The sequence below is a fragment of the Hetaerina americana genome, unplaced genomic scaffold (assembly GCF_022747635.1).
Source record: "Hetaerina americana unplaced genomic scaffold, ioHetAmer1.1.p SCAF_3, whole genome shotgun sequence".
Lineage (NCBI taxonomy): Eukaryota > Metazoa > Arthropoda > Insecta > Odonata > Calopterygidae > Hetaerina > Hetaerina americana.
The window spans coordinates 46,066,975-46,211,153 of NW_027286874.1; the positions used below are offsets into that span (position 1 = coordinate 46,066,975).

General features: G+C 37.7%; 1 protein-coding gene and 1 long non-coding RNA gene across 2 annotated transcripts; one reads left to right on the plus strand and one right to left on the minus strand.

Annotated features, from left to right (window-relative positions):
- Nucleotides 1-3,603: 3,603 nt before the first annotated feature.
- LOC139690582 (uncharacterized) lies at nt 3,604-63,245 on the minus strand. Its single transcript, XM_071588061.1, has 9 exons — nt 63,054-63,245; nt 24,720-24,915; nt 22,089-22,206; nt 21,667-21,746; nt 17,257-17,321; nt 13,971-14,058; nt 13,316-13,586; nt 9,283-9,417; nt 3,604-9,201 (listed from the first exon to the last, which is right to left on the minus strand). Exons 1-9 carry the CDS (start codon nt 63,124-63,126, stop codon nt 4,129-4,131), a joined length of 6,099 nt encoding a protein of 2,032 aa, XP_071444162.1. The 5' UTR covers nt 63,127-63,245; the 3' UTR covers nt 3,604-4,128.
- Nucleotides 63,246-102,828: 39,583 nt separating this feature from the next.
- On the plus strand, nt 102,829-114,520 carry LOC139690983 (uncharacterized). The gene is made up of 4 exons (XR_011701548.1): nt 102,829-102,894; nt 103,102-103,272; nt 105,193-105,501; nt 114,443-114,520. It is a non-coding gene; the product is annotated as an uncharacterized lncRNA (long non-coding RNA).
- The last annotated feature ends 29,659 nt before the right edge of the window (nt 114,521-144,179 follow it).

Sequence of the window (144,179 nt, forward strand, 5' to 3'; positions counted from 1 at the left end):
TCAAAGGAGTTCTCACCCCCAAATAGCCCAGACTTGAAGCCCCTTGACTATTATGTTGGGAGTGTAATTGAAAGAGTTACCGACGAGGCACCCTAATGTCACACACTATGCACCGCTATTGTAGCAGCATATGCGAATATGGACAGTGCTGTTTTAAAGAGTGTGTGCGATCAATTAAGGACAAGATTGGAGGTGGTCATTGCAGCTCAAGGGGTTTACACTGAGTTATGTTACTCTCAACAGATACTTGTACGTAAAAAGATTTTAATTTTCATTTGTATTTTTAAAAATGAATTTGCTTTTTAACAAAAGTTTCATTGGCCCGGCTTTAGTGCCATACCCTGTATATGTTAAAGAGGTTCTAAGAAAAACAAACAACAATCAAATTTCTATTTCAATTATTTTTTAGCAGTAATTAAAACTTTGCGATACCCACTATGAAAAATTCCAAAAGATATAGGGAAATATAGTTCGATTTTATCATGATGAGGCATAGATTTAGCATTGGCATGATCAACTCACAGTTTCCCAAGAACAGATGTAGAATCAGATCACGATTAGTGGTCATGAAGTGTTATGTTAAATTTCAGAAAATGAGTTGGGGAAGGAGCATCACAATAATTGACAATTGGGGAAAAGAGGCGAGAATAACAGGGGGCAGCTGATAAAATGCTTAAGGAGGATAAAAGAATGATTTTTATCACCTAAGCTCTGACATTTTTCATTCAAAATTCTATCATTTTCCATTATGTAAGATTTGTCTGCTTCGACACAGCTTTAGCTACCCTCACTGCAACTCCTATTTATTGTATTGAAATTACTGTTACATGCACCATACATCTTCTCAGTCAGATCATCTGTACTTGCATTTTCATTTGTAACACAGTTATTTTTCCCTGAAGGAATAAATGATTTTTTATTTTAATAGTAATCCATATCACTTGCACTATAATTCATATCACCTAAATTGTAACTTTCACCTAGTTCACATAGCTTTCCCTCTTCATAGCAATTAGAATAGGCCACTCTACTTGGACCAAAATTAACACTGCCAACACTACACTGTGCACAGATACAATGTCATAAATCTGATACTGCAGACAGGTTATTCCAGGACTAAAAAGGAACATTCAAAAGCTGCCCACCACTGATATAGTTCAAATTGGGTACGATAATAGTGCGACCATATGAAAGCACACCTTTAATATTTTTCATGTCACAAAATGCAGATGGCAGCATAAACACTTTGAAACCTGTGAAGCATTAACTAAGGATTCCCACACATTCACAGCAGGTGGAATAGTAGAAGTAAATGTGGGGGAGAACTCATATGGGGTGAATTTACCATAACCTCCAAACTTAAACCCCAGAGGAACTTAGGACAAATCACTACGTATCTCCTCATTTTCTTCCTTATTTCATGATCTAGGTTTAGACTAACCAAGTCATAATGAATAACTGATTGAAGCACTTTTGTGCTTCAATCAGTTATTCATTATGTTCGACTTCCACCACATCACGCCCGAAGCTACTCAATTTAACCAAGTCATCTTCAAGTGTTTACAATAAAAATTGTACACTGTGAAATAAAGAAGTATTTCCAGAAAAATTAAGCGGTTTCTCTCATTATGAACTGTTTCCACCAAGTGAAGCCAGAAATGACCCAACCAGACTGATAACATACTTCTTAATGGGGACCTGCTTTGAACTTATTAGTTCCCTGATCTCATTTTTTCCAGGTGAAGAGTAAGAATCATCTGTTTGCTCTGGAGGCAATTTGGAAGATTTCTTCCTCTTCAAAGGTGAATGCTAGGAACTTGCCTCATCAATAATAAGAGTAGTAGTTTATAGAGGGGTTTTGAAATAAATGATAATTCAGACCAATTCCAAAATAACAGCTTTGATTGCGATTAAGAATAGTAGCATCTCAGATGCATGGTTTACCTTTGCTATCGATTGCCGACCATGCTCAACGGAGTAATAGGGCCACACAACTCCCACCACCAGCGATCACATTAAAAAATATAATAAAATGAAACACTAAACACAAACCTCAAAATTTCCTTGGAGAAATATTAATTACTATGCAACATGAGCTTGGTTTTTCATGGTGGCACAGAAGAGATTTTCCCCTACACCGCACCAAGTGCAGGTAAAAGCAGTGTGGCTGGTGCCTATTCTGATGTTTGCATCTTTGGTGTTTCTTCCCAGAAGCCCAATTAAAATATTAGTAAACTCCTTCATTACTCACCATTCTCTGTTATATCCACCCACAGTATTAAACTTTAAGGTTTAGTTTTTCTTTGGTAAAGCTCAATCCAAACTAAGCCTAAAGGGATGTGAAAATAACATACTCAGGGTAATGATACAAAGAAGACACTTTCCGTGTGCCACTATTTAGTTTCCCACAAATTTATAGCAATAAAAAAATTGAATCACTCGTATGGATGGTGCTTTGCAAACTCCACATATGAGATTTGAACCCTAGAACATCCTCTCGGCCCTGTGTTCTCCCTTGTAGATGATTAAGCTATTTAAGCTTTATGCATATCATTTCCATTGATATGTCACCCAAGCAATTCAAGGAGCTTGCAGATAATAGCTATGTAATGACTTATCACACACCCATCCACGCACTTCCCTTTAAAAAGGGTGTGCACAGTACAGATATTCAACACAGCTCATTCAAACCTCTGAGAGGAAATTAGCATGCCTGATGTCATACCTTCTTTCAATTTCCCACTCCTTAGCTGTAAAACCTGACCCTCCCAATTGCTCACAATTCCTCATCTTCTTGCACTTTTAATTGAAAAAATTGGCTGCTACACAACTTATATTCAAACTAATATCACAAATTTTAATGCTTTTCATGTGAAAATTAAAATAAGGTACAACAAATCAGGCATTTTCAGGTAGCATCTAGACTGATATGTCATATTTTAAAAAAATACTTGGGAAGTAATATTTTCTCACACATCAATGGATCCAATACTTAACTGATAACTATGTTGAAACATGATTTGTTTTTAAAATGTCTTCATATCCAGAATATAACATTCTACACAAACAAGAGGCAGTGTGGATCCATGTACTTCAGATGGATGTCCTAACATCATTAACCCAGTTTCCTATTATGCATTAGAAATTTACTGGAATTGATGATAGGATGTTTTCACCAAAATAATTATAATCATTCATGAACATGTTTGCACCCCAAAATTTCTAAAAAAATATCACTATTTTTGGTTTTATCTTCTAAAGTTAGCACAGAGAAAATACCTACTCCAAAAACCATGGCAAGTCACTTAATTCAGCATACATGTTGTTATCATCCTCACACTTCATTTACCAGGAAGATAAACATTGAAGTGTCATGGTAATATTGTCTTTTCATGCCTATTCATTAAGCCATGTTAAATGATTAAGTACTGATTGATTGGCCCAAGGGTGAATACTTTCAATCTTGTCATATATTCACTGAGATACACTTCACTAAAGTTGTATCACCTGATTAATTGCAACAGAATGGCCATCCAGTTCACTTTTTAGAGTTTCACTTTTAATAACATAAGACAGAATTTCTATGCAATTTTGTACCTTATTTTAATTACATCAACTTGTATACATATTTGAAAACGAAATTTCATCCACTTATTCACACAAACAACATATCCTTGGAAGAGTTTTCCATACATAGTACACATTGATTCACTTGCATTAGAATCTTTTTAATAATAAAACACACTTAGCTTCTTTTAAATGGAATATTTATGAAAAAATAACAAATAATATCATCCTCAATCTCCTGAATCAGTCAAGAAACTAAGGTAACCATCTCTTAACTGAATAACTTTCAATAAATATATGAAGTTATACATGCTTGTGATTTTGTAAAAATTCTTCTTTTGACATACCACAAGACACAAATACAATATTATGTCACTATGCCAATCACATGATGACTTTAGGAAATAAATGAGCAAGTGCTCAACAGAAATCATCAGTGATTTCAAAATTCTGATAATTTTGCATAAATTAATTGCAGGACATCTTTTAATCTTGTCTTGTCAAATAAACATACACAAAAATATACTATTCCAAACCATCAACCTCTTTATCTTCCTCCTGCTATCTAGGTGAATTCTTTTTCTTTTGCTTAATATCATTATCAATCAAAAAGTCAGAACACCCAACGCCACACTTTTTGCTATGAATCCTTTCGCTTTTCCTCACAGTTTCATTCTCAACTCCATTCGACTTCGATTTTCTACCCCTTTTCCGGGAAATTCGGCCTTCAGCTAAAGAATCAGCTTTAGTCTCAGGATCATTATTTGGATTTGATAGGTCTGTTGCATTACTACAGCTGGGTTTGGGGCAATTGCCTTTGCAGTCAGCCATTTTACAGTGGGCACAGCTGTTCTTTGCCAAGAAATCTTTATGATATTTGCTTTTATTTAAAAATATTCTGAATGGCATTATTCCATCAGTTTCATTCTTGGAATCTGTTGAACTTCCATTGTATGAAGTTTTTTGTACAATTATGTATTCAGGAACTTCATCTCTCTCGACTTCTTCATCATCATCCACGGCCTCACCCTCACCTTCCTCATCATCTTCGTCTTCTTCATATTCTTCCTCTTCATATTCTTCATCTTCATCTTCCTCCTCATCTTCATACTTTGGTTGTACTTGTTTTTCCTCTTCATGATACTTTAGTCTACTGCTTTGAGTCACACACTTCTCCACACACCCTGATGTATCACCGGTAATTTTTATACAGCAATTAGGGTCTAATGACTCTTCCCTTCTATCCTCAGAACTTCTACCAATACTATGGCTAACATTGACATCAACTCCATGAACACTCTTTCCATCCCATTTGTTAAGCTCTTGCCTTGAGTTGATCGATTGTGAGTTCAACTGTGATTCATAATATGAACCACCTGGTATTTGGTAATACTGCAAACCTTGGTTATTCTGAGCAGAGTACTCAGGTTTTAATGTCAGAGGTATGGAATTATTTGCACATGATTTGGTCTCTATGTTTAATGATGATAAGGGTGTTGAACTACACGAAGAGGATTTACAGTCGTAGTAGCCGTTTGGGAAGGTTGAATCACACGCCCTGCTAAATGCATCCTTAGCACACTGTACACAGTGTTCTAACAAATTACGTTTAAAACTTTGTACAAGTGTATCACCATAATTTGCACTTGAAGTGGTATGAGGTGCATTCTGATTATTTAAAAGAGCATTTTGTAGATTACCTGGAGGATTACAAGCTTGATTATCCACAGTGATACTTTCATTTGCACCATTTTTCATGCATAAACTCTCCCACTTTTTGAAAAAGTCATTATTTGGAAAGTCAATATCTGCTATGCTAATCATAGGAGTTGCTGGATACGAGGGGAAGCTTTCAAGTTTTGTCTTTGACTGGGGATCAATCACAGATGAGTCAGGCTCAGAACCATAACACATTTTTGAGATTTTTAAGCGCTTTTTCAGAGGAAGAGATGTGTTTGAATTGAAATCATATTTGGGAGCACATAACTGCTCTATCTTCTGCAACAGCTTTTCATTTTGTGATTTCCATTCATTGGCAGCTTCATTAGTCCCAGACACTTTCTCAAAGGTTTTATCACCAAGATTGTAATTTCTATCACTCAAACTGTGATGTTTTTCATTTGCACATACTTTCTTTTCATTCAAAATTCCATCATTGCCCACAATGCAAGATTTTTCTGCTTCAACACAGCTTTTGCTATCCTCACTGCTACTCCTATTTATTGTGTTAAAGTGACTATTATGTTCATCATAGATCTTCTCAGTCAGATCATCGACACTCGAGTTTTCATTTGTCACTAAATAATTTTTTCCAGAAGGACTATATATTTTTTCATTTGCATAGTATTTCATATCACTCACACTATAATTCACATCACCTAAATTGTAACTTTTCTCACCTTGATCACATAGTTTTTCACCCTGATAGCTATTAGAATTGGTCAAGCTACTTGAGTCAAAATTGATACTACCAACAGTACATTGTGAACATTTACAAGGCAAATAATTTGACATTGGGGGCACGGTAGTTCCAGCATAATGTCCAACAGTGGAGGGATAAGCACTTGTCGGAATGTTTGAAGCCTGTGGTGCACTGAAAAAGGAACCCTGCACATACTGTGTTGATGGAACAGTAGGAGTAACTGTGGAGGAAGATTCATATTGGGAGGACTCATAGTTACCTGCCAACTCTACTCCCACAGGGACTGGTAACATACCTCTTAATTGGGCCCTACTTTGAGCTGCATTGTTCACTGCTTCCCTGGTCTTATGTTTTCCAGGTGAAGAATGAGACTCATCTGTTGGCCCTGAAGGTAATTTTGATGTATTCTTCCTATTCAGAGGTGCATGTATGGAGCTTACCTCAATGATATTCCTTCTAGAGGAAGTCTCAGGCCTTGAAGAAATGGCAGATAGTCTATCACTGACTACTTGATTTGGTGCACTTTGTGGTGGCATTGCCTTCACTAAAACATGAGCATCATCCATGAGATGATCACTGATTTCAGATGTGTAGCTAACCTTAGCATTGTGGTTCACATCTTCATGAGAAACTATCTCCGATGGTTTTGAAGTGTAAAACCTCACACCAGTAAAACCAGAAACAGGCTCACATGAAAAATCAAGCTTCGACGTTTTCATTACATTATCACAAGCATTTAAACATTCAGGGACATATTCCACAGTATCTATTGCATTTTTACTCTGAGGACTACTTAAAGCACTCTCACTAGTTATGCATGGAGAGGTTTCTCTGTTATCACTTTCACTAGAATTCATCGTAACCTGAGAGTTGTGTTTCCCTGAATTAAAAGCACAGGGCTTCTTTTGAAAATTATGGTCGAAGTCTTCATTGAAAACTTTCACCATTCCCCTTTTCCGAGGACTTGACCCAAAGGTCTTTGGAGTGTCATTTTCGGAGGCTTTGTAATCTTCCATAGGTGTCGAAGGTAAGGTTAATCTTTCCAACTCCAGTGATCTTTCTTCTTTTAGCCAATTATCAGTTTCCAAAGTAGATATTTTAAGTAAATAGGGATCATCACCTTTGACTGACTTGGAGTAACAATGTAAGTCATTTGCAGGCACTGGCTCAAAGTCATGTTTGGCAGAATCAGAGTCAGAGTCAATCACCAAACAATCAGAGTCACATTCCAAATTTTCCACTGAATGAACACCTCTGCTCATTAAATCCTCTTTCTTTGAATGCATTCCTAGAAGAATGAGATCTGGGCTTAATTCCTGTGCCAATGAAACTCTATTATGACCGTCAATGAATTCTTCTTCAGAGAAAGTTATGCATTTCACTGCCTCTCGAGGGTTAAATTCAGCCACTATTTCTATGTCTGAGTTTGACTCCATTTGTTCAGTTTTGTGAACATCTAAAGCTTCACTTTCTGCTGTTTCAATGATGTCACAAATTTCTTCATTCAAAGAGGAATCACATAATTCTTCAGCAGAATACAAAGGCTCAGGAGTAGAATTCTCCACCATTTTAGACTTCTGGCCTAAGTAACTTAGTGTAACCTCCTCATTTATTGAGGTCATGGAAGTTGTTGAACTGTAGAGAGCTTTTACACCTATCTGACCTTGGCTCCTCTCCACTCTGAATAATTCTAGCTCAGAACTGTCAAACACACACTCAACTTCTTCAGTTGGTTCACACTTACCAAATAATTCATTACAAGTTAAAATAGACTCATTAGATAGAATATCACATTTTACAAAACTCACTGTCTTTCCAACAGATAAGTCAATTATATCTGTATCAGTATTAATAGCATCAGGTGCCACACTGTCCTCGTCTTCAAATGATGAGTCTAACCAAGCATTGGTTACATTTTCCAACTTCAGCTTTTTAACTGGTGGTTCAATGCTTCCACACAAAAGTTCAGATTCCTCATTTCGAACACTAGGAAGACTACTGCACTCTTCAGTTTTTGGTATCACAAGTTGAGACTCGATCTCGGCCTCTCCAATTTTATCATCATAGTCAGTAAATTTAAACATGGCCTGCTTACTGTCAATTTCTTCTGAAGCTTCTGGCTGTTCCACAACCTTCTGATCCTCAATTTTATCATACTCACCAAACTGATGTATAGGTTGCATATGTTTAAATATGTCATTATGACACAAATGGAGAAAAGTTTGTCCATTTTTACTTTTTCCATCAACATGAGGGTAAGGTTCACCAACTTGAAAACAACCATCATAAATTAGCGAAAGAGTCTTGGCTTTATCCTGATTCACATCATCAGGCATGTTTACTAATTCAGTATTTTTATTTTTTTCCAATTCATCACTTATGGGTAAAGCACAATTCATTTTGAGAACACTACCCTCAGCCTCAGTGAGAGTTGATCCATCTTTCATTAGGTTATGCACTTCAACCTTAGGTGACACTTTATTTGATGTGATTTCAAAAGATTCCTCTGCCTTAAATATGCACTTTTTGTTACTGGAGTTATTATTTTCTCCCACCTTAGATTTTTTATCATTTGACTCATCACACTTCTTGTCTAGAGCTTGAATCGACACCTGAGTAGAATATCCAATCCGAGGCATGACCTCATTATTCTCACTCGTCACCTTTTCTTTCAGGTTAGAAAAGGTTTGGGTCAGTTGTGCTTTTTGGGATTCTTCATCCAAAAAAGAATCAGCTCTCAATTGGTCAGTTTTGATAATTCTAATTTCACTGTGTTTCCCAAACACTGTGGCAATTGGTTGGGCAATCACTTGTGTATATTCTTCAATTTTCGTCAAAGAAGTTGTTACTTTCAATTGATTTCCATCTTCAACTTGTGGCGATGTCATTTGTTTAGCTTTGATTTGAGAATGATCATCACTGGATAGCATAAATTTATTCAAATCACCACTCCATTTATTAACTTTTTTGTCAAACTTATCACAAAACCCATTTGACTTATTTTTCTTTTTATTCCCTGCACTCTTCACCACTTTCTGCTTCTTCCCCTTCTTTTTCTCTGCCTTCTTCTTCTTAAGGGTTTCTTGTGAGTCAATAACATTAGGCTGTTCAGGAATCAAATCATTCAACCTTTTATTTTGTGGAGTATTTGACTCAATTGTAGAGATGCTCGGCCAAATGTCATCGACCAAAATGTTTCCCCAGCTATCACACTGAAAATAACAATCTATGTCATCAAATCCAAAAAATAAAGGAAATGAGAACTAACATGAAGTTTTGATACATAAACTTACTCTATCTTCCTTTTCTGTGAGCCAGGGAGATGAATTTCTGGAGTGATTGACAAAAAATAGTGGCTTATCAATTTCCACACCAACTCCTAGATTATGTGCACTTTTACGTTGTTTCTTCATTGACATTAAAAATTCCTGAAATAGAATTTAAAAATATTTCACTCTGAAGATACTTATTACATTTCAATAGAGTAAGAGCATCAAGTGAACTATAATGGAATGGTAATCATGACATCAACATTTCAAAAATTTGTATAGCTTGTGGCAAAAATTTCCATCCCTCACTTAACCATCGACTGAAAATTTGAGCACAGGAATGATAAATGCCTAGACACCAAGCCAAAAAATTAGTGCACTAGGATAAATGGAAGGGTCACAACATGATAAATAATAACAATTATCCAATATTCTGAAAATTTATGAGCAATTAGATTTTTGGAAAAATTGCACCCTAGTTCAGAGGTTTATAACATATTAAGGCAAACCACTACCATATAAACACATATACCACAAGCACCTTTTTTCCCAGATATCACAATAAAAGACTGTACATATCTCCCCAGGTTCAAGTCTTTCCCTCATCTCTCTGGGGGTAAAAGTGAACCTTTCTTCTGACTACTAAGGACCTGATGTACAGCATGAAATCAGAAGGGGAGTATTCTCTTTGTTTTCTCGCCTATCAAGGCAATTTGGCACAGGCTAATCCTCTCTAACACCTGGCTACATATATTTTACTGTGGTTTAATATACACTATTTGATCATTTGTTTATTGGTCCTAAAAATAGGGGAAATTGTAGTAGGTTTTCATGAAATTTGATTAACTTCTCTGCAAAGAAACTAGAGAAATAGGAAAGTGAACCCAGGACAAAGGAATGATGTGTTAAGAATTCGAGAAGGAGGATAGTAGCTGGCTTGCAGCAATGATTTCACTACTCATCAGCCATTCAATATGTTGATCAAGATTACACAAATTTTCACAGAAAATTCTTTGTTACCACAAATACATGAGTACATGCTTTTATTTTTATAAAACTATCATTGACAAATTAGTGTTCCAGATTTTTTCCTTCACATAGATACATGAAAACAGGGTGCACAACTTGGATACATATGGTAGAAGGGTTTATATGAGATCTCATTAACTATTCTAAAATTATTGTAGCCATAATGCACATACTGTGAATCCTTTCACACATTTTTTGCCAATATCTCTATTTCCAGTCAGTTAATAATACAACCACAATATGAATTCAATTTGAAATACTACCTTGATCAAAAATTTCCCGGAATTTATTCAGAAAATTAAAAATACAAGTTTATTCATCTAAATCTATATTGTCCCCTTCAAAGTAATCCCCATCGACTGCAACACACTTATGCCAGCGCTTGATCCAATCCTCGAAACATTTTTTATATTCGGTTTTCGGTATGTCCATCAGTGCTTCCTGCGATTTTTCCATTACTTCCTCTCGGCTGCTAAAACGCGTTCCCCGTAATGGTTTTTTAACTCGATTGAACAGAAAGAAGTCACAGGGAGCCAAATCAGGTGAATTCGGTGGCTGTTGGATGGTATTTGTTGCATTTTTCGTCAAAAAATTACGAATAATGATAGCACTGTGCGACGGTGCGTTATCATGGTGCAAAATCCACGAGTTTTCTGCCCACATTTCTGGTCTCTTTCGGCGAATTGCTTCACGCAAACGTCTCATAACGCCCAAATAATACTCTTTGTTTACTGTCTGGCCTTCTGGCAAAAATTCATGATGCACTACACCGTTGTAATCCATGAAAACCGTCAGCATTGCCTTCTTTTTTGACTGAAAACGACGTGGTTTTTTTGGTCTCGGCTCATTTGGTGAATGCCATTCACTTGCCTGATGTCTGGATTGCGTGTCGTACTCATAAACCCACGTCTCGTCTCCAGTAATGATCCTTTTGATGAATGTGGGATCGGATTCAGCCTCGCAAATCATGTCTTTTGCGACGTCAACACGGTCTCTTTTTTTGCATGAAATTGAGGTACTTTGCTGCTACACGACGGAAACCCAAATCATTAACCACAATGTCTTGGGCGGATCCATAGGCAATGTTCAAGTCCTCCGCTATTTCTCTGATGGTTAATTTGCGGTTATTGACCAACATTTCTTTTACTTTATCAATTTTTTCACCGACTTTCGATGTCGATGGTCTGCCACTGCGTTCATCATCTTCGATTGACTCACGACCACTTCTGAACCGCTCGTGCCACTGGTAAACGACCGTTTTTTTTAGAGAATCGTTGCCGAAACACTTTTCCAACATTTCCAACGTCCGTGCGCCACTAAATCCGTTTTTTACGCAAAATTTAATACAAGTTCGTTGTTGCAAATTTAAATCCATTTCTGCAATTGTAAAAAATCGCCAACACACACAGAGATAGATGTACTCTTGGCTACGTAACTTTTGCAAATGTCAAGTTATGACACTAAGATTTAAAGGGAATATCAACAACAGATGTACCAATTTAACAAAAAAAACAGAACTCAAATCGGAACGATGGGAGCGCCACACGGTGGTTATTCCGGGAACTTTTTGATCAAGGTAGTATACCTTATCTGCTCATTGCCTAGGATAAATAAACATATTAGAACTTTAACCACTAAGATAGGACAATTAAAAATACATAAAAGAGAACAAATATAAAAAGAAAACCACATAAATGGAAAACTACTGATTAGAAAGAAAATAAGGAATGATACAGAAAACACATTTACCAAAGATTGATTGTTCATCTTAATTCTCAATTTGTCTTTCAATATAAATAATTATTCTACCATGCATCTTAACTACTAAAAAATATTACCGTGCATTTTCTCATTTCCATTTCTGTTGTTAATCCTCTTTGTAATATTCACAAAACATTATTACCTTACACTTGGATATAAAAAAATCTATTTTTAAGGTATTATTTTTTCTCATTTTACTGACAATATTTTCAAGAAATAAAGGTTTCATTTCCATACCTTTCTTTACAAACTAATGCTCGCACTAAAGGATGAATTTATTAATTTACCCCAGGGAAAAATAATTGCTTATAATTTTGAGGGATTCAGAAGAATTGAACAGTAGATCCTGGGTTCAACCTTATAAAATTTTATCAAAATTTCACTCATAGGATACCCATGCCAACTCAAATGGTATATGAATGAACTTTGGCAAAGGAAAAAATTCTTTCCCATTAAGACAATGCATGGGAGTATACCTACTCAGTTTCTATGGTGACAATTATGGAATTAAAATTTTAATAATCACAACATCCACCATATTCACTACATAAACCTCCCAAAACTTTTTTTAATTTCCAAACTTGAAAAACTGGCTTGATTGAAAACGATTCATGTGGAATGAAGAGGTTCTCACCAACAAAGGCGCCTATTTTGAGGACATTCTGAAATCCTTGAGGATATTTTGATTCCTAATTTCTGGATGGCTTAAAAAGTTAAGAGAACTGTCGTGAACAGCGTATCATGCTAAAAGGATATCATGTTGGAAAATTAAAAAAATCACCCAAAATCTAAACAAATGTCTCCAGACAACTTTCTAGTAAAAAAGAATAAGGTATATATAAAAAATAAACTAATCAATTCAGTTTTTTTGAATGCTACAAATTGAATTTGCACTGCAGGTTGGGTCATTCTGCAATAAAAGAAAAGATGAAAATGATTCACACTCCTTCACAAAATTTTCCTTGAATAAATGTAAAATATAAAATTTTTTGAGCATTTTTTAGCAAGAAATGCTTTATCACATTTTAAATTAATATACATATATGAAAATAAGTTTCATTTAACAAGTGCTTTATGTAAAAAGTAAGACTGTGGAACAAATTATCCTTGTTATGAGAGGTTTCGATGTATTTCAAAATGTCCTTCCTGAACAAGCCACAAAAAATACCTATCCTTGCTTACCTAAAATATCTCACATTCATTTTACTTTATCAATAGAGGGGAACATTATTTTCACACCAAATTTATCAAATATTACTTCACTTACCTGACAAGAACTTTTTAAGTTGAAATTTGATTGCATTAAGAACAAAGTTATGTTCTTTTTAGTCTTCGGAATTCTAGGCAATACATTGCCCATTTTTTTCATGTTCTCCATTAAATGTGGTGGTATTTTTAACTTTTCCACAGCAATTGTATTAATTTGGATTCTTTCCTTTCCACATGGAGTAATCTTTTTCCAGAGTTTGAAAGCTAACAGACACCTTACATACATGAGGTCATTCATACGATTAGGGCGGATGCTGTCTAGAATTTTTCTATAAGAAAAAATGATTTGTCTATCAGCTATGAAAATACATCTCATTTACGCTAGTCTCTCTCAATTATTTATCGTCAAAGTTTTAGAAAGTTTGGAAATATTTTTTTAAAGACATTATAAAACATCTAGACAATAAATTTATTTTTGACAGCCAATTACGTATAATGTGGCAACCTTAATAGACATCATATGCAACAAGTCTTCAAAAAAGAAAATATTTTGCTGTGAAAAAAAATATAGTTCCATATGCTGTAATAGTACTATGAGAGAGACAGGTGAGACTCATGTTATTAAAAATTATTTATTTCAGGGTTTCAAATATAACACAAATCAGCACTTAAACCATACCATTTACTACTGCTTAAAGTGAGCTTGTACTTACCCAAATAGGGGATGCCAGATGTTACAATAGTTCTTGTTCACAAGTTTTGTCATAAGTATTGCATCAAGTATGTGTTCTTCTGAGTTATCTGAAAGAGACACAAAAGTAATCTCTACAAAATTGCCACTATAGGCAGAAAGAAATGTAAACAACTCAGGTGATTGCCCAGTATAAATTGTTCAATGATATAAAAAGCTCAAATGAAATAAGTGTTAAGAATAGTCTGCTTCTGGTTAACGATACTTTGCCCTTTGAGGTAAATTTGTGGATGGCTCCTGAGGTACTTAAAACTTGATGCGCGTAAACTTTGTTTGCTACATATGATGATCTCGCTTGGATATTTTTGATGGAAATGAAAGCCTGCATTGCATTCTGGTTCAGCAAATATATTATTAAAGCAGAACTAAAAAATTATTTTGAATCTCTCTGTCTGGACTAATTTTCATGACATTTGAAATGTTGATAGACAGAGTTAATTATCAAAGTAAATGTGAGCCATAGTGGATGGGTGTTCACATAATATTTATGCGTAATTAACTGCTACATCATTTTCAATTGGTGATCTACCATTAAGGTAGATTTTGGATGGACAAAAACTTGACAAACATACATTTCTTAACCTTGCCCAAAAGACAATGTGACACCACATTGCTTCCACAAACCACTCTACTACTAAAAATCCCTTCCTCAATGTCACATCATTTCTATCTCCCTTTATTCCAACTAACATTCCAATTCTTTTCTTCCATCATCCTCACTTGCCTAAGTTTACCCATCACAGTAATCAACATTTGATTGCCTATTCAAATACTAACTACTATTCATCTTTTTTTGTCTCCTTTGGATTTCTTCCAACGATCCTCTCTTATCCATGCCCATGTCAAATACCTTCTCGTCTGTTTTCCTCCTGTCAATTTAACTTTTCCCATCCTTCCACACACCCACACCTTTAAAGCCCCTTTTCTATGCATATCATCTTCCTTCAATGACCAAGTTTGTGTTCTGTATAAAATATACTTGAATCAAAGTTTTCATAAATCTTTTCTTAGCCTCCTCACTCAACTTCCTTCTCATCAACTCCTTCCTCCTTGAGAAACCTTATTTGCATGATGCAATTCTTCTAATACCGTTACTACTTTGACCATCTAGGTTCAAAATATTTCCACAATAGGTACAGGTATTCTACCTACTCTTGTGGTTACCCTCTTATTTTAACACTTAACTTAGCCTTCATCCTTCATGACCTCATAACCTCTGTTTTGTTCACATTTATTCTCATGTCTTACCTATTGTACAGACTTTCCAATGTGCTCAGCAATACTGGCAACCCCTTTGCTGATAGGCAAAAATTAAAGCTTGCAGCACACCCTACTGATTTTATGAATTCCCCTCATGCTTTCATTCCCAACTCCAATTCTTTCTATGCCTATTTAACCATTTCTCCAGATATACATTGAAAATTACAGGCGATAATGGGCCCCCTGTCTCATCCCTCTTCTTAACACTTCCTGACCCAACTCATAAAGCCACAACATTCATTAAATCTACCCAATTCACTCTATCAAACACCACCTTGAAGAATACAAAACAGATAAATAAATCCTGATTGTATTCTATGTACCTGTCCATTAGTCACTTCATTGAGGCATAATGTGAGCCTCTCTTATTTCTGAACCCAAACTGATCATCCCTTAAGTTATCATTTGCTTTGCTCTTCAACTTCTTATTGATGATCCTGAGAGCCACTTTAGCTGCATAAGAATTCAAATTTATTGCTCTATAGTCCTCTCATAAAACTGTTTCCCTTTTTTCCGATGGAAACTAAGTGATCTCATGAAATTTTGCGGCCAAATTCCGCCCTCATAAATGTTATTAATTAGTTCAAATAAACTCTTCCTCCCATGTCCTCCTAAACCCTTAAGTAATTTCAGGGGAATGTTGTATACCACCATGGCCTTATTTGATTTCAATTCCCTTGATGCCCTTTCTATCTTACCATCGAGTAAGCCTGGACCTAAGCATGCTTATTTATGTCATGTTCTTGAAGTCTAAGATTCCTCGCCTTGCTGGTCTTTACCAAAAAATTATAGTTTTCCATATATTCCATCCATATTTCTTGAATCTTCCCTGGTTCAGGTAATAATTTTCCAGATTTATCTTTGATTTTTTGCATGGATTTTCCAATCTCACTTCCTGAGTGTTTTCATCTTTCTGAATAGAACATGAATTCCACCCTTCCTTTGTAAACTTTCCATGTCTTCACCATGAGTATTCATCCGTACTACATGTTTCCCACATTAGTTTATCATTTCATTCTTTATACTTTCCACCCAACTCGGCTTTCACATTCTTCCATTTACATCTCTCATCTATCTTTCTAATCATCTCATCCATAATCCATGGTTTTCTTCTTCATTTTTCTTCTATGCTACCCATCTCCCTTTCCTCACTCATATTTTTCTCTACAGCCAGCTCATACTCCTTTTATTGTGTCCTGGTTATTGCTAGTAGTAGTAGATTTAGGGAAGGCAACCGACAGCTAGGGTCATTTGTGCCAATAGGGATTGATGGGAATGGAGGAGAGGTGGAGAGAGACCCAGCATCGGCATTAGCCTACTCTTATCAAAAGGTCCCAAGGGGTCCACAGTTTAATGCCCCATCCAACGGATGGCATACTCACTCAAAGTGCTCTCCACAAAGCACCTCAAGTAGGGATCAGGATACCATTGAAAAAGATCTGCTGTCTCTAGGATTCAAACCTGGGCACCATACCAATCCCCTGGTTATGGCTTCTTCATTAGAAGATCTCATGTGCACCATATGTTTGAAGGGCAACTGTTCATTTTCATCTTAAAAGGTAAATCAGGGTAAGTAAACAAAAAAGGTACACCTGCTCAAAGTTCCACAATGAACTTTATATATATAGGCATTAAACATCAATGCTCCCCTTCCTCTCCCAAATCCTCCCTCATCACTACCCACCTGGTGCTTGCACCCCCTGCCACACACCTTTTTTGTGGATTGAGGGATAATTATGTCAATATCAACTAATGTAAAGACACCTGATTTTTCAAAATATACTTCCTTTTGAGATCAAAACGAGAGGCCAAGAATAATGGTTTCTACAGCGTGGTGCCATGTGTGACTGATGCACATTTAACTAAAATATAATTAAAAACATATAAACCATTAACACATTAATCAACCTGAAGGTAGGTTTCGTAGGTGATGGTAGAGTTCACCAAGTACTAAGCCTAAATAAAATTAAAATTACAATTTCACTTACCAAGAAATATGTAGAGTGATGAAGTCAACCTTGATGCCACCTTTTTCAGGTTCTCTTTACCTAACCTGTAAAAATAATTATGCTGTCATACTTCCACAAAAAAATATAAAGCTTAAAACAGAGAGAGAATACATATGCCTATATTGAACAACTTATTATTCATGTTAATTGAAGGGAAGTCACTGGACATTACCGTATTTCCTAGTCCATAAGGCACACTTTTTTTACTTCAATATGCCCTCTAAAATCAGCCTGGGTCTTGCTGAGGGTACATTGGTATAATTTTGACCTATCAGCGCAAGCCAACTTGCCGGAAAAAATCAATTGTAAATTTATACATTGTAACATGTTTAATTTCATCCCACATATGGTGCTGCCACGAAACTTAATATGCATTGGGCTAATGAGATCGCCACCCCTCGGCTATACGTGGTCTGAGCAATAAATGCATGAACTGGTGCAATCTGGCCACAACGACAGGGACTATAGCCCCACCCACTAGCGGCACTAGTTATCTGAGACCCAATGAGCCATCTGTGCTTGGCGGATCGTCGAACTGTTTGGATCGTTGGCACCAGTTATGTTAGTTTCTGCTACCTTTGTTTTTACTGCTTGCTGAAAATGGAAAATGATGAAATCATGGAGCAATGAGTCAATATCAAGTTTTTTGGTGAAGTGTGGTTAAAGTTATCAAGAAATTATTGAAATGTTGACAGCTGTTTGCGGTGATAATGCTCTGAAGAAAACATCCATTTTCAAGTGGATTAAGCATTTTAAAAATGGCCGACAAGACACCATGGATGATGCAAGGCTGGGATGACCTTCAACCACCTGCGTTGACGACAACATTGTTCATGTGCAGTCCCTTGTCCTTACCGATCATCACAAAACTGTCCGAAAGATAGCTGATGAACTGAATTTAGGAAAATCAACAGTGCACACTATTTTAACCATACATGATGGATGGATCCTTCACCATGACAATGCACCTGCACATTCAGCATTGATTGCTTGCCAGTTTCTGGCAAAAAATTCAATCACCATCCTTGATCATCCTCCTTATTCACCAGATCTTGCCCCCTGCGACTTTTTTCTATTTCAAAAATGCAAAAATGTGATGGGGTGACATCACTGGGAAGATGTGGACACAATAAAGCAAGAATCGACAAAAAACTAAAAAACCTAACTGCCGAGGACTTCCAAGGGTGCTTTAAACAATGGAAAAGAAGATGGAATAAGTGCATAGCAATGAATGGAGAGCATTTTGAAGGGGACACTTTGAAGTTTTTATGAGGTGTGCCGATTAAATAATTGGACTGGTGCTACAAAACATTTCATTGATCACCAATTACATTAGAAAGTTTATCCCCTTCAATTTACTTTCCCTGCCCATTCCTACAATGCTCCATACAAATTTTCCACTGTTCAAAGCAGTGCTAGAAGGCCACTTCTTTCAACTTTTTGAGAACCTCTGATGCTTTTGCTTTTGTTGTTTCCACAGTGCCAAATCTTGTCCCCTTAAGCTCTGATTTGACATTAGGAAAGAAAAAAGTTATGAGGGCCAGGTCGGGTGAGTAGGATCGGTGGTCCAACAAAGTGATGCCGTATTTTGCAATGAACACCTTCATAGATGAGGCGGAATGGGCTGGAGCATTCTCTCAGCGAAGCATCTAGGAATTGCTATTCCACAAATTAGGTCTTTGTCTCCCCACTCTTTCATGAAGGCAGTCAGAACCTCGACATGATAATTTTGATTCACTGCCTGACCTTTTGACCAGCGGACGTAAACAATTCCACACTTAAAAAAAATGATCATCATGCCTTCAAAATTTGATTTGCCAATTTTTTCTTTTTTTTTGCTAATGAGTTTAGGCTCTCCAAATGCATCAATTGGCACTGTTTCAGCATACTAGGTGAAAAATCACAATTCATCACAAGTAATCACTCTGTCTAACAGTGCGGGATCATTATCAATGTTGTTTAAAAGATCAGCACAAATGATCATTCTGGATTCCTTTTACCTTTGAGTGAGAAGTTTTGGCACCATTTTTGGGCAAACTCTGTGCATGTTGAATGATTAATGTAAAATCTTACTGACACTTTCTTTGTTAATCCCTGAGATTTCAGCAAGAGCTGGGACTCCACATGGGAAGGCCCAGAAGTACCCCACCTGACCAAGAGATGGCCGTGGTTGATTGAAAAATATCACTGTATTAGAAAGAAAGCTATCTGTAAAGCACATGTTTCAAGTTTAAAGAAGTTGTTTGGTATTTGTTTGGCAGCCATCAATAGTGAACGTTTTCAGTGAATTTGTGAAAATGGAGAAAATTGGTCTTCGTTATGTGATACAATACTTTTATTTGAAAGGCCTCAGCCCAACCAATATAAATGCTGAACTGGATTCTACTCTGGGTGAGTCTGCTCCTTCATTTACAACAGTAAAATATTGGGTAGCAGAGTTTAAAACGAGGCCGTATGAGCTGTTGGGACGAGCATCTCATTGGTCTACCAAATAAGGTGACGACTCCAGAAACAGTGACGAAAATCTACAAAGTGATACTGGATGATCCTCGACTGAAAGTGCGCAAGCTAGCCGACAGCAGGGGTTTCAAAAAGTGCGGTACATCACATATTAACTGACAATTTGGACATCAGAAAGCTGTGTGCAAGATGGGTGCCGTGTTTGCTCACACTCGGGCGAAACCAATGTCGCGAAGATGTTTCAATTGAGTGTTTAGCAAAGTTTCACAGCAACAAAGAAGAATTTTTGCACCGTTTCATAACCATGGATGAAACATGGGTTCATTACTTCACACCCGAGACAAAAGAACAATCAAAACAATGAATTCAAAAGGAAGAACCGGCTCCTCCAGAAGGCGAAGACCGTTTCATTTGCAGGCAAGATCAAGCGGTTGGTTTTTGGAATGCAAGTGGGATAATTTACATTGACTATCTTGAAAAAGGAAAAACTACCAACAGTGAGTAAGCAAACTTATTGCAACACTTTAGCGAAGAAATCAAGCAAAAGCAGCCGCACTTGGCTAAGATGAAAGTGTTGTTTCACCAAGACAATGCACAAGCTCACAAATCTGTTATTGCTATGGCCAAAATTCATGAATTACAGTTTAAATTGTTACCTCATGCACCCTATTTGCCAGATTTAGCCCCGTCAGATTAATTTCTGTTCTTAAACTTGAAAAAATGGCTTAGTGGTCAAAGATTTACCAACCGTGAAGAAGTGATGTCGGCAGTTAATGGCTATTTTAAGGAGCAAGAGAGTTCTGATTATAAAAAGGGTATTGAACGTATTGAACATTGCTTGGAAAAGTGTATAGAGCTGAAAGGAGATTACGTTGAAAAATAAATAAATTTTTTTTCAAAATATTTGTGTTTTCTTTGTTGGGTCTGGTACTTCGGGGATTACCCTCATAAGATGACAATTTTTGAGGATTAATTTACCAATTTACTCGATTGTTTTGGTCCTTTTCTGATTTTGAGGGTCATCAAGGGCAGGAAACATCCTCGGTTGTTTCATATCCCTTATTAAACACCTCAAAAACTTGTGTGCGTGATACACATTCACATCCTTTAACATGGCATGAGCTTCCGTACCAGTTTTCCCCAGTTTCACGAGAAACTTGAGGTTAACTCATTGCCCCATCTGGACACAGTATTTTTTCTTCAAGACATAAGGGCAAGGACTTGAATAGGAGATTGCTACTGAGCGACATATAACCATGCCCATCGAGCTTCGGGTCGGAGAAGCATCAATAGGCACAGACATTTTCAAAACTGCCACTTGCTGTTAGCTGATAGCAGCAGTGGTCCGGTTATTTAAGAGCCACAACTGGTACATTAGCCTTATTGATAGTCTCTGCCAGCATTTGCTTTCTCCATCTCTCAGCAGAAAACCAGTAAAGCAATGGATTTTCAGTAGAATAGAGGCATCCAACTGGTATTTGAAAGGAATAATTTTGTTCAAGTTGAAGTCAACTCTGTTAAAAATGTAATTGATGTAAAAAACATTTCTGGTTATTAGAGATATGTTAAAGTGAAGTTTCACTGTATTTTGTAATTGAGAAGGATACTCAGTCTGGTATTTGTGTTATAAATTCCAAAATCATAAGTTTTTTAACAAGAGATTGGAATACAAGCAACATTATATTTAAAACAATACTAATTTCAAGTAAAAAATCGTTTCAGTATTAATGCTTCCATCAACGATGGTTATGATAGAGCTTCCTGACATTAAATCTGGCAAATGAAATATTGAGGATATCCTATACTTTAAGGGAAACCAAAAGGTTTTCATAAGGCATAAAAACACTTACACAATAGAATCATCACACAAAATATCAATTATATAAAAAACTTATAATTAGGCTAAGAAGAATTGACTTATCAACTTACGAAGACGCTTTTATCTCCAGATCCATGAACATAGAAACCAATGAGGTCATCTTCTCGAGGTAAAATGAATGCTCGAGGGTCTGAAAAAATAAATTCTAATATTTTACATCCAGCCATCATTTTTTTGTTATGGATGATATTTACATTAATTATTTTCAATTATTCTACGCTAAACCACATCTAAAATTACCAACATGTTGGTTACCCAAAAATGCTCAATTGATTTTAACTCTGGTACCACTTAAGGCAAGTACTTCCTTCAGGAATGACAAGAGGGGATGATATATAGAGCAAGAGGGCATGCTTGCTTCCATTTATGGAGCATAACGATGAGGATGAGGTATGGTTAAAGAGGACAATTTTTTTCACTTTCAGATGATGCCATCAATAAAAACCCCACCAACAACACTCTAATGGCTTACCTCCTTAATTTCCAGGTAAAACTGGTAAAAGAAGATCAATGTGTTATTCATGTTTTTCTTTAACTTGACAGCTCGATTAGGCTTTTTGTAGCAATCGATCACATTGGGTTTTATATTCCTGGTGAAAGAAAGGGCATCTAATGACAATATGCAAACAGAACATAAAATAGTGTCACAATAAATATATCACTCAAGGTTGACACAACAGCTCATATATTTAAAAGTTAGCTCATTATAAGGTAATAAGACTCATTAATTTATTAAACTATGTGATGACCATTTGCCCGCAGTTGAATATGTCCATAACTATGAAATTTCAGATTTTTGATAAATGATTGTCAGTCCAATGGTCGCTTGTACAGTGGAACCTTGAGCTTTAGTTCATGAATGCTCCAAGTAAAAAAACAAGGATCATTTGGGAGGGAACATTTCACAATAACATATATTTTTAATAAAAATAGAACATTAAATATACATTTTTATACTCAAATGAGTATGATTATGGATGCCACCAGTTTAATTAAGACTTAAAAGAAGAAGTAATGGCTTATTTATGAAAAAACAGAATTTGATTGGCGAAATGGTCTTCAGTAAACATTTCTTTTTTAGGAAGATGATGTTTTAATACCAACAGCTTTATTTTCTAGTTGACAAATGCTATATTTATCAGAATCAACTTTGTATATGCATAAGATTATGATGTAAGTGCCTCAAAATCTCCATGGGCTTTCATTAATGTAGCCATAGACACTTTTCTTTTTCATTTTTGTTTACTGAATTACCCCTTGTACTACAAAATTCATCTATTACATGAATGCAACATTTCAGAATGTCCTGGTCAACAACTGTGTATGAATAGGAATCAACTTAGGCAATTTTCAGCTGGTCCCACGAATCAACAAAATCAATGGTGTTTCGGGGTTAAAAAATTGGGGAGATCATCATATTCATATTTTTACAGCAATTTTTAATTGACATTTGCTTCACCAGCTGCTATGCTGATAAAACCTAATTCATGGATTTTATCTTCTTTGCACATTTTTGTTTGTAATTTTATCTGTATTCATCAGGCATATTGCCTTGGGTGTGAGCTATTGACATAGAAAAACAATCACAGACTGATAGATAATGATTTTACAATATTCCAATTACTACATGTACTACTTAATTAGCATGCATTTGATTTTGATACATGCTCCAATGAAATAACAGTAATAAATTAATGGACAATTATTATTATTACAATTATTAGACTCATTAGATGAACAATATATACACTCCCCTGAAGTGGTGAAGCCGAACTTCAATAGATAACTGTTTCCATTCATTAAAATTAAAAAATTAATGAATTCATGAAGAAAGGATTTAATTACTCTTAACAATCAGTCAAGTTGTCATCCAATTACTAAAAAATCACACATAAATAGCATTTACGATTATTTATTTACACAATTGCGTCGCAATTAGGTGATTTTCCTGGTGGCAACGGTCAAGTTAGGTCAAAGATAACTCTTACAACGAAAATTAAATACGAACACATAAAAACAGATAAGAGACAAAATTTTATTATAACAAACTTCCACCTCACATACAAAATGCCGTCCATATCACATACAAATATTTTCATAACTACAATGAAGTTTATTACCCAGTGGCTGCTTTACATTTATACTTAAAACTTCTAAAATTGAATGGAAAGGTTCAAACAAACCTCTAGGCAGCTGGTTCCAATCAAATATAGTTCTATTTAAAAAAACAGTATTTTTTCTTATTTGTTTTTTGCGTCCTTATTTTTATTTTGAATCTATGGTTGTTTTTTCCCTTAAAGTTAGGCTTTTCTATCCCTTGCCATAAATCTTCCCATGCTTCGTCCTTTTTAACAATTCTATGCATCGCGCCTAACCTACTCCTTTTTCTTCTATTTTTCAAATTCTCCCATTTCAGTATATCTAACATTTCTGTGACACTATCTGTTCTTTTGTACCTTCCAAGTACATATCTTGCTGCCTTTCTTTGAACTTTTTCTATCTTTTTAATATGTCCCACCTCATATGGATCCCATATTATGGAGGAGTATTCTAGGATAGGGATAACCAGTGCCTTATATGCTTTTTCTTTTGTGGCTACGCTACTTCCTTTTAAATTTCTCATCACCCAATGCAATACTTTAAATACCTTCTGTGTCAAATTATCTACTTTGACTCCCCACCCAAGATCCCTAATTAAATAAATGCCTAAATATTTGCATTGACTGGTACATGGGATTCTTTCTCCAAAGAGGGTGTAAATTTCCTTTTCTGCATTCTTTTTATTTGAAAAATTTATATGCTTACTTTTACCTATATTAATGCCCATATTATTATTTGTAACCCAGGCACCAAGGCGATCGATGTCATTTTGTAGTATTACGTGGTCATTTAAATGCTCTATCCGTCTGTATATAATGCAGTCATCAGCAAAGAGTCTTATTTGGGAATGTAAATTGTATGGTAGATCGTTTACGTAAATTAGGAAGAGTAATGGCCCTAGAACACTTATGATATCTATCAATGGATGCAAGCAGGTTTTAATTAAATTGTCTGACTTTTTGTACATAATATTAACAATGTCACTATGTAATGGCATACATACTCAATGTACACATTCATAAGGCTCTCTAGATGCCTAACATTTCTGCTGCCCACTGCTGCTTGGCAAAGCTGGCAAAACTCTGCCAACCATGGAAATGGGCCTGGTGATCTTGGATCTTTCATCTCTGAAGAGTCTTCATTCTTATGGCCAACTTCGTGTGCATGGGAACTCTTTTGACTTTCCAGAGAAGATACATCTAAAAATTGAAAAAAATAATAATTAATGCGCACAATGGTTGACATCACCACAAAATTTCTGAAGAACCTTTTACGCAAACAGCCCCTAAAACTTTTCATATTAGATTGGTAAATTGCCACTCTTGCAGTAGCTTGCCAATTCCATTGGAGGAGGTATATATTTTCAACCACCATATAATATACTTCTTATTCATTACTGCTATCGAACATCTTAAACTCAGTTACATCATTTTCAGTTACATGAAGTTGGTCCATGCCAATTCCAACCCACGAGAGGCAGATCCAACCACAATGCTGAACTATGTATGTACATGCAGTCCTATCATATTCATGAACAGGCCATACATGCCTCACCTATTTCATGTGCCAGGGCCAGTGGAGCAGAGCCCATGGTTAAATCTCTTGAGTCCTGACTTAATGTTTATCCTCAGAAAACTAGAGCATGTTAGATCCAGACTAATTATACATTTACTTTCACACGTAATACCGACAGCCTAATGAAATAGCAAGGTAGAATAAGGATGCCAATCATCTCCAATTTTAATAAACTTATAACGATGTTTGACAGTAGACTGATATTAAAATGACGCTATTCTCAGTCTTAAAAAAGTAATAAAAATTATTTATGACAAGATATATTAATAGACAAACAATATACATAGGTATATAATGAATTAAAGATGAATCTAGAGAATCCAGGACTGGGTAGGGGTAAGCTTAAAATAATGTTATTCAAACAAACAAAATAACACAAGTTTATTTGGATTTCAAGACATTTATTCAAGGCTTAAAAATTATTAAACAATTCTGCTTCAGAGAAGAAATGAAAGTTTTCAAGAAACAAAGGCAAAGAAAAATGATAATACAAGGCCAGATAATCAACCTCACAACATATTATTATAGTATGACATGATTGAGGATATACAATAACGAACATTGCTACATAGTAATCACAGAAACAAAACTAAATTACACATATCTGGTTTATAAAGAGCCTCAACAGAGAATATTACAACAAATATTTATCTAAAATAGGTTTGGTAACAAAATAAGTTATAGATAAAAAAAGGCATATAATAAATGAGGGTTACAGGTCATCTTGAAGCACGGCAAAGATTCAAACAAGCAAGAAACAGTACCTCTAAGTATCAGAGGAGAGAAAGTCAAAACAAATGGCACAAGTTCATCAGACCTTATTTTACACAATTCTTAAGAAGAAAACCTCAAAAACAACATCAAAACTTTATTAAAATTGCCTCTTTGTGAGAAAAAAAATGAACATCATGTTTTAGTTGACAGGGTTCAAGTTCAAGTTGCCTTTACGTATCAATTTAGATTCACCAAGTACATGGTAAATTAACATTTAAATACTAGTAAAATACATTTCAGAGGTATTTTATTTATGTATTATCATTTATGGCCATTTTATTATATTTATGGTATTATCATTTATGGCATAAATTTATTTATTATGTATCCTGATGGAAAGTTGGTTCAGGTTTCTTCTTATCATGGTGATTACTGCAAACATAAGCAGAGCAACTCACCTCTCTAAAAAAAGATTTATGAATTATCTATCTACCTCTGAACATGGTAGTCTGCAAGGGATACCCTTGCAGACGGCCACACTCCACTGGGGTGGTCACATACCAAGCATGCTGAAGTGATGATACAAGTATTTATTGTACAATGATGGCGTATGTGCTCTTTGCTTTCTTATAAAGCCGGTTTTTTTCAATTTGAACGAAATTCGTACCAATAATATCCATTACCGCGGCAGAAATCGATTTTTCGATTTCTTACACTGTGCGCACTTTGATTTCTTAAAATAAATACCTTTTTTTCAGAACTGAAAAAAACAACTGATATCGCCTTAAAGCATAGTATCTCCCCTTTATAATCCCGGTGGATTCACTCAATTCTGTTGAAAATTAAGATATCTTAAATTTACGAAAAAAGTAATTTTGTTGATTTTTCACGTTCCTCGCCCTTCTTCCTCATGTTTCTCTCATCCAATAAACTTCGAAAAAAAATCTTTGGGTCACGTGATTCTGCATTAAAAAACGAAAGAAACGAGTCCCCATAGGACAATTCATAATGGGAGTGAGGACCGAATTTTTGAAAACTTAGTATTTCTTACCATAGGGAATGAAATAATAACGGAAAAGGTCGCAATAACTCCGGTAAGCAATGTATTTGCCGAATTTTTGAAGGTTCAGAGGGAGATAATCCTTCTCAGACTGAAGTTGTCGCGTTTTCCACGCCAACACTTTTCAACTAGTGGCTACGATTGATTGTGCCATTCTTCAGAATGAAGTTTTTACTGTTTGCACAGAGAAAATTATAACAAATAAAATGAATGGCCTTCAAATCCACTAGTATAAAATAATCGCAGGCATTGTTATTTATATTAAATTAAAACGAAGTAAATACATTTACCATTTATCCTCCTGCTGCTAAGTATCAATTTTCCGGTACGATAATATTAATTCTACATAAGATTTTGCCGTTCAATTCCAGGTTTGAACATGATTTTTAAACGATTTTTCTCATCGCTTGTTTTTTCTTGGTGTTTAAGGATGGGTGGTCAACCTGTACGTTTGCATGTGTGTGGGTTCAAATAAACAATCAGAAACTTTCATTCTGATATCTTCATCCATCTAATAATTGTACTAATGATTCCCTATACACGGGCAACATTGGCGGCTGGATATGGTTAGGGAGGACATTGTACGTGTGTAGCTTGTGATAGCCCAAGGAGTAGAACATTGGACTACTGACCGGAGGGTCCCGGGTTCGATTCCCGCTCCCGTTGGAGCGTAATGCTTCGAATGATTTTATTTCAATTGGGGTTAGGTTATTTTCGGGTTTAAGGGACTCGATGAATGACTTAAGGAGTTATAAGGCTTACGAAGATTTCTTGTTAGAAATCTTGTTAGGAGGTTAAGGTTTCGGTTGGTAGGGGGGAAATGGGCGAAATTTGGTGATGTCGGAATTGGTGAGGACGCGGCTTGAAGCGGTCTAATTGGAATTCCTGGAAATCCGTCAACATAATTTCAGACTAAACTTAAAATGTCGAAAAGGAAATGGATGAGATAATTTTTTTGCGCTTGGCAGAAAGAAAGACCCTTGTCAAGGGCCTATGTCTTGTATTTTATTAGGGTGGCCGTAGAAAGGTTGAACACATGGTGAAAGTGTCTTGGAGTGGGGTCGGAGATGACACCCTCGGATGAGGCTGGCGTCTGGACAGGTCCAGGGGCATATCTTGGCGGCTTGGGGGTGGAAGGTTGTAAACTGGGGAATAATGAAACATGCGTGGGGCCTCTGGCCGAGGGGTGAGCCCTTCCAAGGATAGAGATGGAGACCAACAGGGAAGAAGGAAGCGCATGACGTAAACATTTTTTCAAGTTGGCTTACACGACTGCAACTATATTTTATAGTTTATACAGGGCGTTAGGTGCGGGATTGGATACGCAGAGAGGGCGACAAAATTCGATAAATATTATTAAATAAATGATTATTCCGAAAGGGCAACGGGCTAGACGGGACTAGGACTAGACTGAAGAGATTATTTGGACTTTAGATAAATGAAAGTCTGAAGTCGGGCGTGAATATCATGAGGGGGGCCAGACAATGGTAACTGATGATTAGTGCCATTTGGGGTGAATAATTAGGAAGAATCAGGAGGTGAGGAACACAACGTGACACGTACTGCACGAGCTTAGGGTGCGTGAAGGTGGAAACGTTGGATGCAAATAGGCGCATTCAAACCTAACAAATACAAAACTTAAAATTCACCAACCCGTAGTCAGACCCTCTTGTCACCTCCCTCCACCGATGATTACCCGGCAACCGTCACCACTGCAAGGCATGTCTTCTCATCATTTTCTTCCCCCCCATCCCAAGCCCCAAATATCGAACTATCTCTTAGAAATGTTTATCATACTCTTTCTTAACAAAACATAAAACCAACCATTTCTGCAATCCTGAAATCCAGCCAAAAACTTGACACACCATGAATCACTCGCCCTAAAAAAATTATTAACCTCTAAAAATACTTATATACTTAAAAAGCAGATTTAGGGTCATCTTCGCCATGTCAGGAAAATAAGAATACATTTAGGAGGCAAGCCAACTAAACGATCTCTCGCTAACCATTGAAGGACTCATCTGCAAAACCCACCATCCTCTCACTAACTCCCCACTTCTATATGCTCCCAAAAATACTTAAGCCTATCAACCCCAGGAGCCCTATTGTTCCTGGTGTCAAATCACCTATCAAAAACATCTCCGCATTCATTGACCATTAACCTTCAGCCAATTTTACGTCCCTTCCCTCCTTTATTAAAGATTCCTTCCACTTTCTCAGCCTCATACTCTCCGTCTCAATGCCTAAAAACAAAAACTTCCTTATAGCCATCATCGATATCACTTCCCTCCACGAGGAAAGTCCCATCGATGTCACCACAGTATACCTCCATCCCCCACACGTATGGCTTTGAATCCCTCCGAGCTTAACTCGCTGGACGCCCCAAACCACACACATCCTCATCCGACTTTCTTATCCACCTGGCCGAATTGGTATTAACGAAAAACTACGTCACCTTCAAAGACAATGTTTCCCTTCCGGTAAAAAGGTATGTAGTAGACATGATCCCTTCCCATGTTAACCGTGTCATGGTCCACCTATAAAATACTTTCCTCCAAACACAAAACCCCAAACTTTCTTCTAGACCCACCACATTGACGACATCTTTCTTCTTTGGCTCCAAGGACACGAAAATCAGCTTATCTGAATTTGTCTTTCGCGGTACATTTAATATCTCCCATCTGTGACTCCTTAGCAGCGTTCTTAGATATTAAGGTCCTCCTTAAAAATAATTTACTTACCACTTCCGTTGACAAAAAATCAAGAAACCATGAAAAATACCTTAATTGTTACCCATTCGAAACTAAACGCTCCATATAATTTTCCCAATCCGTTCATGGCCGCCGCTATGTAATGACGTATTTTCCCAACAGAGGGCTCTCCACCACTCTCCCTTAGCAAACGCAGGAACCAAGACATATTAATCAACAGCAAAACCCAACCTCACACCGCCGGATACATTTTTCGGACCAAACGTACCGCTTTTTGGTCCGAGTGTCAACCTTTTCAGCACCTACTTCCCTACACAAAATCCGCTGGATTCTAATGAAACTTTACCCCATTATTAAAAATAATGATTATACATCCGTCTCCCCTCCGCAATGCCATTCGACCTGGAGCATCCCAAGAGAGAGCCCGCTATGCCTCGTGCAGTTAAGGCCGACTCAGCGCTCGCGTTGCCTCAGGAGAGGACGAAGGGGCATCGCCGTACAGCATCAACTGGCGACAGGACGTCGTCGTCTGGAATTGTGTCTCCTGAGGACCTTCGTCGTGTGTTCGGGAGAGGGGAGTCGGCGCCAGCGTCGGCTTCCCCGATCCCGTGGACGGCGAAACCAAAGGAGACCGCTGGCAACGTACCTGCCACAAAAACAGATCCAGCACCAACGGTGACACAGGATAGCTCCAGCGGCCCTTTTCAGGACCAAACTGGAGTTGACGACCAGCAAGGTCGCAAGACCGCCAAGAGGAAGAAGGAAGCGAGAAAAACGGTGCTGCCGGTTTCCTCGCAACCAACTTCGTCTTCGGCGCTCCCAGGTGATGAGGAGGGAGCTGCCCGAGCCCTGGACTCGGGCGACGAGTCGGGCGACGGTTTTACCGTCGTCGGCTCAAAGAAAAAGAAGAAGAAGACGTCAACCCCTACGGACGACGCCATCCCGAGGCCTGCTGCCACCGAAGGAGCACCAACGGTGACAAAAAGGAAGACGCCTCCCATTGTGCTGTATGGCGTCACGGACGTCCAGGGGCTCATCGAGCGACTGGAAAAGGAACTCGGGGACGAGTTTGGATTGGAGGTCAGGCGATCTTCCATCCGACTCGTCACCGAGACCATTGAGGGTCACCGAAAGGCGACTGCGGTACTGGATTCCTTGAGGATCCAATACCACACTCAGCCCATCGAGAGAATTCCCGGGGTGAAGCTTTTCATCAAGGGCGTATCTCGGTGGGTCAGCGATGACAAGGTGACTGCGGCCCTTCAGTCACTTGGCTACGTCGTCAGAAGCCTTCGTCGCCTGACGGTCATGGAGGCTGGGAAACCGGTCCCCATTGATCGCCTCGTGGCGAATGTCGTGAGGACGCCGAGAGCAGTGCAGCCAAGGGACATCCGAAAGCTGCACTACTGCTTCGTCACGGTGGAACAGTGCCGTGGGGGAGGTGGCCCGTTGCAGTGCAATAACTGCATGCGCTTCGGGCACATTTCCCTTGCATGTCGCTGCGCCACCAGGTGCCTTCGGTGTGCTGGAGCCCATCGAGTGGAGGAGTGCTCCAGGGGGAGGACTGACGCAGCCATCTGCGCAAACTGCGGAGGTGACCACGCTGCTGTTGCTCGACGCTGTCCTGTGGTGATGGAGGCCTTCCGCCGCCACAAGGAAAACGGCGACGCGAAAAGAAAGGTTGCTCCGGCTGCTGGGAAGCCGGCGAAGAAACCTGTGCCGGCAAGGGCTGCAGCGAAGAAAGTGGAGGGGGGAAAATCCTTCGCCATGATCTTAAAAGGCCCTTCTCAGGACCAAATGGAGATAGACACGGCGACAAACGCCCGGTACCAGATCTCTTCCACTCCCCCGAGCACAGAGAGGACCGAGGACTTGTCAACCTCGGCCCCGAAAGTCAAAGGGGAAGTCCTTCCGGGGACAATGGAGAAGGAGAGTACGGCAGAGGACCGGGGAACGTCGACGCCAGCAGGCGCCGCCAAGCCTGTGCCCTCTAAGTCTTCCAAAAAGAAGAAGAAGAACTCCCTTCTAGCTCCTGCGGAGAAGAAGGAGGAAGCTGCAGCGGAAAAGCCAGCCAAAACACCGCCGACCGACGCACCCCCGGACCAGGCAAGGACGGCCCTTGTCAGGACCAACGCTCCCCGTGACCCAGAGATTGCTTCCGCGGCTGTCGCTCCCGTCGCCTCCATTGCTCTGCAGGAGGACCAGGAGCTTTGGGTGACAGTTGCGACGATCTCCAAGACTCTGAGGCGGTACATCAGCAGCAAGCAAGGGCTCCTGCTCCTCTCACTCCTGGAGGAACTGGCGAGCGCAAGATCGGTTTCTTCACCCAGTCATGGGTAGAGACCCTCTAGTGCTCGTCCAGTGGAACGCCAACGGCATTCTTCGCCGTCGAGAAGAACTTCGGGCGTTCCTCCAGGACAAGAATGCTGCCGTTGCAGCCATCAATGAGACGCATCTCCGTCCGTCCGACGCATGGAGACTCCCCGGCTGGACCATCTTCAGGTCTGATCGGGAACTTCAGCGCCAGGGTGGTCGAACATCAGGAGGTGCGGCCATCCTCGTCCGGAATAACATTGAACACCGAGCGTGCCGAATGATCACTCATCGGAACGCGGAGGCTGTCTCGGTGGACGTCCGGACGCGGGGAGGATGGCTCCGGATATCTTCCCTATACTTCCCGCCAGGGAAGCCCTGGGACCCGGATCTCATCCTGGACCTACTAGGAAACGGCAGCCCGGCCATCATTCTGGGAGACCTCAACGCCAAGCACCCCACCTGGAATTCAAGGTCTCTCAACACGAGAGGACAAGCCCTCCGCGAGCTTGCAGACGACGAGGGACTAACGGTGATTGGCCCGGCGACGGCGACGCACCAGCTTGGAGACGTCCTTGGCATTGCAATCTCACGTGGTGTCCGGACGTCTCTCAGTATGCACTCGTGTGTTGAACTGTCGTCGGATCATAACCCGACCATCCTGCTGCTGGCGACCAGAGTTCCAGTGATTCCAGCCAGATCTCAACTTGACCTTCGTGCCGCGGACTGGAAGACCTTCCGAGGGCTCATCGCTGGTAAGCTGCCGAGGGAACTGACTCCACCAACATCGGAGGAGATGGCAGACCAAATGGTCGGTCATCTCACTGCTACCATCACCGCTGCCATTGAGGCTGCGATTCCTAGAAGGGAGAGGCGCTCGTACTACTTGCGTGTGCCGCTTCCTCCCCCGGTTCGCGGACTCATCACGCGCCGGAATAACATCCGCAGGCGCTGGCAGCGGTACAGGATCGACGACCTTCGGCAGCAGCTACATGCGCTTGACCGGGAAGTCCGCTGCGCCCTCCAGGAAGTCCGCTCGGACAACTGGGAGGCGCACCTACGGGAAGATCTCTTGCGGGAGGATGGCGCGGAGGACATGGAAGAGATCTGGAAGATCTGCAGGAAGCTGCGAGGAAGCCAGCGACTGGACCCCATCGTATTCTGCGGTGATGAGGTGGCGACATCTCCCGGGGCGAAGGCAGAAATGCTTGCGACCTATCTCGAGGGCACCTTCAGTCCTAACCCCGGGAACGCGGATTCGGCGGCCATCGAGGAGGAGATCGCGGTGTCGGAGGAAGCGGTGAATGCTGCCCCTGAAGATGCTAAGGCTGCTCCCCAGTTCCGGAAGGAGGACGTTCTGGGCACGATACGCTGCTTACGCAAGAGGAAAGCCCCGGGAAATGACGATATACCCAATATCGTCATCCGGGAACTTCCGAATGCAGCGGTGGCGTACCTGACCAGCATCTACAACGGCTGCGTCAGGATTTCCTATTTCCCGACCACTTGGAAGAGAGCGAGGATCATATGTCTCCCGAAGACGTCGAGGACGGAGGTGGGACCCGGAGACTTCCGGCCCATTTCTCTACTCGACGGATTCGGGAAGATGTACGAGAGACTTCTGCTGGAGCCGATAGTAGGTTTCGTCCGAGAGGCTGACATCCTCCCGGATGAGCAGTTCGGCTTCCGCGAGCGGCATTCCACGGTCCATCAGCTGGTGAGAACCACGGACTTCATCACGGACGCCTTCAACAGGAAGATGTCGGTGGCAGGCGCATTTTTCGACGTCAGCAAGGCGTTTGACCGCGTCTGGCACCAGGCACTGCTGTTGAAGATGCGGAGACTCCACTTCCCGACGTGGATCATCGAGGTGATCCGCTCCTACCTAAGAGACAGGACCTTCGTCGTTTCCTGGTCTGACTCGTTCTCTGGGGTGCACCGGATCTCCGCTGGTGTCCCCCAGGGTTCGGTTCTCGGGCCAGTATTATTCAACATCTTCTCCCATGACATTCCCAGGAGTCATGGGAGGCACGAGGTCCTGTCACTATACGCGGACGACGCGGCGCTCCTGTGCAGCTCCCGGCGAATATCTTTCGCCGTGGAGAGGCTGCAGATCGTCGTCGACGAGCTACTTTCGTGGTATCGTCGCTGGCGGTTTGCAGTCAATGCCGGGAAAACGAAGGCAATCGTCTTCCATACCGGCAGAGGAGCGCCGACAGAAGAGGAGCTGTCGGTGAATGGAGTCACCCTTCCGTGGGAATCCGAGGTTCTCTACCTCGGAGTGCTGATGGACCGGAAACTCCTTTGGAACGCCCAAGCGCGACGTGTCCGAGGGAAGGCCTTCGCGGCGCTTAACCGGCTTCGGCCGATTATTCGTCCGGGGGTCCTGAGCTCGGAAACGAAGCGTCGACTGTACCGAGCGTGCGTGTTGCCTGTCATCACGTACGCAGCGCCGGTATGGTCAGGAGTGCCGAAGTCTACCCTCGCTCTCATCCAAGTGGTGCAGAACTCTGCGCTACGGTGCATCTTGGGATGCGGGCGCTACGCCCGCGTGGAAGAGATGCACCAGGACGGGAACATGGAACCTCTGAACGTCCTTCTTCCGGAGCTGTCTCGAAGATTCTTCGAGAGGGCTGCGCATTCAGACGTCGCCACCATCCGACGCCTCGGAGAGATCCAGGTTTCAACGTGGGACCGCTATAAGCGCCCCATTGCGAGCATGGATCGCCAAGATGCCCTCCCAGCGAAGAAGAGGCCCAGGCTTCAGTAGCAGGGATCGCCAGAACGCCGTGACAACGCAGAAGACGACGCCCTGCCTTAGAAGCCTAGGCGGCTGGAAAGGCAACACAGTGGAGCCCCGACCGGAGTAACGGGGGTCCGTCCACGAGAATTAGCCATTCGACCTCTTTCAAACGTCAGCAAATTTAGACGACACACTAAAATCCAAAAGACCACCATTTGAACCCGCAATCCTCACCTTGCAACTGTTGTAAGATGTAATGCTGTCCTCTTTTCCGCTCCAGTTTCTTCTTCTAAACAAACCTTAATGGCCACTTGCGCTTCGAAAAAGGTCATTTACCAACTCTCCTGAAACTGCCTATCTTTTTATAGCACCTCCTCCATCCGTAATCAACAACCACCGATGATGCTACACAAAATCTCCTGCATTCCACAACATCGATCAATCATTCGACACTTGCTACACCGTCGCCGTAATAGAAGCCATCCGAGAATAAAAATATGCATGGGAGTGACCTTGGTAAATATACACATATGTATATACACACAAGCACATGTACGGGGTGGGGCAGAATGGACTCCCTAGTTTAAAAAAATCACTGAAGAGCGCGCAGGTATATTAGCGGAGTGGGAAGTAGAGGTGTTCGCTGGTGGAAACAACGCCATTTCCAGTAGTTGCCATGCAGTGGTCTGGTGAGTATCGTGGCTTTGTCGTAGAAACGTTCTATAAGAACAATAATAGTTTCGCGAACTTCACCCAAGACCTCTTAGTAGTCCCAAAGTGACAGTTTGGTGAGCTGCGTCCTCCATAGGCATTAATGGGCCTTACTTCTTTGAATAACGAGATTCAACTATAACTGTGAACTCTGTGCGCTATGTTGATATGCTAGAGCACCTTTTACACCCCAAAACGGAAGAATATGGGGATGAATATGACACAGAAGCCTTTTGGTTTCAACAGGATGGTGCCACGGCTCATACCGCCCGTCATTCACGCCAAATCCTGCAAGACCAATTTTCCGGCCGCTTAATCTCCTTACAAGGGGATGTTCCATGGCCCCCTCGCTCCCCGGATTTGAGACTGTTTTTTTCTTTAGGGATATCCTCAAAGCTGAGGTTTGCAAATTTTGACCAAGGGTTTGGAACCTTAAAGAAGGAAATTACAGATGTAATTGTAGGAATATTGCTAGATATGCTGGGTAGAGTTTTAGAAAACTTTTTTAAACGACTCCACATGTGCATCGCTCACCAAGGTGGTCACCCGGGTGAAATAATTTTCTAAAGTTAACGAAAAAAATGGCATTGGATGTAGTTTTCAGAAATTAAAATCTTTTTTTAATTTTTTTGGTTTATTTTTTTACAATTCACCCGTAGATCGGGGAGTACATTCTGTCCCACCCTGTGCATACATGTGTGCATATATACGAGGCATATTCATAAAATTAAGGGCCGTTTGCTTATATTTAAATATTGGCGCTTCAGAACACAGTTTTACTCATACAGCGCTATCTACTGATTCACTGAGAAGCTATAGCAGCATTTGTTTTGTTTCAGAAGTCGTTTGCTTGTCCGTGCATGCAAACAACAATGTCCGCGACAATCGTTCATTCCGCCAGCTGTGAAGTGCGTTCTGTGATACTCTTCTTGTATGCTAAAGGATTGTCGACGGCTGAAATTCATCGGAAGTTACGCCTAGTTTACGGACCTACAGTTATGAGTGAAGGAAAGGACACACGTGCCGTGATTTTAAAAATGGACGAACAAATATCCATGACGAAGAGCAAAGTGGCAGGCCCAGTATTCTGACCGATGAAATTGTTTCGCAAGTGGAACAAAAACTGCACTTAGATCGTCGATTGACGATTAATGGCCTGGCTGAACAATTTCCTCAACTTGAACGCACTGCTACCTACAATATTGTCACGGAAAACCTCGGATACCATAAATTGTGTGCAAGGTGGGTACCGAAAATACTCACCGACCACCAAACGAGGCTTTGATTGACGGCTACCGTTTCTTGGGGCATAAACGGTGTTCTGTCAGTGGGTTTTATGGAACGTGGGAAAACAATTACAGCTGATGTGTACTGCGAAACGCTCAACGAACTGAGTATTCAAAGTATACAATGTAGTATTTTGTAGTATACAAAAGTAAGCCTACCTCTTTCCTAGGGAGAAATTTCGAATAGCTTTTTACATTACGAATAACTTAAAATCATTCTTGAATACTACAAAAGACAAAATAGACACACAAAATAAAAGTGGCATTTATAAGTTAACTTGTTAGGACACTAGTGCTATATATATATGTGTGTGTGTGTGTATATATATATATATATATATATATATATATATACACACACACACACACACACACACACACACACACACACACACACACACACACACACACGAGGGTCATCCGGAAAGTAGTACCCGTTCGTGCCCCATGAAGTGCTGACGACGCGAGTAGCCGCTGGACGAGGTCAGATAGCTTCAGTGGCTTGTCTGCCTTCTCTGAGCCAAGTTGCGTGACGCTAGCATTGCCTGTGTTGTTTCTGTGATTGTTTACAATGTTTAAAAAAAATTGAGAACGCCGCCAGTTGTGAAGTGAGGGCATTGATTAAATTCCTCAATGCAAGAAACGTTCGCCCATGTGATATTCATCGCCAATTAAAGGAGGTGTATGGAGACAATGTAATGGACGAGTCGTCTGTTCGGCGGTGGTGTCGCAACTTCAACATGGGGAGGGGGAACACACACCACGATGAGCGTTCGGGGAGACCGTCTGTCATTACAGACCAACTGGTGAGCTCAGTTGACGAATTCGTGAGGAACGATGGGCGCGTCACAATTGATGACATCTGTGAGCATTTTCCCAATGTTTCTCGAACAATTGTTCATGAAATTGTTAAACACCATCTGCATTATGCAAAAATTTGTGCAAGATGGGTCCCTCGCGTATCTCAATGAGCTGGCGGCGAAGGACTATGCAGCAGGAATACAGAAACTTGTCACACGTTATGACAAATGCCTTAATTTGCTTGGAGATTATGTTGAGAAGTAGTTTAAAGTATCCTCTTTCAAATAAAATTTTTTATGTTTGTTAATATTTACTTTTGTGTCTTTATTTCACGAACGGGTACTACTTTCCGGATGACCCTCGTGTGTGTGTGTGTGTGTGTGTGTGTGTGTGTGTGTGTGTGTGTGTGTGTGTGTGTGTGTGTGTGTGTGTGTGTGTGTGTATATATATATATACACACATATATGTCAAACGGGGAGATCATTAAAAACACGGGTGGAGGAACACAAACTTTGTTTTAGAAACTGTGACCTCAGGCAATCACACTTCGCCAAGCATCTATGGGAAGAAAATCATGGGGGTGATTTCAACCCGGAACTCTTACACCAGATGGAAAAAGGAATGAGGATGGAAAGTGGGAAGAGCCGGAAATCAGGGAGAATTTTAAAACGGGTCATTTGGTTAACGATTTATTGTTTGAATACCTCTCCTCAATCCTGGAAGTACCCCTTTCCTTCACAGAAAGACCCAACAAACCCCCCACCACACTGTGAACCCACGAATCAACTTTCCTGACGCTTAAAACCCCTCTCCCCCCTTCCCATCAAAACCGATAAGGAAGACCCAGAAACTGGAAAACGGAACGGACATATCCCGGAAATCGCTGATCTCATTAAAACCATGTCTGAGTTCGGCAAAATGATGCAGCTGCAAATGCAAATGTTGCAAGATATGATGGCAAAAATAACTGGCATTATTTTAACAAGCACGAACAATCATGGGAAATAAACATAGAGCTCATTTCTCATTGGTCATTTGCCTGTGGAACGCAAACGGAGGGCTGGAACATAAAACTGCCGAGCTCTTGCATTTCCTCAGGCGGAATAAAATTGACATGTGTCTTCTATCAGAGACACACTTAAAATCTGACGACAAATGGGAACTCCCAGGGCATAAAATAAGAAGGAACGACAGAGCTCTTTTAAAAGGACAACAAGCTGCAGGAGGTGTGGCAATTATAGTAAGACACGGGCTAACAACTTTCGAACTGCCAATTTTAAACTCTGACAACCTAGAGAGCATAGGGCTAGAAATTTTAACGGACAAAGGAAAGATTAAAGTATACTCCTGCTACCTACCACCAAACAAAAAAATGCTTAAAACAGAATTTGATGCCCTCATGAACCCTGACGAACCAACCATTATTGGCGGCGATTATAATGCTAAGCATTACGACTGGGACTGTCTCACTAAGAATGAAAGCGGGAAACAAATCAGGGAATGGGCAAACAATCATAGAGCAAAAATAGTAGCCCCCAATGAACCAACGAGGGTATATGGCAGAAATATTATTGACTTTGCAATACTTAAAAACATAAAGAGACCAGCGAAAGCCATTACTCATAATAGTTTAACTAGCGACCACTACCCTGTGATACTAAGCATTGGGGTAAAACCTAAAATAAATCCGGAGAGACCTAAGCGACCTTCCTATGGACTAGCAAACTGGCAGCTCTTCCGGGAAGTCATCGTGGACAGTTTAAAAAAAAAGAACATAAACCCAGAAACAACTGAGCTGGTAGATGAAATGGTCGAAGATTTAACAAATGCGATATCGGAAGCCATAGAAAAAGCAATTCCGGTAGCTAAGAGGCGGCTGGACGATTATCTTAAGCTGAGCGATAAGGTAAAAACCCTTATCAAAGAAATAAATACGCTCAGACGATTATATTACCGCCATGGCACTCGTGCCCTAAAAATCAGGGTTAAAGACTATAACTACGAAATCAAAAAGCAAATAGAGGAATTAAGAACCAAAAAATTTAATCAGAAACTTAGCGACCTTAATAAAAGCAACAACTCTGTGTGGAGGCTGGCCAAGAAACTGCGGAAAACCCCACCAAGTGACCCGAATATAAAGGCAAAAACGAAGACACTCACGACGTCCGTGGAAAAAGCCAAACATATAGCTAGCTTCTACGAAAAGGTTTTTACGATAAATGACTCAGGAACTGAAACCGGAGAAATAAAACAACAACACGGAAGCTACATAGAGGCAAAGGAAAAACCACCGGAAATTACAGTAATACATGTTACCGAAGAAATATCGAAACTTCCAAACAAGAAATCTCCTGGGGAGGACAACATCCCAAATGAACTATTAAAAAGGCTCCCGGAAGCGGCAGGAGAGCATCTAGTTAAAATTTTCAACGCCTCAATCTGCTTGGGATACTACCCAAAAAAATGGAAGGAGGCACTAATCAGATGCATCCCTAAAAAGGGGGGAAAAACCATAATAGAAGAACACCTAAGACCCATATCCCTCCTCTCCAACCTCGGTAAGCTATTAGAAAGGGTAGTTGCACCACATATTAGGAGACATGCGGAAATAAACGAAGTAATTCCGAAAGAGCAGTTTGGTTTCCGCCAGGGCTACTCCACCGACCAGCAAATTCACAGAGTGACAGATTTCATCAGCGACGCTTTTAACAAAAAGGAACGAACCATTGGTATCTTCCTAGACCTATCAAAGGCTTTTGATAAGGTATGGCATGGGGGACTTATACACAAAATGGAAAAATGGAAATTCCCGAAATGGACAGTAAAGTGGACGACTTCCTACTTAAACGGAAGAACCTTTAAAGTAAAATGGGGGGATGAAACAAGTACTAGCACAAGTGCCAAAGCCGGCGTTCCACAAGGCTCCATACTAGGCCCCCTCCTCTTTAATATATATACAGCCGACTTCCCAAGAAATAGCAATGACTGGCGTAGCATAATTGCCCTAAACGCGGACGACGCTGCAATCCTTGTTAAAGGAAAACATATTAACTCGATGCAAGAAAGAGCGCAAGATGCACTGTATGAAATAGTGAAATGGTATAAAAAATGGAAACTGCATGTAAATACAAACAAGACAAAAGCCATACTATTCACGCCCCCTAGAACTACAAAAATTCCTTGCGAATGCATCAGGATTAGACAGCAGCCGATTGAATGGAGTAACACCATAAAATACCTCGGAGTTGTCATTGACGATAAATTAAACTTCAACAGCCATATTAAAGAAATAAGACAAAAAGCGGCCATACAAACATCACAACTGGCAAAAATTCTAAGAAATAACGCTACCCCTCAGGAAATAAAAATACTAATCTACCAAACCACTATAAGACCAATCTTAACCTACGCGTCACCTGCATGGACGGAGCTAGTGAGTAGATCCCAAATGGAAAAATTAAAAACCACTGAAAGGAAAATACTAAGACTGGCCCTTGGACTCCCTCCGTGGGAGAAAAACGAAAATATATACAAAAGAATAGACATAGAGACACTACAAAACTTTTTACTGAGGCAAACTAAAAATTACTTCGAAAAACTGACAGGAAATTCTAACGAAGCTATGAAATACACTAAAATCAACAAAATTGGTCCATACGATAAGTACAAAAGACCAAACATGGTGTTAAACCCCTAAAACATAGGAAAAAAATAATAAACAATATATAAATAATGATAATAATGACAAATAAATAAGGAAAAGGGAAATAAAAACGACGCTGGATTGGTAGTCCAGGAAAAGACGGAAAAAATACACAAGACACAGCAAAAGCCCAAATAAGGCGATCTCTGAAATAAAAAGCCGCCTTAAAAACGGCAAGGCATTTTCGACGATTCGACAAATATAAGAGACCAAATAATGTTACACTCCTAAACAATGCGAAAAAATAATTAAATAAAAAGAGGGCAATACAACGACGCTGGTAGTGCTCCAGGAAGATATAGGAACTAAATATTGTGACACAGAGCATAAGCCCAACTAGGCGACCTCTGAAAAATAAAGCCGCTTGAAAAAACGGCAAGGCATGTCATCGTTGTAATTTGTACCTGATGATGACGCTTGAGCGTTGAAACTAGTTGTACGCGAATGAAAGGACAGAGGAAAGATACACTGTATTCTTCAAAGATGTGTACTGCGATGTAACATTTCGAAACAGTCCACAATGGTCAAAAGTTTAGTAGCATCTAAAATTATATGGGATGAATGCACGACGGCACACAGTAGCACTTGACCGGACTAAGGGAGATTTGCGGCATGAGTCGAGCTGCTTTGCGGACGCAATGATTTTACTGTATGGCGAATTCCCCCAAACACTGCTAGTCATTTCAAGATAGGCTGCTGACGATGAAACAAGCGCTTGCCTCAAATCATCAAATCTGTGGCGCTATGTGAAGAAACTTCACTGACAACAAACATGAGATTAGCATTGCTGAATGATTCATCTGCTGAATATTTCTCCGGGCAATTGTTGACAGTCCGTAATGGCTGTGTTCCTGTCTACGAATTGAGCGGATTGATTTCATTTCCTCGGAATTTTTGCAATTTCGTTCCATCGAAAGATGAGCTCCTCGACAGTGTTCCCGAGCATCATTGATAACCACAAAAATCGCAAATGGTTGAGGGAGCGAGCAATTTTAGCGGCTAAGAACAAAGATGTGGATGGCTTAAACTTCGTAATTCAGAATCAAATCGTTGGTACTCTGCTTTCATTCAAATGTATTGACTTTGTAACATACGAAGACGAAGTCACCAACTATCCATCTGAATTTTTTAACTCCTTGCATGTGCCTGGCTTACCACCGCACAATTTACAACTAGAGGTTGGCTCGGTGGTCATGATGCTTCGAAACCTAAACCAACCAAAACTATGCTATGGAACGCGTTTGATGATAAAAAAACTGATGATCATTGTGATTCACGCGACTATACTCAAAGGAAAATTCAAAGATGAGGAAGTTCTCACTACGAGAATTCCTATGATCCAAACCGATATGCCCTTAGAGTTTAAACGAATTCAATTTTCAATTCGCGTTGCATTCGCGACGACGATTACAAATCACAAGGCCAATCGTTGAGTGTTTGTGGTCTGAATCTAGAAAACCCATACTTTCTCATGGTCAACTATATGTGGCATGTTCACGTGTTGGTAAACCATCCGCTTTATTTGTTCTTGCGCCTGATAACAAAACAAAAAATGTTGTATATCAGACAGTGCCTGACTAAAGAGAATAAACCCGATTGTGTATATGCTTAGATTCCTCAATCGGAGCGGAAAAAGTGTTACGAAAATTGATTTGAGCGCATGCTAAAGTGTATTGATTATCAAGGAGAATACTTCGAGAAACAATGAAGCCATTTTCAAAAACAACTGTCTTTTTATTATTAGGCTGAAAATATAAATGGCAACCCTCGCATTAAGTCGACAATGAGGAAGAAGGGAGCCAACTTTCCCATGGGCCAAGTTCAAGGGTAGGTCAATTAGTGGGTCTCTGAAGTCTTCTTTGCCAAATTATTTAGCTGTAAATAAAGTGAGGGTCAGTGCTGGCTCATTGTTAATTTAACACGAATCAGATAGCATCAGACGAAAAATTTTATAAGGGATTTAATATTAATGAGAAGACGATCCTCGTTAAAAAATCAGAAAATTGCAATGGCAAGGAATTTAATTATACAAATATATATTATACAAATAATTATAATACATAATACAACGAAATTTCACACGAATAATGGAAACATTACCTTCATTGGTAGTTAATTGCCGAGGTTTAAAAATTAATATTGGAAAATATCATCACCGTATTCAATGCACAGGCGGGACAAAAAGCTGATAATCCACCGATATTGCTGACGGTGAAATTTTCTCAAAATCCTTTCCATTTACAGCGATGACTGAACAAATAAAATCGGCGTCTATATTGCTGCAAAAATTCTTGCGTCAGCAGGGCTGAGGTAATTCCAGGCAATGGTTTGGAAAGCGTTTGGTGCTCAATTGAGTCCTCAATGCAAAAGAATTTATGTATACGCATTTTAAAGACCGCCGGACGACAGAGATAACTAAATACTAGAATTAGATTAGCAAATTAACGGTTTCTTATCGAAACAAAATGATCGGGACGTTATCACCAGATGAGATTCAATGTTTCACTGGACGCGATTTTTATAGATTTAAAGAAAGCCTTCCACAAAAGTAACACATAGTAAAACAACTTACAAGGCTAGAAGAATAAGGCATAGATAAAGATATTCAGGCTTGTATTAAAGACTTTTTGAATGGTCGGGTACAATGAGTAGTCATAGATGCAGTTAGCTCAAAACACAGTAGAATTTACTTCAGGTATTCCGCAGGGAAGTGTTATAGGGCCTCTTTTATTCCTACGTTAACGACGTTGGCTCTGTAGTCACTAGCAAGAAACGTTTATTTGCCGATGATGCAGTGTATTACCGTGACAACCGTGATCCTGAGTACGCAGCATCTTTATCAGATGACCTTAATGCTATCCCACGCTGGTGCAACACTAGGCAATTAGAATTGAACTTAAAAAAGTGCGCAGTCATAAATTTTTGGAAAAGGAGCAATTTCCTTCCGAGTGCCTAATGCATCGGGAACACCGAAATGGAATGTTTAGAATCGATTAAATACTTATACGTTATCCTCACTCATGACCTCTCCTGGGTGAAACACACATGGGGAATATGTGGATAAGCTAAAAATATATTAGGATTTATTAAAAGAGTACTTGGCTAATGTGATGAAAAGGTCAAAGATAAATGTGATATTTCGCTGATTAGGCCTCACTTAGAATATGCTGCAAGTAAATGGGATCCTCATGAATTTGGATTGATTGCCGAATTGGATCGCATGCAGCATAAAAAATCTACGATAGATTTGTTTAACGATGTTATGATAATCTTAGTAGTATATCCAAAATATTAGAGCAGCTAGGCTGAGAATCACTCAAGGAGCGAAGGTTGAATTACAAGTTGAAGCTCTGGAATAAATTTGAAAGGCATCTCTTTAGCAGTGGTGTTGAAAATGTATAAGCACCCCCTTTGTACTACGGTACGAGGGATCATGTCCGTAATATTAGAGATATTCAGAGTAGAACAGAAAGATTTAAGATGCCATATTTTCCACAAACAATAAGGGATCAGAATAACTTTGTCTGAGCGCGGTAGGGTCATATTCGGGTTAAAATGTCTGGTGTGTATTAACCCTTTGCCACACCCTAGCGGTGGCTGAGAGGGCACTTAAATAAATTACATTTAAAATTAATTGAATTCAGTGAGATGGAGTGAAAGACGTAAGTCAATCCCTCAGTGCCTTCCCCCTAACACATGGCCCTCTTGCTTTCCCTCCTGGTCTAAGGAGGGGACCCGACCGCCTGGAGACCTTGACCGAAGGAAGAGTCCAATATCTGGGTTCCAAGCAACGTTCTTGAAACTCCAGGCTCCCCAGCCTATGAACATCATTCGTCCCCTCATTTTTTTAAGGGACGCAAGTTCACTCTCTCACATGCACCCTTCCAATGGTCGTCCTCTTCTGGGACAATGCTCACCCTTCTTCCGTTAGCACTTACTCAACTCACGGCCTTCCCTTGGTCTAGCAGTTTGCCTTCGTCCGTGTTTTAACTTTAAACAAGGTGAAGGGTGCACTGATGATTTATCGACATTTACTGAATTTTTACGGTAATTTCTAAAACGAACGAAACACACAACGCGATGTTGGGAATACCCAAACGGGAGAAGCCGTGGATAAGAAGGTATAAAATATACTGTGAACTACGTTAGGTACTATTTTTACATTAGGACACAGGGAAGTAATTCGTCACAGGTTAGTATCAACAAAACGCTACCAAAAACGGACACAATCTTAAAAGTACACAAATTATCATAACCGGCCGATATTGAGTTTAAAAAAAACAGGTAAAGTAATGGGTGCTGTAATTGAGCTGAAACGATTTTGAAATTAGGCTGGAACATTAAATCTGTGGTGTAACTAAGCTGTAACTCGGAACTCGACTTTTACGTTTTGGAACTTGCAAGCTCTACATTTAATTTGTAGTATTTAATAGGTTTTCTATTATTAATTGAAGTTTTAGTTTGGTTATACTTAAGCTATTAAAAGCACGTATCTACAACTTACCTTGAAAGCTGGAAAGAGGGTTTGTAGCATGGGATGTTAGGTCATCAAACATTCTAATGATTTGTGATTAATAATATTCGAGAAGTAAAATTCTCGCACTTAAAGACTGTCTAGTCTCGAATAAAAAAAATAATACGGCGGGAAAAATCGTTTTCTGCATCAATCGGTTCTGTAGTCAATTTTCCTTAACTTTCACTGTGGTCTCGCTCATGAATGATATGTGGTCCTAAAGTTATTCCTTAGGTCATTGTGAACTCCAATCCCTCGAAGTTATATTCATAATATTCTAACATTTTCATTTAGTCATCATTGGGTTTTCCCTGTTATTAATAACATTAAAGCAAAAAATACCGTAAATCCTTAAAAGAGGCGTACCAAGTCTTTGATGTTGATAAGAGAACGGTCTTGAACATGCGCGTATGATACAGTTTTTGTTGAGATGGACCATTACCTCCGGGAGTACGGCCATCGAAAGGTTCTCCATGAAAGTAATGACGTCGGGCGAAATGGGGTTCAAAACCTGTTTCAACCAGCTCGTGCCAATGGTCCTGGAGGGGAAAGGCAGTATTGCTACAACCCCATACAGACTTCTTGCGAAGTTTATTCTGTGTCATCTTACCACAAGTGCCAAAAATGTAATTTCCGATCTCCATGGCTGTCTGCGGAGTGTTAACAATAACATTTATAATACTTACTACTTAGGGACCACAGCTCATAGAACTAAGTTTTAGGTTTTCAACTTCTCGGAGGACGAGGAGAGCATTGCTCTAAATGGATAGATACATGATTTACGGCGAGTTGACTTGCTCATCCAAGAATAAAAAGGTCAGCGAATAAAATAATCACATATTATAACAATAATATTATTTTTGTATAATTATCCATTTAAACATTCGATTCTATTAAATTGTCTTAACGAGGAAATACGAGGGATGCAAACAATAAACGACCGTCATTTTGCCTAATTTTGCGTGCCGCGAGTCACAATTAACTACTCACTCAGTTTATTAGGCCAGAATTTTCATTACTTACACAACTTTCCGTCGAATATTTACGTTTCTGCCGTAGTTCTGAAACATGATTCTTTGAAATGGAAAATACAAATCTCCGAGTGATTATAGGCCGATAATTTTGAATCAATGCCGTTTCATCTTCCTTTGTCCATAACATTCTATTCTTCTTATAATAAAAAAGGAACTGACGTGGTAATTTTCCAAAATATTTATTTGAATAACTGCGACCGGTTTCACCTTCATTGGCGGGGAGGGGGACCGATGACCATGGAGATGCAGGGAGGGTTGCCGAGGGAGTGAATTATTTCGGGTAAAGGATTTGGTGGAAAGTCAATGTGAGGAATTCGAGAACAATTGTTCATTAACAAAGAAATATTAAGCACTTCAGAAACATGGAAAATTTCAATCTGCTCCATTGTGCCTATTTTAAAAATTGTTTTAAACAACGGTATATATTTCCCAAATGCCTTCAACTTGTTTTCCCAGAAATAATTCACTACCTCGACAACCATGCCCATTCTCATGCCTACCCCCCTCCCCCATTCTCAAGCCTCAACTGTTGGGGGTCCTTGACCAAGCAGGGCTCAAGTATCTGGGTCCCAAACACCCTCCTAAGATCTACTGGTTCCTAAGCCTTCGCTCGCTCCCTCAATTTTTGAAGGGTCGTAAAGCTGACACTCACACATGCACCCTTCCAACGGTTGTCCTTTATCTGGGGGGAAGCACATCCTTCGTCCGGGATCACTCTGCTCAGTGAGTTTTGCTCTCCTACCTCCATTTCTCAGTTCATTCAAATGTCTCCTCCTTACATCTAGCAGCATAATTTCCGTACATTAGAATGATGGGAAAAAATACTGAACTCAGTAAACATGAATACTCATTTTAAGTTTGATTTGGGATTTTTGAGATTCTGAGCAATAAATAATTTTAAAAATAACGCTTAGGCGGTAGCAACATCAGCTATATTTGGGGTTGGATGAAAAGTGACCACAACTTTGCAATTTGTAAATTTGAAATATTTTCTTATGATTTATTTCTGTATTTTCTCAGGTATTTTTGTCTAAAACAAATATTATACCCTGGTGAAAATAAACCGTGTTGGACAGTGTGATGAAAATCTCCCAAAAACGTGGGCACCATAGCCTTGTCATTGGCCGCCCCATAGAACCGACTCTCCGTGTTAAAAAATTGAACCGCCTCGCCAAACCAACAGCGCCAGGAGTGTATACATTTACTTTATCAATACATTTAACCTCTGAACCCAGATTTTTATCAGTTGAGATTGATGTTGAAGTCTCAAACCTTTACCTCCTCCAATGGCAGAATGCGAAAATGGAGTCCCATATCCAAACCTAGTTTCAAGCATGACTCTCAAACATATTTTCGAATTATTTTTATCAAAAACTATTCTTGGGAGGAAGAGGGTAATTCTACATTTCTAAACAATGATGCAACCGTTGGAATAACCAAATAAATATACGTAAGCCTGTTCTAAACGTTGTCTACTCCTTTTATACCATGCCTGTAACTGATGCATCCAACTTCATCTTTAAGAACTTGAGTTGGAGTCCTATACCAGAGACGGTAAACTGATGGGATAGATAATTCCTACAGTATGTAATCTTTTAATATAACAAAAAAGAAGGTTTCAAAAAGATAGTTCATTAAACGAAATTTTTCCAAAATAATACCAATACCTGCGAGTAGATAAAAAACTCTCAGGTTATGATGGCCACGGGGTAAAATGAAATGGGGAATGATCCGAGATACTTCATTACGATTTCATGAGAAATTCTTTAGTATGACGGTGTGCATATAAATTACTGGCATTGAACCGAAATAGCAATATCAAATGGGTGTTTTTATTCCATTTAAGTCTAAGAGATCATACTTATATTTCCACAAGGGAAAATAATCCTTCGGTTAATGTTAAAAATATATATTATAATAACCAGAATGGAGCCAACGACACACTATATCAAAGGAAACATACCATGGATGCTATACACGAGACCAGTCATTCTTTCTCAGCGCTCACTCGATAATTAGAGTGCCATACATCGATTTTATGTATCGATTTCCCTTGGCGTTTATGGAAAATCGAATGGGTTACAAAGTCACTCTTTACAAATGGAATGAGAATATTAGGAATATAAATACTGGAATCGCGTCATAATATTTTTCATATCTTTATTACCACATACTTAAATCATTTATTTCAAGAGTATGTTACGTTCAAATCTCAGATTTGGGTTAAATGGAAGAAGTATTTTCTTTAACTCGCCCCAAAGACTACAACCTTGACGTGGTGGAAGGACTCAAGGTCCTGATGATCCCTATAGCTCTTTGAGGAAGCAAGTCTAATTGCTCCAAGTAGGATCACGCCAGATAGGTCAAAGGGAAGGGGCCGGAGTTAATGCAGTCCGCACCGAGTCCTCAGGGACGTGGCTGCAAATGCGCCACGTGGGGTGGGGTGGCCATTTTTGAGGTAATTGCGTCACGTTAAAAATACTGAGAGGAAGGCGACTGGAAACCACTCACTTAATTATCCCAAGCAAAAATCATGGATTTAAAAATGAAGCTACGCGTTGTATTCTCTGCACGAGACCGTCAAATGAATGTCCTGACCATTGAATGAAACAAAATTACAAATTTTTATGTTTTCAGAATTTCATGGGCGAAAAGTTCACACGAATAACTATTTCATGAAAGCGAGCTACAGTAGATGCATTTAAATTACACGTTGAATCCATATTACTTGAAGAAACTAAGTCAGCTGGTGTCGCCAGAGTAATTTGAAGGCTGCAGTCTGGAACACAAAACCACCGAGTACAAACTTTCATATCCCGCACTTTTACCAAACCATTACGATGAACGAAGTAACTATCTATGCTATACATAGTAACTTTACGATCGTTGATTGAATGAATGAACACTCTTTCGAAGTAACTAGTACAGATCAGTTATTACTTTTTTTCAACATTTCGAATAAGCACATGAAACGACCAAACAGTCGTAACAAAGAAATGCTTTCATTAACGTCTCTGCAAACTGTGAAGTTATCAAATTCTCTCTTCGTGAAAAAACTCCATTTTAAGTTTTTCGAACGAGAGCTTGTTGAACCCATCGCTATGTCAGCCACTTGCTTCCCATGCAAGGTAATGGAGGGGAGATAAAAAACCGAGAGGTCTAGAAAAGCTGGCAACTAAGAGAGATGATCTGGTATGACGTCACTCTCAACTTTAAAAAATCAAGGATTTAGAAAAAAAATGGGGAGTATAGGTGATACGTGAGGGTGACCCAAGTGGTCGCCGCGCTTGCGACATTAGCGGATGTTAACTATACCCTTTTTCTCAACTTATGGCGGCTGGCCTTGAATGCGCCGGTGTAGCTTCCAATTTTCCAGCCAATCATAAAAGAGAACCATGGAATGCATTTGAGGGGGAACTCGGGTCTCTCTCCAACTACTTTAAGTTCACCGCAGTCCCTTGTTGCCTGCGTTGTCAAATTTACAACTTTTGTCATATCTTCCCGACGACCAACGTTAATGCATTTGTTCACAAAATCTGACAACGCTGTTCGGTTCCTAGGAATTTTGTCGGAGCGTGTGAGGTGGAAAGGGAACCGCCTCTCATTGGATAGTCGCTCTGTGACGTCCACCAGCCATGAGTTGCGAAAAAGGAGTTCTACCTTCTTCCCCACTCCCTGCAAACCTCATGCTGCAATTCATACAGCAGAGTTAAAAGGATATGGGGATTTTTGAATAGAAATACATAAATATGAATAATATTTTCATTTATTTCAACTTCCATATACCATAGAGGAGCAACAGCTATTAAACAACTGAAGTTTAAAAACAATATGTTTAACACATGTGAACACAACTGATATTGAAACTAAGACACCTGGAAGATTTCAATAACACCATAATATCATAGCTAAAGACAGAAACAACCGTTTGACATTGATTGTGTACAAATGAAACAAACTGCTTAAACAGTTAGTGGTCATAAATGATAAATAAACTATAAAAGCTGTATCTCATTCCAAATCACAAGATAAATTTAAAAATTCAAAAAGGCTCCTTAAAATAGTGATCTTAAACAAATAATAATTGCAATAGGTAACCAGGAAATAAATTGCAATAAGCACCAGAGAAATCATTATGAAGAGCAGACAGGATTTCCATGAAAAATATTCCCAGGCCACTAGATGTTGTCTATCTATGCTAAATGTTTAATAAGTTTGTCATTCAGATATGAATCAATAATTTGGTATCATATGTTAACATTATGTACCGTAACAGTACAAATATAGAACCAAATATGGAAAGGTGATAATCATTCGTGATTCATGATATCATGACAATTCTTTGGCAAAATATGCTCCTGAGGTGTGCCTGTTTAACTGATTTGAAGGATAAAGAGAAATATTAATGAATCTGATTCATGGAAGTGTTGATACTTTCTGTGTATTTCATGACTGTGCACTTTTTTAAGTTCAATTCTAATGCTACGTGTCACACCAGCAACACCAGCATGGAATAGCATTTAGGTCATCTGATAAAGCTGCGTGTCCTCAGGATCATGATTATCAGAGTAAATAACTGAATCGTCGGCAAATTAACATCTTAATAGTGACTACGGAGTCAAGTAAAACAAGGAACAAAAGACGTCCAGTAACACTTCACTGGGGAACACCTGAAGTGACTTCTACTGCATTTGCACAAATCCCATCTATAATTACCCTTTGTACCTGACCATTCAAAGAGTCTTTAATCTAACACAGGATATTTTTATCTATGCTATATGCTTCTAGTTTTGTGGGTAGTTTAACATGAGGTACATTGTTGAACGCTTTCTTAAATCTAGAAAAACTGCATCCACTGGAACATTGCCCTCTCCTGAAATAAGGATATTATGAACAAAAAGTGCAAGTTGTGTCTTGCAGGATCTACCCTTTTGGAAACTGGGTTGATTTTTTATCAATAACTTCTAACTATCGATCACGAGATGCCTTGTGATTAAACTAGCAACTGTACACTGTATTCCATGACCTTGCACTAAACATATAGGAGGGAAATAGGTCAGTAAATGCACGGTTCCTCCTTGACTCCATTTTTAAATATTGTTGCTATGCTAGCTGTTTTCCAATTTCTGGGAACCTTGTACTCTACTACCAACTTCTAAAATATGATTTCTAGATATGGTGCCATATCCGACACTAGTTTCTCAAATACATGAGTGGGTATTTGATTTGGCCCGGAGGATTTATTAGCTTTAATATTATTCAACAAACATTTTATTTCATCATATGTGATTTCAATTTTGGGCATTGGTTGGCAGGAAAGATTTGTTTAGCCATTGGAGACATTCAGTAAGACATTGGTGAAGACACTGAAAGAAGTAATTTAATAAGTTAGCCTTTTCCAAACTGCTGATTACTATTCCGCCTTTATCATTTTTGAGTGTATTAACTGTTGACTTATTTCCCTGAATCTCTTTGACATATGACTAAAATGCTTTCAGATTCACTTTTAAATTTTCCACCAATCTTTTCCTTTTGAATTTGCTAAATGCTTCACAAAATCCCTTCTTGGCACATGCCCAAGATATCTTGTAATCATAAGTGATATCATTCCTTTGTTGCTAGAGATAACATTCTCAAAGTTTTCATCTTGGTGTGGCATAGCTTTTGATGTCACAATGCTTTTTTAACATCCTCTTTGCACTATTGAGGTTTCATATTATCTTTTATAAATTTAATGGGAATGAACTTTTAATGCTCACCGTGTAATAACAAGGAATTCAGTTCACGTGCCCTCAGTATTTCAGTGATTACTATCTTCCTTAAAATTTGCACATTGACTGTAGCATGCATTTTAGGCCAATATAATCACCTTCTTAACACAAGTGAATTTTTCTTTTAGGCTTCTTATTTCTTATCCATTATATTGAAAACAGCATTTACCGCCCAGTGGTCACTAACCCCTTTTATAGTTTCTATAGTTAAAGACTTTTTGGGTATATTCTTGGCTAAAAAATCAAGAATATTATTACCCCTAGTTGATGAAGTGACAGGTGGATACAAGGAATTCAACATTAAAAAAATCAGTAGCAATTCCCAGGTATTTTTGTCATTACCCCCTTTCTTAAAACTAAATGTGCTCCAATCATTAGATAGGACATTAAAATTACCATCAATTATTATATCGCGATCATTGTATTGGGATAATAAACCTTTGATTTTCTGTCCTAATTCTAGTATTGAATTATATTTGCCGTCCGGCGGTCTGCAAAATGCACATACATAAATTGTTTTGGATTAAGGACTTTTGATTGGGCACCAAATGCTTTTGAAACCATTAGCCGGAATTATCTAAGCCCTGCTGATGTAAGAATTATTAACTGCGTTTCGCCTCTATTTGCTCTGCCATTTCTGTAAACGAAAAGGATTTTGGGAAAATTTCACTGCTGGTAATATACGTTGATAACGAGCTTTCCTTCCCAATAATTATACGGGCCTGTTAAAAAATATCGCGAATTTTGAATTTTCTGGGGTTACGCACATTTGATTTTCGATTTGTTTTGTGGCGTTATGCTGGTACTTCTGTCTCTCACTTATGCCGAAAAGTTCGGCCATTTTAAATGGTCATTTAATTGTTGACAGCTGTTTTGCTTGGACGTGTTTTGGCTTGTCTTCGATTTTTGCCTGTTCTAAACAATGGATCAAAGAACCTGTATCAAATACTGTGTCAAAAACGAAAATAAGGGCGCGGACGCATTCCGAATTTTGCCTGGGGCATATGGAGAAGCTACCTTGGACCGAAGCCACGTTTTTCGGTGGTACAAAATGTTATCAGAGGGCCGAGAAGATGCGAACGAAGAATACCGTGCCGGACGCCCGAGCACATCAACAACAGACGAAAACATTGATAAAGTGAAGAAAATAGTATTGACCAATCGTCGAATCACCGTTAGAGATGTTGCTGAGGACCTTAATATATCGATTGGCTCGTGCCATTCGATTTTTACCAATGATTTGGGTATGACATGGGTAGCCGCGAAATTCGTACCTAAATTGTTCAATTTTTGTACGCAAAAAAGAGCAACGCATTAACATTCCTATTGAGGTGTTGGACTCCGCCCGCGACGACCCAAATTTGCTCCAGAGGGCCATAACTGGTGACGAATCATGGGTGTATGGTTATGACGTGGAAACTAAAGCTCAATCATCCCTGTGGATGCTGCAGCACGAGCCAAGACCGAAAAGAGCGCGACTAGTTTGGTCGAATGTGAAAGTTTTGCTTACAGTTTTCTTCGATTGGCGGGGCGTGGTGCATCATGAGTTCTTGCCACAGGGTAGACGGGTAAATAAGGAATATTACCTGCAAGTTATGCGCAATTGGCGCGAAGCAATCCGCCACAAACGCCCGGATTTGTGAAAGAACAAAATTTGGCTTTTGCACCATGAAAACGCCCCTGCTCACACATCGTTACTTGTGCGCGAATTTTTGGCCAAAAGCAACGCACTAATGATGTTGCAGTCACCGTATTCCCTAGATCTGTCCCCAAGTGACGTTTTCTTGTTCCCGAAACTGAAGAGGCCCATGAAAGGACGACGCTACGCTAAGATCAACGAATAAAGACTGCATCGAAGGAGGAGTTTACCAAGATCACAAAAAATAATTTTTTGATATGCTTCGATGATTGGAAAAAACGTTGGCACAAGGGTATAATATCTAATGGGGATTACTTTGAAGGGGACAAAATAGATATTCAGGAATAAATAAATAATTTTTGAAAAAAAAAGTCGCGATACTTTTTGAACAGACCTCGTATCTGCGCCTGAGCTTTGAATTAGGTCATGATATTCTGCGACTACTTTGGGTTCTAACTGAATATCGATTGCTTTTAAACAAGTTAAGATATCTCTGCATTTTTCCGAGAAGAAATCTCGCAATTCTGTAATGGCATCTAGAAGATGTTTTGTTTTTGGCTACGAATCTAGAGGAGGAAACAAATTAATTTTCTGACAGGAGGTGAAATGCAAGAAGTTGCATTATAACATTCACACCTACAGAACTCATTGCCCATGCATTGTCAAACAATCGACGTGAGAAACAATTTAATCTAACAACCATTAACATTTTTTTGTGAGCAGAATAATTATGTCGTAAGTATAAGCATGCTGTTAAGAAATGAAAAATAGGTTCTACTTTCTTCAATAATTACATATAGTTCAGAAATTGTTGCAGTCGCTACGTAATGCTATTGCTGTGTACTTTAAGCCAAATGCTGGCTCACTTAAATTATTTATTTATAAACAATATGAAATTATTAAATTTCTTCAAGTCTTAGTAGTGTTAATAATTATAAAGACCCAGCAGGTAGACAATCATTAAAATGTTGTTATAAAAATATTTATTTCACAGTTTGAATATCTGACAAGGAAACTTAGATATCAAAGTTACTGAAAAGGCTTTATAGTGGTCAATATAAATTTATTTATATCAATTTGTAAGATATATATTCTCCAGTGCTATCAGGTATTCAATCAAACGTTTTCCAGTGACTTTCATGTCAAATACTGTGGTAATAAATTGACATGAAACTACCACAAAAATATGATCAGTTAGTAGTGGATCAATGGCTTGTAGTGAGCATGCTAGAGAATTTTCAGTACTTTTGAAGTTTTTGTACTAGCTAGCAAAATACCTTCAATGCTTACAGAAAATTACTGGTATCATTTCTAAATCTTCCCCATACTTCTGAGAATGGCATTCGTGCCTTCTGGCCCTAAATAGGAATATTGTTAAGTGATGAGCAATTATTTCTTTCATTGCCATTTAGATATGGCTCCATTGATACATAATGAAATAAGAAAAATTTCTGCACTTTTTTAAAAAGAGGGACTCACAGGTGTATCCACACCACTTACACTGGTCTTGGAATTGTAGCAATACAATCCATAGTATTTCTTCTTTCCTCTTCTTGACCCCCAGGATGTTTACGTTTTTTAATGAAACATTTTTTATAATATTAATATCTAAATGTTTTCAAATGAGAACCACTCACTTTATTTATGAGAACATAATTTACCCATTCCCTACCCAAGACTACAACCTTGAGGTTGTGGAAGGGCTAGTGAGTTCTGGTGACCCCTGGATCTCAGCTGGTGGGAGCAATTGCTTCTGGTAGGGTCAACCATGACATAGATAGTTGAAAGGGTAGGAGCCAGATGAAATGTAGTCCTTGCAGCATCTGTTCTTCAGTAAGGTGGCTGAAAAGCATCTGAACCCAGCAAGGTGGCAATTTGAGTGATATTGGCAATCTGGGTGATGGTGTCATGTTAAAAACACTATTGAGGACAACAACTGGAAACCAAATCAATCAAATATCCCATGCTACAACAATGGACAGAGATCAGATTCGGGTCATCATAACTATAGGATTCTGCCCCCTGGGCCATGTGCTGGGCCTGCCAGAGGGAGAGGCATGACTTCTGACGTCACCATCTCACGAAACCAATTCAAAGCAAAATCAACAGCATCAGCACAGAAGACACAAAAGAGGACCGAACCAGCTATAATAAGGACTTGAATGCCAGGATGTTGAGAAAAAGGAAATTTAAATTTTAAAGAAGGAGAAGGATAGAGGAAATATAGATTTTTCAGGGTTGTGTGATGTGAGATGGAAACATTATAGGGATTACTGGAGCAATAGATACAGAGTAATATACAGTGGAGGGGAAGTGCGCAAACAAGGAAGCAAAAAACAATGAACAAAAACAAACGTAAAAGCATGATTAACACTGAGCAAGCAAAAGATAGAATATTATTAGTTTATTAGTAGTAGTAAAAATGTTGGACCAATAAACTGGGTCATTGTTTAGGTCTATATGCTACCAGGCAAACCTAGGGAGGAAGAAGTTAACAGGTTACCTGTATATGGTCAATTGGAAGAAATAGTTGTGGGCGTTCCTAGAGGGAAACATTTGATAACATCGGATTGGATTGTGATAATAGGCAATGGAAGGGAGAAAACATTTAGAAAGAATCAAAAAGACTGGCTTTCCACAGGAAAGAATTTATCAATATCGACTAGTTATGCCACACTGTAGCATCATCTGGACTGATTCTTCTTTTGCGCTTTATAAATGGATATTCATAAGGTAATGGCATCAAATGTCTATCAAAAGAGAAGATGAAGATGGTAGTCAGGTAGGGGACTTCAGCTTAGAAATAGGGAATGTTCACAAGTAGAAAGCAATAAGAGTTCTGCAAGAGACAGGGCCAAATCATAAAAAAAACACTTGGTTTAAAAATCACAACAGGTGAAGGTGTACATGGAAAATGCCTGGGGATTAAGAAAGATATCAGTTAGACTATATTATGGCTAGGCACAGATTTAGGAAGTGCATGATTAATGCACACAGTTTTCTGGAAGCAGATGTGGATTCAGATGATAATTTAGTAAAATTGTGACATCTGATTCAAAAAGTGTAACGTCAGATTCAAGAGGATTAAACAAGGAAGATGGTTGAGGAAATGGAATGCAGAAGCCATAACCAGGATGATATAAAAGGAGTATAAGCAGGCTGTAGAGAAAAATAAATGAGAGAGAGATAGGTACAATAGAAGAAAAATGGGGACAAATAAAAAAGGATTACAAAAGTCATAAACCAAACTAAAAGAACAAAGGAAAAGGACAACTAAACCATGGATTACAGACAGAATTATTATAAAAATAGAGAAGGAAATGCAAGAATACATGCAGGGGGCTTGGTAGAATTAAGCACAAAGAGTTAACTAATAAACTCAGGTGAGAAACTAATAGGGAAAAAGAAACATGGTGGAAGATACAAGGATATGGATGAAATCATACAGGCTTTTTGAGACCAAGCTTAGCTTGCTGAGTCAGTGAGACAGTAATAGGATGAGAGCCAATGTACTTAAAGGTTATATCTTTTCCAGAGAGGAAATATAAATTATATATTAAAATAGATACTAATAAACTAGAGCACATTGAACAGTTTACCTACCTCAAGAGGCATTTTGGACCAAAATGGTCAAAGTAGTAGAGACTTAAGGAGAAGAATTGCATTAGGCAAAGAAGCTTTTCCATGGAGATGGGAGTTGATTACTGGGACTTTGAGTAAAGATGTTAAGAAAAGCCATGTCAAAATCTTGATAAGGAGCATGGTTTTGTGCAGTGCAAAAATATGGTCATTGAAGCAGGATAATAGGCATAGATTAGAGGGTTTTGAAATGTGGATGTGGAAAAGGATGGAAAAGGTGAAGTGGACTGAAAGGATAAAGAGAAAGTGTTAGGCATGGTGGGGTAGGAGAGGGGATTGTTGGGAGAAATTAAAGGAGGCACAAAATATGGATGCAGAGCCTTTATGAATGACAATGTGATGTTGAAGATGTAATAAGAGGGAAAAAATTGGGCAAACAATGAAAGGGAAGACATAGGATAGGCATATTGGACAGAATGATGAAGGAATAGGAGGAAAGAATTATGTGGAATTGAAGAGGGACTTGCTGTAGTGTTGGACGTGAAATTGTGTCCGGTAAGAAAAGGCAAGGAAATGTACAGTGGTGCTTTTACATAATGCTTCCATCCAAAACCTACTTTAACAGTAGAATAACAAAAATAATAATAATTTACCCATTTTAAAGACTTGTACATCTATAATTTTTTCAGATAAATATTCAAAATCCTTTTCCCAATACAAAAATCAGATATATACATTCTTTTAAACTTTCACCAGTTGTACAGGAAAATATAATAATTTAATACTTGAATCATTTTTTTTTTAATATCTCCGGCAACAGGGCACTAGCTGGAATGGAATATTCAGAAACACGGACTCCAGTGTAAGTCAAGTTTATCAAGCAATCTGGAGAATAATAGCTAACTTCCTTCCTTGCACCCTATACCTACCCAAACCCTACATTTTTTTCTCCTTCACATTTTGAATTCCATTTCATTCTAATGTAAACATTTTCTCCTAGGTGTATATTATCTCTGCAAAATATAACCATAATAGAATATGGAACTGTTAACAGAGAAAACTACAAGTTAATCTCTTTGAAGAGCGAGGCAGCAAGATAGGTTTAAGAATGTCAACAGCAAAAACTGAATGTTTTGCTAACAAAATGGCTCTAAAAAGTTTACTAGCATGACATGACTTTGGTCTAAAATAGAGGGAGTTAAAACATTCAAACGCAAAGAGAAATGATACAAGAATATTAATTCAGATAAATCTGCCATCAAAGAAAGGATTAAATAAATTCAAAGAGTATACAGTACAATTAAAAATATTTTTGACCAAAAGTTCATGTCTAAGAATTCAAAAATAAATCATAATATCTACAGTAGTGATGCCAGAATGCCTGATACTGATTGATAATGCCGATAAGTTAGAAAAACTAAAATCATTAGAAGAATACAATGACCACTAAAAACTATAGAAGCATGGAAATTAAGAAGTAATGATGAAATCTAACAAAATAAAATATAATGGTAACAAAGAAAAGGCGGAGGTTTTTTTGGGTATTTGTACACAATGGTTAACAAATGGCTTCTTTAAAATTTTTTTGGAAAAGAAGACAAGTTGGTAACATGAAGTAAAGAAAAACCTAGAAAGAAACCACATAATAAAAGACAACACCACAAAAATAAAGACTAAGGGACAAAGTGTTGAAATTGGATGGATTCTAAGGTAGAAGAGAGGAAAAAGAACAAGCCCACTCCAATCCACAAAAGGAATAGAGAAGCAGAGTGAATAGATGAAAGAATGCTATAGGAAAAGAAAACAACAAAGGAGAAGGAATTGAAATTGGCACATGGTCCCTGGATGGTCCTATAAAAGAGTATTTAAAATGTCAAAATACAGTATTCAAACCAAGCATTTTGGCATTTATTCAATTCTGAAGATATTCATCAGTCATAGGTAGAAACTAAAAGTTAATTAGATTTTAAAATAAGACCATATTCAAATGGGTTTAACAAGAGTTAAAAGGGTTAAACCAGAGAGTGGAAGATCCACGAAGTGACCAATTTGAATAATGCAGGGCATACATGGTGCCTAAAATGCGTAACGATTGTGACAAAAGTGTAAACAATAAGTTTTATACGATGATTACAAGGAAACTACAATGTACTGGGACAATGTGAGTTGACAATGACTACAGTGTCAGAATACCATGCCTACAATATCAAGGCACCATTTATCAACAGTGAGAGGACACAGGTGCCAGGCTTCTCTCTTGTAAGCACTAACCCAAAAATATGAATACGATAGAGATAATTTAGTTCCTCTAACTCAGAACCACTTATTAACTTGTACAGATAATGGACCATTTTGCCTCAAGACGCCATGCATAGGGCATTAAGGTTACACAAACAGAACCTAATCATAATGATTAACTGCAGGCTGACGCAGTCTGCATACATGGCTAACTTCATGCTGAGAATATGCAGCTAAATCAAGAACCTAATCTTCAATGAACTGTGGGCCAGAGTAAAATATATTCAAGATTTTACTCAATGTTGCACCCTGGAGTTCCACAAGTCTCAAGACAATAGAATTACATACTTGATATAAACTGACTTATATCAAAACAAAACTGATTTGATAATTGCCAATTACTATTAATTAAGCCCAATGCAGCAGTTCTTCAATGCAATTACAAATCTGCAATCGACTGAGAAGGAATGTCATTGCCATGGAAATTATTTCTTCAATGCGCATTTCCTGAATTGAAACCTTTCAAGACCCATTACAAGAAGAAGAGAGATAAATGAAAAAGTGCAGAAACAAGATGGAAAGGGAAAGAACCCCTTGAACAAAAGTAAGTGCTCATAAATTGATGGATCTTGGTGCATGACCAATTGAATGAAATAATTTTTGTAATGAAATTCTCTTATTAACACTCAAACGTGAAAATATTATATAATGAAATAAAATCGTTTTCACAATTAATTAAAATAGCATCTAAAGATCAATTAAACTGTACATGAATGCATTTTACACAATTTAAGTATTTTTGAACAGCCTAAAACTCTGTACACGAATGTGTACTTCATGTGTGCATTGCACTTTGTGCACATTTTCATATAATCAACACAGTGCCATAAAAATGTACACGGTGCAAGTAGGGGTTCTCTGTTTGAGCATAGTTTTTTTTAAAGGGTAAATATGTATGTTTTCAACAGACTGGGAATCGAACTTATTATGTTCCACCAGCAGTACTTTTGCTGATTCTAATTTGGATGCATCCCATATTTAGTAGCTAACCTGAGTTTATCCCATATTTTTCCTAATCCTATTCTACGTATGCATATTAAATACCTCTTGATGTAGAAGCAGTGTTAAGCAGAATATAACAACGGCAAATTGTGCAATAGGGCTCATTTTGTGCATGTGTATACACTAAATGGGATGCATGGAAAAGGTAGCTACCTAAATGTACGTACTAACTTTAATTAAAGGAAATAATTTTTTCAAGTTTGACATTGGGTGGTAAAAAATTCTGCTTCCTTTGCCGTTACAAATTGAAAAATAATGTACCTATACTATGATTATGGTGCACCTACACCGTGCTTTAAGTGTACCTACTCCGTTTTTCCTATATTCATACACCATGCTTATAATGAAACTAAACTGTGACGAATCACTTTTTTATCCCACTGTGGATACAGTGGAATAAACAGTGAACGTACAATTACTTCTTGTTTATTTACAGTGTACATACAATTTTCTCTCGCTATGTTAACACTTTCTTCACATTGTGCATCACTTTTTAAAATCAACACAGTGAACTAATTGCACAAAATACTACTGCATGGACACTGTGCTTTAAGTGTTCTGAGCATTACCCCCACAGTATCTGTTAGTTTATTTTTTCATTATTTATTTAATACATATACCATTGTTTTCATGCATGCATACACATGTGCACATTAACATAAATCCTGTTGTATTTCAGGAACCTGATGAAAGTGCGGGGGAACTGAACTTTTTCAGCCTTTACATCATCATCTACACCAAAGGCTACATAGTGTTCAATTATTCGTTTTTTAGTTAACTGGTGTACGATGTAAACAAACCGCAAGAAGTCAACATACCGTCTCAATTTACAACTCAGTGAAAGACCTTTTTTCCAATATATTCAATTCAAATTTATAAAGTAAATGCATTACATCTAGGCTGTTTAGGTTAATATTTTAACAAATGATATGGTAAAATTTGGTTAATCGATTTGTATTGAATCCACAGCATTGAGCAACTTTAAAATGAAAAATCAATCATAGTTTTTGGAAAATTTTTGATTAACGATCAACCAGTTTTTAGCAACTATTATATTCACAATCACGATTTTGGTCGCGTTTTCGCTGCAGAGAAATAATAGAATGCGGAATAGCAAAAGAATGATGCTCGTGTTATTGCTTGCTCAACTTTTTACCACCCAATTTGCTTAACAGGTTCACCGACAATCATATGGAATCGAACTTTTGATTCCATTATTGATTTAAACACTTGTGTACCGATGGGTTTGAAATAGCCCGATGAAAATAATTCCAGACGGAGATTACTTACAGACATGATACTAAAATGTCATTCGCAAACAATATTTTGGATTGATTTTTAGAATCTAGGACTCTTTACAGAAAGTAAGGGGGGTTTCTTTCGAAAGCACAGGTCGGTCCAGCCAACATCCATACAACCAAAATCCAGTGCAGTTACAGCTATTTCAAATACTCCACAGACAGCCCAATCTTTATAGATCAGATACAGCCCAGTTTCCAGCTCAGTTACATTAAATATTACATTCCAATATAAATATACATGAACCAATAGGAAGGCCAGTTAGGTCACTGAAGAAAATTATGATATCGCTCTTATTGCATGCCATTATAAATAAGTCTGAACTCGAAGAACTCAAAATGCCAATTCCATACACCAATTTAATAAGTAGCATATCAAAACATTCATTGCGTAGAAGTGTTTTGCTTCAGAAGCAAACACTAATAAATGTACATAATCGTCAGTTGAAAAAAAGATATTAAGCAACATACCACATGCCACAGTTGTGATTCCCTCACACCCACTATCGCCGCTAAAACATGTGAGAAACTAAAGAATAACAATGAAATAGATATATGATTGCCTGTGGCTAATGGCTGTACTTACCAGATCTGCTCTCCTCAGATACCCTTAAGCTGTCATGAGCACTGGAGACAAGTGATTCTTGCGAATGCTTCATGCTGCCAGTCTACGAAACGAACACACACAAGGTTTTACTAACTTCAAATGTCATTTTCATCGATGTACAACAACGTCAAATCGACACGGGACGAGACCGACGACACAGACACCTTTCGTCGTCTCCGACACTGTTGCCAGTGAAATCACGCTCTACGACTGACTGCAAGAGATGTACCCCTGTTTTCTTTATTTTTGTTATGTCTTGGGTTAGTGATGTCATTAATTTTCAACCTAACATATTCACTCTCCTCCAATGGCAGAGCGCAAAAGTAGAGCCTCATTGCCAAACCTCACGCATATTCTTAACAAATGACTCTGTAGCTCTCTAGTGAGCGCATTTGATTTCAGAGAAGTTTTGCTAAGTGTCATTATAAGATAAATAATAAAAAAATTCATATGGTGATACATCTTACTTTTTAAAATAAAACGTTTGGTGTTATTGAACTTAATGTCTGTGCACATAATAACCAATTAGAAATACCCTGGATAGCGGGTCGCAAAGAGGTAGTGTAAAGTTATATATTGATGAAGGTGTAATTTTCAGTGAATCAAGCGGCAATATATTTAAACGTGAGCATTAACCTGAAGAAGATTGGCGAAAGAGTATTAAATACACTGTTGATATTATGTTAGGCGTAATATGATGCTGCACATACTAATTCTCTGTCATAAAAATTGATATTTATCATGGTGTTTTGTTCGGCAAGCCACTGAACGGCTATCTATTCCCTATATCGTGTACTGTTTCCTTACCGCTAGGTTTTGTGTTCTTATTTACAAAATCGACAATAGACGTTTATGTATGTAGAGGACACTTCGTCCTACGGTGCAATTTATCTCGTTTCACTTCATGAAATTCTGTAACCTAGTATTTCACATGACGCATGGTATATATTAGCCGGGAAACTAATTTCTCCTGAATTATACGAAAAGTGTGAAAATGTTTGTTTGATCAATATTACTTCATCCTTTCATTTTGATGATGAATTGTATATAGGGCATCATTGAAATTCTTATCTTAGGCTAGTAACATGGTCACATCTCATTCACATATTGATACATGCCATAATATAATGTAATAATAGTGTTAAAATAACCTCCCCTGGTGATTGTTGAATAGTACTATTTTTTCAGTGACCTAAAATTTTCATAAAAACTTCCTAGGAGGAAAAAGTTGAAAGCCTGCCCTGCAGCCGTTTACATAGTTAAATAAACGGCTGCATTTGTTCAATATGATGTCTACCTATTCCTTTGCCGCCATGCACGTGACTGGTGCACCAAATTTATTAACTTGCGTAAAAGCCTAATTCTGTAACAGAGATGGTATGGATCAATCTTAAAAGTGTTTCATATCTGAATAATGAAAGAGAGGATGTGTGATTCTGGTGATCTTCAGTATTTGACAAATATCAAACAAATCTTAAAAAGGAAAAAGCCCTTGCGTAATTAGGAAGCTTTCAGATTACGACAGAAAAAATGGCAAGTTATTTCTACGATTGGAGACTAATTAATACAGAAAGATCTTCCTATAATCATGCTAAAAATCTATCTTTTCTTTGGCGCGGGGAAAGAGATCATTAACCCTTGCAGCTAAAACAAACAACACACGTCTCGAGAGCGCAAATGGGAAATGGAAAAACAAAATGGATTCAAACTACAAAATTCAAACCCTTTTCGTTGTTTGGCAATTAGGCTCAAAAGAAATATTCGTAATTTTTATAAAAAATGAACCTCAATCATACGCTTCGAAAAATGATATTTTCCATAATCTCAAAATTTTAAGTTCATAAAAGTCGAACCTATTCTGCCAATCAAGTCTTTAATTGGTTAGCCGTGGACCACCACATAACGCTTCAAGGATAATGACTGCTACATCATCATTTAAATATTAAACCGAATATATTTGAAAGTCATTTCACCAATTAATACTTTTTCTTTCAAGAAATGGTATGTATTGTCAATGTACCTCCTTGAAGCTGTTAATTCGTTACCAGTTGTTTCCATATTTATTATATATATTCTGCCCTTAATATTATTCTGATCAATTCCATAATGAAGAATCCTCTACCACAATGCCTCTTTCACTACTTTGTGAATGGCAACGTATTCCGCTTGTAATTGTAGAAGAAGCGACAGTCTGCCTATTTGCCTTGCCATATGAGTTGTACTTCCTGTCAACATTATGGCCAAAACACTAAGGGATTTTCTATTCTATTCATTCACCCAGTCTGCATTCACTTATTGCTTCATACTTTCTTTTATAAATTAACTTAAGGTCGCCGGTACTCCTTAAATGTTTCAGAACATGTTTGATTACCTGTCAATCTTTCCATGTTAGATGACAACAATATTGGTTTTGGTGGACTTCAGCATATGGTATATCTGGTCTTGTTCTATATGCTATTTACAGTTAATTCCCTACGACACCTCTGCTCATGGTTCCATCAAATCATTCACTCTTCAGACCTATTTCTGCCTACTGGTAATGGTGTTACATTTTCCTCGGTCACATTCATGTGGGCAGCAACCAGAATTTTTCTTGCATAACACTACATTTTCTGATCATCTGCTAGTTCTTGTTTATACTTAGTTTTGTTACCTGTAAAATTAACAATTGTGATGCCATTCATAAGTATTGGGTGTTTAACATTTTCAATGACTGGTGACAGAGGTTTCATCACACCTTACACAACTACGACTATTGTGTTGTCTGCATTATTTCCTGTAATCGAATTAAATTTGTTGTAGAGTGATTAATCCCTATTGAACGGTTACAACCCGTGTCTTTATATTTTCATCCACAGAATTGTTTCAGTCTCTCCTAGATTGATGTAAACCATATATTATTCTCTTCTTTAACCAGCACTTATAATGGCTTCCTTCTTTTCTCATTCAAAGTTGTCAGGCTGTTCCATGTATACTTTATCCTTGATTAGACTATTGAGTTAAGCAGCTGTAATGTCCACATGTTCAATTTCTAACCCCATCTCAACTAAAATTACCATTAGTGTTCTTAAGATATTTTCTCAATCACAAGATGATAAGTTTCATAGCCTTCAATACAAGGTATTAGTGAATATCCTGGGGCAACTATCCTAGCCTTATATTTATTCACCCTTTATTTCTCCAAACTTTGTTTCCAAACAATATTTGTTTTTTATTTCTCCGAACAATATTTGTTTTTTAACGCTCACCTAAATCTAACCAAATTCTTATCTTTGGGTCTTCATGCACGGTCCCTAGTGTTATCTTCTTCCATTCCTGATATCTCCTGTGAATTCTTCACTTCTCCTTTCATAGCTGACATGCAGTCTGCCACATTTTTTACCGAGCAATGCATTTCATGGTTCTTTTTCCCACTCTTATCTGCATAATAGTTCATTCACTGCTTGGGACAGTATTACTTTTTATTTTTCACAATCCTTGTTGAGGTATACCTGTATATCTCAGCATCAGTGACTTCATTTTCATCTCAGTCTTCTTCTTCCCCTGCTGATATATTGGGCGACATTCAAAAGAGGCAAAGTGGGTGGAGGAGATAGATATGGAGAGGTATTTTGGAATGCCAAAGACCACAATACAGGGTAGAGTGCACAAGTAAATTCATTGAAATACCATTTGAAAAAATTCATCTACATTTTAAGTATAGCACCATAAAATGATAATAGTGCAGTAATTTTTGTATGTGGAAACTTTTCAAGAAAATCTAGAAACGAAATCCGATAAAGAGCATAACATTGACTCGATTCTGTGACATCACACCTATGCCACGTTTTAACCCATTGTTTTGTCATCTTCAAATTTTTTCCCTAGGAATAGACAACAGGGAAATGATATTGAAGAGAGCATGTTTAACCTACAGCTGTACTTTGCTTTTTTATTGAATTTTTTTGATTTTGAAAAACTTAAAAATAATCACCTCAAAAAAACAGGGAGGAGTTTTTTGAATATTGTTAGGCAAAAATACATGCTATCCTTGTGTTTTCTGTGATTTTCCAAAGGAAAGGAATGGGGAAGGATTAGGATTATTTGCGCAGGGTGCACAACCTTCGTCATCTTTCCCAGGACAAATGGAGTACGCATAATTTTTGTGGCCACCATTTTGAAGATAGGCCATTTTTTGCTTTGGGTCAGATGGTTTGGAATGTCTTGCCAACAACATTCCCTGGTAAGTAGTGATGCAGATTTTAAGTTTAAAGTTTTCCATGAAATATTCTTGCTAGGGTTTTATGTTTTAATGACAATTTTTATTGCCCTCATAAATGTTTTATTTAATGCACTGGTAATATGGAAACCATACCTGTTACTTCCCCGATTGATTCAGGTTTTTGGATGAAATTTATATTACTATATAGTGTTCATTAGTGGTTAGATACCTATTCAGTAAATACTTAGATCAGCTTGGAGGGATATGTTTTACAGGTGACTGAATATTTCATCACAAATAATAATTTTCAGAAGATGCTGTGAAGTGGATTCCAGCAATGAGAAAGAAGGTGTTGGTGTCCATTTTGATGTCCTTTTATAAATATTTAGCCTAGCTGCTGAACTAATAAGCAATTACCGTAGATGTCTGGCATGTGAAGATTTCATGTCCCCTACCATTCATATATGGCATCAAGGAATAACTACACGGTCATGAATTTTAACCTGTTGCCAGATGACAGAAATAAGCCAGATGGTAAATTGGTTGACAAATAATAAACTTGCATTTAAAAAAATAACTAGAATCATTCATTATGAGAAAAAAGTGAGCTTTCCATCTTAAATGCCAATCTTGGAAATAAGAATGTTGAAAGTTTGCTTAATATTTCATCTTGATAAATCTTTACCCCTTAATGCTATGTAATTCAACTCTCAAAAGGTTGGTGTAGTAAACCTTGTAACCTAGGCAATCAATATTCTAAGTAATTATATTGGGACAACTTTTAGTATATGTTGAACAATGGCTATATATTTCATTTATTCATGCGTATGGGCTAGTGAATTCCATAATGCAAAATGACTGTTGACTTCCTTTATTATATTTTACATCAAATGAAACATTCCTTGGGAATAAGTAGTCTAGTGAAGGTGGCATGCAGGAGAGACAAATGGTTTTTTCAACACCTAAAGAAGGAAATATATCACAGTATTGGGCTTTCAGCTACCTGTTGCTATTTTAGTTTGTAATTTGTGTTAATAATATAAAAATGTTGGAATTTTACTGACTTAGTTTCTCAAGTTGATTAATGCAAAGAAGTAAACGTTATATCCTCATATATTTTGTGATAGATTCATAAAATGTTAATGTTTAAATGTTTTTAAAACTTTTTGACCCCAACCATAGTGCAACTATATTCATTCTTGAATTCTTTCCTGTCAGTTAATTTAAATTGCCGCCTACACAGCGTTGCCAAATTTGCCTTTCAAAGTAAATTGCATTAGCTATCGGTGGCCCTTAACAAAAGGCCTGCTAGCCAGCATCCGTATTAGCAACACCATAATAAGGCCTTGTAGAGGTAGAAAAACTATATTTGGCTGTGTATGACCATATTTATTTGAAAAATGGTCAACCTGGCGTTAAGTTATATTGAAGAACGCAGGATGCCTGCGTTCCAAAAAAAAGAAAAAAATAACCACTTCTCAGTGGTTATAAGGACGAAGCGCGAAGGTTAAGTTATATATTAGAAATTATAACAATATTCTTTAAATATTATGAAATAACTCCATTTTTCATGTCGTTTGCTTATGAATATAATTCTTTCTACACAGAATAAGAATAAATATTTCGTTTGTTGATTTCAAGGATTCAGTTTTTGTGTATATTTGTGATATTTTTGGAAGACCAGTGCGTGTTTAATTAGGAATTATCCAAATTTTTGCTGTCATAAAATCTTTTCTCTCTCCTGACAGTTTCATGGAGTCTGAATGCAGGATTTGTTTTTTTTATTTTTCGATGGATTTTTCCATTGGTTTTGAATGACAGAAAAGACCAAGACTCCGCCCAGGAATGGAGAGTTGCCGTTTATGGTGAAGAATGTATGGTTTACTTTACCTATGAAAGTTGGCTTATACCATAAACGACCGCCAGGAACATTTCGTTATACGAAATGTCACAACAGTTGGTTGCGGGACTACCTATCTAAAAACTAATTGGGCCTCGGATTTGGATTTGTAATTACCACGGGCATGACCTATAATTCAGATGAAATTCGGTTATATCGAATTCATGTGGCCTAATAACAATCAGCTATGATGAGGAAAGTTGTATCCAATACCCTAGTATGATGACGAAAGTTGTATCCACTCTGCATTGGCGTTTACGGCGGAATTTTTGCCATAAAGATGACATTAAGGAATATTAAACGCAACGACGCTCACTTTCTCGTACGCGCAGACATCTTTAGTGCACTTCAAACCACCTCATACTTTTTTCCCTTTCATCCTATATTGAATCCGACCTTGAATCCATCCTTTCACCCAAAATTAACTTCGTGGTAAATTGTGAGGCTATATGTCGCCGACGCTGTGGTTTACAGATATACCTGAAGTTCTGAGGATATTGTAACGTTAGCAGATGTTGTAGTGCTGTAAAATGTTGGTACGATATTTAGAATTGGTGTCGTTGGCGCAACAATTAGAATTAAATGGTAATAAAGTGCGTAGTTGTGATTTTTTGAATAGGATTAGTTCCCTCTAGAACGCCTGCTGTCTCAGGAATACCGAAATAGAAAGTGTAGGAGAAAGTACGATAAGTAGGTATACTATGCTCACTCACGACCTCTCTTGGGTGAAAAATATACAGGGAATATGTGTACAAGCCAACAAAAAATTAGGATTTATTTATGTATTGGCGAAATATGGCGAGAAACTTAACCAGCAATATTATATTCTTGCTAGTTAGGCCTGATTTAAAATAAACGGCTGGTATATGGGATTCTCGAGGAGTTGAATTGATAGCCGAATTAATATCGTGGAGCGAAGAGAAGTTACATTTGTAAAACGTTGATATGATAAACTGAGTAGGGCATCAAAATTATACGAGGAGCTAGTTTGGGAATCATTTACGGAACGAAAGGCAAATTGCACATAAAATTTCTTGCAAAAATTGGATAGAAGTTAGCAATGATATTGAAAATGTATTCTTTGTCTCATTGTATTATAATTGGAGAGATCATACGAATTAAATCAAAGAGATTATGAGTAGAGCAAATAGATTTAATATGTCATTTCCCCCACGACCGATAAGGGATCAGAATAATATGATCCGATGTAAGAGGGAAAAGTATTTTTATCTTTTATTCTAAATAGGCTAGTATTTTACCTTTCGCTCATATAGCTTTAGTTATTTTCATTGTGTCCTACAGCTTCTCTTATATGATTTTATATCCATGATCTTTCCCACCGTATTACGATGGGGCTAATAATACATTTAAGCTATAATGAAATGAATTTCATCTTTTAGCTGATTGAACCTGATGGTATCTTGCCTGCTGTCCTTTGTCGAGGAGAAGAACGTTTAAGGAGATATTTCAACGTACTACGCTGGAAACAACCTCTAGGGTGTGTGGCAGGGGGTGATTGCGCACCAGACTACTTTTGTCACAAAATAATTTTACCTTCTAAACAGCGGGCAACGTTATTCTGATTCCATATTGTTCGTGGATAAAATAACACCTTAAATCTACCTATTCTACACTTATTTACATGATCTTTCATGCCATAATTTGATGGGGCAAAGAATACATTGTCAACAACATTGCTAAAAGGACCCCCTTCCAGTTTTGACAAGAGATTTCATCTGTAATTTACCTTTCGCTCTGTGAGTGATTCCAAATCTAATAATTTTGATAAATTAACCAGTTTGTCGTATAACGCTTTAAAAATATAGCTCGTCTGCACCGCTTGAGATCTAATTCGGCAATGAATTCAACTTCATGAGGATCCCATATGCTAGCAGCATATTCTTAGTGAAGACTAACCAACGAATTGTAACATTTCTCTTTGACCTCTCCACCTCATCCCCCGATAGACTTCAAATAAATCCTAATTTTTTTGTTAGCTTGCATATTCTTCGTATATGTTTAACCCAGAAGAGGTCTAGAGCGAGGGTTACGCCGACGTATTTTTCGAGTCTAAGCATTATATTTCGGTGTTCCCGTTCGGGAGGGTTCGGCTCTTTTTCCAAAAATTCATCGCCTGGCACTTTTTAAAGTTTAATTCTAATTGCCATGCGACACACCAAGGTTGTCTAGTATTAAAGTCATCTGCTAAAGGTACTTTATTCTCACACTACAGATATCTCTGTAAACCACCCCGTCGCGACGCGTCGTAGAAAAACTAACGTATATTACTATTAACCACGAAGTTGATGAATTCCATTAGATTTCAAATATCTTATATATTTTCTAAAATATTTACTAAGAAATGTGAAAAGGCTTTTTGTTAAATTTGACTAATTTGTTTCAAATATAAACAAATGCTGCCTTAAGCCAACACTGTGTATACAATGATAATAGGCTATTTGTTAAAATTTATTTCCACCGCTCGAGGTATATAAATTCTCCTTTGATTGGTACATTTATAAGTGTTCACTAATATTAATATTGTACACTAAGATACATTTAATTAAGTGTACCTGTACCCTACCGGTATCATGCAGATGCACTCAACCGAAATACCGCAGAGGACGGGGGAACAACGCGAGGGAGCTGAGTGCGCACAATTCCTTAAGTCCGGGGGGCTTCGAACTCATGTTAGAGTGCCCCTGTGTCCTCACTCCCCTTACCTCTACTCCACGTTCTCCCCACATTCTCGTCCGTCCCTTAATCGTAACGGTCATCACGCAGTAGATTCCTTGCAAGTGCCGTAGTTCCCCTGCCTCCCCTCGAACTGTAAAATTATTCTCTTTCCTTGAAGCACCTTAATATGGAATAACCTTATCTCGAAATGATTCCCTAGTACAAAACATATCGCCCTAACTATGGCGTATTGACAAAGGAAGGAAGTAGTGAACCTCAAGAGAATTCAAAGGTGACAACACGCAAGTTTACCCTGTCCCTTGGGACCCGAAATGCCAACCCCAACGTAATATAAGAACGAATTTAAACTATTAATTTTCAAGATCGAAATTTGGATGGTAAATTCATTTGTGAAACAGTTAGTTAGCATTATACATCAATGGTCATCCTGCAACAGAACTAAAAATCCAAGTGCGTTCATATAATCCTGAATTTCCCTCACATGTAGATAAAACAACAGGTGTTCGGAAGTACCCACACTCACACACATTCGCAACTCGTAACAAAAGATTGGTTTAAATTGGTTGAAAAAAGATCTTTCTAGATGGTCCCAAAGAGTTGTGAATTCATCAATAAGGTAACCTTTTTTGCAGCCTTCATCAACAAAATTTCAATTCCTAACAAATTCACTCCGAGATTAATGCGTCGTGGTCATTGTATTTCTGCAGCAATAAAATTGTGTTATAATCTACAATCAACGTTCTATACCAAAAGACCACACCAAAGTTATTTGAAACACAAGTAGAAATTTAAAAGTAGATTACAATACCTTTATAATTTTTATTTCGTTAGACGTCTGGTCATCTACGATGGCGGTTGTCCGTTGGATTTTGCATTCCTAGGAGTTTAATTATTGTGCCGTTGCCATGGTGAACACGAGTAAAACATCTTAAGGCGACTTGAAACTTTACCACCGCTGAAATCTATTTTTCGAAGCAATGGGTGAAATTGCATAATGCCAATGAATTATACGGATTAATATCTACAGAATGGATTATTAACGACCATCACAGCCAAGCCTCAGTCGTTTATTGAATTTAAAATTCGGTGCGACCGTTTTCGATACGATTTTATTAGACATCCTGGCGTCGTCAAGAAAATTTACCCGTTTAAGTTCAACGTAAAGGAATTTAATAGCCACTCGCAGGGATATTTGTTTCTACCCATGTTTAAAACTACGAGCGCTATATGCGCTCCAAGCAATAGACGTGGCATTGAAATCTTCACCGATTATAATGTCACGATCGTTGCTTTGGGATGAGAAACTTGATTTGCTGGTCTGGTTCTAGTATTGATTTATCTTTTTCTTCTAGCGGTCTGCAAAATGCACGTTGATAAATTCTTTTGGATTAAGGATTTCTAATTGAACATCAAACGTTTCCTAAACCGTTTTATGGAACTCCCTCAGTCCTACGAACACAATAGGTATTGACTACATAAACGACGCCACCTATTCTATTTACTCTGTTACTTATTAAACAAAACTTTTTTTGGGGAAATTGCTATCGGCGATATCAGTGGATTCTCAATCCAGTTCCTATTATTATATCTCCGCCTGTGGTTTGAGTCAGGTGATGATATCCAGCGACTTAATTTTTTAACTTTGCTTTAACTGCTTTGCTAAAACTTTGCTTTGAATTAACTGCTAGTATAGATGTTTCCTTGATATTTTGGTTTCTTGAATATTTAACGTGGATCGTTTTGTTATCATTAATTATCATCATCGATTTCCTCACAAAATTGTCCGTCCGATGCTATACGAGTCATATTAAGTGGTATTTGTATGCATGTCTAGCACTGGCCATTACTTCATTTAAAGGTAACTTATTTGGCAAAAAGGAGTTCAGAGAGCCATTGTTCGACCCACATGCTCATGTACACTTTAATCTTAAAAAGCCCTGCAGTGCTCGAATATCCTACCCGCTACACCCCTGGCGGCCTTAGATGTGTAGTGAACACCAGGATGGTGATGAGAGCTCCCACACGATTGGATCGCAGGTTGAAGGTTGAAGAAAGAGGAATATCCCTACAGGAATGATGCAACCTATGATTTATCCCTTCCTCTCGGCTCCAAACCAGAGGATTGACCGAGGTTTTGGCATACGTGTAGCGATCGAGCGACACATCGTGATACCACTCCTTTGAAATGAGATTGATAAAACTAATGCCAAAATATAATTTTCGTTTTAATTCCATAAAATCGTGGCTATCCAGCTTTCAATTCCAATAATTATATCTGCGCTTACACTTTGAATAAGGTGATGATATTCAGCGACTTCATTTTTTAATTGAGAATTGATTTTGAGATTTGAGGTTGAATGATTTAATTGAGATTTGAGATCGAAGAAATCAAATATGTTAGAAATATCCCCTATACAATACTTCATAAAAATTATGTATCGTGTTTCATTGCCGGAAGTCACTTAACGTTAAGGAAATGCTTTGATAAATTAACAAAAAAACATAATACCATTAGAATTTAGAAATGATGTCGGATGCCGGGTGACTTGGTTTTAAAATATCCGGCTTCCAGCCAATCATGGAACAAATGTACCAATCAGTAAACCCGGATTCTCCGCCTGTAGCTTGGTCCGGGGTCTCAAATCGTACTCGAACGCGAATGCCTGTTTTAAGTCTCGCCGAAATGAAAGGTGTCGGGTCAAACCCAGGTGAGAATCCCAGAGTTTTGGGAGATTTGTGTTTTTTCAATATCGCTAGATTAATGCGAGTACATCATATACTTCTGATCTAATTTTCACTTCACCCAGGATGAAATTTGGACTTTCTATTTGGAGCCTTAGAAAATATATAGGAAGGGGAAAAGGTTTGCGAGGAGGCAATCCACGTATGGAAACTGTTCCTTGGAGTCAACACAATCATGTACTCTGCTAATGTAGATATTTATATAAAATAGATTTACCATTTAATGTAACGACAAGGGATAAGAATAATATTGTCCGAACGCGGTAGGGTCATATTCGGGTCAAAATTAATCTCTTGTGTATTCACCCCCTGCCACATATCCTAGCGGTGGCTTGCAGGATACATGAAAAATGAAATTATGACATCTTGAAGTTCCTCATCGGGACGACCACAAAACATGTAGTAGCCTAACTTTTAGGTCGTGTTTCCATGCGATAGAGTCGTCGAAATCTGTGGTAACATTTCTTAAGATTTCTAATGTGGTAAAACGCCGAAAATATTCGCCAATTTGCAGGTGCAGTTCATTTTTCACCACGAATGGGCGGCCACTTCTGTCATCATCATAGATATATCTGTTCACTCTTGAACGAACGACAGCACTGACGCACAACTCTTGTCCCTCATGACATCTTGTCTGTACACAGCACAAATTTCCCGATGAATGTCTGCAGCTTTGAAATGTTTTATCAGTAAAAACCTTATTACTGAATGAACTTCTCATTTGGCTGTAATTTAATTTTTATTTTTCATTTTGACTCACTATTGTAACCAAACGACAATCATTCCAACCGGCTTTCCAACCACTGCAGATCGAGACGTAATGGCCAACGAGTACTGTGTGCGCCTATACAGTGGCCATTCTGCTCCTTCCACTAATTCTCACGCTACAAGAAGACGGTTACTTACTGAGGAGCCCTCGTATTGAACCATTATCTTCTGAGTGTCAATAAAATATAATTATTCTCCGCGTTAGGTCGAGTAGGACTCCATTAATTGCACCGTCTTCATGTATAGATATAACTTTTGGAAATCCGTAGTTGTGTAGAAGTAGGGTAAAGTATGGATACTTGCATGTGTATTTGGTTTTATTAATTCCTTTCCGTGGCCTAGATGGAACAAAAATGCCTTTGGGCGAATGGAGGTAATGGTAGGTTTTAGCGAGAGGCGAGTGGTATTAGTTACTGCTCGGGGGTAGCCGTTGCCAGAATGAGGAGGCATGAAAGATTATCGCCTATTGACGAGACCTAACGAGCACCATAATTTTCGAGTTTCCTTTCCTGTTCTGCTGCGCACTATTTCCAACCAATCAAGCATATTGAGTTTACGGCTTTCTTTAGAATAATAATGAAAAAATACCGTCAAGATGACTTGCCATAAGCGAGACGATTCATGCGACCTCACTTCTCGCGCCTGCCAGGGAGAACAAGCGAGAAGTTTCATCACTTTTGGCAAGGAACTACACAATTTCTTCATATTCCACCAAAGTGGCTTGATAAATTCTTCATTTTTCATACAAATGCCGAGGAAATGTGTGCTGTAGTAGTGGGAAATATTGCGCAGCAGAATAAGGAAAGAAATTTTCTGAATGAAACTGCGTTAGTTATCATCCCCTCCCTCTTGACCATGACCTACCGTTCCTCCGCTGCGTGCACTACCTTTCGTCTGACTCCTATGTCTTTAACCTATGTCTGCGGACCCCTTGGCGCCTTACGATAAGAGTAGGCTAATGCTCACGCCGCGCTCTCTCTACCCTTCTTTCCTATCATAGCTAGAGGCGCAAATGACCTTAGCTGTCAGTCGCCTCCCCTAAAACTAAATTAACAAAATTGTATAATTAAATAAATACATAAATATAAATAAATAAATATATATATACATACACACACACATATATACGAGGGTCATCCGGAAAGTAGTACCCGTTCGTGCCGCATGAAGTGCTGACGACGCGAGTAGCCGCTGGACGAGGTCAGATAGCTTCAGTGGCTTGTCTGCCTTCTCTGAGCCAAGTTGCGTGACGCTAGCATTGCCTGTGTTGTTTCTGTGATTGTTTACAATGTTTAAAAAAATTGAGAACGCCGCCAGTTGTGAAGTGAGGGCAGTGATTAAATTCCTCAATGCAAGAAACGTTCGCCCATGTGATATTCATCGCCAATTAAAGGAGGTGTATGGAGACAATGTAATGGACGAGTCGTCTGTTCGGCGGTGGTGTCGCAACTTCAACATGGGGAGGGGGAACACACACGACGATGAGCGTTCGGGGAGACCGTCTGTCATTACAGACCAACTGGTGAGCTCAGTTGACGAATTCGTGAGGAACGATCGGCGCGTCACAATTGATGACATCTGTGAGCATTTTCCCAATGTTTCTCGAACAATTGTTCATGAAATTGTTAAACACCATCTGCATTATGCAAAAATTTGTGCAAGATGGGTCCCTCGCGTATCTCAATGAGCTGGCGGCGAAGGACTATGCAGCAGGAATACAGAAACTTGTCACACGTTATGACAAATGCCTTAATTTGCTTGGAGATTATGTTGAGAAGTAGTTTAAAGTATCCTCTTTCAAATAAAATTTTTTATGTTTGTTAATATTTACTTTTGTGTCTTTATTTCACGAACGGGTACTACTTTCCGGATGACCCTCGTGTGTATATATATATATATATATATATATATATATATATATATATATATATATATATATATATATATATATATATATATATATATATATATATAGTTGAACCAGGAAAGATCCAAGAGAGATGAAAAGAATATGTAGAAGAAATGTATAGTTAAGAACTTAGACCAACAAACTTAGACATAGAAAAGGAACATGACGTAGAGGAAGATAGCTTAGGTCTAGGCAGATTCCACGATGAGATAGAAAGGGCATTAAGGGAGATGAAGCTAAATAGGGCCATGGGGGTGGATAACATTCCTGCGGAACTACTGAAATGTATAGGAAAATGTGGGAGAAAGAGGCTATATGGGATGATTCGTAGCATCTATGAAGAAGGAATCTGGCCGTGAGACTGTGATATCAGTTTTAGTTCCTATTCCAACAAAGGTAAAGGCTACATCATGTGAGGACTACAGGACAATAAGTTTGATATCACACGTGGCTAAAGTTGTTCTCATGATCAAAAATAGAAGAATAGAGAAGAGTAGGGCAAATGATTGCTTAGGGGATGACCACTTTGGGTTTAGGAAGGGAAGAGGTACGCGTGATGCCACTGCAGTAATGAGATTATAAATCGAGAGGAATATAGAATACAACCAGGAAGTATTTGCCTGTTTCGTAGATTTCGAAAAAGCGTCTGATAGAGTGAATTTGGAAAAACTAAGGAGTATATTGCAGAAAATAGAAATAGATTAGAGGGAAAGGAGGCTAATCCGCAGCTCGTACATGTCTCAGACTGCTAAGGGGCGGGTAGGGAACGGGGAGTCCAGATGGGCAGTGTTAGGAAGAGGTGTAAGGCAGGGTTGCCCATTATCACCGTTGCTGTTCAACCTGTATGCAGAGGAAATGATTAAAGAGGTATAGGAAGAACTTGAGGTAGGAATGAAAGTGGGCGGGGAATTCGTAAAATCAGTTAGGTTCGCTGATGACCAAGCTTAGTTTGTCGGACAGCCAAGGGGTTGCAAGCATTGCTGAGTGAATGGAAATCCAGTGCGATAGATATGGGATGAGAATCAATATTAATAAAACAAAGGTTATGCAATTCTCCAGAAAGAAAAGGCTACGCTGAACATTAAAATAGGAGGGCAAAAACTAGAGCAGGTAGAACAGTTTGCGTATCTCGGAAGTGTTTTGGACCAACACGGTCAAAGTAGTAGGGACATAAGGAGAAGAATTGCGCTATATATGCATACTTACATATATATAACCATAAACACAGTAATCAACCCAAAGGTCGGTTTAGTAGGTGACGGTATAGATCACCCAGTACTAAGCCCCATACGGCGTGTGAAAATTCACACATCAGGGTAAGGGGGCCAGTTCCTTTCCCTGTGCCGGTTATGGTTTCATAGGTACCCGAAAAATCACTTTAGCTTGGGTGGAGCTGCAGGTGCCCAGAGTGCCTTGCCATATATGTGTATATATACATATACTAATGGGCTTGAAGTAAAATAAAATATTAAAAGAAAATAAATAAAATTGGCATGCTTACTAAAAATAATGTTAATAATCTTATATTCGTGTGCGATTTAACTACATGAAATGCCATTGGTATAGATGAAAGATCCATTCTAATTTTCTACGCGATTTCATTTGTATCCCCGATCGCGGTTTCAACGCATGTTTTTCAAATTAAAGTAATGATACTATGCTGAAAATTATGTTTATCAGTTTCAATCGCATTCCAAAATGTATAATAAAATCGTGCAGAATTTCACCAAGTTCCTTTTAATTATAATTGAAAACAATAAGTTTATTCCGGTAAGTATAAGCAGTTATTCCTTACTGATAAGCAGAGATGCAGGTGGACGTGTTAATGTTTTTCGTTCAGCATTTCGAGGTCGCTATAAGATATCATGCGCAGCAAAAGGACGGTGGAATACAGCAGAGGAGGTTGGAGTCAGGGAGCTAGGGGCAGGGGGAGAGAATACTCAAGGTGGTTTCCCGCCACGGCGGCAGAAGCAACGGGTGGCTCGCCGAAGAGCTCCAAAAAAAATTAACTCGGCAGCCAGACATTTTATTATCTCTTTCTTCCCTCGAAGGGCATTTGGTATTTCTCGCTCCATCGCACAGCGGGTTCAAATGCGAATCTAGCGGGACAAAAACGAGCAGGGGGAAGAAAAGCCTCCCCGGTTGCAATCACATGAGACCCTTGCACAACCGAGTTTAAAGCAGCATAAGACAAGACTCAGAAAAGGACCGCGGAGAGGTTAGGATAGGGGCATGGAATGTTGTGAATATGGAACGGGCCAGTGATACATATAATTCTACTGGTGGTGATTAAAGCGGATTAGATCAATCTAGTGGTAATCTATACATAATGCATATGCCAACGATTAGTCACCGAGAGGAGACAATAGACAACTTGTGCGTTGGATTATGAAAAATAATTGGAAACGTGCCAGTTTGGAAGCACTTCATAGAAATGGGCAGGATCGCAACGGTAGGCTAAGAGATGGACGGGAGAGAGGTAATAGAGTCGAGCGCCGAGAGAACGAGATTTTCCATAATTCTCCCCCAAGCTCAAGAACTCTCAAAAAGAGACGACGAACAAATAAATTTCGGAAAAAGGGGTCATTCAATTTTTTAAAAATCTTATCCTATCTTATGTATACACTATTTTTAATAGCGATTTATCTTATTTTCCCCATTTACTATTACTATTGGAAAAATGAAATACAAATATTAAATTCGTCAACTTAAATCACAGTGGAATTTATAAATTAGCAGAAATATTTCGGTTATAATTATTATGGAATTAGTTTATCGATTAGGAATTAGAAATGATTGCAGAGAGCAAGCAGTCAAGTTCTGCAGAAGATGTTTTTGGCAATCACCTACACCTGGTTGAAATAACATCATAGTCATTGGTGAGCATCGAGGATTCCGGGAGAAACTGGTAAATCATATCATGTCTCGAAATATATTTATAAAATAGCGTCATTAACTCACACAACTTCCGGGTACGGATGCAGACTCTGCAGTTTAGTTATGATGAAGCTCTGCAATTTAGTTATGATGAGGGGTAAGAGTGTACCAAAGTGGAGTCTTTAAGATTTAACCGGAGTAAAAAGATAGGAGTACCAATAAGAATTTAAAAAATATCTAAATGAGGACAGTGGAATAAAAATGGGTTGGAAAAAGGTGGGGGGAGCTAGAGAACGGGATGGAAGGAGCAACTACGAAGACGATAGGAATGGAAGAGAATAAGAGAATTGAAGCCATACGTCATGAGATAAATGCTCAAGAGAACGGATGAAAGAAGGAAATGGAAGAACGGAAACACAGCATATCCGGCATTGATTCTCTCTTTCTTGCAAGTACCTCATTGGCCAACGCAATTCTTCAATTTATGTCCCTGTTGCATTGCCCATTGTCCCCTGAAATAATTCCCAAATACATGAACCCGTCCATCTGCTCTAGTTTATTCCTACCTACTTTAATATTTAAGTTAGTTTTCCTACTTCTCAAGAATCTCATTACTTTTTTTTGGTTAAGCCTCATTAAAAACCACCTATCGCATTGTTCCTGTGAAGCACTGAAAAAACTTCCATCCCTTGGCTCTCCAACTCACTATTGCTTAGTCATATGCAATCATCTCGCCGTTCACTTCTATCTCCAGCTCTTCTAATGTTACCATATTATTCCTTCAGTATATGAGGTCTGTTAAAAAGTATCGCGACTGTTGTTTTTTTCAAAAATTATTTATTTATTCCTGAATATCTATTTTGTCCCCTTCAAAGTATCCCCATTAGATATTATACCCTTGTGCCAACGTTTTTTCCAATCATCGAAGCATATCAAAAAATTATTTTTTGTGATCTTGGTAAACTCCTCCTTCGATGCAGTCTTTATTCGTTGATCTTAGCGTAGCGTCGTCCTTTCATGGGCCTCTTCAGTTTCGGGAACAAGAAAACGTCACTTGGGGACAGATCTAGGGAATACGGTGACTGCAACATCATTAGTGCGTTGCTTTTGGCCAAAAATTCGCGCACAAGTAACGATGTGTGAGCAGGGGCGTTTTCATGGTGCAAAAGCCAAATTTTGTTCTTTCACAAATCCGGGCGTTTGTGGCGGATTGCTTCGCGCCAATTGCGCATAACTTGCAGGTAATATTCCTTATTTACCTTTCTACCCTGTGGCAAGAACTCATAATGGACCACGCCCCTGCAGTCGAAGAAAACTGCAAGCAAAACTTTTACATTCGACCGAACTTGGCGCGCTTTTTTCGGTCTTGGCTCGTGCTGCAGCATCCACAGGGATGATTGAGCTTTAGTTTCCACGTCATAACCATAAACCCATGATTCGTCACCAGTTATGGCCCTCTGGAGCAAATTTGGGTCGTCGCGGGCGGAGTCCAACACCTCATTAGGAATGTTAATGCGTTGCTGTTTTTTGCGTACAAAAATTGAACAATTTAGGTACGAATTTCGCGGCGACCCATGTCATACCCAACTCATTGGTAAAAATCGAATGGCACGAGCCAATCGATATGTTTAGGTCCTCAGCAACATCTCTAACGGTGATTCGACGATTGGTCAATACTATTTTCTTCACTTTATCAATGTTTTCGTCTGTTGTTGATGTGCTCGGGCGTCCGGCACGATCTTCGTCGTTCGCATCTTCTCGGCCCTCTGATAACATTTTGTACCACCGAAAAACGTGGCTTCGGTCCAAAGTAGCTTCTCCATATGCCCCAGTCCACATTCGGAATGCGTCCGTGCACATAATTTCGTTTTTCACACAAAATTTGATACAGATTCTTTGATCCATTTTTTAGAACAGGCAAAAATCGAAGACAAGCAAAATAGCTGTCAACAATTAAATGAACATTTAAAATGGCCGAACTTTTCGGCATAAGTGAGAGACATAAGTACCAACATAACGCCACAAAAGAAATCGAAAATCGAAATGTGCAACCCGAGAAAATTCTAAATTCGCGATACATTTTGAACAGACCTCGTATGTTAGTCGGTATTCTTGCATGACATTGGAACTTAAGTTTCAAATACTCGCTCTTACTAGTGATGTATTTGATTCGGAATGGCTTTACGACTGGTAATTCATCTACGCCACCGTTCTGACGACCGTATTTTATCTATTTGTTCTAAGGAGCGAAAGTTCTGTTACGATTTCAATGGTATAAACAACTTGCCATATTGGAAATAAGCGATTCAAATGATAATTTATAAGAATGAATCCATTGATGAAGGGTTAAGTAGGGATCTAGAAACACCGCGCGGTTGCTCGGTTGCTCCAAAGTCAGCAGACGTCAGCGAGAGGGTTTTAGGCCACAGGCATTTCGGTAATTGATGATAATTAGCTTTTTCTTTTATTTTCGGGAAGTTCGAATTGTCCTAAGCTTTGTTACCCTCTATTCTGGTCGCATCCGGCGAAGAAAAAGGGCAGCTGATATCCTGCTATGGTTTCGTCTACCAAATGTGATATTATGGAGCTAGGATAAAAAGAGACGTTTCAGGGGTGACGTGGTGGAATAACATTAGAAATTAGATTGGCATAATTGGAAAATTGCCAATTTTAAATTAAATATGGAACTAGAGTTTTAATCTCACCGTGAAAACGCTGAACTCGAACGATATGTACGTGTATTTATGTTTCAATCATGCATTTTATCTTTCATTGCGGTTTTGCAAGCATTATAAATGAAAGGGAGGGCAGCAAATGACGAAGTTTTTGTAAATATAGTAGTCGACCAGAACAGGTTACTGGGTGAAATTAGGAGGCAGAAAAATTGGGTGGAGGAGGTAATTATATCTAGGTAGATTAGGATGCCGAAGATCTTATTAGAGGGGAGGATATAAGGTGAGCGGAGTAGAGGGAGGAGAATAGACTTTTTGGCTTGGAAATAATGAAGGGCTAATAGTGGAAGTTTAGTTAATGCAAGGTACGTATCTGTTGGAAGTCGTACCGAAATCTACCCTTGTGAGGCATGCTACGTAGAATGGTGCTGAGAAAAGTGTATGAAACTCCTCAATAGGGGTGGGAAGCTGGAATCCTGAGGACGTTTACCTTTCCTTCCCAGCGGCATAAAAATTTTCGAGCAGCTTCGGAACTGTAGATGGAGAGGGGAGTTGGGAGAGGCGCAGCATTGATGAAGGCTTTCGTACGAGCCGGCCGGTCGTTCCACCAATCGGGTGGAAGGGTTAATGCGTTTTGGCTCGGTCGGGTATGGGAAGGTGCTAACTGCATATGAAAGCTGCATGGGAAACGAAATTGGCCGCCAAGAGAGCGAATCCCAGCACTCCAGCGCACCTCTTCCTTTCGTCTTTCAAGATGGTCAAATTATAGATTCCTGTATCCGTTATTATACGAGAATAGGTTGTCGGAAATGAATCAGTTGTTATAAAACATCGTTATAAATATTCCCGTTTTTATTCCAGTTATATCTCAGCGATGTTAACTTTGTATTCATTTCAGAGATATCGAAGAACCCGCTGTAATTCATAGGATGTAAAATGTATTTTGTAGGAGAAATTACTGAAAAATCCTTGCTGGAGAGAAGGGAAGTGTGTGAATAGTAAATCTAACTGTAAAGGTACTTGGGAAATATTTTAAATCTATTGGAAATTTATTTATATTCATACATTATTAGATATTTTAGATTTTTATTTTATTGGGTATTGTAGATATATTTGTTAGCTCTGAAAGAGTAGGAAAATTGTTTAACATTGTAATAATCACCCACTAAATTTGGCGAACCAACGGTTACTGACTAAGGTCGGCTTTTAGATCTTATATCCAAACTTGTGCAATAATTTGAAGCATATGCATATACATGCGAAATTATTCTCTGAGAAGAATCTAATTATCTCCATAAACTTCGTACCATGACGTTTTTGGATATAATAACTTTATTGAGCTTTTATTTGGGAAAGTTCATTGCAAAGTGTGTGTAATTTAGGAGGGAGGTGCCATAAAGAGCAGTAGTTATACATGTTTGTTAATATTAAACCGGTCACTCTTTTTTTTTCGGAAAAACCTTGGTCTTCCATGAGCTTATTACTGTGTACCTATGTACTTTTGTTTAGCAATTTTTTGCACCCACCTTTTCCAGGAGTGGCAATCCTAATTCTTTCTTTTATGAATTTACTTAATCAATTAAATACAAGTCCATGAATGTGATCTTCGATTGGCTCACCATTGCCACATCATGAAAGGCTACCCTTGGTCTCGTAAGAATGCTACATCATAAAGAATCTTCTCAGTTTTAGAGGTTGACTTACATGGATATCAATGCTGTTCTATTCTGTAATCATTTCTTGATGTCACAATAGGTCTTTAGATTGGCCTAATATTAATATTATTCTGGCCGTCTGCTGTCAGAGTAACTACTAACCATTTTCCTGACGATACATTTGAGTACATGTGCCCTTGTATACTCCCTCTTGCTTCTTTGCCTCTGAAATTTGTGTGTGTATCCTCCCCAGGTACCGTTTCAAACCTCATCATTTTTGTTCATTTGGAGGCTTCCTATGCATCGCTTTGATAAGCTCGTTACATTTTTCGTTTTTTTTTCACATTTATTGGCCAGGATTTCTTCCAATCAAGCTTACTAAAGTGGAAAAACCCAAGTAATATGCAGTGCTCTTCATTATGATTACTTTTGTCTCTCTTGTTTATTTTCAAAACCTTCTTGCAGACCTTATATCCAGAACATTCTGGTTGCTGAATGTTGATTTTATTTTTAGCGTAAATTTGGGCAAATGCCTATTTGATTAGTTTCAGGAGTAACTCTCTCGGAACTCCATATTTCCATGTTGCAGAAGAGAGAGGTCGTTCAATTTTCACATGGATAATAAGTAATAAGTGACTATGACTTCAGCATATCCATGCGATGATTCGTGGAGGTAATGCCATTTGTGTGTTGAACTAATAGTATGATATTGAATATGGACCAGTGGAGAAATTTGTATTTTCTTGTATGTTACATTTAGGTAAATTACACCTTGGTCTGTTTCTTGATGGAAGAGGCTATTTCATACGTTTTATCATATATCGAATTCTTGGAGTTGATAAATGATCTACCAAGATCAAAGGATGGGAGAATGATCATTGGCGCTTCTGTAAACAAAATACTCTGGAATTTGCATGCTTATAACAGAAAGTTGGGAGGGAAAATGTCCAATATCGACTGAAGGGAAGTGAGCCGAAAGGCTTTTATATGAACAACCTGTAAAATAGAAAGAAATGTCTTTTTTTCTTAATGATGCAGCATTGCAACCGTCAATTGCAATGTTGTGGAATCTTCATCAAAGACAACACTGTCTACGGAGAAGGCTCCCCAAAAATCACACCTTATTCCACTGAAGCATTTTCCTGCGTGTGTACATACCCTAAAAGGGGGTAAGCATTAGAATGCAACAATTTCAGAGTGTATAAATCATTCGCCTTGGTCATGGGATGACTCCGCTAAAAGTTACTGTTTCGGCATCTCCCGCAGTTTCTTGGAATTTGTCACGGGGTAAGCATGTCAGAAACATTTGAGATGGTGTATTGAAGTGCAGATTCATGAACAATTGGCGGGAAAATTTTTGATTGAAAAAACTAAGGAAATGTGTTATTTTGCTTTGGTTATACCTCTCTTTAAATTAGGAATCGAGGGCTTGACACCCTTCGCAGAAGGACCTCATTGAAAAATCGTACAGATTTACGAGAAAAAGCCGCCCATTTCCTGAAGTATCGTTGAATTAACAGATAAAAGGAGTCACATTATTATTGGGATGCTTCGGCTGGAAAACACTGAAAGCATGAAGGTTAAATGAATTTGACTTACAGAGTCTATCCCAAAAATAAGTAGTCTTTTACTCGTCGTCTTTTTCGACTCTAAATGCGTTATCCACTAAGAATTTCTGCGTCAGGGACAGGCAGTGAACAGCAAGATTCACGCGAAAGTCTTCGAAAGGCAGAGGAAAAGAGTGCAACGTGTCAGGTAGTAAATCTTTGCCAACTGTAGGCTGCACCACTATAACGCACCTTCACTGCCTTCCTAGTGACCGAGAACCTGACAAAGCACAAGGTGGCAACGCTGCTCCAGCTACCCTACAGTCCCGATGAGACACCGCAGTTCTTTTTCTTTCCCAAGAATGAAAAGGAGCTGGAAATGCATCCATTTTGGGAGGCTGGATAGCGTCAAAGTGGCCGTGACGAGGTTCCCATGCACATAGCTATCAATCTGTAGGTCGTTTTGATAGGGATGGTACTAAAATACCCAATAGGAGTACTAAGCCCAATGGCGTGTGAAAGTCACACAGGGTATGGGGGCCAGGTCCTCCCCCTGAGTGAAGGGATGAAGCTGAAGGTGCCCAGAGAAGTGTTCCCGGGATTAGAACCCGGGCCCTCCGGTCAGTAGTCCAACTCTCTACGTCCCCATTTGCATGGAATGACTGGTTTGATAAATTATATTGCATGGATTTTCTCGTTGCACTGCATCTACGTAAAATATGTTTACTTTGAAGCCTTCGTATTAACGGAATTACCCCAGGTCGAGGAAATAATTTGACCTGCGAAGCTGATTAAGTAAACGAAACAAATAGGAGAAAATTGACATTAGAATAAAGGTTAAAATTGACCGTCATTTGCTTGCAGAAATTAGCAGATTTCAACTACGGTGAAATCCACCTTAGCGCGTGAGAATGTCTGAGAAGTGAATGAGTACGCCTTCTCGTGGTCAAAATGCCTACTAATACACCAAAAATTTAAATCCGGTATGAAATTTCCGGAAAATTGTTAGTTCTGAATTTTGCAGTTGGTTGATGACGACGCGACGAATCAGGAAAACCTTATAATTTGATCTTCTTTTTTGCGTAATTGCGGAATTTTTTTTGGCCCGTCGGGATTGACAAATTTTAAACCTCGAAGGAAAATGTTGCATAATTTTATGTTTTCCGAATCTCTCGCGACGCTCCGAACATAATACAGAAGCCCTTAATGAGTGGGTCCCGATAACTGACATTTCAGAAAAAAATTCGAAAATAAAAAATAAGCCGCCGGCCAATGGAATCGCACTTACTTGTTCACCAGTTTCATTCTAAATGACGGATTTTATTTCCCCGGTCACCGGGGATCTTATGAACATAGGTTTCAAAACTCGGATTAATCGTGCAAAACTGTGGACGTTTGAAACTTTTTTTGAAAATCCTGCTGCGGTAAGCTTACAGACAAGAACGGAGAGTCTAGGCCCTGCCGCCACTTCCATTCTCTCAGAGGAAGAAGAGCGAGCATGGGACAATATTTCTGTCGAGGCAGTCGACCCCACTTTAGCGAAGGGAGACGACTTGCTGCCATCTAATCAATAGCACTCCATGAACGAACAGCTACTATATTGCGCCGTCAAGGGGGTTGCTTGAGAGCGCAGGAGCAGTCGAGAACCTCGCAGAACGTGCAATTTAGGAACGGGGTATGTTGTTATTGGGTCATTAGCGAAGTCCATTTTAGGTAAGAGATGCATCTGAAAGAAGTCGGGAGCTGTTACCAGTGACGAGGGGGGTTTGCACAAACATTGGGTATAATCGCACGGCTGAGGGACGTTAAATGTAACAGATGAGGGTCGATCATTTGAAAAATTTGAGGATTATTAATATAAAATCAAATGGGTACTTATTTTAGGGGGCTAAAATAAGGGAACAGAACAATTCCGTGATACCAGGTGTGGATTACAGGGACAGGGGTGGCTCCCCAGGAATCAGGGTCTCCTTTATGGAGCCGAATAAATGTAACACAGCTGACAATGATGAGGACCTACTGTATTATAATTGGGGTGGAAGATGACTAGACCCTGAGAGTTTGGCATCAGTTCTCACTCAGGGCCGGCATAATACGTGTATAAATCGAATGATAAATCTACGGGCACCTGTTACTGATCACGGTTATCATTCGTGACCAGGGGAATGGAAAACCTTTCGGATGCCATGGTCAGGACCGGCTACGTGAGGCCAAAGGTAGTAACTATTTCCCAGGGCCGGCCGTGCAAGGAATGAAACTGAAATTTAGGTCTAAGACCTATTGCTGGGAGCGTAGACAGGTGTATGAGATCAGGAGCCGATATGAAGTTTTAGTGTCAGAGCCAAGTGCTCAGGGCCACATTTCCGTATGAAATTTTCAGAGTATAATAACCTAAATAGTTTGCGCACAAATCACAATGGAAACAAAGATGTTGAGACATTTCCGTGCTTAATTATTATTGTTTATAATATATCAAAAGGAGTCGCTGTGACCGTATTTGTTTCAAATATTAGCTTTAACTTCTGTGAACTTTTACTCGCTCATCATCAACAACAATGGGAAGTAACATACGGCATGGACATAAAGAACAACGTTATAGACCTTTAAATTTCATTTTTAAGCCATAAACCAAGAAGTGATTTTCTCATTCCATAAATTATTGCTGCAATTCTTTCATGCTGTAGAATAATTTTGTTGGGAGTTCAGTAAGTACGTAGGCCCAGTGACTGTTCCGGGCTAGAGGGGTCAAGAAAACCCTCCTTGTCTCCTCCGATACGCCTTCCACGAAATGAGTGAAGTTTTATTTGATTAAAAAAATGCTCAAGAGTTACAAGCACCCAAAAACCGGAAAAAAGTGGTTTTAAAAAGCATTCCGTTTTAGATTACTGACATGAGTTTTCTTTTCACCGCCGGCTCACGTTCCTTCCGAATGTCGACCGCTGGATGCGTCCCTATGTAGAAGCATGAAAGAAGTTATTTCCGATGAATTAACTTTCATGAACCAAATATACTTGTGCGTCGCTATAGCCGTCGAAGTTTTATCTTATGCACGCGATAAAAGGTTCTTCGTGAAGCTTGTTTATATTAACCAATGTATCTTAATAATTAATATAAACACAATGGATGAGGAAATATAAATTCTCCCAAATTCAACAAAAATTCCGGAAAATTGTGTTTTTAACCGACTTAGACGGTCAAGGGGCACTTACGATTCTTTCAAGACGGTTCGGGTGTCGGAAAAGACTCTTGGATATGAATCTTTTATACCCACCTCATACGCGTATGCACGTTGGATTTACTGAGCTCGAATAGAAAACGCATCCTGACCAATAGTGCACTTCCCTTTTTCACCGATGTAGTTCAACCTTCCAGCCCACGTCGTCACTTACTCTGCAATTGTGCCTCCAAATGAGAAAGAAAAAATACATTTACTGATATCAAAAACCAATTTCGCAATATCAGATGTATCATTTTTAAAAGATCAGTCAAGTACCAATTACAGTCTTCTCAATTTGAATGACAAACGAGGCAATTTTATTGGGATCGTCGTTCAGCGTGCCAGGAACCAAGCCGAGGGCGAGATAAACTGGCGAAATGCTGGTTCAAGCGCTGAAAAGTGCAGTGATCGACCGCTTGCACATTCGGTCGGATACGCATAAAATTCCATTGAGGGATCATATCTTGTGTTATGAAAGGCGAGCTATTCTAGGTGAGGCATTCTCCATGCGCACTAGAAAATTGCCAGAGTAGTGTGCGGCGTATTCTTGAGACTTGGTCCCTCATTTATTTGAATTTCGAATCTGAGACCAAACCAAGGAAACCAGAGTACACTATTTGCTGAGGCCCTTTGACCATTCTCTTTTCTTGTATCCCCCTCCCACGTCCATCAAACCTGTGATCCTCCCCCCTCCCAAACCCTGCAAACTGCTTGCTTTCGCCCGCGCGCAGGTGTTCGTTGTGTACTCTTCTCATGAAATGCAACCTCTCTCACGGAAGATAAATCCCAACTCACCTCCAGAATTTTCACCTCCATGTGTGCAGCGCCGCCTTTGGTTTGTCAAGAAAGCTAACCATGGTCGAAAAAGTTGAGCCGATATGCATCATGAGAATACGAAAGACGATTCATCACTTAAAGCAAAACATAAGCGTTTATCCTCTCGAAAAATATGATTACATTAATGCCCAGAGAAAATTAGCGATAAGCGAATATTTTAGTCATTAGAAGTAATATCAGCCAGAAAACAGTTTTCGTGTATCAATTTACGGTAACTATGAGAATATTCTCTATTCTCTTTCCCTATCTGGTTTCCCCAGGCCCTCGATTTATTGGTCACTGTAATTTGAAGCAGGAATATGATTTGTGAAATCACCGCTGTTTGAAGCTATTTTCTTTATCTTAAATTCTAAATCAATTCTGACGGAGAACATTAATGCAAAAAGGAGTGCTAAAACTTAACTTCGAAGGTATCCTCTACGTTATTTTTATGTACTTCATCCTCCGTATAATCTACGTTCATAGGGTCTATACCATTTCTATTCTTCCATTTCCTTTGTTTTTCAACATTTACTCTATGGGACACTAAATTTAATTCATAAATGCAACCCGTTCATGAGTTGAGTGTATTCGATTCTAAAATTGCCACTGCAGCTGCTTTGAGTCCATAGTGAAAGGCACGGATATAAGGAATGGGAAAGAAGCGCGTTCAATCTGAGAGGGCATGGGGTACAATGTGAAATCTAGAGCACATGGAAGGAGTCAAGGGATAATACTTGTCTGAGACCAAGAGAGAATGGGGCACTAGAATTATGATAAAAGTATCACTAAATAGGTTGTGTGTGAGTGGAGGGTGCATGTTCGTGAAAACGGGGTAGGGATGCACTGTGGTCTTACCCTGGGTGGATGGGATGAATGAATAGCAGTGAGACATATTGGATGGCATTATGATGCCCCAAATGGAAAGTGAAAGTGAATGTTTGAACAGAGAAGGAAATGAATAGCGCAGTTTTTCTTTGTCACACTGAAAGAAGACTACCAATGGATTATTCAATTGTGTTCTCCACTAGTTTATTCAGAAATGGCATGTTTAACGTTGTGAACTTTTCGTTCTCCTTTAAATGATTCCTATTTAATGTTTTCAACGTAAAAAATTGCATTAATTCTTATTTATTTGACATTTATTGTTTTGACTTCAACGTTGAGCTTAAATTTTTCTTTTGAGCAATATGTAATGGAAATGTATACTGTATTGTCAGATATAATAGTATACACATGATAGATAGCTGTGCCTGAGAATGAATTCTGGAGCGCTCCAATTATAAGCACAATAAAGGTGACAAGGGGGCATTGTAGGATTCCTTTGGGCGTGGAATTAAAACTTCCTTAAAATATTTTGTCATGCGCAGCCAAATGATGACTGTAGATCAATGATACTCGTGGCTTTGAGTATGGGATTCAAGCAAGCTGGACCAAGGGATTGTTTTGCAGAGAATGCGAGTTCGGAACCACGTACTGAAATGATGGTTCTGAGTCAGTTTTTTCTACTGATTTATATATAATTCTGAAACGTTGATGGAGCTTATTTTACGGGAACAATTGAAGCTTAAAATGGCTACCAACTTTAACTCCAGTGTACACAACCTTGCTGAAGTACTAGGCATGCAGGTATAACCCAGGCTCTTCTCCAACACCTGGTAGATTTACGCTGTGGTTGGGAGTGTTGTGCTGCGGAGCACCTTGTCGGTAGCCAAGTGGCCATTACATTATTGATTAACCGAGCATGATTGACCATGAGTAGTGAGTGACGACCAGATGCCAAAAGTATCCTGCCTTAATTATCCCGATATCAGCATCTACTGCATTTGAATCCATAGAGTCCTCCCAAAGGATTCGAAGTACGGTGTGTGTATGCTGGTAGTTGGGTCGATTGAGTTCTTCAAAATAGTATATTTGCAAATTTTTACCAAATTTTTCATACCAACCGATTCGAAAATGGCAAGAAAAAGCATGTTTGGTCATGCCTGACCTCCCCTCTCTCAGTGAAATCACTACATAGTGGAATTGGTGTCATTATTAAATGTGATTTCTTCATTCATTTTTAGGCAACATTTATTATTCACGTCTGTATATTATTATTAAAAATACACATGTGCTAATAGACATTGTCAGGTGGCACACAAGTCCCAAATAATTGCAAAAGATAATACATAAAACCAGACTTCAAAACACAAATCTCTTTAACAAAACAAGTGAATCCCCATCCCATTTACAACCATTAATCAGCAAGAAAAAAAAGATAAATTAAAAAAAATTAAGCTCGCCATGGTTGTTAAACAGACTGAGCAGCAAGACCAATTCTCATGAAACACATATACCTTATTCACATATCTTTCAATCATAAACTGACTGGTAAATACTTTTTCTTCTTTCCCTTCCCGCTCATTTTTACATGTATTCTATTATCAATATTGGTGGTGAATAATGAATTGGATCAAATGATCAGATTGAAATGTGAAATCCTACTGAAGAAATATGGAGTGATACCTCTATTTAAAAATACTGAGAAGAAATGTGGGTTGGCATAGGTTACCACATATCCATACCATATCCACATTCTCATATGCATGGATTGCTGTTACAACAATCAACGTTATCCTTCCATCTCGTCTTCCACAGCCCTAAAACATCTACATTTCCTCTAATTATTTCCAGTTCAATATTTTCTGATTTCCATATGCTCAAAATTGCCCAAACATTGCTAGCCCTTATTTTGAGCCATCTGAAGGGTATAATTTTCCTAGCTTATTCTTGAGTATTTGTTTGTATTTTCCCTTCTTGTTTCCTAACATGTACGTTTTTTCACCTTCCTGTGCAGTGCGCTAGTTTCACACTTAAAACATTCCAAATTTTTGCATCACATCACCCTATATGTTTCTTTTGCCCTAGTTTCCAAACTCAGTTTTTCATTAAATTATTTCCACAAAAAGAAAATTATTTCTACAAAAAGAAAATTATTTTTATAAAAATATAGGTAGAATAAAATACAAATAATTGAATAATAAATTGAGCTGAGAAATTAATAGGTATAATATTATCCTCAACCTTTTCCCTATTTTATCTTCTTTAATCTGAATGTACGCTTATTTAATTGTTTATTATAACTAAATTAGAAAGGACAAATTGAGGTTCTTATGGCCTCTTTCTATTACATATTACTAACTATTGATTATATTAAATAATATTTCCTTAAGCCATTAACCCTTTACTGGTTAAGAATATATCATTTAATATAGTCAGTCTATGACTAGATTATTATCTGAAACTTCATCTGCCCCTTAAAATTGTTTGAATTAATCATGCTATTCCTACATTTCTGCCTAACTGCAATACAGGTGTAGTGTATATGATATGTTGCATGTAAAAAATTGGTTAATAATCGTGGAATATGATAAAATTGAAAAATAATTAAAACTCAAAGCATTCAATATTTTATATTTAGTCAGTAGCCAAGGTTACTTTCTCTGTTAGAGGTTATGGTTAACATTTAAATTGAATGCCTTCATTTGAATCTAGATAATATGAGCTCAATGACTGCATGATAGAAAAAACAGTTTCTCTGTTGATACAAAGTTGTGGGCCCTGTAATTCATTTTAAGTACTCATTAGCACACCAGCACTTGAATAGAATCAGCATGGGATGTACGATTAGCCTATTTATGATTAATAATATTCCAATGTCATATCCAAACTTTCAAACCTACTAATTCTTTTGGTAGCCTGCCAACCCAGAGTTCGTGGGTTGGATTACTGCTAAGGTGAATTTACCCACCTAGGGCATGTGTATCTATGTCTTTTGCAATGCTTAAACAAAGTGTTAGTGAAGATCAATCCCTGTCTCCTGCAGAGCTCCATAGTTTGTATTACTAGTTACACTATCCTTGATATAATTTTCAGGGGTTAGATGGGAGAAGGGACTATAAAGCTTCAGTCTTGCCTCAATAGAGTTATTAAATAAATAAATAAACTTTACTTAAAGTGTTCACAACATTTCATGAAAAAAGAGATTGGGATCCTTTGAGAAATTTAATCACGGTAGGATTTGAATTTGAGTCCTGGTGGTGGGAAGTCAGTACACTAGCCAGCACACCAATCGATTTGATCCTCACTTTTCTCAACTGGGTACGATCTAAAGATGCAGATGTTGTGTTTCATTGAAATGTCACATAATCAAATTTGTTGTTAGAGTTTATGATTCAATATGATCATTGCTGCTGTAGGACACATTAAGATCAGTTTTTTTAACTTCTAGAGTTGCTATTTCTCTGTTTTACTAAGGAACTGAACTTCTGTTTAAGCACAGCTGTGCCCGATTTGACTTAATTCCTTGTAGGACTGGTAATCCAAATTTCACTCAGTTAGTCGTTCCTCAATTCATTTGGTAGCATGGAAAAAACCGTTTGCGACCCTATTATTAACTTAGAGGAAATGAAATAAGCTCATTTTTTAAGTAATCAGATAAGGACAGTCAACGCTAATTAATATTGTCAGATCATCGGCTATGAAAGCCTTTTTCATAAATTGGGAAATAATGGCGTGCTACTGTTGCAATAATATTCACTGGTTCATTCAGGAGTTTAAACTTTGCCAATTCTTTGTTGACAAATATTTAATTATTTTAGGCTATTACTTGTAAGTAATTGTTTCAAAGTAATGAGTAATTTCTGAGAAAAATCATGTAAAATATGCTAGATTTTGATATTGTTATTAGTTTTAATGATTTGCAGCATTATAATGGCTAAAATTACCCCAAATATTTAGTCTCCAATTTGGTTCAGAAATCTAAATGCAAAAAATTCTCCGCACACTTAAATAAAAGAGAACACCTGCATTTTTCAAAATATTCCTCTCGTGTTCTCAATATGATCAAAATCAATGTCCTAGTTTTTGTAACCTGCATTTATACTTCATTATAGGGTAGTGGTACCTTAATGAGTAGAATAATGGGCTACAGAGCAGATGGCCTGGATTCAAATATAATTTACTTTGGACACCTTGGCTCTACCCAAGCTGTGATTTTTCATGCACCTATCAGATCATCTTCCAGGGAAACCACAGCCTGTGCAGGGAATGAGGAACTGGCCCTCATATCCTGATACATGAAGTTGGTATACCGTGCATGACAATGGAATGAGATGAGCTTTTACCTTAGTTTTTCAAACTAGCCTCATGGTTTATTGAGTATATTAGTTTACATCCTATTTATAGGAATAGGTGCTCAGGATATTAATGCAGTTTCTAGACTCAGTCAAAAGCAGATTAAAATCAGTGCAATTGATCCTTTTGGAAAATTTTCAGTTGTGTTAGCTCATCTACCCAATTCTTACATTTTTATCCCAATCAATCTCTTCAGATTCTATTCCGATCAAATACAACTGAATTCCTTTTCAATTTTGTTTTAAAACTTGTGAATTAAACAAAGGTGATCATAATGCACATCACCAAATATTTACATTTAAAGGTGAAGAAAGAAGGTGTATTCAGAAATGAGAATCTAGTGTCAGTCATGACTAATAAAACCCACGACTACTTTAATAAACTGATTATAATGCTGTTCAAAGTTCTGAGGTTATTTTTATGCATCTATTCTGGGGCTTCAGTTTATAAAAAAGGCAATTTATAATGTTAACTGGTATAACATAGCTACATAGGTATATCTTGTTGTTCAAGAATGCTTTATACTTATTAAATGTATTAATATTAGTTCTGATAACGAATGAATTTCAGTGGAACTTGATGCAACAAAAAATAATTTGCTGGCACCAGAAGTTTCCATAAATGAAATAGATACATGAGGATTCTTAAGAACTAAGCCTCAAGTCAGCTATTCTTTATATGATTGGCATACCTCATTTCCTTATATCATATCGAATATAAATTTATTTAAATAAAAGTAATGGTAGATTCATCGCAAATAGTTTTCCTGATGAAATAAGGTAATAATACTTGTTTAACAAAAGGGGTTTCCTGCCAGATCTCTCTCAAAAGTGCAGCTTTGGGATTCAATGATTTCAACTATTCAACTTTTGAATTCACATCTTTTTTTTTCAATGAGCTGTTCTAATTTTAAATATTATCGAGACCATTGCAACTTTCCTTCCCAGCATATATTATTTTTGGGTTGTGAATCTCAGCTTGTGGTTTTGAGCTATTGAATGAATGTTTTATTGGATTACATTAATGTAACATGATGATGACTTTACCACTACTTAATACAATGTGGTTAGAATTGTAATAGAGATGACTGATATTTTATATCATTTCTATTATATCATTAATTGCTAATTACTTAAATTATGAGTGATTTTTCTTATGCATATTTTCATGCACTTAGGGTGACGTGGTAGCTCAGTGGTTAGAGCAGTTGGCATTAAGCTAAGTTCCAGTGATTCCTCCAGTCTCTCTGTTCACCTTCAAGATCACTTAGATTTTCTAGTTACCAGGATTTTCTATGGAAGTTAGAGGTATCACAGAGAAAGGTAGCGAATGCCTTCTTGCTCTGAATGTGTGAATTGAGCATGCTTAGTACATGTCCTAGTGCAAACTGGGTTCCACTATTGAATATTAGAACAACCTCCAATTCTCTGTATTTAACTTGTGTTTGATAGCAGCTTCATTCTCAAAGTAAAAGTAAGAAATAAGCAGATTATAATTCTGAGGGGATTTTTCTATCTGGGGTAAAATGTCGGTGGATATATATTGGGTATATAAAGATGCTGATGAATTGGTATCATTAGAACTAGAAAGTGGATGGATACTATTATAAATAAATAAATTATCAATGCATTAATACCATACAGGATTTGCTTTGACTAGACACATAATTTGATTGGCTTTTCATTCATATGATTAAAAACAATAACATTGAATCCTTTTTTTTGTGCTCTGTTGCAAAGATAAAACAATTCTTTCACTATCACTAGAATGCATTTTTTTGTGTGAATGTGATATTATAAATTGTAGGCTTTTATGGGGCTGGACTAAATATTTAATTGGAAAATGTATGGGCAAAATAGAATTATTATTAGGGGATGTAATGTGCTGTCTTAAAAAAATTTTTTTGGCCGCATATTAGCATTCAATATCTCTTTTTTGTCATTATTAAGGAATTAATCTTTGGAAATCGATACCATTGCTTATAAATAATATTATGAAAATAAGTAAATAAACAAATGGGCCACATCTGTTTGTGCCTGTGGTTTTTTGTAAGGAATGCTTTCATATTGTTTGAAGTGAGATATACTCTGTGAGATATACTCTTTCACTTGCAAGGATAACTATTCTACAAATGACCTTAGCATGAAATAAATAGATATCCATAGCCCTCATATACAGATATCAATCATGCAATCAATCAAATCATTAGTTTGCAAGAAATGCTTATCTTCATCTGGTAAATATACTGTTGATGAAATGAGCATAGTATACCTATGAGCATTATTTGAAAGTCAGTTATGGGTGAAAAATTTAGTTTGATATCTGCGGTTGGGTTAGTTAGTGTTAAGTGAGAGGTTTAATTATTGCTTGATGGAATTTGAGGTACTGTGAAAGGGATCATCAATGGGGAATGGTAATGTGACTGTGGTCAAGGTTAAGGTTTGATGCGAATATTTCAATCTGTTACAGGGGTCAAATTAAATTCATTTCTTTTCAAAACTTGAAATTGCCAGGCCAAAATAAACATGCTTATTTTCAAAGTGCTTTGCAAAGATGTTGAGCTAGAGAGTAAAGATCTTTTTATTCTAAACTGAAAACTATGGCCTGCTTGTCCCATGCAAACAAAATTGCAAAAGTGACACGTGTTGATGAGTTCTTCTAAACTTGCATTCCTGGTTACATCTGTATTATTTCCGAGCTTGGTTTTCAATGACCCTGTTTAGCTGATCATACGAGATACTTTAGAAGTGTTAAGAACCTCCTGATTCAACAAATGATAATTTGCTGTTAGAGGAATCTCTTTGAGAAAATGAATGTTTCATTAAATACAATGTTTTTCATCAAATTAAAAAAAAATTGAGGATTATCCATTTATTTATGGAATTGTGAGTTCTAAGTGAATTCATAGAGGGGAAATTTAACAGAAAACACTGACCTCACAGTGATCAATGAGAAGTTCTTATATGTCTATTCTATGTGCTTGTTTTCTCATCTCAAATGCCAGATATTAATTCAACACCTCTAATAGCAATCATACACATTTTTAGGTGCACATTCTCTATTTTATCCATATTCCAACCCAAATAACTCTATTTTGCCAAATGATGGTGAATGTCAAAACCGTTATTTCAATTGATGTGCACACAATTAAACTGTCCACTTCATTCGTAATTGCCAGACTTTTGATGTCATCTCCTTTAAAATTGCTGGAAGAAGTAAAATTTTTTAGTGTCAGAGATAGAATTGATTGTTTTTTCTTTCCAGCAATCAAATTGTTTCCTCATACTAAGTTATAAAAACTTCTAACATTCTGGAGTGCAATCATTTTTCTAGTCTGTTAGAGTATAATTTACCTCTTAAAGCTTCTATAGTTTGAAGAAGATAAGAAAACAGTCCCAACAAATTTGATAAACATCACTTTAAAATATATATTTCTTTATTTTTCCATTTATAAATTGAGGTTTTGCAGAATATTGTTCTAAACAATCAGCTGTTATAACAAATGTTGGTCCTGATTGTAAGCATGTCTTCTATAATTATGTTGCTGCAATACTAATTGGAACTTAAGTCTGTCCGGTAACTTGAAGCCTTGAAGATACTGTGGAGAGATCTAAAAGCCAGCTGCTAAAGACACATCTGGAAAAAATGTTCTCACTTGGCATTAAATAGGATGGAAAGTATTAGAGAAATAATTACATATGTATGCATTTACTTAGAGATTACAATTAAGTTTACAATGTATTTCGAGGAATTAAATTTGTACTTACAAAATACATTTGATTCAGAATATTTGTGGATTTTTATTGGCATCTTAGGATACCAATCAGCACTTTAATTGTGTGAATATAAAAGTAATGGTTCTGATAGATTAATATATAACAGCATTTTTTGCATTTCAGAAGAAGATGTTTAACCCGGAGTTAATTGGTATTGTCCTTTCGTCAGCGAATCTTAGATTGTGTTCCTAAAATTTAGTACCAGCATCCTTACTCTCTACTAACAAAAAAGCCTAGCCTTCTACCTATATTTTCTCATTAAATATTTTACTTAACAAATTTATTCAATTAACACTAAAGTATATGACCCAATAACCATGTTCAGTTCTTTTGACTATGGTCTTCTCTAATTTTGAAAGTCCAGCACAAAGTCTTCCTATTTCTTGAGGTTTTGCTACAAATTAAGGCAATGATCTAAAAAAAAACTTGGTTGTAAACCCTTAATTTCTTAAGTCTAAATATTTTCTATTTTACAAAGTTCATTTGCTGAAAGCCCATTTTATCGATTTAGTTCCCCTTTTGCTTTTAGCATTTCTGCTCTTTTTTCAACACCCTTCCTTATTTCAGCATATAAACAGGAAAAGGGCAAAATTACTTTCATAATATCACTTAATTGATTATATAGTGCTCTTTACACAGTATGGTTAACATTACAATGCTTCATTTAGTTTACTATAAGGAAGGAAACTTAAATTAGTCAAATGTAGAGTTCAAAAAATAAATAATTATTATTATCATCCGTAATCTACCGGTTAGGATTGCTGTAGTGCAGGGGTAGAGCATTGGACTATTGACCGAAGGCATGCCACTCTGGACACCCAAGCTGGGTGTTTTTTTGGCTGCCAGGTCTTCCTGAGGAACCATAGCCGCCACAGGGAAAGAAACTGGTCCCCCTACCTTGATGTATGAATTTGACATGCTGTTGGGCTGGCTGAACTCTACCATCACCCACCAAACTGACCTTTAGGTTGATGAAAAGTGAATAATAGCAATTTTGGGAGTTCCACTGATTTTTATTTTAAAAATGACCGATTTTATTGAATAGTTGACATCATCAACTGATGATGTCGACTATTTAATGTCTTCGGTCATTTTTAAAATAAAAATCAGTGGAACTTACAAAGTTGTTCTTATTCACTTTTCATCATACAGTTCCATCAAGCTGTGCCAAAAGCCATAGAATTCACCTTTGGGTTGATCATTATGTTTTTTTGATTCATTATTTTAGGTAGCTTTCTGTTGGGCACAAGCTACCAAACGACACAGTGACAATTCCCTTCTCCCTAATAAAACACAAACTTACATCCAGTCTTATAATAGGCATATCTTCAATTCTGCATACTTCCTTCCTCCCTCCATTCCATCCAACATTGCTATCCTATTCCTGTCCCTTCCTTGCTTGCCTAACATCCTGCCTTCTACCAGAGTCTTCAGCATCCCATTCCCAATCAAAATACTTGGCATCCACTTTCCCTGCTGGCTTGGTAACACATATTTCTCCAAACATTCCTGCCCACATCATCGCTCAGCCTAGTATGTCCTCATTTGTTTTCCTTTCATTCCACTTCATCTTTTTCATCCTTCTCGACACCCACATTTCAAAATACTTCATCTATGCTCATTTTCCTGTTTCAATGACCATGCTTCCGTAATGTAGAAACTTCTCTCCATATCAAGGTTTAGATGAACCTTTTCTTGATATCCCTACCCAACATCCCTGTCATCAATTCCCTCCCTGTTAAAACCTTTTGCCTAATGCAGTTTGTCTCTACAATATAATGCTATGAATAATGCCATTATAAAATTAATTAGACACCTTAGTCTAAATAAGGCAGATTAAAAATTTTGCAGGAAAATTTGTACCGAAATGTTGGTTAATATAAGGGAATTATTGGTGTCACTTACGAGACCAAGAATGATTTCTATGTATTTCATCATGTCACTCATTAGGTAATCGGATCCATATGTGCCTCTCAAGGTCGGGGGGCTTTTCGGGATTGGATAGGTGCCAGGGTTTTACAGGCGAGAGGGCGAGGAAGCCACCTCGGCATTCCCGTATCTTCTGGCTGTAAGGAAACGGGGTGGGGAGGCAGTTCGAATGACCCGGCCCTCAAAGCGATGTCGTAGTAAACCCATGTTTTGCTCTCCGTTCAAATTTTTAACCAGCAACGCTCTAATCGGTGACGGATCATTTTGAGCAAACCTCCAGCTGGCGCGAATAGCAATCTGACTAAAGGAAGCTAGTCTAATCGCCGATGCGTCAATCGGACCCGAGGGAGTGAACATGGTCTACTCGGGGACGGCGTAAAGGGGGCATTTATTCAAACGAAAGGATCCAATTCACGCCTCCCGTCTAAATGAGCGCGCAGAACACTAAGGATTATATAGCCAACAATACTTGGAAATATTTAATCTTTCAGTGTTAATACCTTACAAGACGCTTGTACTATGAATAATGCTGTCAAAGATTTATTAGTCTTCTTCATCCTCTTCAGCGGTCATTGGTTTTATGTCTTACGGCAAAAACTTATTTCGTGACCGTTTAGTTTTTATTGCTATCAATACATTTCTCCTCTCGCGCGCGTCTATTTTATAGTAAAAAAATGATTTTTGGTTTGCCTTGCGCACCAGTAACTGTACACACCTCAAACAAGAACATTGTGCTCCAATCAATGTCGTAATATACTTTATTTTTGCCAGATGTTTGTCTTTCATATGTAGTTCAATGAACAAATCATTGCCTCATTTTATGTCCATGCCATAAGCATGGCATGTTTAGCTGCATTTTATGTTCAGCAGTCTACGATATTCTTTCGTCGACCCCCCCCCTTTCCCTCTTTCAACCAAAATATGGATATTCCATTAGACCCCCCACCTATCTCTATCCTCCCCTACCCATGTCTAAAATCCCCCCTCACTCTTCCCTCCATTCAACACCCTTCCTAACGTCAGCTCAAAACTCTCCCTTGGCCCCCTTCTCCTATCTTCGCCCACCAATCCCTTGCGTCCCGCGGAACCACTCCCCCCCTCCTTCACTCTTCATGCCCTGGGCGAGAACTTAGTTCTACGGAGACTTTCTTTGAGATCTGTTTGCTTCAGGTGTGCTCTTAGAAGGGGGAACGCCTGTCAGGCGCAAACAACGTTGCGAGAGCGACGGAAGATCACTCTAGTCTGGATTGAATCAAGTAAGTGGCCATTCATTCTTAATTATCAGTCATATTACTAAGAAGCTTACTTTAATATACGAATTAAATTGTTAAAACGCATTTTCCACGATCGTTGAGTTCTACCCTGAGCTTCTTTAATTTCTTTCGTAATCTGTCTTTATCTGTTCTGGGGTACTTAATGTCGTAATAATACTGGTTCACGTTTGCAAGGATACATTTTTATATGCATAATGGCGTAAATGAGTCAAGGCTTCGCGGCACTTCACACTCGAAATTTGTGAAAGGCGAGCTTTGACCGGACGATACCGAAGACCTCTGTTCTTCCCTTTTAGAGTGCCGGCACTGTCATGACGTCATATTTTACTTGGGCGAACTAAGTTCCCTGTGATTTCATTAAAGGTATGCTCGAAATTCGTGGAAATGCGTTGGAATAAGCGAATTTAGTAAGTTTTTATCCGGTAATTATTTTTGCGCTCAAATTTCACGTGCCTAACAAGAACGTTCTAAAAAAAATGGTGAATACGAATTGATCTCATATTTAAGTATAAGTGGCTTAACTTATTAGTTTTGATCCGACTTGATTTTTTTCAGTGCACCCGAAGTAGTGATGTCGTAATTGGAGAGAGAGCTAAGTTTCATGGGAGACATGTTCCAGCGTAGTGCGATTTCTACTGTTCAGAGCATTGATGAATCTCTGGGTGAGTTTTAAGCGTCCAATTACTAGTTTTAAGACTGAGCCTTCCTTAAAGTTAAAAATTCAGTTCCTTTTGACGTTTTAATATGTCAGTTCCGGTTCACTTAGCGACTTTGATAATTTGACGATGATAATTACTAAATCTTAGACTTAATCAACCAATTATTTTTTCCCAAAACTTATCCTTTCTCCTCTCACGCTTCAACTTCAGCCTGCTGATCGTATTACTTCGTTCCTGAAAACTTCCAGTGTGGAAGGATGCATCACATTTCCATTCCATCAAATCGAGAGGCACGCTTCGAAGTGGGAAGACAATCTCTTTTGTGATCAGCTGATCGGCGAGATGATTTTCCCGATCCCAGTGTATACTTACTCCGGAAAGGTAACACAATTTCTGCGCTTTGTTAGCCTTTTGTGGAATTTTTCAAATTTCAAGATTCATTAACTGGATTAATGTTCAGTTTTTAGCCCTAAATGCAGACTCTATTCCGAGGATGGGCATCGCTTGCTCGCTCAGTAGATTATCGGATGAATTCCGCCTCTGAATTAGCGTAACGAAATAACTTATTTGATAGACTAATTATTTACTGCGTAGATTTAGAATTTTATATTTCCACTTGTATATCTGATGGCTTTTATGTAATATTCAAATCCACGTCCGCAAGCCCTCTTGGATATTGCTATGCTACTTGCCAAATATTTTCCTCATAATGTTAACTTGACTATCACTGCTTTAACTTCCGCCTACGAATTCGTGTTGATTATGTAATAATGAAGATAGAAAAAATTCGTGTTGCCATAATTACATTTAGGGAACTTTTGTCCATTGTGCTTGCCTAACTGATGGTTCATATCTAAGTCACTCCCTTCCAATTTATTTTAATTTTGATTATATATGCGAAGTTAGAGATGTTTGTAAATTAATGGCAAGCATCGTTGTGCGTTCGTTCTAAATATCATCGTTAGATTTCACATGACTATCGTCTGAATTGTGAAATTATTTAATACCCAAATATTCGTTACTGAAGTGCTTCAGAATTTTGTTGGCGTGATTTGTCACAGTTTAAATGAGTTTTAAATGGCGGATATTTCATTTGATGTTTAACGAAACTTATTTAAGCTGTCATGCTTTAAAGAATTATTCCAATGTAAAAACTTTCATAATTGTTAAAGCTATGGGTAGTTTGAGAAAAAAATCGTTTTACCTTGCGAATTTTTATGGCGTGATTGTACTAAAAAGGATAATTAACGAAATTAGGGAGTTTCCTTGCATAATTTTACTGGGTTTGTTTTTTCTGCTGTCTCCTCGTCACAGGCCGGGCGCAGTAAAAGGCTATGGACGAGGCATCCACTTGGTGTAAGTGATATCTAAGAGGGGAATTCTTGGGAAATTTTGTACTGCCTCTTGGGTTGCTACCAATCTTGGACTTGCAAAGACGTGACTAAATTTAACAGACAGTGGAATAATGCTTCGTCGAACCGCCATTTCATCAAATCGTGATAAGAGACGCTTTGGATGTGGAGCGAATGATCTCCTGCCATCAGCTGATCTGCGAGGAGTCCTTGTTGTCGCTTATCTCTACTACTCCGAGGAGTAACTTAATTTCTTCTCAATGGTTGGCTTTAAAAACATAGCGATAGCAAATTGTGCAATTTCAGTACTCAGTCGCTATTAAGTTTTGGATCCTATGAATTAGTAGTAGGCATCGCGCGTTCTCTCGGCATTGCTAGATCGAATTCTGCCTTAAATTTTTCGTGCAAGTTTCATTTTCTGGATTTACCATGACGACAGAAATTGTCTACTTCTTCCATAGATGTTAAGGGTTGAAGTTTAAAAATACCGATGTCTCGAATTTTTCAATGTGTTCCTTCCAGTCCCGTGTTGTGTATTTAACGGTATTATGCTCCGTTAGGAATGCCGAAAGCAGACATGCCGTGCTTCATTTATAACTTTTTGTTCGCTATCATTGTATTTTTAAGATTTATAAATAATTTATCGGTGAAGTCAATTGATTGGCTTTCATAATCAATACTTAATTAGAAACTAATGACATTAGTTGTGTGGTTTCGTATATAGTTTCAGCATCATGATATTCGAAGTTTTTAGAAATTTCATTCCGGTAATCCTCTCATTATCATGTTGTACTTAAATGAGTAATTCCTGAGTAAAACCTTTCTTAATAATTAATACAGACATTAAGAATTTTTATTGTGCTATTTTCTATTTTGTTTTGTAATTTTAATTTAAATTTAAATTATCTTTGTGAATACTAAGCTTTTAAATTTTCTATCCTCTAATAAGGTAGTTTCTCTGCTGAAGCGGCGCTAAATTTCAAATGGGCTCAAGAAACTTGATGCTGTAGCAGTTAGTTGGTAACGGCGTGATGTTACCCTTAGATTTATTTTAATCTTTGGAATATTCTAAGACTCTTCGCCCAATTTCGCCCTTCCAACGAAAGGATTCTCGAGCTCGCTGGACAGCTTTAGATAGGACGAGAGCGAAGGCTACGGATGAGGGAAGAAAGCAAGACTCGTGCTCTGGAAATCAGCTCATCGGCAAAATGTCATCAAAGACCTAAACTCTCCTAGCTGGACCTTGGATCTTCGAAAAGTTAGTTGAAGTGTCACATTTATAATTTTTCATACGCCAATTAGCTCTCTGAATTGGTCAATACTTCTCTTAATTTTTTACTTCATTATTTCTATTTTTTTATTTCTAAATTTTCTACTTTTATATTTTAATTTTGTATATTTTCTTTCGTTTTCATAATTTTGTTTTAATACTTTAATCTTTATTAGTTCATAAATTTATTTTTTTAATTTTATTTTGGTATTTATATTTCTGGCTTGAAGTCTACCTATTTGATGTGTACATGGTAGACTTGCATAACTTCGTATATCAGTAGATTAAAACCACCTCAGCGTTAGTTTTTCGACAGCATTGAAAAGTTAAATAAAATGTAGTAGTAGTACATTTTTTGTAACTTATAAAAGTTTGATCCACTCTAATATTGCTTAATGCACAGTTTCGTCAACTTCTTAATGTAGCTAGAAACTATTTTTCCGTTGATTACTTCAGGAGGGATTTCAATTTTAGCGGCCGTATTTTAGGAGGAGATTGAAGTTAGGACTGAAGAAATTTTAGGAAAGATTGGAATGAAGCAGCTTGAAAGGCGTCGGAGATATCCAGTTTAATTTAATTTTCAATTTTCTCCAAAGCTGTAATTTTCACAATTTATAAGGATCTATGAATGTCGCAATTTCTTTATTGATTTTGCGTAGAAAGGCCCATATTTTACTAAAACTAACATCTTAAGTGTCAGAGAGCACAACTTTTTATTTATAAAGTTGTTACAGTGAACTGGAAATGCAAATAGTATGGGCTTTCGCCCCAGATAGGACGAATTCCTGACTCATTGAAAGGTTAGTAAGTGAAACGTTATCCGCTGCTTCAACAGACGTTTCCGAATGATCATTGAAAGCAGCTATTTAGGCAAAAAGTAGCTGTAAATGAATGGCGTTGATTACTCCAGGCTATCTTGAAGGTCAAAACGAGTTTTTCTCGAGGCGCGACAAGATTTAGAGTAGCATTCTTATTTATGGTTACTAAACCTGAGATTTTTAGAAGTACTTTTAACTAGCCGAAAGTAAATGTTATAAGTATACTTTCACTAAATAATTGCTGGCCACCGCGTATCCCTACCGATGCTTTAATGGCATTTCGCAACATATCTAAATTTTTGTAAACCTGTATTTCGTACTGTTGTATTTTAACTCGTATCTTACATCCGTCGTCGAGAATTCGAAGATTAGCATATTTGAAAGGAGGTGCATAATATAAAATTGGAAACAGTGTATTCGAGAGGGAATCAGCGGGAATAGTAAACACAGACCTGAGTAAATTGAGGCAATAATTTTTATCAAACCTGACATATCCTCAAATTGAGTAGCTTCAGGCGTGATGTGGTAGAAGGCGAACATAACGAATAACCGATCGAAGCTCTTTTCCACTTGATAAAATTTTTATATTTTACGACCGGGTTTCGATGTATTACATCACCATCAGGGCCTGATGATGATGTAATACATCGAAATCCGGTCGTAAAATATAAAAATTTTATCAAGTGGAAAAGTGCTTTGATCAGTTATTCACTGACGTATCCTGTATGTTTTACTGTTTACACTCAATGTACTCCTTAACTTTGTTTTTATATTGTTGCCTCTCATATCTCTTCTTTTTCCTTGTCAGTCTGCTTTTGTTTCATCTATCTTGTAAAGGTTCCCAGCGTTTTTAACATTTCAGCCACTCTCTCCATCCAACTATGCTTCCCCAGTACATATATGGCGGCCTTTCTTTGGACCTTCTCCAGTTTTGTAATACTATATGCTCATCATGTGGGTCCCATAGAAGTGATAGGTACTCAAAAGTTGGTCTTACGAAAGTCTTATGCGCCATTTCCTTAGTTGCTCTAATACTCCCTAGTTTCTCATCACCCAATGCAGTTTTTTGTAAGTTTTCTCAACTATGTAGTCTACGTTCCGCCCCCACCGTATATCCTTGGTTAAATAAAAAAGTATTTACAGCTATCACTTCTAGGAATGACATTTTCCGAGAATTTATAGTCCTTATTGGTTCAATTTACCTTGTTACTTAAAGTGATGGATTTGCATTTGCTATCACATTATTTGTCACTCAATCAGCCATTTTATTTACGTCCCTTTGCAGTACTTCGCGGTTGCTGTTTTTCTGGACTTTCCTGTAGATGATGCAGTCGCCCGCTAAAAGTCTTATTTGAGGTTAAAGTTTTTCCCAATGATAATTTATATAGATCAAAAACAAGTGGGCCAAGTACAATACCTTGTGGGACGCCCGATGTTACCCTCGTTTTTTCAGAATACACTTCTCCTAATTTGACCCTTTATGATCGACCATTAATGAAATGTTTGACCCACGGCATCACTCCTCAAGCGTCAATCACTCTTCGTTTGACTTTGTCTTTTGACCGATCGAATATTATAGCATCCACTTTTATTACCGCATCCATAGTTCGACATTTCTTGGCAGAACCCTAATAGCCGAGTTTCGCAAGAGTGCACTTTTCTGAAACTTAATGCAACGTAAGCGATAAGTTTTCAAGGAACTATAAAAAAATAGCTCTGCGCTTACGGGGCGATCACATATAATATGGGTATATTTCTGCGTGTTCTGTCGAGTAAGAATCTAGAAAGAAATGTGGCGAAGTTGTTTGAAATGTTATCTTACACAAGATCTGTTATCTGCACACATTCTCTGATGGAACTTCGATAATAAATCATTCGGATCCTATATCCATGTCGTCGTCAGCTCATGTCGGTTTATAGTTGCATTTTTCCTTAACCTATTCAGAAGTGAAATCTGCCTGTAACTGGAGGCACGTTTAACTTACGGAAAGTATTTGAATTAAAAGAATTAGATTTTTCAGGAATCAAATGTATGCCTTCAGCAGTTGTGCCTCTTTCATTTTAAGTTTAAAAGTTGAAATTTACTTCAATCTGCTTTAATTTTCTTTTATTTTTAGAAATATTTCGCACATTTCAGGAAAGTATACGAAAATCTAGAAGCACACTTACTTACACATATAACTAAATATTAAGAAATACCTATTTATGTTGTTGCATGGCAGGTGTTGAATCACCCCTGCCGCTGACTCTTGCTTGCAGGGTACTCCATAAAATGAAAAGTGGAACGTATATCAAGATGGAGAGATCGTTACTCGATATATTTTTCAGCTTGGGGGTTACAATAACCGAATAAATCTATCTAGTGGTCACTTCTACTAGTTTCAAATAAGAATTTTTTTTAAAGGCATAAGAGTAATTTAAAAGTTCATTGTAGACTGTTGCATGGCGTCTTCATGAGGATTTTTTTCCCTTATAATTTTTAAATGAATTTGTTACTTTATTGTTCGCCTATTTTAATTTTTAAATTAACGTGATATCGATGCACGGGAAGTTTGCAAATATTATTTCGCTCGATTACAAGTTGTGTAATTTTAGCCTCTATCCTCAACTTAACATATTTGTTTGATAGTTACTTGGACATATCACCACAGTCAATTTTTACGAATAGTTTTCCGCACATCCTAATTGTTTTTCTTGTAGACTTTTATTGTATACCAAATGAAATAAAATGTACGCGAGTAAATAACGCGCGACAGTTCTTAAAAACTAAGAGTGGACAATACAAAGTTCCTGTTCCAATTTTTGCTGTGCTGTCTTCAGATAATTTGTACGTCCGGTTTATTTGAGAGCCCATTCGCAGTATTCGATTTTATAAAGATCTATATTTACAGCTAGTTAAGGATGCTATAGAAGTGATAATGGAGAGTAAAAGATTTAAAAATAGTTTCAGGGAAACTTGAAATATCTTTAGACTATATATTTCAGTTAGTAGTTTAAAATCATGAAACACTCGTATGCCTTGGTCATATTTTCATCATATGGAGTTTGGGTTGAAATTCTTCTTCAGCCGTCTAACTGCGAGGCAATTCTCATAATTTGGAATGCACAAAATATTTTGCTATCAGTTTCAATTGTTTCAAGTGTTCATCTCGTGTATTTTGATTGGTAATTTTGTTAAACTAAAACTTTGTTCGCCATACTCTTTTAATAATTGGATGACTTTTGAGAAAATATTCTCGTGAGGGTAATTAATTCCGACTTGAGGGGTATTTCAGAAATAGGGGATGGAGGTACCTAATTGAGCCACTGGGCTTTTTTTTCACGGCATTTCATTTATTTTTAAATTAAACCTATATATTTCAAAAGCTGTACTGGGGCCCTATGTTTTGGATAACTTTCAATTCAATAGGTATGCGTGGAAAAATCTGAACACCAATCGAAATCTACTATTAATCTACCGAGACGAAAATTCATTTTTTCACCTTTCACCTGTCAAAATAGCAACTGATGTAAATGGTGTACTGTTTTAAATTTATTCTTAAGGTTTTATTTCAATTGGTTTGCTTCGTAAAAGAGTGAAAATATATTCAAGTGTTGTCTTGTTTTTTTTGCTTGGAACAAGAGGGAAAAGATTGCGTCAAATGTAGGCACAGCTTACATTCAAAGCCTTCCTTGTTTTAAATCCCGCTTGTTCGCCTATTCTTTTAATAAGTCATTCTGTTGAATAATTAAATTTCAGAAGTATTAACAATCATTTTCCTGAGGTACTTAGGAAAGTTGACAGGTTCATTTTACATGTGCCATTTTAGAACATTGATCGGGAACCTGGTTAACTTGCAATTGACCTTATTAAAACAATCTGAGAGAGCTTTGCATGTGCTTTCATTTAAAGCAGATGATGCCATGCCATTTAGAAAAATATACAAAATTATTTAACATGTGAGTGGGTTTGTGTTCGAAGTAATTTCGTAACCATTAATGAGCACTTGTTGGGACTGTCATCTAGATTTTATTTCTGTGAATATATTCGGTTTGATGAATGCAATCGAAATTCTTTCCAATGTTTTATTGTAAGTTTTGAACATTATATTATGTACCTGTATTTTTTTCTAGATGTAGTTCGTTTTTATGGTGACGTTATCTGAGTAATGTTCAATTGGTTAAATTTCCTCTTGCTATCTTCTTACTTTCCCAGTATTTGTGTATTTAATTAGCTCCCTTTTATTTAACGTCCACTCATTCCGATCGTAACGGTTAGAAAGTGCATTTTTTAGCTGAGGATGCTAGTCCAACTCCTGAAATATGGAAATACTTTGTTTTCTCTAAATCGTAATTAGTTAAGCCTCTGTATATGTGTACGTAAGTAGCCACAATGGCATGACACATTTTTTCCCCCAAGGTCACCTTTCAGACTTGGTACCTTTTTATTTCTAATATTTACATCTGGTATTTTAATTTTAACAATCAATCAATTAATTTTAACAATTTAATCATTTACTGTCTATAATAATATACTACTGTTATATAAGATATGACTGCCACCTATTCATTTCACCTAAACTTTCGAATGCTCATTTAAGCTTTTTTTAAACATAGCTTTCAGTTAATTGGAAAGTACTTCATAAAAATAATTTACGAGAGCATTTAAGGTAAATTTGTTTAATTTCGTTAGATATTGATAAAATATTTAGTTCAACTATTAGCGATTCACTGTTCCTCCTATGCGAAATACCTTCGACCATGTTTCACTCGATGGGACGACTTATCCTTAATACATTAGATAGTTCTTCTCAGTGTGCGGGGGATCATGAATGGAAGGCAATTGAGGTTAAGACAGGATTGGGATTCAACTTGCTTGGATACCAAATATATAAATTGCTTTTAGTTCTTGATTTCGTCAATCGATTCATTTGTCCTGTCGCATTATGGAAAAGGGAGTTTAGGTGTGCCCCATTTTAAAATTGATGAGGTAATAGTTAATCTCCCCATTGACCTTCATGAGCCATATTCTCTGTCAATTGCCTTTTCTTAATCACCTCTGAGGGACTTGGTAGTCCCGGGGTAGATAATTGGGTTAGTGACCGGAGCACTCGAGTTTGATCTCCAAGCATGGGCACCCTCAGCTTTGCCCGAGCTGTGATATTTTTACTACCAGAACTTCCTGGGACCATAACTGGCACAGGGAAAGGATCTAGCTCCCCTACCCTGATGTGAATTTCACTCTCCGTTGGGCTTATTATTGAGTGAATATACCATCACCTGTGAAACAACCTTCAGGTTGCTATACCCCTAAATAGTTGAACCACCCTTGGAAACGGGAAACTGTTCCGAGGATATAAAGTGAAAAGTGGGGTGTTGTTCTAGGTTCAGTGAATTTAGGAAAGGAAGCCCTTAAAATAAATAATCTTTAATCCATAATTAAACCAATCCATGGAGTAACTGGCTTTAATAATTTCGAAATAAGAAGACATTTTTAGTAACTTATACCGGGCCGAAGTCATTTGTTGGACATTCAATGGAACCACTTCAAATTAGGTGAATATAAATTTATCTTCTAGGTATCTCTAAATAAATACTGGGCACTGCATATCTGCTTGGTGGTACAAGTACTCTTACTCTTGTATTTATACGTACTCGTCATGATACACCAAAATTATCCACCCAAATTTAGAACTATACTTGCATTAAATTTGATGTCAAGATTTTGAATTCTGCTGGTGTGCGTAATAACTAGGATGCCCCATCTTTGAATGCTTTTTATACTTTTAATTTTGTCACTTGCGTCACGTAATAGGTAATGCGTTAAGAACATAATAACAGTTCTTTTTTTCGATAACATGTACCAGGTTTTGCCAGACTGTAGTTATAAATAATTACAAAGTATTTCTCCAAATTTTTGTTGAAGTGCATTAAACTTTCGTTTATTATGTAGGTCAGGTTTTGATGAAAGCATTCCAAGCCAGCTATTAGTCAATCGCGCTGGATTCCCACCCAGAACCCAGGTTCCAATCCTGGAGACAGGAGATATTTTTCAGTGTATCCCGATCCCTATTTCGGGTGGTTCTTGGATAGCACTTGAGTACGCCGTCCGTTGGATGGGCCGATAAACTGAGGACGCCCTTGGCGCATTTCGTTAAGAATAGGCGGATGCCGACGTAGAGTTACTCTCCATCCTTACTTCTTGCCCTCTATCTCTAATAGCGCAAATTATCTTAGCTGTCGGTTGCCTCCACTAAAATGACTATAAATCGTTCATTGTGACACCGGTCACCTTTGTGGCATTAGGAGATCATCCAGTTCTACGTAAATATTAACTTATTAAAATTTAAACTTAAAGATGTAATGCAATTAACTTCAAACTAGTCAGTACAGATGAGATAACTTTGTTGAATGTGATTTGCGCTAAATACAACAGCGGGGTTCTAATCCATTTCTATAGTTTCACTATTCATTCCGGAATTAGCTACCGAATGCTGAGGTTGGTTTAAGTCAAAGGCAAAAATGCGTCGTTTCATTCATTGTGGTACTTAAGCGCGTGTAATTACACTTTGCATTTAGTCTCGTCCATAAGATGTTAAAAAGCATTAAGATATCAATTCTAATTTGTGTATTTGATGTTGTGTGCTTGTTATAATTGGGATCATTAGCAGACATTTTCAGTCGTTGAATTTCATTTGTTTTGCTGGTTTGTTTATATATGCTATTTTAGTAAGGTTGTTTTTTTATTGTTGTATTAACTTTTGTATGGTTTTTCCATGTTATATATAATAAATGTGTATTTTTGAAATTTTCAATAGCCATATTTAAAAAAAATACCTATCCTGCCCCAGTACTCCTTTATTTATGTTTGTATCGAGTTAACTCATGTTAGGTCATTCTGATCATAACGTTTGGTCACTGTCGTGCATTTTTAGTCAAAATTGGTGGTCACACAGCAGAACCATCATGCACGGAATATGTGGATCAGTATTAATTTATAGGTACCAACGCAATTTTTTAACGCTTAAATTTCCTCTAATCAAATTACGAGATTTACTGAATACTTAGACGCTGTGGTAAAATAGTTAATACGTTCGCAATAGGGTAAAAACTTGTTTATTAATTAAACTTTTTCAGTTAACTTAAGAAAAGCTCATCTAGGGCTGGTACGGATGAAAGTATTCCAGCCGAGTTATTAATAGTTCTTTGTGACAGCGGTCACTTGTGAAATTTAAGCATTGCCTAGAACAACGTAAATATTAAATTGCCATTTAGAATTCAACATTGAAGTTAGCGTTTGTACTTCACATCTTCTTGTCAGAAGTTTATCTGAGATCACTTAATGTTGCATGTGAATGGGATTGGTGCTAGATGTAGGTGAGGTTCTCATCTGTTGCTAATCAGTTAGATCATTCACCTGAATTAGCAATCAAATGCTCAGTCAGTTAATGCCAAATAATTTGAATTAATTCAAGATATTCCCATAAGTCCGTGCAATTTTTCGCCGTTGGTCTGTTGTGAAATAAGAGCTTCGTTCAGTGCAACGTAAATATTAAATTATAACATTTAAAATTAGCGATGTTAAGGAATTAATTTTACATCATTCTCATCAAAGTTGTTTCATATTGAAGGCAATTGGTGCCAAATAAGCAGGGTCTTATCCGTTGCTGTTCAGTTTGATCACTCATTTCGGAATGGAATACCAGCTAAATGCTCAGTCAGTTTATGCCAAGGAAACGAAAAAAAATGCGAGGCGTCCTTAAATGGAGTAAATTAAACTTTGGAAGTTCTCTTATTATTTTTAGGTTTTATATTATACATTATCTTTCAGTCAGTTAATAATAAAATCACATCTGTCTTAGTCTGTTTTCGTTCGTGGCATCTAACATCTAACGCGATTGCAACAGTAAATGAGAAAGAAATTTCGGAAGAAAAGTTCTTTTAATGATAATTCTTGGATAAATGGAGGAGGCGCGCAATAGGTAAAATTTTCAATTGACGTTTTAGATTGAAACAAACATTTTGGCCGGGTACTTGCTGTATGGCACACCTGAATATTAATTATTTGACGAAAAATTTTAAGAAAGAAAATCCATAACAAATTTTTAATTATAATATTTCTTTTGTTACAGGAATTCAACATGCGACATCTTATGGGGGCGAATTTACAAATCTACTTGACTAACACATCTCGCCAAATTAAACTACAAATGTATCATCCTTTGAATGTATAATTTTCTTACATATTTTTCTATTTCTATTTTATTTTTTCTATTTTCTTTTTTCTATTTTCTATTATATTTTATTGTAGTACCTTCTGCCATGCCAATAGTGTCCTCGCATGGCAGAAAGTTTTTTGACTTCTTTATAACTTGTAACTTTGTACAACTGTCTGCCAATAAATTGTACTGAAAAATACATTGATCTGTTTAAAACCTGGCCATAGATTTTTTTGCTCTGGACTTAGAAATTTTTCATGATTGTTCAATTGCCACTCTTTTCATGCTTAAGTATTACTAAAGATAATATATATATATTTAATATATATATATATTAACACAATATTCATATATTAAAATTTGACAAAAACAAATTTTTTCAAAATTTATTCAAATAATCAAACAAATTATACATTTTATACGAAAATTCACCCCTTTCTGGCACAATTTGGGTCAAAAAATGCTTAAAAATATCCCTTAAGTCCTATTTAATTAAAATTAGTTTCTGTTCAGCGTTGAGACTTTGGTAATTAAAATTTGGGTAGGGTTTTTAAAAAATTTTATTGATAAAAAAAATTGTTGACATTGGTTTTACATTATATTAAATATATATGCAAAATAATTGAATATATATACAAGATTTGAAACTGCTAATATGTGAAGAAGTTAATGTTGGAGGTTTCATTGAGTGATCTAATGAAGTTCTTTCATCTTCTAAAAACTGGATTGACATTATCCACAATGTCCACCTGCATCCCTCAACTCCTGGAGTAGGAACTTATTTGCAAATTATTTATAGGTCCTATTTCACGAGTTGAGTGCTGTAGATGGACATTGTGGATAATATTAATCCAGTGTTTAAAAAGAGAACAAAGAACTTTTTTAGATCACTCAATAAGGCCTCCCAAATTTCCTTCTGCACATGTCAGCAGTCCTCAGTGCATAGCATACATTCAATTATTTTGCAAGCCCTGTTCATTGTTGGCAGCTGGTTTAGGAAATGAAATTGGAGGCCAAATAACCCTTGCTTATATTCGATCCCTCCTGCTGAAGTGGCAAGGGTGATACTGTCTTTAAGATTTCATCCCACATGGACCAAGTCCGGCAACAAAGTATTGGCACCCATTGCTGAAACTGCATTTCAGGAAACAGCAGAGTGCATTGCAGTACAAGGCTCTCCACTGATCGAATTAGATCATGATTGTCATCTGCTCCAGCAATGACCTGTAAGAAGGAAGAAAAATATACTGGAAAAGATTAAACTATTATTACACCTCATTTCTTAATGGGTGTTAGATAGCAAAATGTAATGGGTAACCATGAAGCATAGTAAATTCTTGTACGGTTGAATCATAGAATTATGGTAAGAAATCCACAAAGAAATTAATTAAACTGTGATAGAAACAGTTTCTTCATCACACTCACTAGTCACCATGCCAAACTACAAAAGGTGTGAGCGAAAGGACAGTTGGAGAAAAATGCAGTCACTATTAAATTCATGCTTGTTAGCATGGTTTTGCCAAGATATAAATCATATCCAATGTTCTGCGTTTGGTAGGGGGTCCTTCAATGCCACTACTGAGCATGATGGGCTAGAAGATTTCATGGAAAAGATGTTCGTGAAAATGGAACTGCCAAATTCATCCAAATTTCCATTTATTTTCTGTAACACTTGGGGCCTGAAGTTCAAAATGCAATAAATATTCTAATTTCATAGAATCTTCAGATTTCTTTAAGTAGCCCTTTTAACATAGGACTTTTGTAGACTAAAGATGAATTTAGAAAGCCTGGGCAGTTACAATTTAAAGAAAGAATTAAAAGAAGTTGCACAATTGATGGGTCTGAATTAAAGAAATTGCGTGAAATATAAGATTTCAGATTGTTAATTTCATTTGAGCCAGACAAATGCAAAAATAATACATCTTAATGTAATATTTACAGTTGAGGTTCTTAATTTTTATACCACATCTATAATTCAAGGACTGCTCATGTCTGTTTCTTTTGCTAGTAAGATATTTTCAAGCTGGAGCACAAATTGAGTTTTACAAATAGGTTCTAAACCTGAAAGTCTGATCATGGGTGTGGAATTCCAAAAATATATTCACATTTGGATGGAATTCATACACATTTAGGAAAAAATTGTTCCCATTTCAGGAAAATTTTTTTTGAAACTTCTGGACGGTCATAAGACTGGCATTCATACTGCATCTAGCTTAGGATATAATTCCTACTTTACGAAGGGGTACATCTACATTTATCCCATAATTATTTCAAAGGTTATCAAGTATGAATTCCTCACATTGGGAGACTGATTTCCTCTTCATTCTTTTGCTGTATTTGATATCACACCTTTACAAAGGACTTTTTCACTTCTTTTGGTAGATAGTCACAAGTAGCAGTAACTGCAAATATTTTGGCAATTATGTAACTAGGGAACTTGGGCAGGAAGTTCAAGTGAATAGTTTGACACACAAGGCATTTAAAGCACTTCATTATGCAATGGGAGATTTGAAAGTAAGTAGCGTAGCCATAAAAGAAAGATCTTATAAGCCCTGGTTTGCCCTATCCTGGGATACTTGTCCAAAATATGGGACCATATAAAGTGGCACATATTGAAAAGTCAAAAAAAGTGCAATAAAAGGGAGCCAGATATATATTTGGTATGCATAAATGTTCAGATACGGTAAAGAACATTTTGGGTATTCTGAAATGGGAGAGCTTGCTCAATAGAATATAGAGTAGGTTAGTCACAATGTACAGCATAGGTATAAATGAAGCTTGGGAAGATTTAAGGAAGGAAATAGAAACAAGTTTTACTGGAGAAAACGACCATAGTTTTAAAAACAAAAATGCAAAAAACAAATAGGAATAAGTTTGTTTTAAGTTTGAGAATTGTTGAATAGAATCAGCTACATGGAGGGTTGCTTGAGCACTCGTCATCTAATGTTATGAGTTTAATGAATGGAACTAAGATAGCTACTGGACAAAATATGGAGTAATAAACTTTACAATCACTGTGACAAGTAATGATTTGAAAGTGAAGTGGATGGTGCGAAATTGGACTGTGTGATGCTCGATGGTGCATGATTTTGAATGCAGTGTGATGCTGGACAATGCATTGTTTGTATGGTGTGATGTCGGTCCATTAGTGATGTTATTGGCTTCATATATCCTTTGATTATCTTGGTAAGGAGCAGCTTAGTTTTGCTTTTATTTAACTAATGTTCATGCTATTATTTAAATTTGATAATGATGCTAGGGATTGTATACCACCACCATCTGAAGCTACCACCTGAAACTATCTACACAGGTTTTTTTTATTAATAATAATAATTAATGGTACAAGAGTAAGCTGGGTTTGCAACTTTCACTTCAGTTGTAAATTAAATCAGTAATTGGCTGAGCTATTAATCCAAATTGCCATCCATATCATCTGAAAAACCAAAAAACAATGTAAGGAATCTACTCCCTCCAATGATATATTTATTTACAAAGAAATTTCAGGTGATGAGTCTCAATAAATAGTGTCCTATGAGCTTTAACAGGTACAATGAGTCTCAAAATGTGATAAAAGTTAAAATACTAAAAAATCAAATATTTTTTCAAAACAGGAAAAAATACATGTGAACTGAATACATTGAGAGTAATATGGTTGTGCTCTTTAATCTTGAATGACTTTTTGGGGTGAAAATGGTAGTAATATTTCATTACATTTCATTATGTGGGGGGGGGGAGAGGGGGGGCAGAAGATGCAAGAGGAATCGCATCTTAGCTTTACTATTGTGTTAGTTTTGCCACTGTTTCCATGAGTAATTAACCTTGGTGGATCACTGATTGCTACAGTATTTTATAATTGTGTAGATAAGTGTAGTGTAGATGCATCACTACTTTCGGGAAACATGCGCAATAGATTTTGTTTAATGTGATGATTGATTAGATCTATTAATAACTGGTTTACAAACCAAATTTAAGTAAAATAAAAGTGGTTCTCCGTTTATCATAATGAGATCTTATTCACACTATAATATTATTTGTTTATAAACAAACTCATCCCAATAACTCAAACCTAGATCTTTAACCGATTCCTCAAACTGAACTTGAATAAGTATTGAGGGTAACGGTAAATTCAAATGCGATGAAATAAAAGCTAAAATATAAGAGCAAGACTTTTTAACTCAATGATATCAACCTTCCTCTTTAATACATGCTGGGAAGGTACTGAACAATTTCAAGGAAATAATATAAGATGATATACAGAGAAAGGGTTAACATTCTTTGGATTTGTGGATGGCATTGCTTCACTTGCAGAGAAGAAAGGAAATTCGACAAGATCACTACTAGCTAGTATGGAGTAGAGAATTTAAAATGATAAACTCCAGATGAATTGAATACAAAAAAAATCAATCGTTTGTAGCTGTCTCAAGGAAGAGGATCTTTAGATGAGTCTGGAAAGGCATGCCGAAGGAATTGGAAGAATTTTACTATTTAGACAGGTAAGATCACATGTGATGAAAGAAGTATCCTATCAGTAGAGACAAGTACCTATGGCAAAGTGTCCTATCATGGGCACAAGGAAGCGGTTTGTTGAAAGATGTTGAATCTATGGACGATGGAAAAAGCAGAGGAAAGAAGATTTGGGGCCATGGAAATGTGATGCTATAGAAGAGTGGTGAAAATAGAGTAACAAATGAAGTACTTTGAACTGTGGGTGAAGAGAAGCTTATGGAGGACACACACACAGAGGGAAATCGATTGGGTATATCCAGAGGCAAGATAGTTTACAGAAGACCAAAATTGAAGAAAGAATAGCTGAGGATAAACAATGAGAAGCAGGTGAGTGAAAATGTCAGTGCAAGGAGCTTAAAGAGAACAAAGAGATTGACAAGGAGCAAGATATATTCTGGAGAGCTGCAATAAACCAGTCCTTGGAAGGAACTGTGATATCTAGATATTAAACATGTGGCATTAAAGCTGTTATAATGATTATGATTCATTGTAATTGATGCTACTTTTGATATTAAGATAAAATATGTATTTTATCAATTGTTTAGATGTGGATGCACAAGCTATGTTTTTTAAATGTAACGCAACATCAAATCTTTCCATTATGATTATCATGATCCCAGAAAATGTTATGCAAATTTCTGTCCATTCCCATATGCTAATTTTGATGTTGACTGGGGATCTAATGTACTGGAATATTAGTTTAACATAGTCAACTGAAGTCATTTTGCATGATTTTTGTTGGAACAAAGGGACCACTAGAAATGACTAACTGGTGGTTGTCAACACACAGATTACAGTTAATTACCATCTATTGGCAGAGTAAAATTGAAGTAATTCAATTGGATACAGATTATTACAAAACTGGGATGATGACCAATGGACGTTTCACGTTTGAATGATTCTACATTCTTTTAACGTTCATATAATGAATCTCAATCCAAATCTTCATAAACTAAAATTTTGTCTTCATTAATGAATGGCCAAAGACTAATATGAAACTTTCTTAAAAATTATCTTAATTTTGTGAACACATTACAATGGCTGTATTAATTAAAAAGAAAATTTCTCTGAAGTTGTGCACCTTCAAAATATCATTACATTAGAATAAGAAACTTAATAAGGGATAGAGATCTTCTGGAGTAAAAAAAATGTATCCCTGGCAGCTTGTAAAATACTGTAACACCTACCCTTAAAGCTTTTAGTTGAATACTTCTTTAAAGTATGGACACTAAATCTTGAAAATTAACATGAACAGCTTCTGTTTCTCAACTTCTCTCGATTACTTTCATTTCAAATAATGAAGCTCAAGTACCTAAAAAACAACTATAAATTTGTTTGTTCAATGTAATTTCATGGGCACATACTTACATAAAACTTGATTATAGTTTCAATTATTGATATCCCAGTCATATTTTTGTGTGATAAACCCTAAATTTTAAACAATTTGATCAATATTTTTTGAGGAAATGCATCATGTGGAGGATTTATCTCATTTTTACAATATCTAGTGTAATAAGTGGTTTTAAAATGACCAATCGTTAGATATGTTAATGGAAAATTCAAAATTGAAGGTCATCTTGACACATGGAGGGTTAACGAGTTTTCTTTCTTCAGGAAAACCAATCACCTAGGATGCAATTGCTGTCAAGATATCACATCCATAGTGACTAACAAAAATTCAAAATCACCTCAGCCAACTACTATTTCAATCAGTGCCAACAATCATTTAAATTCAAACTACATGTACAATCAATTAGCAAAAAAGGTACTTACACTGTGGAAAAAGAAATTCATCCAGCCACATTGATGAATGCTGTTTATTGGACCCTCAGCATATTTTCAGGTGTCCTTCCTTCCACTCTATGATTTCCAAACACAATATAATCGTATTAGTATATGCACACCTAAGAGTAAACAGAGGAGAAAAAGAATAATTATTTTCACTCTACAAGGCTCTTCCATTTAAATGATCTTTGAGTTGTCTATGACTATTGATTAGTGGCCTTAAAGATGTGGATATGACAAAGAATGCTTATAATACAACACATGCTAATTATGCTCTGAAATCCAAGATTGGCTCTGTTCTAATTATCAAAGAAAGATTTGTAATTATTTTTGGAAATGATTTAATTAAGTAGGAAGGTTAATTGTTGGTTAAAACGAAATGTTCCAAGAACGCAGTTCAAATGTGTACAGGTACTTAGCTAACCTAATTTTTCATAATAGCAACTGAGATGCTTATCTTTGCAAAGATTAAAAATTTAGGAAACATTTAGCAGGCTCTGCAGTTACATAACAACTGCAGGTTACTCTCTTTTTGCTCACTCTAAGTTTGTATATTGACATATTGATCTGATTTGAAATATGCCAACTTTGTCTTTCTTTGAAAAGTTATCATTCAGGATTATACCAAAGTTATGTATGATTTTGGAGTAGAGTAACTCAGTATGTCCAATTTTGCTTTTGGGGATGCTGTTAAGATCAAATATCATGATTGATTTTTAGCTCCTGAGAGAGCTTGAATTTTGCCACTGTTCAGAGGATCATCTGGCCCAATTCACCAGAGAGGATAAATCTTCATTAACCTTAAATATCTTATTGCTTAGTTCATTAGAAGAGCAATGACAGCATATTTTAAGATTATTGGTATAAAGTGAGCGTTGGATATAGAGAAGATCAAAGACAAAGTTTCACAAATGGTGGAGAAAGAGAAGGAGCTGATGTCAATGATGCAATCTGAAGAAGGTAAAAAGTGCCTAGGGGTATACAGTGAGAATATTGGGGAAGCAAAGGAGAGGAAGGAAAATATTAAGTGTCTGGGATAAGTAGGAAAAAGGCTAGCAAAAATAATAAGAGCATCAGAATGACATAATCCAGGAAAAACAACAGTTTCAAGTTGAAGAAATTTACAAAATATGAAATAATAAGAGTGCCTAAAAATCTGACTTCAACAAATGACCTATCACACATTTACTCGGAACACACCATTCCATGACAAGCCTACATTGTTCAGGGTAACTTTTTCTTTATTTAAATTGCGATCACTCAACTTTTTTTTTGAACGATGAATAGCACTGGCTCATCAATTCACCATTAGAAAAACTTCTGTGTTAATTAAAAACATCATTCCTTGAAAAAATAGATGTAGCTTAAACTTGCAATAACTACATAAAAATAGACAACGCATGAGAGCAATAGGTTCCACTTGATGTGATCACAAAAATATGTATTAAAGAAAATGTTCTGAAATGGAATAAGGGCACGGGGATTTAAAAAAAAAATAAGGATCCAGTTAAGGGCTTAAGAAAACATGCATGAAAGATTTTTAATGTTCTCATTTTCACTTTAATAGGGAGAAATATGGCCAAAAGTTATTACGATCAACATTAATGCTCAGCCTTAAAAGGAAAACCACAGGTGGAGGCAGAGGCAGAGACAACCTTGAAAGTTGGAATGGGGGGTTTGGGTTGGAAGGATTTAGATATTTATGGGAATAACCATTTTACAAAAAGAAAGGCAAAAACATATATTAGTTCCACAACTATAAAAAATATTTATATAATTGGGTACAAATTACATAAAGTAACATACTTGTTATTGAGAATTAATATATAATTAAGAATTAAAGAAGAATATTGATTTACAACGCATGAAAGGCATTTTCAGATGGTATAGAGGTACACAAACATACCTAGTTAGATTAATTAATGTAGACAAAATATCAATATTAAATAATAATAGAAAATAAAAAATGGAAACAACATAAGAAATAAGGTATTTGTTACAGGCCACATGATTGTTCAAAGTGGTAAATGTTAGTTGTAGTTATTAACTATACCTTGTGGCTTAGGTTATGAAAATTTTCCCAATGGGTTTATGAACAATTTATTGACATGCACACTTATCCATGCAGCAATAATTAGCATTCTAAAATCATCCGGATATTTTTATTAACTTTTTTTTAGGGATCATGGCAAACTAGAAAATAGATCAATATAATCACAACTGTTGACATCTCTCATAAACTGGCTGAATTCAAACATCTTTAGTCAATAACAGCACGTTTTGATTTAACTGTTGAAATTTAGCATAATCAGATTGCAATCCAGTTTGTTTATATCTGTGCTGCGATTTCTTCCTACTGATTAAATTTTTCAGTTCAAAGCTGAATCTAGGAAATCTAGTAGTTTTATAAGTGATTATTGGAGTAAATAACTGGATGCCATAATAAAGAATATCGTAAAAAAGTAATTAAAAGCCTCATTTGTATTTGGATCGATGAGTTCATAGCACCACTTAATATTCAACAAGTAATTCTTCAGAGCAAAGACATACCTTTTTTAAAGTCAAATTTGCATAAAATAAAATCAATTACCTGAATTGGACATTGCAGTTGAAGGGAAACATTTATGGCAGGATGATGGGGATTACATGATAGTAGAGGATTATTATCCTGGGGAATGGAAGTTAAGTCTGAATTTGTTAAAAATTAGGTCTAGTAATTTTCCGTTATAATTATAGATGTTATTAACTTGTTGAAATTGCAAGTAGTGCATTAAGTCTATCAGCACATGAGCGGAAGCAGGCAACATGGAGGTTAAACACAATGCTCTGCAGAGTTCAGTAAATCCCAGGAAAAAACTTGAGATGCATTAAAATCACCCATTATTGAAACCTCAGAATAATTATCTAAGGCAATGACATTTTCAATTGCCTCAAAATGAGCATGATGTGCATCAGTTGAGGAGTATGGATGAGTATCCATCCTACTTACTTACTATCATCTAATCTGACTTATCTCTAACTGTTGACATATATCTTCCCTTCTTTCTTCCCATTAGTCTTTTAATCTTCTTGCATAGTGCAACATTTTCACCATTCTGAAAACTTTCCATATCCTTGCACTGCGTCTTCTAACATGCTTCTTTGCTGTATTTGCCACCCATCTCAATTTATTATTTAACTCTGTACTTCCTTCTGCCTAACTGTGTTCACATTCTCCCAGTTCCTTCACTCATCTATCTTTCTAATCATCTTATCCCTGATCCATGATTTCCTTGTTCTTTTCTTATTAGAGGTGACCCTACCAGAAGCAGTTATCATTGCCCCCGCCAGCTCATCTTTAGGCATCATCGCAATGCACAAGCCCTTCCTGATGTCAAGGTTTCAGTCCATGGCAAGGGGTAAGAGATACTGCATTTGTATTATTCGCTTACACCATTAGATGCCTAGAATATCCGCATGGAGACGCAATCGAGACCACATGTAGTACTGGGGGAATGTTGCCAAGCATCTAGGACTGGTAGACTTGCCTTCAGGTTCAAGTGTATCAGCGTTAAGGCTACAGGACCTTGGTGATCGTGACTATCTTGTCCGCATAGCAACTGACCCGAATACAGCTGCGTCTGCACAGACTCGGATAAACATCACAAACTCCACCTTGGGGCTTGAAAACCGTTTGATGGGATACCCACTATTTAAGGGCTTCGTAGCGAGATTTCGTTCAGTATATTTTTACCTTGAATTGGTAATATGCAGATGTTCATTTGAATTCATTCGATAGCAATTTAGCGTTTCCCGCTTTGTTAGCGTATACAAATATTTTAAACATGTGGATATACATATTTGTAACAAAAAGGACATTAAAAATGATGAGAAGGTATTTACTTTCGGATCAACATTGTATGCAGTCGCTTTAAGACATCGCAAGATAAACGTTCTCCTTCTTTATTCCTGAGAGTAAATATTCCTCTGTCAATGTCATAGATACTCCATTTTTCCCTCTTGATATATTGCAACAAATAATATTTTCCTTGACAAATTGACATTGTTTGGTAAGTAGGGTGACAACCATAACAAAGCGCTCGCCTCTTTCTCATCCCGTGGCTACACGATTGCACTGTGGTGCATCTAATGCCGATGGATTTCTTCTGCACCAGTCTGATACGTCATGGTCGACTCTCAAATCCGTTGGACTGGGGTTCGAGTCCCTGACCGGGAGCGGTTGCAATTCCTTCCACTACTCGGCATTTTGGGGATGGGTCGGTGGCGTTTTTTGATCGAACGATTTCGATCGATGAATTGGCCTCGACATAGGCTGCCGAACGATTCGCAGGACTTTAGACACATTTAACATTGGAGTTTCGCACAAATCGTTCACCGCAGCCGTCTGAATGGAGTTTGCTCATGCCCGATTGCGGCGGGCTTCTCGCGGAATTAGGTAAACTCTGGTGGAAGGGCGCTGTCTCAATTTAACCTCTGTGAAGCCGTGCTTAGGACCTTAATTTGCACCTCTTGGGAAAATCGAAGTGTGAACTGTTATTACAAGAGAGGATTAAGAGAGGAGATGATCAAGCGAAAGACGAGAGGAAACAGAAAAGCAGGGCCCCGAGGGTCGGCGAGGTAACCAATGCGAAATCGCCCCACCCCTCCCCGTTCTTTCTTCTGCCAAGCCCTAACTCGACGGCGAGTCGGAAGAGGAGAGCACTGCGAGCGTTACTCCTTCTACTTCCTTCTACTCACCCCTTATCAAGCTGTGATCTGCCGTCCGATTTGGTCACCGAGACCAGCTTCGTGCCACGCACTACCCTCACCTTGGTTGCTTCACCTATTCTAATAAATGCCGTCGGCAATGCAAAAGAGTGTGCGCTGAGCCGAACGCGATAATTTAGAGGCCATTCGCGATCGCGTTCTTCGATGGAAGAAGCCGTTGATTACGGAAAGAAGATACGGCAAAGAGAAAGCGAACATTTCGGGGAAAACTGCTGCCCACACAAAACTACCTCAATACCGTGAGTATTAAGGTAGCACCTCCGAAGTATGGGGTGAAACTGGATCCGGAATAAGGCCTAGGTGTACGATCATTCAAGGGAGATATCTTCGAAATATAGCATATTACCATTTCTTTTAGTTCTTAACAAATTTCTATTTTCTATTATTTGATAGATAAAAGTAAAATTCTACTTCCAAATTGTCACGATGAAAAGACTAAAATGTGTTAGTCTGGATAATTATTTCCGTATTTTTTAAATCTGATTAGACCATGTTAACATTATTTAAACTTTACCCATGCCCACATATAAAATAATTAGAATTTTAAAATGCTCAATGTGATTTTGTCAACCACCCTACTGATTGCTCCATCAACTTCAAAGTATTCTGAAATATTAGAATAAATGCCTCTTGAAAGGTAAATCTACTGTTAGTCTCAATTAGAAGATCTAATTGGAAACAAATGACCACCACTTTACTTTTCGAGAGGGAGGGGTGGAAGAGAAATCGACGAGGGGAAAATATTATGTTGAGTACATCGAAAAGATATCTATATTTAAGGTGGAGTTTGCCTCTAGTCGGATTCACGGCCAAAATTTTGGATAATAACTTATGATAAAGTAGTAAAATTTACTTACCGGTGTCCCACGAAGTCATCTCCGAATCCATTCCTCCGGACTTGTCATTCAAATCTCTTGTTTGAATTATGTTTGACTCTTTCGAGTAAAATCTGCGAGAAGGAAGAACAAAAATTAGACCGAATAACAATTGAACTCTCCTACACATCGTTAGACGTTCAGAATAACAATTTCCAGTTTTCGATATGTTTGAAAGCATCTGAAATGCGCCTACCATTCAATTTCTTCGCGAAATGAATCTAACTATCTATGCTCACGCCGTCTTCTTGGAGCGCAATGACCGGATGAGTGAGTGTTTCACTCGTCAGGCCATAGGTGGCGATGCGGGTCGACGTTTCCGCCCCTATATAATTCTTTCTCTCGGACGAGGGTAAAATGCGGTATTTATTCTCGAGAAGCAGGTTGGATTCGATCATTCTCGTCTTCCATGGGATCTACGGGTGACGATTGCACGCGTTTCGAAAATTCTAAAAGATCCACGCCGGCAACCGAGGTCACCATTCTGAGCCCATGAGATTCTATGTTAGGTGAGGGCATACACTGAAGCTTGCTCGGAGCAAGTGCAGGAAGGGGCAACAAATAAAGGGGAGGAAGGCGAGACGGCGAGAGAACTTGAAACGAAGGGAATGGAAAATAGTAAATATGGGAAATTGCGACAGAAGACACAGGGATTCAGCCGGCTACGTAGAATTCATAGGTATTAAGATTAAAAATGCATAAATAATTGATTGATTAATTTTTATTTGTGCATAATTAGCTCTAACAGTTTCCTATTTATTACGACAAAGCTGCAACAGAATGTCTCAGCCGTACTTTAAATGTCTCGCGTTTGAATAATCGTCAATGTTTTCCTGATAAAATTTGATGCTTAATTCATAGAAAGATTTTGATAGTGCAAGACTTGTAAAATCATGTCTATGCATAATTAAACAGAGCTTTAGACCATCTTCTTGCTTATTTAACACTACTCACTTGTGTCTTTTCCCTTATTACCACTCTCCATACCCATGAGACCCTTAGATTAGCAGTGATAAACATTTTCCTCTTTCTTTTTGAGCGTGAATGTGCTTGGGTTATTTGAAGGTCTTCAAGAATTTGAATCATACTGTGAATTCAAACCTTCAAAATGATCGTGAAATAATTTTTATTTATTGTAATTATGGGATTCATAAAATCTTGAATCATAATATGGCCAGCGGCATTTAAGAATGTACCACCATAAGACATACAATAGGTTCTGGGTGTTTGTGAATGTGATCATTGTTATCGTTGTTAATAGTTCGATGTAAAGGCCAGAATGAGCTGTTTTCGGACTTATACTGAATAAATAAAATAAATAAAATAAATAAAATTAGGCTTTGCTGGAAACAAAGCAGATGCACTCCATGAAGGCAAAAATGTTTACTTTCCAAGCATGACCTTCAAAGTATATATTTCTGGAATTTATTTTTTAAGAAGCCAACTTTAATGTCTCATTGTCCTTGCTGCTTCCGCAACGTATTACGGTAGAAGAGATCTCATATTAACAGTAACACCACTAACTCACTGAGTAACTTCTCCGTGAAATTCATGAAATGAATTATGTTACATAATTCATTGTCTCTCATTAAATACAATTTATACCGCGGTCTATACAAACTGTTTCTGCATAAATTCGGAGACCAGGCGATCTCACTTGCAGACATGCACGTGCACACATCCATAATATTCCTAAGGATATGCACTACCCATGCGTTCGGCTCGTTATCCGTTCCGTAGCGTGACGATTCCCCTTCATTACCCTCGGAGACAACGAGGCATATCTAACGCACTCACTCCCAGTGCCAGAGGCATACCATGATTACTTCAACATGCTACTTTCTGCAAATTGCCCAGTGCATAGAGTCACCGAAAGGATACTTCCTGCACCATGGGCCCGAAGAGGTCGTCTACAAAGGCGGGAAGTTTATCAATGTATTTATTTACAGAGTACCCTGCAAGCCTTCGCTAGGGTATGTGGCAAGAGGTAATTACACGCCAGACTATTTTGACCCAAAATACTTTGTGATGTCGGACAACGTTATTCTGATCTCTTATCGTTCGTAGGAAAAATGTCTTCTTAAATCTATCTGTTCTTGCCTTTTTAACGATAATTTTATTTGCATGATTTCTCCCACTGTAGTACAATGAGCTAATAATGCATTTTCAACATCTTTACTAGAGAGGCCTCCTTCCATACTTGGGGTTAAAATCTATAATTTAACCTTCACTCCGTGAGTGCCTCCAATCCCTAGCTTCCCTGATTATTTTGATAAGGTATAGTACGATAAAACTCTCGTTGCAATAAATGATTGACCATTGCTGTATTCTCACTCAGCGGCACTGAACTCTTGTGTCATCCACCCCTTTGACAATTATTTACTCGGGGTCTACAGGTATGTCATAATACGAACTATGTGTGTTCATTCTAAATTCAATTTATTGTTCTTTTGCTTTCTATTCTACGTAAAATCTATTGTCTGGTATTTTATTAAATGGTCCCTGAGGATTAATGGGGTATTCTTAGCTATTGCATTCATTTTAAACTATTCGTACATACATTTATAACGCTAACCAGATCAACGGCGGTAGCCTCTAGTAAATCCGAAATACTGGAGCATCATGACACCGTTCAGTCAGTGCTTATGCACACCCCAATTTCTTCTCTGAGGTCTGACCAAGCCAAAGGTCTATCATTGTGTACTATGGTAAATTTTGCGGTAGTTTTAAGAATGAGAATTTGAATTCACACTTAACAAATGGGTGGAAGTGAAAAAGTAATAACGTATCACGCGAATCAAGTTGAACGGAAGGAACTGAGTACCTGGGAATAAGTCAACTACCTGGGTGACACTCTAAGCTCTAACCGTATTAGAATGCGCAGAGAAGTATAAGTAGATTCGCATTCAAGAAACTTGGCCTCATTGGGCGTATGTACGTCGGTAAATACAATAAAAATAATGGATAGATATTGGTGAAAATAATAAATACATATTATGTATTTTATGTATGTAATATGTATATTAAATACACTACCCATGGACTATCTTGATGTGGCACAAGGGCTTGCGTGTTCCTATGATTCACGAAGCTGAGCTGGCGAGAGAAGTGATACTTGCTCCTAGTAGGATGTCCTGTTCTCCAAAGGTCGAAGGGTATGAGCCAGACGAAAGGTAGTCCGTCTGTTCCTCAGCGAGGCGAATGCTAAGGTGTCTGACCCCAGTGGGGAGGCCGATTCAGTGATGGTGTCATGCTAAAAAAAGCACGATCCAAGAGAAAGGAACAACCGCGCGGAGAAAAAACTCTTGCAAGATAAAACAGATTATGAATAACTGATCGAAGCACTTTTCCACTTGATAAAATTTATTTACGATCAGGTATCGATGAATAACATCATAGTATATTCTATGGCTAAGCATAGACGAAAGAATAGCGTGATCAACTCATATAATTTCATGGGAGCTGGAACAAAATTTAGTGCTCATGAAGTTTAATTTAAGGGAATGAGGAAGGAAGGAGTATAAGGATATATAATGGACAAGAATTCTGGGACCAAAAGAAGGAAATATTAGGATGAAGCTGAGGAAATATTGAATATGGATAAGGGGACGTTGTGCGGTAGAAGAAATACGGGAATATCTCAATCAAGAAATAAAGTAAGCAACGCATGAAAGAAAGAATATGAACGGTAAATAAAAAAGTTTACGGAAAACATTGATTAAAGAAGATATAGTATGATTAGGAATCTGGATGGCAGATGGAATTACATTTAAATGTGGAAAATGTGAACTCAGAATTAGAGAGAAGAAAGTACAAAGAAGTAAACAAAAAATAGAGGAGAGAAACTAGTAAGTAAAAGGAATCATGAAGGAAACAGCAGTGCTGGGGCATTGGAAGTTTCCAGAGACGGGGCGAAATAAACGCGCTTTGGAGGAAGGTGAAGGTTAAGTCAGGATGCAATAAAGAACTTTCCATTTAAACAATCAACGATGCGTAAAAAATCACGAGATGGGTATAATCCTCGCATTAACTGAAGAAGAAAGGAATCTGACTAGATGGAAATATGTATATAGGGACTCTATGATCTTAATAAATACAAGGGAATAAAAAGAGACGTTTCAGGCGTGATATGGTGGAATATTATGATTAAAAATAGCAATTTTCCACTAGATAAAATTTAATACGACCTGATGACCATCAGGTCACCTGATGATGATGGTCATCAGGTCGTATTAAATTTTATCTAGTGGAAAATTGCTATTTTTAATCATAATATTCCACCATATGTGAACGATGTAGTTACATTGAAACCGGTCGTAATAAATTTTATTTAAGTGGAAAATAGCTATTTTTAATTAAATACCAGGGAGTTTGGACATACGAGGTCTGTTCAAAAGGTTCCCCAACTTTTTTATAGCGTGCCTTCAGTCGGTTATTTTTTAATCCCCTTGTAGGCTGATGAAAGAAGACGCAGCCTTTCCACATCGAACAATGTGGAAAAGCAAAGTGTCTCATTTCATTCTGAAATGAGACACACCTGGTGTGTTTCTGCGGATGCAACAATCTTTCCATCTTCACGGTACGTACTATATTCAAGCAGGTGAATAAATATGGAAAACTTGGTGTAATAATAGTATGAAAGTCATTCACACAATTCTTTTCCTAATTTCTTCCTTCCTCACGAATCTCCAGTAGAATTCGCTTTCCTTGCTGCGCTTTTACAACCTACTTTGACACTGTGAGAGCCGAAACAATTTTACGCCAGTGTTTAAACACGATCCCTGTATCTTCTCAAATTGTTTTACATTCTTTTGAGAAAAATCCTCATTTAAAAACCAAATTGTGATGGTTCATATAACGGTTCGAGGAATTGATTACCTGTGCCATCTACGAAAACTTGTAGCTCACTCGACACTTAATCGTCTACATGGAAATCCATCCTGTGAATTCAAGAATGTGAATATCATGAGCAATAACGAGACGATGAAGTCACGAACAGTGATTAATCTAGAACGTGAACACGACGCCACAATATAATTGCGGTATGCGACCATGCTCGGGTGAATATGATGCGCAAGGAGACTTCAACGGGCGTCTTAATGCTGCTGCCCTCTGAAAGAGGACTCACTCTGCGTCACGAACGATATGAAATACAACGCTGCTGATTTAAACGATAGCCGTACGTCGACAGGACTGCGATCTCCAATTCAGATTACAATGCAAATACCTAATCACAGCTCCGCAAGGAGACTATGAAGCGAGAAGGCTGAAGGAAGGGAAAAGAGAAACGATAGAGCGGAGGAAAGGGTAACTCTCAATGTTTTACGGTCAAAATGAACTGTAATTTGTAAGTCTTCATGGCAATTTTGGGATGGCGAGAAGGGAGGGGGTTTTGAGGGATGTGGGTATGGTGCCGGCGCCCTGACTGCGAGGTTACCTTCGAAAGGGGCTGTGAAAAGGACGCCCGAGTCGGGAGCGCGGTGAGATGGGTGCATGGGCGGATTGGAAGCCGGACTAGTGTGATGGTGAGACTTCTGGAAATTGTGTGGGGGATTGGGTAATACGTGGAAGTGAATCAGAGGGGAGTCAGTCTCGCAAATGGTTGTCATTTTTACACAGGAATAATCCCTCGTATCAAATTCTGTCAGAGCAACTCCTGAGACTCCTAACTTGGCACTGCTATTCCCTGTGCTCTGGAGAGTGACTACTCTGAATATCCCTCATCTAATACACTTTAAGTGAACGCTAGCGCACCCTACTGCAGGGTAAAAGAAGGAAATTGAGAGTAGAATCCACCGAAGTACTGTTATCCTCATTTGAAAGTGTGCGAAAATTATCCCCATGGTAAAAAGAGACGTTTTAGGCGTGATAGGGTGGAATGTCATACTTAATTAAAAATTGGCAATTTTCCACGCAATAAAATTTATTATTCCCCTTACTTGCTTTTTAGCATATATGCTGGACTCCGAGTGATGACTGTTACATGACGATGACGTACTACATTGATCAAAAAGTTCCCGGAATAACCACCGTGTGGCGCTCCCATCGTTCCGATTTGAGTTCTGTTTTTTTGTTAAATTGGTACATCTGTTGTTGATATTCCCTTTAAATCTTAGTGTCATAACTTGACATTTGCAAAAGTTACGTAGCCAAGAGTACATCTATCTCTGTGTGTGTTGGCGATTTTTTACAATTGCAGAAATGGATTTAAATTTGCAACAACGAACTTGTATTAAATTTTGCGTAAAAAACGGATTTAGTGGCGCACGGACGTTGGAAATGTTGGAAAAGTGTTTCGGCAACGATTCTCTAAAAAAAACGGTCGTTTACCAGTGGCACGAGCGGTTCAGAAGTGGTCGTGAGTCAATCGAAGATGATGAACGCAGTGGCAGACCATCGACATCGAAAGTCGGTGAAAAAATTGATAAAGTAAAAGAAATGTTGGTCAATAACCGCAAATTAACCATCAGAGAAATAGCGGAGGACTTGAACATTGCCTATGGATCCGCCCAAGACATTGTGGTTAATGATTTGGGTTTCCGTCGTGTAGCAGCAAAGTACCTCAATTTCATGCAAAAAAAGAGACCGTGTTGACGTCGCAAAAGACATGATTTGCGAGGCTGAATCCGATCCCACATTCATCAAAAGGATCATTACTGGAGACGAGACGTGGGTTTATGAGTACGACACGCAATCCAGACATCAGGCAAGTGAATGGCGTTCACCAAATGAGCCGAGACCAAAAAAACCACGTCGTTTTCAGTCAAAAAAGAAGGCAATGCTGACGGTTTTCATGGATTACAACGGTGTAGTGCATCATGAATTTTTGCCAGAAGGCCAGACAGTAAACAAAGAGTATTATTTGGGCGTTATGAGACGTTTGCGTGAAGCAATTCGCCGAAAGAGACCAGAAATGTGGGCAGAAAACTCGTGGATTTTGCACCATGATAACGCACCGTCGCACAGTGCTATCATTATTCGTAATTTTTTGACGAAAAATGCAACAAATACCATCCAACAGCCACCGAATTCACCTGATTTGGCTCCCTGTGACTTCTTTCTGTTCACTCGAGTTAAAAAACCATTACGGGGAACGCGTTTTAGCAGCCGAGAGGAAGTAATGGAAAAATCGCAGGAAGCACTGATGGACATACCGAAAACCGAATATAAAAAATGTTTCGAGGATTGGATCAAGCGCTGGCATAAGTGTGTTGCAGTCGATGGGGATTACTTTGAAGGGGACAATATAGATTTAGATGAATAAACTTGTATTTTTAATTTTCTGAATAAATTCCGGGAAATTTTTGATCAAGGTAGTAGTTACATTGAAACCGGTCGCATTAATAAATTTTATATTAAGGAAAACTGCCAATTTTTAATTTTTGATTAATATCCCCAAAATGATAAAATTTAAAAAAAAGTAATCAGTCATGACCACATTCTGTTCTAATGAATTTTCAGAATGAATACACAAGTGTTTTAATTTCATATTTATTAACAGTTTTCTATATGTGAAGCCTGAGGAGCTCGCTTAAAATTATTTGATTCAACAATTTCAGTGGGCAAAGTTTTTTCCAAATGCCTTTCGGTGATGACCAATGATTGTGCTTCTTTCTTATGTCATCAACTTCAGACGTTGAAAAGAGTAACCTATTCCACTGACAGAAATTATGGCTACGAAAGGAACCCTTACCAATTTCAGTTTAATATTTCAAAATGATTCAAAGATTAATTATAAACTATTCTCTTGAAATTAGCATCTATATTCAGTTAATACACTTTTCCGAAGATAATTTGTATAATTACAGGGTTCGTCCGGAAAATAAGTGTACTGACTCCTGGGCTGGGCGCGCCCAGGCGAGCCCAGCACCGCTCTGACGGGCTGCGATTGGAGGGGGGTATGTTGACAAGCGACGCTGAAAAAGGCAGTCGGCTCTGAGCTGTGGTGTAGTGAGGAGCTCTGTTAACGCGAACCTCCACGCTCGACCCACGTCACGGAACGCGATGCCGAAGTTTTTGGAGCAGCGTTATTCCATCAAATTTGCGGTAAAGCTTGGGAAATCGTCTACCGAAACTGTCGGTATGATTAACCAGGCTTACGGGGAGTCAGCCATGTCCAGAAACATGATCTTTCGGTGGCACAAGATGTTCGTGGAGGGCAGAGAAGAGGTCGACGACGAGTCTTCGAGAGGTTCCCGATGATGCCTTCGCGGGAGCGTTCCAGGAATGGGAACGCCGCTGGAACAAGTGTATCGACTCACAAGGGTCCTATTTTGAGGAATATTAGCTTAAGATATGTAAAAGTGTAATAAAATTTTTTTCCTGAGCTCAGTACACTTATTTTCCGGACGAACCCTGTATAATTCGTTACTGCAAAAGTATTCCTGAGAATGCTAATGATTTAAGTTAGTTATATTGAGTTTAATTAATTGCTTTTTTATTTTAATTGCTTGTCAGTGTTAGTTACTTGTTATGAACTGAAAATCCGATGATTCGATCCGATTTTTCTCGAAATTACTTTTTTTTACGCGTTAAAGAAACAAACGGTAGAATTAGAAGAAATTTCATTTCTATTTTAAGATCAATAGATAAATATTGTGAAAGGAATTTTCAATTTCCAATTTAGCATAGCATATTTTTTCTTCAATTCCTACCATATTTACCAACTTTCATCATTAAAAAATTTGAAAAATAAAAACTTTGGTTTCGTCGCACAGTCGGCATCATAACGTCAGATGATGCCGACTGTTCGACGAAACCGGTCGTTTTAAATATAATTCTGTGGAGCTCAAAGTTTTTATTTTTCAGATTTCATCACGCAATGCCATTAAGTTGAATCGGGTACCATAGAATTTTTCATCATTTAACATAATCAAAGCATTCTCTTTTACGTCATTGTTCTAAACTTATAGTGAATGCTCCCATCCTATGAATACTTTTTCAACAAGTTATCGTTGCCTCTACTGTTACAGTGTCCAATTCTTATATTTCTCCTTTCTCCAGCCAACTTACTTCATCAGTGGTACCACCCACATACCCATATCTATAAATCCTCCATCTTCCTATTATGTTAGTACCAACGATGTTTCCGAGCTGTAAAAAGCTACACATTCTGACCACTCCTACACCGACCATTTCTTTAACACTTTCGTTAAGGATTCCATTATTAATTCATTTAATTAGAATCTCTTTAGCTAATGTTTTACTCCTATCAACTTTCTAATTTTTTGGCAGTTTTTCGATCAGTTACCAACTTTTAGTAAATAAAGTCACATCCTTCCGTCTATTTTGTACTATTCTAAATCTTTATTTTGCTCAAAAAAAAGTAGACTTCACAGAAAGATTTCTACCACTGTATCACACATTCGAAAATAGGTCTTGCAATGCATTAAATTAGTCACCACGTACATATGTGTGTTTTTAGTTGGCTAATACCAATAGTATGCTAATACGAGTATAAAATTTTGTGTAAGTTTCAATGGAAAAATATGTCTTAAATAAAATATTCGTTCTAAATAGATAAACAACTAAATTACTCTGGAAGTCGAACATTTCCAATCGCAATATTCGGGCCTAATAGGATATGAAAATAAGGATCCAACAGTGAACCTTTCAAGCACTACTCTAAATCACGCACTGATTTCGTCAACTCGAAGGTCGTGAGTTCAAATCCCGACTTGGTATGGATGTTTTGTTCCATGGCATTAATGGATATTCGATTTTAGAGTTGGGCTACCTCATTAACAACTACCAAGATTGATCTTCATTCTATGCATGCACATGAGATAATTGATGAATCAATATTCTACTTTATACGCCCAAGGGAATTTCAGTTGAGTTAAAATGCCACTCAGTATATTTCCCCCGCAACTATTTTAGTTGCCTTTAAATGAAATGAATCTCTGATTCAGTGTGCATTAAAAACACTCGTCATCATCAATGACTTCAGCAATCTCCTGTCCTAAGCCCAAAATCATGAATCATATTGAGTAATAAATAATTCGTACGGTCGGACATCCAGTGAAAAGTAATTGAGTTTGCAGAAACTATTGCCGACGAGAACCTTTAACTTCCATCCTGAGTAGCAAATCAATCGAGGTCAATCTCAACGCGGAAGATAGATGACATGAGTAAGTGGAAATGCACCGAATTTGATTTTCACTTTGGTATTTATGTTCATCCGTAGGATAAAGTAGCCACGTCAATCGTGAAACAGCTTTTTCTCAGGCATCAGTGAAGAGGCCTCGCTTTCCGTCCCCCACCCCAGGTCGATGCACAGTGTACGCATTACATGCATGTCTATCTCATCGGGCGCCGTTCCTCATCCAGCCACAAACACCTGATATTTTTCTTCTGATAGCAGACTTAACTCTCTGCCTCTGTTGATGATGATTCAGTATTTTTTCAAAATTCGTAACACACATTATTAAGGAGGAAAACAGTTAAATCTATAAAAATAAGGCAGGTTGCACTCTTTTGGATAACGTTTGTTTAGACGCTCCGGAAAGAACAATGCGGTTTCAAAGGTGAAGTGATCCCACAATCGGTCAGTTCTTTGTTTCGGTATAGAGTTCATCCTACTTGCCCAAATGGTGCCGTACAATATAGAACTTCAAAATATTCTGACGAACCAAAAATTGGGATTGATCTTCAATGCAAATTCACTCAACTGCTGTGATACATATTAAGTTGGTCTCTCTCGTCCGAAACATCACCGCCGCAAAATAATTGTGCCAATATCATAATTACAAATTCTGGTTCGTGAAAAACTATGACTTCAATACTTAAGATGTGGACACAATAGTTCTAAAAGGGGGCAGAGACACAAAAGGTGGTATAGACACACGAGTCTGAAAAGCAACATGCCAATACTTAATGCAATTAAAATTAAATTATTTCAAAGGGTCTTGGTCCACAACTCTAATTTTACCAAAAACGTTCCTTGGAATCAATTAGAGGTAGAGTAAAGGTCACCCAGATAATATACTGGAGTATAGATCAATATACTATACATATATAGATCAATATACTTCTACAAATCAAACAAGGACCGGTTACGTATAACCGCAGACTGGCCAAGCAAAGGGCTGAAAGTAATTTAGGATTGATGAAGTCACGATCCATTATGTAACAGACACCTGCGGTTCAAACAATCTCTTATTCGTCTAATAGATTCAAGTAAGAAAAAATCTCAATTGTATTGTCTATATACGTTGCAGATAACTATATTGAAACAATTTTTTTAATATTCAAGTAACCTGAGTCTCTGAATTAATTTAGGAATTGAAGGCAGAAACTTTCAAATAACCTAAACTTCAGTTTATTTTTCACCAAAAGTAAAGAATTTTCAGCAATTCAAATGAAACCTACCCCATTCCCATTCTCAAATGCACCCTTATTACTGATGTCTATAACCAAAATATTTTGACATCGTTGCTTAATCTGGGGTATTCATTTTCATATCAATAAAATTAATAAACTATACTTCATATGTTGCCAATGATATTTTACTAAATACATACTTATCATCTACTTTATTTCTAAGCATTCAAGATTTTAGGATTTTAATTTCTTTGACTTTGCCTTAACATCATAGCGGAAATGATCTTATTGCTTCATGCAGGTATATAGGTAGAAATAGATTAATTCTTTTCTTTGTCACTATACTTGTAGGGAGGCTGGAGTAAATCTAATTCTATATTAATAATCTTCTTGTGAAATATGATTGATCCATCCCTTTGAAATGCAACTCTAGTCCACTCGGATGGCCACGGAATCAAAATTAAAACAGTTAATTACGGAGCAAAGGTCCTGAGGAAGATCCGGGGGAGACATCGAGGATATAATAAAAAGGTGGGTTGTTCATCGCAGGAAAACCAACATTTTCATTTTTTAGGAGGTTTTCTTTATTGTTATAGAAAACATCATTATTGCCTTTAATGTAGAAAGTACGCCAAGAGTCAATTGAATGAAAGTCCCAATGCAGTTATGTCTGGCGTCCAAAAAAATGCCAAGAAAATACTCGACATGGCATAAAATTCTTTCATTTTTTCAATAATACTTGTAACGCTTACATTCATTGCGCTCTGAAAAAGCCTCGACACATGTTATTTAATTTACGAATAAAAACACGATCACTTGACTTCCCCCGTACGGGATGGATGGATAAATGATAAAAGAAATGGTCGGTTTACAATTAACATTCCAGCCTAAATTGAGGGGGAGTTTCTGCAATATTCTACGTTGTTTACTTATAAATTAATTTTTATGAGGGAAATTATGTTTTCATATGTTGAGAAAATGTTTCCCTTCAGTAAGAATCAGTAAGATGTGTTTGGTTTTGCTTAATAAATTACCTATGCTTAATAAATCATTACCTATGCTATAAGAATGAAGGTTTGTTTGTTAAATATAATGGCGATCTAGGGTCTGTCACGCCATAACATAATGCAATGCCAGGGATTACGGAATTCTAAGATGAAAGTTAGATTTTAAATTTAGTGCAAAATTAATAAAGGGAAATAATTTAAACAGGAACCGTTGTATTGGGTTTAAGGAGATGCGAAGCATAAATTCTTCACACACCTTGGACACAATTAAAACCTTGATCTTTACGAACGCTATTTTAAATGAAATACATGCAAATTTCCATTATGAAACATCCGTTCTTACATTGCATAAGATGGCCGCGGAGGATATTTATTTGTTGGATATGAACAATGCGAACTTCTACTCCTGATTTATGGCTTGTCACGATGCTCTGAATTACATTTTCGGCAGTCTCATTTCCAATACGCTCCTCACGAATGTTTGTTATCACCATCCTTCGAAGTAGAGACATTGTAAAATGCGTAACTAATTCTACTTTGGATTACATTGAAACTTACGTCAGGGAGAAATAACTTCGTTAATTTTGTCGCAAATCGTTTTGTTACACGATTCGTCCCCAAAATTAACCGGCACAGATTAATTAAAGTCTTTATTTATTAATTCAAGGCCAAATATCCAAGTATTTTTCTTCAAATATAGTGATTGATTGCGGTGAAAAGCCTGTAATCGACAAACAAGAAATATTTTATTCTCACATAAAATGAATTTTCAATCAAGATTCCTGCTAAATTTCAAAATCAAGTCCAATCTCCCAGTCCAAGAATATGTAGCTGCCTAACTACTGGTTCAATAACACGCTTATAAATGTTTTGCAAAGAGTCCTACTCAATGGAAAACACATTGAATTCGAATGACTTTACGTTAGCTTCTTTGGCAAGAATGGCACTCAGTTTGACATTCAACAATATTTGACCTAGCCAAGTAACACAAATGCTGTTATTTTATTTGTCTATCTGACTTCTAGCTCCAGAAAATATAGAAAAGTCGTGATACAACTTTTTAAACCGTTAGTAACACACGCATGTAAACTATACTAAGATTAGGTGACCGAAAAAAGAAATAAACGAAGGTAGCATAAGAAAGAGAGAACACAATCGGTGCCCTTCAGTCAGATGCCGAATGAAAATATTTTCGGGTCCCAACATTTACGAGCAGTAGTGGATTAGTGAGTGGGGATACATCCATCCACGCCGCGCTTTGCGAAAACAAACCATGAGGGCGAAACCTCGTGCGGCAATAGTTGTTGGGCTCAAATTGCTTCCCCATCCACTCCAAATTCCATCATTTACGCAAGGCAAGATGATAATAGAGGATTTAAGGATTAAAATCCAATTTCCCAACCCCCGAAAAAATTCTAGTCACTTCAAGTACACAGCTGATTGCGTATTATTCACAAATATGTGCAGCTGAAGTCAAATGACGATGGTGACGTAATGGTGAATTATTTCACTGAAGAAAAAATATATTATTATTTTACACTAGACAAAATATTAATCTCACCAGACAAAGACATTAACGATAGTTAAACTGATGGAGAGAATCTCTCTTAAAATGCTTCGATAGGTAAGGGAGCATTGCGCATATTGAAAACAATAGAAAAATTATGAATAATTTATCGACTACTAATTACAAGATATAAAAATATGCTAAATATATAAACAGAAATGAAAATGAATAAACGGAAATAAAGAGAAAGCAGAATTCATACAACATCCAGATAATAACATATTTGAACTTGGTGTGCACTCAAGCTATGATGACTTGGAATCCAAGCTGAGCAGATAGGAGAGAGTGGGAAGGTCTTTATGATGCCAATCACCGAATTCATTAAGGGTGATGAAGATCAAAAAGGTATTTACTGCTCATAGATAATTGAATGACTAAGAATTTCTAAAAAAAACGCAAAAAGACGCAAGAGAATGTATATAGTACATTGATTTAAATTTGCCCGTACAGTTATTACATCGCGAAAGATCTTCGGTCGGTTTCCAGAAACATGCGATGACCCCACCCTCTTCCTCGCCGATGCCTCCATTCCTTACAAATAAAATCCCCTCCCACCCCCCCCCCCCCCGGTTTACCCGCTTCCATCTACCCTTCTCTTTCCGTGAGCGCGACATCCATCGCTCCCAATTGGAACACCACCCGTCCACCGTGTGCTCCGATCCGTCGCGAATTAGGTTCGCACCGATGCAAAGCACTCACTCAGGCCCGAATCACAAGAACGAGGGACAGACAGGCTCGTGCCTGCACGTTACACAGTGACCAACACCGACACGCACGCGCCCCACAAAAGAGGCGGCAAATGGGGTGGGTCGGCACCCACTCGAATGGCGTTCACGGGCTATTATGGCTAACACACTCGCGCGTGCGGATCGGCGTGTCAAATGACAACAGGTCCCCACCCAACGCCCGGTTCACACACCTCGAGAGCCCGAAAAATACCGTGTCGCCATAAGTACATGCGAACCAAAGGTGTGCAGTCAAGAAAAAAAGCGAAAGCCAGCTCTTTCGATTCCCATGCTCGTGTTCTGGGGGTGTCGCTCGAATCCCGGGAAAAAAACCTACCGTTGACTTGAATGAACGATTTCAAGAGCTTCTAGCAACGCGACAATCATAGCTTTCAAATGAATATATACAATATAAATGCATATCATTTTATTCTTTTCCAATGCCCATATTTATAAACAGCCGAATTATCGAGTTAAATCTGAAACAGTGATCTCGGCAAAAAAACCAGAATGAAACTAATTACGTAAACAGAATGACTTCTTGCTTATGTGCATCACCACCTAGACAATCTTTGCGTTGCATTTTTCAATATTATTATTATTATTATTATGTTATGAGTTTTTAGAATATAATTGTATCTGCTTGACCTATGAAATGTCTAAAAATGCTTATACACGTGTGTGTGTATGTATGTATGTATATATATATATATATATATATATATATATATATATATATATATATATATATATATATATATATAATATACATAAATAAATATGTATATATATATATTTATATATATAAATATATATATATATAATATATATATTATATATATATATTACATATACATATATATATATATATATATATATATATATATGTGTGTGAGTCGCGGTAGTCCAGTGGGTAGAGCGTTGGACTGCTGACCGGGTCCCGGGTTCGATTCCCGGGCAAGGCACTCGGGCACCTGCAGCTCCACCCAAGCTAAAGTGATTTTTCGGGTACCAGGTCTTCCTGGGAAACCATAACCGGCACAGGGAAAGGAACTGGCCCCCCTATATATGTATATGCCATCCCCTATATATATATGCCTATAAGGTTATCTTCGAACGGGTTGAAATAGAATCGATCCAATGCACGAGTAATGAACCGCAGGAATATCCAATTTCATAAAAATATCATTACTGCTTATTACAGCGGGGTCGGGAGTGTAGTATTCGGATTGGGAGGGGGAAAATGAACATACTCTGGACTCTTAAGTTGGGGAAAGTACGATAAAAGAGAGGAAACGCAGACAGGAGATTGTTAGTTTAATTCGCGCCGAAGAAGAGAGCGGAATTGAGACTATTTATTGCAGGCGGCCGAAATTCCATTACTACTCCAGATAAGCGAAAGGACAAAATACTGGCCTGAGGGAGATCCCAGAGCACGCATACAAGATAGCGAAGTCTATGGCTTTGCTCCGACATGCCCCCCTTTTTAACTGACAAGTCGCGGATTTGAGCGAACTGAGGGTGGAGATTCCACTTGACCGCCCATTTTGAACTCATCGAGTACGGATCCGGCCGCGCGACTCGGCAAGCACTAGGAATTAACTCACTTTGCCGCTGCGGATTCCCTCGGCGAAGGACGCGCCTTCAGCCCTGACTCAACTGCCAAGCCGGTAACACGCGTTCTCTTGACATAGCGGCGGGGGCGGCAACCAACACTTGCACACACGCTCTCGTCTTTAGAACGCCGTGGGAGAGACTTAGCACGGCGGGATGTTATTTTGTGTTTTGAAAAGACACGTCCGTCCTTCGCTCTCCCGTAGGAGGCCGCGGCACCACCGGAAGCAATTTTACCGGTAAATACGTTTGGTAGAAGAGGGGTGATCGAAACAAGAGAACGACGCAGGGTGCGTTCTGCGGAGAGAGCGCGAGAACTGGATCGAGAGTCGCGAGCGCGCACCAAGGATCAGAAATCCTCATGGATATTGAGAAAAATAACCAGATGAGCAGATAGAAAGAGGGAGTGCAGTATGGTAACATAGATATAATCTGTCAAAAATATTTTTATGATGATGTGAAAAATAAATTTAACATGTATGACAATAATTATAGTGTTTTCTTGCAGAAACACAAGGAATGGAATAATTTTCAAAAAACCTTTAACTTGAATATCCAAAAGAAACCAGAAAATGCTTAGAAAAAAAGGATAAATAGTATGGCAACCCTAAAAGAAGTTATATTGTTTTTAGAAATTGGAGTTGGCAGTGAAAATAATATAAATCAATATTATGTGTATCTCTCCAATATCGAGGTATGGGTAAGCTGCAGGAATGATTAAATTAATTAAAAAGGAACACAAAATAGGTTTAATCTCTAAAATATTGATTTGCATCAATATTAACTCAGGCTAACATTTCAGAGGAATCAATCATGCTGTTCTGTCCCCTTCATCGAAAAACTATCTCAAACTTCATCCTTCATTGATAGTTCACGGACAAGTATTTGTATTAAGTACATATATTGTAGTTGCTTTTAATATCCAAACAAAAGGTGATAAAATGAAGAAAATGACACAAAGGTTAACAGTAAGGTTAAAATTTAAAAAGGAATATTGATAAAACTGCTAAATTTTCAATATTTATCGAATGTATAATTTTTATAATTAGCTAATAGTTTTCATTTCCAATAAATGCATGCCTATTAATTTATTTACTTTGAATAACTTTAAGAAGCTGTCTATGACAATTTAAAGTAATTTTTTCTGTTGGGTTGATTCTCTCACCCAGCCTTAGTTCGTGTCTTTCTTGCTTATGACAAAGATGTGAGACTTTCAAGGGATGATTTTTATAAATCACAATGTCAGATAATGCAAAATTTCATATGAGACGGCATCAATAGTATGTGTTGATCAGCTGTTTAAGAAATTGTGTTTATCAACTCCAAATTGAGACATAATCGGATAAGTCCAATGTCAGAAATGATGATGTCATATAGGGTGAAGGACGTCACCATTTAGGGACACAGAATTAATGTGGCAGTGGTAGGTGAAGTTATATCACCGGTGGCGACTCATCACCATTTAGGATTTATCATCAGTGA

Excerpts from the sequence above, each read along its gene's own strand:
- LOC139690582 (XM_071588061.1), bottom strand. The coding sequence starts at position 63,126 with ATGAAGCATTCGCAAGAATCACTTGTCTCCAGTGCTCATGACAGCTTA. Across the intron at positions 24,916-63,053 it reads ATCTGAGGAGAGCAGATCTG|ATGTATCTTCTCTGGAAAGT; the intron begins GTAAGTACAGCC and ends TTCAATTTTTAG. Across the intron at positions 22,207-24,719 it reads CTTATGAATGTGTACATTGA|GAATATAAAACCCAATGTGA; the intron begins GTATGTATGCCA and ends TTCTTTCACCAG.